The sequence below is a fragment of the Cornus florida genome, unplaced genomic scaffold (genome assembly GCF_030987335.1).
Source record: "Cornus florida cultivar Cherokee Brave unplaced genomic scaffold, ASM3098733v1 CherokeeBrave_3.0.0_Hap2_Chr01, whole genome shotgun sequence".
In the NCBI taxonomy this organism is placed as follows: Eukaryota; Viridiplantae; Streptophyta; class Magnoliopsida; order Cornales; family Cornaceae; genus Cornus; species Cornus florida.
In genome coordinates this window covers 104,444,379-104,588,557 of record NW_026775571.1, presented here as the reverse complement: position 1 = coordinate 104,588,557, position 144,179 = coordinate 104,444,379, and the positions used below count along the sequence as shown (strand labels likewise).

The 144,179-nt window shown below is 36.6% G+C and overlaps 10 protein-coding genes, 1 long non-coding RNA gene, 1 other non-coding gene and 2 pseudogenes across 22 annotated transcripts; 8 read left to right on the top strand and 6 right to left on the bottom strand.

Moving 5' to 3' along the window:
- The first annotated feature begins 30,001 nt into the window (after positions 1-30,001).
- Positions 30,002-36,707, top strand: LOC132311448 (protein DUF642 L-GALACTONO-1,4-LACTONE-RESPONSIVE GENE 2-like). The gene is made up of 3 exons (XM_059809356.1): positions 30,002-30,388; positions 34,242-34,739; positions 36,015-36,707. The coding sequence occupies exons 1-3, from the start codon at positions 30,295-30,297 to the stop codon at positions 36,608-36,610; spliced, it is 1,188 nt and encodes a 395-aa protein (XP_059665339.1). The 5' UTR covers positions 30,002-30,294; the 3' UTR covers positions 36,611-36,707.
- Positions 36,708-38,815: 2,108 nt separating this feature from the next.
- On the top strand, positions 38,816-48,974 carry LOC132311438 (phospho-N-acetylmuramoyl-pentapeptide-transferase homolog). The gene is made up of 8 exons (XM_059809344.1): positions 38,816-39,195; positions 39,301-39,369; positions 40,395-40,606; positions 41,807-42,257; positions 42,367-42,431; positions 44,979-45,172; positions 46,175-46,383; positions 48,481-48,974. The coding sequence occupies exons 1-8, from the start codon at positions 39,034-39,036 to the stop codon at positions 48,661-48,663; spliced, it is 1,545 nt and encodes a 514-aa protein (XP_059665327.1). The 5' UTR covers positions 38,816-39,033; the 3' UTR covers positions 48,664-48,974.
- Positions 48,975-50,568: 1,594 nt separating this feature from the next.
- On the top strand, positions 50,569-53,619 carry LOC132311429 (small ribosomal subunit protein uS11x). Its single transcript, XM_059809336.1, has 6 exons — positions 50,569-50,727; positions 51,905-52,024; positions 52,135-52,180; positions 52,596-52,681; positions 52,990-53,119; positions 53,320-53,619. Exons 1-6 carry the CDS (start codon positions 50,725-50,727, stop codon positions 53,385-53,387), a joined length of 453 nt encoding a protein of 150 aa, XP_059665319.1. The 5' UTR covers positions 50,569-50,724; the 3' UTR covers positions 53,388-53,619.
- Positions 53,620-56,804: 3,185 nt separating this feature from the next.
- LOC132279616 (pentatricopeptide repeat-containing protein At3g14730-like) lies at positions 56,805-59,155 on the bottom strand. Its single transcript, XM_059781640.1, has 2 exons — positions 58,904-59,155; positions 56,805-56,948 (listed from the first exon to the last, which is right to left on the bottom strand). Exons 1-2 carry the CDS (start codon positions 59,153-59,155, stop codon positions 56,805-56,807), a joined length of 396 nt encoding a protein of 131 aa, XP_059637623.1.
- Positions 59,156-66,886: 7,731 nt separating this feature from the next.
- Positions 66,887-69,886, bottom strand: LOC132279607 (pentatricopeptide repeat-containing protein At3g14730-like; annotated as a pseudogene).
- Positions 69,887-79,839: 9,953 nt separating this feature from the next.
- Positions 79,840-91,929, bottom strand: LOC132311331 (pentatricopeptide repeat-containing protein At3g14730-like). Of its 6 annotated transcripts, XR_009482930.1 has the most exons (10): positions 90,118-91,929; positions 88,876-89,017; positions 84,099-84,170; positions 81,894-82,037; positions 81,708-81,796; positions 81,193-81,531; positions 80,797-80,891; positions 80,528-80,683; positions 80,321-80,400; positions 79,840-80,204 (listed from the first exon to the last, which is right to left on the bottom strand). XR_009482930.1 is itself a non-coding variant. In XM_059809210.1 (1 exon), the coding sequence occupies exon 1, from the start codon at positions 91,913-91,915 to the stop codon at positions 90,023-90,025; it is 1,893 nt and encodes a 630-aa protein (XP_059665193.1). In that variant the 5' UTR covers positions 91,916-91,929; the 3' UTR covers positions 89,900-90,022. The 6 variants fall into 6 exon arrangements, 1 of the variants encoding a protein (XP_059665193.1); XR_009482933.1 differs by lacking the exon at positions 81,894-82,037; XR_009482936.1 differs by having other exon boundaries at positions 81,894-84,170; positions 91,747-91,824.
- On the top strand, positions 84,137-86,533 carry LOC132311358 (probable purine permease 10; annotated as a pseudogene).
- A 764-nt stretch (positions 91,930-92,693) lies between the features above and the next one.
- On the top strand, positions 92,694-96,528 carry LOC132311400 (transcription factor bHLH144). 3 transcript variants are annotated; one of them, XM_059809314.1, is made up of 5 exons: positions 92,694-92,794; positions 93,246-93,365; positions 93,740-93,924; positions 95,077-96,123; positions 96,208-96,528. In XM_059809314.1, exon 4 carries the CDS (start codon positions 95,399-95,401, stop codon positions 96,098-96,100), a length of 702 nt encoding a protein of 233 aa, XP_059665297.1. In that variant the 5' UTR covers positions 92,694-92,794; positions 93,246-93,365; positions 93,740-93,924; positions 95,077-95,398; the 3' UTR covers positions 96,101-96,123; positions 96,208-96,528. The 3 variants fall into 3 exon arrangements, with proteins under 3 accessions (XP_059665297.1, XP_059665293.1, XP_059665285.1); XM_059809310.1 differs by having other exon boundaries at positions 93,246-93,342; positions 95,077-96,528; XM_059809302.1 differs by having other exon boundaries at positions 95,077-96,528.
- Positions 96,529-100,588: 4,060 nt separating this feature from the next.
- On the top strand, positions 100,589-100,668 carry TRNAL-UAG (transfer RNA leucine (anticodon UAG)). Its single transcript has one exon. It is a non-coding gene; the product is annotated as a tRNA-Leu (tRNA).
- Positions 100,669-100,947: 279 nt separating this feature from the next.
- On the bottom strand, positions 100,948-103,653 carry LOC132311391 (uncharacterized). The gene is made up of 2 exons (XM_059809292.1): positions 103,385-103,653; positions 100,948-103,291 (listed from the first exon to the last, which is right to left on the bottom strand). Exons 1-2 carry the CDS (start codon positions 103,436-103,438, stop codon positions 102,596-102,598), a joined length of 750 nt encoding a protein of 249 aa, XP_059665275.1. The 5' UTR covers positions 103,439-103,653; the 3' UTR covers positions 100,948-102,595.
- Positions 103,654-103,706: 53 nt separating this feature from the next.
- Positions 103,707-107,781, bottom strand: LOC132279597 (chlorophyll a-b binding protein of LHCII type 1-like). Its single transcript, XM_059781621.1, has 2 exons — positions 107,773-107,781; positions 103,707-104,493 (listed from the first exon to the last, which is right to left on the bottom strand). Exons 1-2 carry the CDS (start codon positions 107,779-107,781, stop codon positions 103,774-103,776), a joined length of 729 nt encoding a protein of 242 aa, XP_059637604.1. The 3' UTR covers positions 103,707-103,773.
- A 2,220-nt stretch (positions 107,782-110,001) lies between these two features.
- On the top strand, positions 110,002-118,800 carry LOC132311419 (uncharacterized). 4 transcript variants are annotated; one of them, XR_009482992.1, is made up of 5 exons: positions 110,002-110,363; positions 110,545-111,110; positions 111,207-111,305; positions 111,838-111,932; positions 118,551-118,800. It is a non-coding gene; the product is annotated as an uncharacterized LOC132311419 (long non-coding RNA). The 4 variants fall into 4 exon arrangements; XR_009482993.1 differs by lacking the exon at positions 111,838-111,932 and having other exon boundaries at positions 110,003-110,363; XR_009482991.1 differs by lacking the exons at positions 111,838-111,932; positions 118,551-118,800 and having other exon boundaries at positions 110,003-110,363; positions 111,053-111,110; positions 111,207-111,556.
- Positions 118,801-120,101: 1,301 nt separating this feature from the next.
- On the top strand, positions 120,102-124,321 carry LOC132279586 (uncharacterized). Its single transcript, XM_059781610.1, has 8 exons — positions 120,102-120,401; positions 121,482-121,660; positions 121,775-121,946; positions 122,238-122,384; positions 122,613-123,292; positions 123,344-123,504; positions 123,559-123,979; positions 124,228-124,321. Exons 1-8 carry the CDS (start codon positions 120,102-120,104, stop codon positions 124,319-124,321), a joined length of 2,154 nt encoding a protein of 717 aa, XP_059637593.1.
- Positions 124,322-140,759: 16,438 nt separating this feature from the next.
- On the bottom strand, positions 140,760-141,602 carry LOC132279578 (uncharacterized mitochondrial protein AtMg00810-like). The gene has a single exon (XM_059781601.1). It carries the CDS (start codon positions 141,600-141,602, stop codon positions 140,760-140,762), a length of 843 nt encoding a protein of 280 aa, XP_059637584.1.
- Between the last annotated feature and the right edge of the window lie 2,577 nt (positions 141,603-144,179).

Below are 144,179 nucleotides of genomic sequence, written 5' to 3'. Positions count from 1 at the left end.
GCCTGAGCCCGCACGGTTTTGTTCTTAGGCTTTACCCCAAAAGGCCTCATACTCTCCTGAACGTGATCTAAAATCACGTCCTTGTTTTGATAAGAACTCCATTCGATTCCCAAACTCCTAAAGAGTACTTTTCAATTAACTCTTTAAGAGACGATACGAAATATATCCATATGTAGATTGGTTCACACCAACGCTGCCAGTATCATTCACTATACTGCTGGTGAATAAGAGCACCCTCGTGCGATCCTTCATCTTCAAGCTTCACTATCCCCGTTCTTTGGAGACGCTGATACCTCCTCCCTTAGGATCCTTTTCAGAATCTTACTCTTCGCTTGTTTCCTTTTTGAGAACATCTGAAGTTGTTGACCGGGTGCCTTGTTTACAAGGGTCACAATACCAAGTCAAGCTTGAAGAGTTGTGTGTGTTTAGGAGGTGGCCAAGTTTTACATTTATAAAAAGCCACTACTACCTTTCTCTATATAAAATATAGATAGGGCGAGTAGGGATCGTCCCAAGGGATTTGATGGTGTATCGAATTGTGAATTATGGTAATTAGGGTTAGTAGGTCAAGTGATCACACAATTGGTTGGTTGGTTGATTAAGCTAAATTGAATTCAATTAAATAAAATAATATGAGGTAAACAAGAGAGAGAGGTCTTGGGGTGTAGAGATCACCACCAAGCAATACTTTTCTATACTACTAACAAGTGATCAATTGAGGGTAATGGGTGTGTTGCAATATGATAAGGGTGTGTGTGCATTAGGTTGATTCAATAGGCAAGGATGACAAATCAAGCAAGTATTGTCTAAACATCATGTGAAGAGCACAATATATCTAAGCAATAGAGCATATATTGTCTAGACAACATGGAGATAGCACAATAGATCAAAACAAGTCATTAATCCTTCATTAAGCTTACAATCCACATGCAACACAATATTAGAGGAATATGCCATTTGGACTCACAAGCATGGAACATCAAACATCAAGAGTAGATTGTCCTCCCATCTAACATTATACTACCACTACACTAAATCTACACTACTAGCATGAAAATAAAGCTATCTAGACTAGGGGAGAGGCACAAACCATCAAGAATAGGCATAAACCATCAAATGAACCAAAATAGCATTCATTAAGCATATCATCTTGATAATCTCTAGATCTATAGCATCAATACACATAGACATGCATCAAAAACACTAAATCTAGAGATAAACACATGAATATCCTACTCTAGCATACATAGACATATGGGTATAATAGAATAGTCAATTGGAAGCATTAAACCATACAAACCATGAAATAATCAAGATTTATATATACATGAATATCAAGATGTATCATACAACACTAATCCCTCAATAATACACAAGATTAGAGTATAGAAAGCATGCTTGGGGCTAACTCTAGCCCCAAGAAGATGTCTAGCCACTTATGGTAGTGATGATCCAACCTTCAAGGGCTAACTCCATGGCTGCTTGTGATACCCCCGGATTTCCGGATGCGGGTTGGCCAGGCCCACGCCCGATTACTCGAGGATATCAAAACAATTAGCAATTTAATGAACACAGAATACAATATAGAAAACAAGAATGAATAAAATTTTGCTGAAAAGAATCTAGAATGATAATCAAATAATTGAAAACCTCAGAATAAATAAATTCATTGATAATTAAAACTATTTTTGATACAACTGATCAACCACGAATGGAAATCGTTTTCCAATTTATACAACTCGGGAATCCATCTAGTGGACCCCTAAAAATATCCAATGGTACTCAAAAGACTGGAACAAAACCCAAGTCTTAACATGAAATAAAATCCTACACCATCAGTAGAGTGAATAACTGTATCTGCTCGGCACGATCAAGCTCTACAGCCCAGAACTGACGAACACCTGAAAAAAATAATAAAAGGGTGGGTCAGGCCCACAAGCAAGTTCTAATCTAACTGCAATCCATACAGTGACCCGATATGCAGATACACCATAGATACCTCACAATATCTATCTAGTCCATACATATATATATCCACACTATGGGACATTCACTGAACTACAGTAGGGATCTCAACCTGAATAGAAGGCAACATGCGAATACGCACCCAAAGGTGGGCATGAGTACCTAGACCTAACAGGCTACACCCAACCTACTATATCCAGCTACACGTCCACTGCATATACGCACCCTAACCGACAAGTTCGAGACTCAAGCTCAACTCGTGGTACCATAAACATATATATCTAAACTCCGTTCCTAACCATTCACAAGAAATCCAATAAGTCATTCGGCGTATTCAACCGTACCGACTTATATATATATAAGGAGGATTTATTTAACAACCCGTTCCCTTATTCCAAAATAGGCAGGACTGAGTATTTAAATCAGTCTGTCTCTAGTATGCCACCGTCCCATACCGGTGCATACAATCCACAAAGTCCATATAATTGATAGAACCAGTCATACTGTTCACCAATTAAAATCCATAAGGTAGGAATTAGCATTTTGAGCTAAACCATACCTAGTATGCCACCGTCCCATACCGGTGCATACCATCCTCCATATCCATGTAAATTACAACATTCAGATGATAAGCAAGTAATTCACAATGCAAAACCAAACCCAGATAATTGACAGAATTTTAATGTGAGAATTCAGCAATTAAAATCCAATACATAATTCCAAATAATTGGTCAAGTTTAATATAAGAATTAAGCAATTATAATCCAATATATGATTCCAAATAATTGACCGAATTAAGTATAAGAGTTCAGCAATTATGTTCCAATACATAATTCCAGGTAAATTACAAGGCATAAATAATAAGCATGTAATTTATAGTCCAAAACCAACCATCCACATTATTGTAGAATAGTATTTCAACAACTTAAAACCAAAACCATGTAAATTACAGACTACGAATGATAGTACAGTAATTTAAAATCCAAAACCAATATCCAATTAATTACAGAAGATTTTTAAATGTTTCCGCAATTTAAATCCAACCAAATTAACCATATATTTGTAGGGGATGAATTAATAAATCAACAAATAACTTCCAGAGCCTACATAGATTACATCTAACACATCAATGACCCTATAATATATTTAAGACCATTTAATAAATATATTACATCCCACTCGAATGCTTAAAAATAAGCTTAAGCATTTAATACTTCATCCATCCACCAACCGTATGCAATTGTACATAACTGTTATACAGTTTGATCCGTTAATTTAGCATTAATCTTAAATTAATGTAGGGTCCTAATAACACCTAAAAATTAACTATTTAATCCCTCCGTGAAGTCTCATTAAATTTCTAAAATTTAATCAAGCCATTCAGTTCCTTTCTCTGTTAGTAGCATACACCGTTGTATATTTTTACACTGCTTCATCCTTTGTCTTAAAGGCTTAAACCATACAACATTAATTTTAATAACACTTAAAATTAACTACTTAGATCCTCTGTTAAGTCCCTACAATTCATTAGAATCACTCAGAAGCCCAAACAGTGCTCAAAACACCAAACAGAGCCCTAAAAACACTTTCTGGACGTAAAAACAAATTGGAGCCGGCTCTTGGAATGGAGGAGCCGGCTCTTCCCCTATTGGAGCCGGCTCCAATCCCCTAGGAGCCGGCTCTTGCTGAAGGGGAGCCGGCTCTTGACTTCCTAGAGCCGGCTCTCTCCCTCTTGAGAGCCTCCAGTTCATCCCTGTTCCATTTCCGTCGATCTGCTCCTTCTCTGGTCAGTCCCTACCCTTCTGTTTATTTCTTAAACTGATCTTAAGGGTTTATTATCACTCTATTAACATCTCCAAGGTTTGATTACAGTAATTTAAAACAATTACAAAGCTTAAGGTTGCTATTGAACTTACCAAGCTTTTAGTATCAAAACTGAAACTATATGCAGAAACAGAAACGGAACAGATTGCACACGTATTTAAAACAGAATGATAACATCCCTATGAGTTCTGTATAACCCCAGTAGAGTTACTATATTGTGTCTACAAGAGTTGCAGTCAAATACAGAAACTAAGGCTACGATGGAAACCATATGCTTAAAATACAGAAAACTGTAACACCACTTGCATACACTGTAACAGATATTGAACACATACAGACCAACAATATAACACGTAATAAACATATTAATTCCAGTTTCTGCTTGATTAAACCCTAGAGATTATCTAGGTGCACAGAACACGGATTAAAGGGAAAGAGGAAGATAGAACTTGCCTTTGTAATAGTTGGTCTGCTTTCCTCTGTTCTGGCCATACTGAAAATACTGCTTAGCCTTCTAGTACTTCTGTGTTTCCCTTCTCCTAGGTTTGGCTTTGAAACCCTAATCCTTACTCTGCATCTCTCTGTGTTTTGCAGAACCCTCTACGTGTATATGCTATGTGATATATCGTAAAACCCTAGCTTAACGCATAATGGAGTATTTATAAACTAAATACTAACCCTAATCCTTGTCACATTGAGATAAAGCCCTAAACTTAATCCGAGTTTAGTTAGATACCAGATGCTTATGAGACGGCTCCAAAAACCCTAACGAAAACGTATCTAAAACCCTAGTTAATGGAAATTACATAATTACCCTATTCAAAAATTAAATACTTAATAAACAATTAATTTAAACCCATTAATTAAATCAAATAAGGAAGCAACGAATCACTTAAAACACATAAAATAAATAAAACAAGTAATTAAAATAAACCAACAAATAAAGAATTACACCCTTAATTAAAATAAACAATAACAAATCAATTAAATTAAATTATCCAATTAAGTCAATTAATGCAAATAATGTTAAATAATTCAACTAAGACAATTAAACAAAAATAATAAACGCAAATAAATAATTAACAAATAAATCAATTAATACACACAAATAAACATTTATTCATAAAATTATTAAATAAAATAAAAATGCACATAAAATAACATTTAAATTCCAATTTTATCCCCTCTTTAAAGTAGGGGTATTACACTGCTCCTTGTAGATGAAGATCTCCTCCAATAGTTGCTCTAGCTTCCTCCCTTCTTCCCCTCCAAGAATAGCCTCCAAGATGATTTTCAATGTGTGACAAGAGACTCTAGACTCCTCACCAAAAAGTGTATCATATTCCTTATATAGGTAGGTCAAATACACCCTATGATGAGCTGTGGTCGTGCAAGGCATATTCTCCAATGATTGGGTGAAGGACGGAATAAATGAGCTGGACTTTAACTTTTTCTCGCTGGAGGAAGTTCGATCGATCGATCGAACCTTAACTTGGATCGATCGAAGATTGGTTCGATCGATCGAACTGCATCTTGGATCGATCGAAGTGGTTTGACTCCTCCGGATAAGAACAAGGCTGAGATATTTCAAAGATATTTATGGGGAAAAGGACAAAAGTGGTTGGTAGGCGTACAGCTGTGGATAAGATCAATCATTTGAATAGGAAAAAATAGGGTTCGATCGATCGAAGGTGATGTTGGATCGATCGAACTTGGAATTTCAGCAAAGGCCAAGGTTGGATCTATCGAGAAGTACTGTGATCGATCATAGATGTTCGATCGATCGAACTCTAAGTTGGATCGATCGAACTTTTCAGCTGCACAACTTTGATTCCTTTTTGCTCCTTGCTTTCTCCACTTTGCTCCCTCCTTTGGTTTATCTCAGGATTGCTTCAATTAAGCTTTTATTTGGCTGAGTTAGCTCAATTTTGGGATTAGTGCCTGAAAATACAAATAACACGTAATAAGTCTAAAACGGCAAAGTAAGATAGATAAAGGTACTAGAATGCTTAAGCTTAACGGGTTTAAATGCACACTTTTCAGTGCTCATCAGTTGTGTTGGCTCCATTATGCGGTGACCTAACACCCACACCTTAATCCGTTTTTGGCGTATACTTCTTAAGCAATGCTAATCTTAAAACTACCTTCGATCCCAAGTTCTGCTTCTGGCAAAGAACTCGACAACATACTCCTTTACTCATTTGGGTCCGTATCGCGTTCTCCTCCCAGTGTCAACCATTCTGTTTCTACAGAATTCAATTGACATCAACTCCTCCTAATGAACCGTAAATAGAGTACAACGAATCCTAATATGGCTCTAAGTATTTAAGAGACGCAACGCGGAAGTCCTATAACGAAAGACACTCCTAAGGATACTAGAACCTAGAGTGCTCTGATACCAACTGTGATACCCCCGGATTTTCGGATGCGGGTTCGCCAGGCCTACGGCCAATTACCCAAGGATATCAAACCAATTAGCAATAAACGAACACAGAATACAATTAAGAAAATAGGAATAAATAAATTGCTAAAAAGAAACTAGAATGATAATCCAAATACTGAAACCTCAGAATAAAATTTTATTAATAAAGAATTATTCTGATACATCCAAATTCTTCATTTCTAATACAACTCTGGAATCCATCTGGTGGACCCTTAATGAACTCCAACACTGAAATCAACAGCTGAAGAACTCCAATGCTAAATCCTGAAGAAACTCCTACGTCATTGGATGAATGAGTGACTGTCTCTGCTTAGCACAAACAAGCTCTAAAACCTGCAACTGTCCGATACCTGAAAAAATAATAGTAGGTCAGGCCTACGAACAAGTTCTATCCTAACTACAATCTAAATAGAGACCCGATACGCAGATACACCCTAGATGTCTCAACTATATCTACATAGTCCGCAAAATATATATATCCACACTAAGGGACATTCACTGAGCTACAGTAGGGGTATCAACCTGAATAGAAGGCAACATGCAAAAACGCACCCAAAGGTGGGCATGAGTACCTAGACTTAACAGGGTACACCTCAACCTACTATAGCTAGCTACGCATCCACTGCATATACGCACCCTAACCAACGAGTCTGAGACTCAAGCTCATCTCGTGGTACCATAAAAATATATTTAAAATCCATTCATATCGATCAATAGGAAATCCAATAAATCGTTCAGCTTATTCAACCGCACAGACTTATATAAGAGATCCAATAAGTCGTTCAGCTTATTCAACTGCACGGACTTAAATATAAGGAGAATTATGTTTTTATAATTCGTACCCTTATTCCAAAATAGGTAGGACTGAGTATTTTTAATGAGTTTGTCCCTAGTATGCCACCGTCCCATACTGGTGCATACAATCCACAAAATCCATATAATTGATAGAACTGGTAAAGTTGTTCACTAATTAAAATCCATAAGGTAGGAATTAGCGTTTTGAGCTACCATACCAAGTATGTCACCGTCCCATACCAGTGCATATAATCCTTCATATCCATGTAAATTATAACATCTAAATAATAAGCAATTAATTTACAGTCCAAAACCAAATATCCATATCATTGCAGAAAAGTGATTAAAGTTTCAGCAATTTAATTCCAAGATCTAAACCATGTAATTACAAGAAATGGTTTAATAGTTCAACAACCAGCATCCAGAGCATGCATAGATCAGTTTTAATAAATCAATAACTCTATCATGCATTTAAATAAGTATTATAATCATGTTATAGTCCAAACAATTGCTAAATTAATTTAAGCAATTTAGTTTTTTCCATCCGTTAACAGCGTACTAAGTTCTATACTCGTATTACGTTTTATCCTTTAACACGGAGCCATACACTATGCCCCAAGTCCAATTTGTTAATTAAAAGACTTCACCATGTATTTAAAACTTAATTTGGAATCATGATATAGCACCTTAAATTGTCAAATTAAAAGTAGACAATAAATCTCCTTCCAGCCATTAACCATACGCACAGTTGTTAAACTAGCGCACTGTTAGTTCCATTCACTTAGAGGTCAACCTTACTCAATTTAAGATTTAATAACACCCAAAACCAGCCTTCTAATCCTTCTGTGAAACCCCAGAATCAACAAAATCGTTCCCATGCTCCAAAGTATCAAACAGTTCATAGAAAAAAAATACTCAGAATGTGTACTATTAAAAAGAGCCTTCTCTAAAAAAAACTGGAGAAGGCTCTAAGCTACCTAAAGATGTCTCCAACTAAGGAAGAGCCTTCTCTAAGTTTTCAAGAGCCTTCTCTAAGTTTTTTTAAGCTTCTGTAACACATGCTGTAACACCCAAAACCACAGACCCTGCTCTAAAATCCTAGAGCAAGCTGAAATCAGCCTAGAGCCAGCTCTCCCACAAGGGGGAGCTGGCTCTTTCTCCTTTGAGAGCCTCAGTTTGTTTCTTCACCGTTTCTGACGATCTGCTCCATCTTTGACCCTTTCCTACCACTCTGTTGCTTCTTAAACCTGGCCTTAAGAGTCCTAGAAACATCCAATAACATCTCTATGACTTGTTCACAATAGTTTAATTCAATTACAGTGATTAAAGTCGTTACCGATTTAACATGCTTTTAACGCAGACTAAAACAAAGAGATATAAGAACTATAACAGAACAATTCCATGCATACAAACATCTGAATTGGCATATAACAAGCATGTAAACTTTAATTAGTGATCCATTAAAACCCTAGAGAGAGTCTAAGGATGCACAGAACACAGGCAACGGGAAAGAGAAAGGAAAGAACTTGCCTTAACCGTCTCTGAATTTTCTGATGAACTCTCCGACGACTGTTCCACCTCTATTGCTCTTGGTTTTATCCACGAGCCAACCACTGCTCCTCTTCCTCCTTGGTTCAACCTTAGCCTAAGGCAAAACTCTAGACTTCCTCCCTTTATCTCTCTCTGTAGTGCTCCCGATAACTCTCTGTTATTCTCTCTGTACGTGTATAGGCTCTCAACCCTTTTTGAAGACATACTACAGTACATATATAGGCACTAATCAAAACCCTAATCCACCATGGAAAACCTAATTGAGGCCCAGTTTAGTCAGCGTGAGGTAATAAAAGACTAAACCCTAAATAACATTACAATTTAAATGCACTAATAATTTAAACCTAACCAACTTATTTAACTAAACTCACAAAACATTTAAACAATTACAAATGTATTTAATTAAATTACAAAAAATAAATAAACACATAAATCATTTAAAATTACTTAACAAATAAATTTAATTCATAAACATTTAAATTCACTCAACACTTAATTTAATGCACAAAAACACTTAGCCACGTAAATACCAAAAACAAATAAAATAAATAATGAAAACAATAAAATAAATATTAAAATTCCAATTATAACCCTTTTAAAACTAAGGGTATTACATTCTCTCCCCCTAACAAATGGAATTCCGTCCTCGGAATTCACGAAACTTTAAATTATTTGCTTTTAAAATTCAATTCCATTCTCATGTGGACTCAGTTCTATCAGTATAATTATATTGAGTCATAACTTGGCAACTAACCCATGCCTCCCTAAATATAGTTATTTATACTTTGGCAAATAAACCATGCCCTTTTTTTTTTTCTTTTTTTTTTTTGTATACTGTATTAAACCTTTGCAAATCAACCATGCCGACATTTCAACCATGTTTGTGGCAAATCACCCATGCCGCCTTAAGTATATTTAGTTATACTTGACAAATCAACCATGCCGACAATTTAACCATGCCTTTGGCAAATAAACCATGCCATCTTAAGTCTATTTAGTTAGACTTTGGCAAATCAACCATGCCTTAATTTAACCATATACCGATTTGAAACTGAACAAAGAACTAAATCACCCATAGTCCGAGCATGCATATCAAACGCATAACATAAATTTTAAATAAACAACCAATCCAAATAGACAAATTAAACATGTCTTACATCATCCGGTTCACGTGACCAGACAGTCGATGTCCTGATGCATCTTTATAATCATCCGAGTGTATTGAGAAGAAGTGCCGATTTGAAATCGCATTCTTTCTGACAACCCTAACAAAACGACTACTCCTTCGTCAGTACCTTAAGCTCTAGTTGATTAAAGTAACACCTCTACGAAGATCAACCCCAATATTTACAGTTGTTTTCCTTAATTTCCGTGATAATAACCAGTGTCATTATTATATAGGCTAAAACTTTAACTGCGAACCCAACAAAGAATCGCAAATTCTGCAATATCCTAGCTGTTGTTGAGAACGTCCACTTCCCTATTCCCTTCCACCGGACCGAACTTTATGCAAAGTGTGAATCACCACTTTGATGCATCTAAGTCGTCTTGTAATCCCCTCTATGCATATGAACTGATATTCTACCAGTCCAAAATAAACCAGAATTGAGCTGACTTACTAAAGAAGCTTAACCAACATACCAACCAAAATCCTAACCCTTATGACAACGCAACAATCCCTCCACCAAATCCTTGAAAATGCTCTACCATTTCTATTTTAATATAGAAAATGTCTACAAGGATCCAGTAATCTTGAATGGTCCAGCTCGATCATAATAGTGATAAACATATCGATAATAAAATCAACTAGTAATTCCATGCATCGAAAGTTAACTCATTATGACTTTTTTTACACACATGGTGCACCGCTTCCTTATATAGTTGTTCGGTCTCACCTTCTTGTCCTTAACACACCCTACTTCTCTAACATAGGTAAGTGTCCAGTTAACTCCTTGTCTCGTTTCAATTGAATATGAAACCTTTCCCATCCTCCATATAGTCATCAGTATCGGAGCAACAGCTAATTGTTGCAAAAGATACACCTAAAATTTTTTCCACATTTTATACAGTGTAAAAACTTTGGTTCTTCCTCCAAGTGCAACCCCAGCAACTCCTTCAAATGACACCCTCGAAAAATCGTGTAGTGATTACGAATAGGCTGATGAAGATTTAGTCAGCCCACTATCCTCACTTGGTGTCATTCCAATAAGTACCTACCAGCTCGAAATCCTCCGTCCGAACCATAGTGGCATTACAGTGATCTTTACCTACCACAACCTCACGAATCCCCCAAAACATTCACTACCACCATTCTTATAGCGTTGTAAAAACAAATCCCTACCTAGCATAAAGCATATCAAGCTAATCATTGTAGATTACGTGACTCATATTGGTAGTTAACTATCCCTTCCCAAATAGCATACCCTATTAATGCATATCCAGGTCCAATAGATTAGCGAGAAGTTCATATCTCTACCAAATCCTATGACCCTATATCCACAAATCCCAGCGCATATAACCTCCAAGGGGGGTGGATTGTGATGACCCTATGGGCGGGTGTGTCGTGGGCGGGTGTGAGAGACACTGTCAGGCTACCACACTGGCAAGCTACGGGTGCATAGTCCCACATCGCCTGGGTAGAGGAAAGGTGAAGTGATTATATGTAAGTGTGTCATCTCCAATTAATATGAGGCCTTTTGGGGTAAAGCCCAAGAGAAAAACCGTGCGGGTTCAGGCCCAAAGCGGACAATATCATACCATGTGGTGGAGTGGGTCGTTACAACTGTTAACTGATAATGCTGTAGAGCGACGTCTACAACCTAAGTATATGTAGTGTAGGCTGGACTACCGGTAATAGCTCACTTAATAAACCACATAAATCTCTTAACAAAACTATTACGTTTCTTCTCCTCTCTATCCACTTTCTCGGGAGCAAACAGAGATAAGCGTGTGAACTGTTGCTCATACTCTGCCACTGTCATGTTTTCTTGTTCAAGATTTAAGAACTCAGTCTTCATAGCTATCTTGACTGCGTATGGGAAGTACTTCTCATTGAAGCGAGGGCTGAACTGATCATAAGTCAACGAAATCCTCTCCTCAGCAAGCATCTGCTTCTGAACCTCCATGCGCTGAACCATTCGAAGATGTTGCTCGATATCTTTCTTCCACTGATGAGTTTCTTTCGCATCGGTGGAGCCTGAGAACATAGGTGGGCTCCTCTTTGTGAAAGAACTCCTAGCATTTTTCCAAGGATCAGTCTAAATCACTGATGCTGGTATAGGTGCCTGCTGAACCTGTGGTTGATTCCGAAGTCCAGCTGTTACCCCTGCTTCTATAGCCCGAGCAATGAGGTCATTAATATGAAGAGGATATTCTGGATCTTCTCCCTGATCCTGAGTGTGCTGGACTTCCTCCTGTTCTACTTGTAACTGACCATCATCATCCTGAAACCCTGGCATTTGCTACTCTTCCTCCATTTGCTGATGCCATAGGAGATATTGTTACCTACGTGCCGCTCTCCTTTCCTTTCTGGTTCCTTGCATGTTCTGTCATCTCCTAGCGTTAATGTAATACCCCTAATTTTGTAAAGGATATAATTGAAATTTACATTTTATTTTTTGTGTGTTTTAGGTGCTTACGTGACTATATGTGTTATGTGGTTTCTGTATTGTGTTTAATTGGTTAATTGTTTTCTTTACTTGGATTGGTTGTGTAATTGATTATTTTGTTTTTGTATAATTATTTGCATTAATTGGTTAATTGGTTTTTATTTTCTTTTATTTAATTAAATTAGTTTTAAATTTTTAAATGTTTTGTTAGGTTAAATTATTAATGTATTTCATTTTAATGTTAAATTAGGGTTTTAGTTTGATGGATCACATTATTGGGCTGATTAGGGTTTAGTTGGGTGTCCATCTCTAATGCAAATAGACGTAGGGTATATATGCCTATATATACTGTTATAAGTCTGCTTAGGGTTAAAAGCACCAACCCTATTCACGAACAGTGAGCATATAGAGGGACATGAAAACAGAGAGAGAAAACTGTAAAGAAAACAGAGGGATTTGTTGTTAGGGTTTCGGCTACGGATTAAAAGACGGGCCTAGGAGGAGGGAAGGTTGCATAATAGGAGATTGACAATGAATTGGACGTCGTCTGAAAACCTAGGAAGACAGCGACAATGTTTTTATTCAAAAACCACAGAGGCAAGTTCTATTATGTCCCACTCCCTTTGCCCTGTGTTCTGTGCACCTAAATAGTCTCTAGGGTTTAATTAATCATTAATTGAAACCATATATGTTCATTCTATGCTATATTCATGATCTGTATGTGGTGAAATTAACTTTGTAATAATTCGCACATGTCTGCGTTTAAATTTTGTTCTTTAAGTATGCTGAATCAGTACGATTGTAAATACTGGAATTGTTTGCAACCATTGAATACAAAATATGGGAATGCCATTGGGATTATATATAAAACTCATGGGGTCAGTATTATCCTGTTTAAATATGCGTTGCAATTTATTCTGTTTCAGTTCGTGCTTATTGAATTTCAGTGTTAGTCTTTAAGCATGTTTAATCGGTAGGTGTTCTAAGATTTTTCAATGATGCTAACTAGTGTAACTAATGGATTAAGATGATACTGGATACTCTTAGGACCCTTAAGATTAGTTTTAAAATCAAACAGAAAAGTTGCAACTGGCCGAAGTTGAAGCAGGGGTCAGAAACGGAGTGCAATTGAGCAGGGGACTCTCAGAGGAGGTGAGAGCCGGCTCCATGGAAGTGGGAGCTGGCTCCCACACTCTTAGAGCTGGCTCTAAGGTCCTTAGAGCCGGCTCCCATAAAGAGCCTGCTCCTAAAATTTTGGAGCAGGCTCTCTTTCAAATTTTGTTTTCCAGTTACGTTTTGATGCACTGTTGAGACTGTTTGAATGTGGAACTGTTCTAGGTAATTAATGGGACTTCACAGAGGGATTTAATGGGTGATTTGGGGTGTTATTAAGACCTTTAATTGATTTAAATGATCTTTAAGTCAAGGGGACCAACAGTACATAATTAATGAACTTCTTATGCTGTTAACGGAGGGAAGACGGATTAATTGCTTAAATAAATTTTAGCAATTTAATGGGGTTGAGTATGTTTATAAAACTTAATTTTTAATGTATAATAAGGTCATTTACTTATTAGTTTTAATCTATGCATACTCTGGATGCTAATTGTTGAAGTATTAAATCTTTTTCTGCAATTAGATGGATTATTGGTTGGATTTAAATTAGTAGAATGTTAAACACTGTTCTGCAATTATTTGGAATGGTTTGGACTGTAAATTGCTAAACTTTTATTTATATGTTGTAATTTACATGATTTTGGATTTAAATTGCTGAAATACTAAATACTCTTCTGCAATTATTTGGAATGGTTTTGGACGTAAATTACTAAACTATTATGTATTTGTTATAATTTACACGGATATAGAAGATTGTATGCACCGGTATGGGACGGTGACATACTAGGATGGCTTAGCTCGAGAACGCTAAGACCTACCTTATTGGAATAAGGGAATGGATTATAAATAAATCTTACTTATATTTATGCTAAGTCAAAGAAGTTGCACAAGCTGAATGACTAGCTGGATTACTTGTTATTTATGTTCAGTCAAAGAAGCTGCACAAGCTGAATGGCCAACTGGATTTCTTATGGATCGATAGGAACAAATTTTAAATATATTTTTTTGGTACCACGATATGAGCTTGAGTTTCAGAGTCATTGGTTAGGGCGCGTATATGCAGTGGATGCGTAGCTGGTTATGATAGGTTGAGGTGTACCCTGTTAGGTCTAGGTACTCATGCCCACCTTTGGGTGCATTTTTGCATGTTGCCTTCTATCCAGGTTGAGACCCCCTATATAGTCCAGTGAATGTCCCTTAGTGTGGATATTTATATATATATGGACTAGATAGCTATTATTGAGATATCTAGGGTGTATCTGCGTATCGTTTCACTGTATGGATTACAGTTAGAATAGAATTTGCATGTGGGCCTGACCCACTCTTATTTTTACAGGTGTTCATCAGTTCCAGGCTTAGAACTTGATCGTGCTGAGCAGATACAGTCATTCACTCCACCAACGATGTAGGATTTTATTTTCATGTTTTAGAATTGGGTTTTATTTCCAATCATTTGAGTTCAGTGGGATATTTTAGGGGTCCACTAGATGGATTCTCGAGTTGTATTTTTGGAGAACGACTTGTATCGGAAGATTTTGAATTATCAATGAAAGTTATAAGTTTATTATTTTAGTTTTTTCAACGTTTTTATTTATTTTTGTTTATCATATTTTCTGTGTTTAATTATTACTAATTAATTTGATATCCTCGGGTAATCGGGCGTGGGCCTGGCCAACCCGCATCCGGAGATCCGGGGGTATCACAGTTAACCATTCTGTTAACACAGAAAGACAGACATCAATACGATTTAAACGGACCGTAAAGGAATACAACGAATCCTAAACTTAAGCTCTAATAAAGAGAATACGCTACGTAAAAGTCTTATACGATAGAATCCTAGAGACACTTGAACCTGGAGTGCTCTGATACCAACTGTGATACCCCTCGATTCTAGAGCCACGGGTGATCAAGTCCGAGCATAGATCCGAGAGATACCAAACAATTAATATTTAAATGAATACAAAATGAATTAATAAATAAATAATAAAGGCTGAAAGAATTCTAAAATATAATCCTTAAAATTAAATGATTAAAAACCAATAATCCAAAACCTCTATTAATTAAACAACTCAGGAATCCATCCAATAAACCCCTATTAAAATCCCAAACAGAAAGGTAAACAACTGAAATAAACTCTAAAGCTAAACCATAAAGAGAAATCCTACGTTGTCGGAAGAGTGAATGATTGTTTCTGCTCAGCACGAACAAACTCTAAGCTTGGAACTGTCGAACACCTGAAAAATGATAGTGGGTCAGGCTCACGAGCAAGTTCTATACTATTATAATCCAAGCGAAGACCTGATACGCATGTATATCCTAAACAATTCAACAATAACTATGTAGTGCGTACATATGTATATCCACACTAAGGGACTCTCACTGGACTACAGGCCGGTCTCAACCTGACTAGTAGGCAACATGCATTACACATCTAAAGTGGGCATGGGTACTTAGACCTAACAGGGTACACCTCCAACCATCATAGCCAACTATGCATTCCAATGCATATACGCTCCCTAATCGTCGATCCTGAGACTCAAGCTCATATCGAGGTACCATAATTATATATTTAAAATCCATCCAAAAACCGCAGTAATGTCGCTTAACTATTCGTTGCCTTGACACGACAAATCAATAGGATTTAACTTTATAGTTAATTCATTCATTTATTCCAGAGTAGGTAGGACTTAGCGTTTTGAGCTAATCCTCCTAGTATACCACTGTCCCATACCGGTGCATATAATCCATAAATCCAACAATTGATGATATAGATAATAAATGTAAGCATCAATTGATCTGTAATAAGCATAATAAAATTATGTAAATAAACATGCTTATTTGATACTACTCCACAAAATCCAGTAAATTGATGAATTTAAATCAGAATATACTTAAACATCAATTCATCTCCAAAGAGCATAATTAAAATACATATAATACATGATCATAATATGCTGCAATACAAGTGATAGGGAAAAACAAACCTATCTTGACCTAACGATAGAGGCAACCAAGTGTTGACCAGCCGCCAGATCTTTTCGGTGGTCAACGATAATATTTTATTATTAGAGGTAACGATTTCCATGGATAAGAATGATGACAAATCTTAAGCAGGATAAGATTTCTATGGGGATGTTGACAAATCTTATCAAGGATAAGATTTTCATGGGATAAGTCCCATGGGATGATGATGATGAAATTCCCTTATCGAGAATAAGGGAAGCGACGATATATAGGACGACGACTCGGGAATAAGGTATGACGAAAAAACTATTATTAAATTCCTACCTTCTTTTTAGACCTCCGTTGACTAACTTGACAGTCGGAGAGCTCTTGGCAGGCACCACACCGGTGCCCGTCAAGGTTCATCGATCTTTTCCTCTTTTCCTTGTAGGAAAATGGTGTCGTATCGGACCGCGTGAATTTCACCCTCAACAACAAGCCTCAAACTGTATTATCATTCACAGAAAATTGCTAATAAATAGGGTTAAGCAATTTAAATCCTCCACCTCCAAAACAGTATACCAGTTTATTTAAAAAACTATATACTATTGAAGCGATAAATATCAGTTAGTTTATTATACATTCTGAACTTTAACTTGTCCTTCTAAACCATTTAAATCCTACCATAGTTCCTATTTGAATTTGAAATCCCAAAATCCATTTACAGTAGCAAAAATATCGTCAAAAACTCAAAAAAATCAAATTTCAGCGAAGAGCCGACTCCCTAACAAAGGGAGCCGCCTCCACCTTCATGGAGTCGGCTCCCTTTGCTAGGGAGCCGCCTCCCCACACATCTAGAGCTGGCTCCCCACTAAGGGGAACCACCTCCATTCCATGGGAGTCAGCTCTCTCCAAGGGGAGCCGGCTCTCCCTCATCTGCTTCGTCTTCCACTCCTTCGGTGACTTTCCCACATCTAACTCCTCTCTGTTAAGGTTCCTAGCAGTCATAGCTATGTCCCAGATTGTCCCAGTAAGTTTGACAGTCCATAATGTATCACTAAAATTAATTTAAACAGAGAATCATGCAAGAAAATATAAGTTCAAGCAATTAAAAATCTATTTGCACCTATACTATTATGATCAGATTTTTATCATGCATGACAAAATAAATTTATCATTCAATTAATCGTGGAACTATTTAGGCATGTAAAGAACACGAAGCCTAAGGGAAATAGTTAGATATAAAACTTGCCTGTGAGATTTTGAATTAAAATCTCAATGCCGTCTTCTTAGACTTTTCCGGCAAGTTCGAATTACCGTTGTAATACCCCTAATTTTAAAAGGATAGCCTCGGTATTTTATTATTTATTTTATTACTATTTTATTTGATTATTTGCTGATTTGTTTAATTATTTTTATTTATTTGAATTAATTGTTTAATTGTTTTGTTCAATTGAATTAATTGTTTAATTGTTTATTTAATTGAAGTAATTGGTTAATTGTTTTATTTAATTGATTATTTGATTTATTTATTTGATTTACATTTATGCTTATGTGGACTTAGTTTAAATATGAATTAAATGTTTTATATAATTCTAAGGTTTTATATTTTTCACGGGTTAGCCGACTTGTGTTTTTTTGTTTTCATTCTCTAAGTGTAATTAGAATTAGGTTACCCTAAGTTGGCCTATAAATATATCATTAGTGGTCTGCCAAGGGTTTAGAACCCTATTCCCGTAACAGTTGAGGTAGAGAGAAAGAGCAGTGAGGTTTGAGATAACAGAGAGAACCAGTAGGGTTTCAGCTATAGATTAAATGACTAACCAAGGAGGAGGGAAGATATTACTTGGGGATTTAAACCAGAGCAGTAGGAGGTTGACAGTGAACGGAAGTCGTCAGAAAACTTAGGAAGACGACGTTAAGGTTTCAAAACTGAAATCTCCAAGGCAAGTTTTATTCTTACTCTCTCCCCTTTACCTATCTTCTGTGCATGCCTAGATGATCTCTAGGATTTTAATCGGACATTAAATTAATCTTGTATGCTTATTGAATCTGAATTAATCTGTATATGCGTTGCAAATTTAAAAGATTTTCTTCGTATCAATTATTTTCTCCTATGTGTTCTAAATTTTTGTTAATGATGCATATTGGAGTTTTTATGTTTTCTGGGTAACGTTGAGACATAAATTGAACCCTAGGAAAAAACTAAACATTACAGAGGGTTCTACAACGTCGTCGGAGGCGAAGAAGATGAACCATGACAATTTACGGTTCTCTATGCGAGAAAGAGCCGGTTCCCTAAAAGAGGGAGCCAGCTCCCAAAGTGAGAGAGCCGACTCTCCATGAGAGGGAGAGCCGGCTCCCTCTTTAGGATAGCCGGCTCATTTGTTTAAATACACCAGAAGGTGTATTTTTGGGCATTTTTTGCAATTTAGGGGTTGAAATGGAATTTTGGATGTTAGTGGGGGGTTTTATATGATTTAAATCAACTTGTTAAAATCCTAGAACAGTTAGTATATGTTAATATGCTAATATTACTGGACATCAGGAAATTTAATTATTTATTTGCATGCTGTCAGTGGATAAGGAATATTTATTTACTTCTTGTTGTTTTAGCAAGTTAATTGGATTTATATAATTATACCTAAGTATAATTGAATATAATATGCTCAGTTAGTTATCTGATTTGTATTATATCATTCCCTGGATTTTAATTGGCGCTCTATTGATTACTGCTTTGTCAATTATTGGCTTGTCTTGTGGATTAATTAAAGTTTAAATTAAATTATTTAAATTGTCAATTACATGGATGTTATTCTGGATGTTAATTGATGAACCATTAAATTATACTCTGTCAATTACATGAATGTTATGGATTGTATGCACCGGTATGGGACGGTGGCATACTAGAAATGGTTTAATTCAAAACGCTAAGTCCTACCTACTCTGGAATAAGGGAATGGATTATAAAATTAAATACTACTTATATTTAACTCAGATCAACTGAATAAGTTGAGTGACTAACTGGATTACTTGTTAGTTATATTTCAATCAGATCAACTGAGTAAGTTGAGTGACTAACTGTAATACCCCTAAATTCAAAAAGATAGGTTTGGTATTTAATTAATTGTTTATTTTTGTATTTTTAAATTGATTAAGTGTGTATTTGCATTAATTGTTAAATTATTTGATTTAAATGTGTTAGTTGGGTGTTTAAATTTCATTTATTTGCTTATTTGATTTATTTTATTTTAATTCAATTAATTGTGTATTTGTTTTCTTTAATTGATTGTTTAAATTTATTTTCTTGCATTAACTGTTAAATTGTATTTCTCTTGTACATGCACGTATAAAAAACGCTAACCGACTTAGGTAGTGGATGGATTCTAGGGTTTTATGTTTGAACGTAGCCGACTTAGGGTTGGTGTAGGATTTAAATTAGGGTTTCAATTAAAACCTATAAATATATAAGTATAGGTCTGCCAAGGGTTTTGGTTAACCCTATTCACGTAACAGAGTCCTACAGAGAGTTGTGAGAACAGAGAGAGAACAGAGAAAGAAAGGTTAGGGTTGGCTTAGAGTCAAGGGCTGAACCAAGAAGGAGGTGTTGATGCATGCTTGTGGATTAAATTAGGAGCAACGAAGGTCAATAAAAACAACTAAGGTCGCCGGAGTTGCTAGAGACGGAGGTTTAAAGGTTTCTGAACTGAAATCAGAGGCAAGTCTTGTTCTAGCTCTTTCCCTTTAACTCGTGTTCTGTGCATGCCTAGGTAGACTCGAGGGCTTTAATGGATGCTAAAACAAGTCTTTATTGCATGTTTGAAATATTTTTAGTTCCATTGAATTAAATTGATATGCGAATTTCTGTAATCTCTGTTAACTGGTTCCTACCGTTGTTGTGTTTAAACTATGTTTAATTGAGAACCTTGATGCATATTGATGTTTTAAAAATTAGTCTGGGACATTGATTGAATAATAGAACACGTAGTAAAAGATTTACAGAGGCTTGGGTAAACTGAAATAGCTTTGTTGGAATTAAACTGTATTATAAGTTCTTTCAGTTCGGTTAATTGATGCATGCTTTGTTTAAGTTTAAGTTTTGTTTAATTGATGTCTTTGATGCATGTCAATGCTTTATAACTGTTGTAGGACACTAATTAAACCTTAGAGCAAGTATTAAAACAAATACAGAGGTCGTGGAACACGCCGGAGTCGAGGAAAATGAAGCAGAGATGGGGAGACGGCTCTTAGGAGTGAGAGAGACGGCTCCCAAAGGATTTTAAATTTAGTATTCTTTCCAGCTTTAATATTTATTTCGTAAATCTATTTTGTAATCTGTGTTCGTTTATGTATTAATTGTTTGGTATCCCTCGGATCTGTGCTCGGACTTGATCACCCGTGACTCTAGAATCGAGGGGTATCACACTAACTGGATTATTTGTTATTTATATTTAAGTCAGATCAACTAAGTAAGCTGAGTGACTAACTGGATTAGTTGTTATTTGTATTGTATGTCGAATCAATGAACAATTGAATGACATACTCTAGTTTTGGATGGATTTTAAATATATGACTATAGTACTACGATTTGAGCTTGAGTCTCAGAATCGATGGTTAGGGAGCGTATATGCATTGGGATGCATAGCTGGCTATGATGGTTGAGGTGTACTATGTTAGGTCTAGGTACTCATGCCCACCTCTGGTGCGTTTTGCATGTTGTCTTCTATTCAGGTTGAGACCCATTTTGTAGTCCAGTGAGAATCCCTTAGTGTGGATATATATATGTATGGACTAGATAGATATTGTTGAGATATCTAGGATGTATTTGCGTATCGGGTCTCTATTTGGATTATAATTAGAATATAACTTGTTCGTGAGCCTGACCCATTATCATTTTTCAGGTATCGGACAGTTCCAGTCTTAGAGCTTGTTCCGGCTGAACAGAGACGGTCATTCACTCTTCCGACGACGTAAGATTTCCTTTCATGTTTTAGTTTTTGGATTTTATTTCCGTACTTTATTTTATATTCGGATTTTATTAGGAGTCCACTAGATAGATTCCCGAGTTATACGTATTAAAGGTTTTGGGAAATTTGGATTATATTAATCTATAACTTTTGAGGATTTTATATTTAGAAATCTTTCAACTTTATTATTTATTAAATTATTTTGTATCCTGTGTTCATTTAAATATTAATTGTTTGGTATTCTCTCGGGTTTGGGCTTGGGCCTGATCAACTCATGTCTCAGAGTCGAGGGTTATCACAACCATCAAACCTCCGACTGCTCCGGTTCTAACCCACAATCAACCTCTTCCTTTCTCCTTGGTCCAACCTTTAATCAACGGCCGAAACCCTGAATGGTTCTCTTTATTTTCCTCTTAAATCTCTCTCTGTTTCTCTCTGTCTCTCAATACGTGTATAGGGTTTTTGTTTCACCCTTGGTAGACGTATCCTGTTATATATATACCCCAAATTACTTTAACCTAATTCTTATTATACTATGAGAAGGAAAAGAAAAGAAAACCAATTGAATTAACAAAGTCGGCTATCCCGTGAAAAATACAAAACCCTAATATTATTATTAATGAAAACAACTAATTAAATTTCCACATCAGCGTACAATAAAGAAAACAAATAATCAAATTTAAAACATTAAACAATTAAAACAAATAATTCAATTAAATAAAACAAATAATACAATTAAATAAAAACCATAATTAAACAAATAGGCAAATAAACAAATAAGCAAATAAAAGACAATAAAATAATTAATTAAAATGCCGAGACTATCATTTTAAAATTAGGGGTATTAGAGATAATGATTTTGATCAAGAGGAAGATCTTAAACAAGGACTTCATTCTATGAAAGATTTCGTTTACACTATAAGTAATCCATCATGTCATTATGATTCAGTTAAATTTCATTTCTTATCTTACAAACCGTAAACAATGTAACTCATTTATTAAGAAGGTCATTACTATAGAGACCATTATAAAACTCTATTATGTAATAACATCTATTCTAAATATGAATGTAAGTTAGAAGATACATAAGTTGAATCCATAAATTTAATATATAAACTCTCTAGTTTAATCCAATTCCCGGTAACCTTATAATTTAAAGAAAAATTAGTTCAAATCTCAGAGTAGGCAGAAGAGTTATGCAGATCATCGTACTTGTACTTTAGAGTTTCAGGTTGGGGATCAGGTTTTACTAAAAGTGTTTCCTATGAAAGGAGTAATGCGCTTTGGGAAGAAAGGGAAATTGTCGCCACGGTTTGATGGTCCATTCATGATTACGGATCGAGTTGGCACTATAGCTTATCGGTTGGCATTTTCGGATCATTTGGATCGTGTGCACAATGTGTTTTATGTTTCCATGTTGCGGAAATTTCTGCAAGATGAGGATCAGTATCTGCATATCGATGTTAGTGAGATTGAGTTGCAGCCGGATGTAACATATTTGGAGCCACCGTGTCATATTGTCGACTGTCGAGATCAGATTCTTCATAATAAGGTTATCTCTTTAGTGCGTGTTCAGTGGAGTCACCACAATGAGGCTGAATCTACTTGGGAACGGAATGATGTCATTCGTTCGCAGATTCCTGGCATAATGGAAGAAGGTAAGAGCGAATTCTAAGGACGGAATTCCTTTTGTTAGGGGGAAGAATGTAATACCCCTAATTTTAAAAGAATAGTCTCGGTATTTTCTTTTATGGTTTTCTTGCTTTTTTAATTTCATTATGTGTTGATTTGGCTATTTGTTTAATTGGTTTTTTTTGTTTTAATTAAATTATATGCATATGTGGATTTTCATTAATTGTTTAAATTGGTTTTTGTTTAATTGACATTATTTGTTTAATTGGAATTATATGTTTAGGTGGACTTGAATTAAATGTTTAAATTAATTGTTAAATTAAATGTAGTTTTTTTTTTTTTTTTTTTAAAAAAGGAGTTGGGCTTTGATAGGGGATGAATTAGGTATAGTTAATACCCATTGATGGTTATACATATATATATGGGTATATATATATATGAGGTTAATTTAATTATTAATAATAATTAATGGTTAAGTAAGAGGTAATATTCGGTATATATTATTATATAGTCTTAGGGTTTAATATTTTTATCGGATTATCACGCTATGGGCTAACAGACTTAAATATAAAATTTATTTTATCTTTTCTTTTCATTCTTTTAATATAATTAGAATTAGGTTTTATACGCCTATAAATATACTTGTATAGGTCTGCCGAGGGTTTTAGAACCCTATTCACAAAACATAGTGGCGGAGAGATAGATAAAGGTCTGAGAGGAGAGTTAGGGTTTCGGTTATAGATTAAAGGTCAGGCCAAGGAGGAAGGAAGGTGATTGCTTGTGGGTGGAACCAAGGGCAACAGAGGTGTTGAACGGAAGTCTAGAAATTTGCTAGAAACTCAGAGACGATGGTGAAAGGTTTCAAACTGAAACCTAAAGGCAAGTTCCACATCTAACTTTCTCCCTTAGGTTTCGTGTTCTTTATATGCCTAAATAATTCCAAGGGAAATTAAATAATTAATTTATCTTTTATGCATGTTAAGTCTGATCATAACAATATATGTGTTGATAAATTTTAAATTGATGGGAACTTAAGATTTCTTGCATGATTATCTGTTTAAATCAATGTTAGTAATACATAATGGACTTAATTACTTTCTGGGATAGTCTGGGACTTAGCTGGGACTGCTAGGAACCCTAATAGGGAGGAACTGGATGTGTGGAAGACGCCGAAGAAGTGGAAGACGAAGCAGATGAGGGAGAGAGCTAGCTCCCATGGATTGGAGGCGGCTCCCCTGTTGACTCTAGGGTGTAGGGAGGCGGCTCCCTAACAAAGGGAGCCGGCTTCATGAGGGAGGAGGCGGCTCCCTTTGTTAGGGAGCCGACTCTTTCGCTGAAACTATTTTTTTTAAGTTTTCGGCGAGCTGTTTTGCTACTGTAGTTGAATTTTAAGTTCCAGAATCAATTAGGAACTGCTATGGGAGGATTTTGATAAGCACTGAAAGTGCGTATTTAAACCCCTTAAGTTTAGGCATTCTAGTACCTTTATCTATCTTACTTTGCCGTTTTAGATTGATTTCGTATTATTTCCATTTTCAGGCACTTATCCCAAAAATAAGCTAACTCAGCTAAATAAGAGCTTAATTGAAGCAATTATGAGATTAAACAAAGAAAAGAGTAAAGTGGAGGAAGAAAGGAGCAAAGTGAAGCAAAGCAGCAAGTTCGATCGATCCAAGTCCAAGGTTCGATTGATCGAACATTGATCGATCTCAGCACTTCAAGATAGATCCAAGCCTTGACCCAAAAGCACTTAAGTCCAAAAGTTCGATCGATCCAACATCATTCTTTGATCGATCGAACACATTTGTCCTTATTCAAATGATTGATCTTATCCATGGCTGTCCACCCACTAACCACCTTTGTCCTTTTCCCAAAAATATCTCCCAAAATATCTCGAATTTGTCTTTTCCCAAAAATCTCAGCCAGTTGGATTGATCCAGCCTCAGTTTGATCGATCTCAGCCAGTTCGATTGATCCAAGTCCATGGTTCGATCGATCCAAGTCTAAGGTTCGATCGATCAAACTTCCTCCAAGTGCAAAAAGTTAAAATTCCAGCTCATTGAAAGTTGTCCTTTATCCAATCATTGGAGAATATTGTGTGCACGACCCTAGCTCATTTGGGGAGTAATTTTAACCTACCTATATAAGGATAAGGATTGCTTTTTAGTGAGGAGACATAGAGGAGATAGAGAAAAATATTGAATTTGGAGATATACCATCTCTAAGGAAGCTTGGAAGAGGAGGCTAGAGACACCATTGGAGATCTTCATCAACAAGGAGCAAACCTCTTCCATGGAGTTAGCCCTTGAGGGTTGGAGCATCCTCACCATGAGCAGCTAGACATCATCTTGGGGCTAGAGTTAGTCCCAAACATGCTTTCTATATCTTAATCTTGTGTATTATTGAGGGATTAGTGTTGTAATTAATGTTTTGACACTTTGATATATATAGATCTTATTTAATCAATAATTTGTGTGGTTTAATACTTCTAATTGATCATTTCATTCTATGCATATGTCATGTATGCTAGAATTGATGTTCATGTTCTTGTCTCTAGATTTTGTATTGTTGATGCATGTCTATGTGTATTGATACCATGGATTTAGAGATTGTCAAAACATAGTGCTTAAATGAATGCTATTGTGATTCTCTTGATGGTTCATACTTATTCCTTGATGGATTGTGCCTCTTCCCTAGTTTACTTTCATGCTATGTAGTGTAGTTATAATGTAATGTTAAATGGGAGGACAATTCATACTTGTTGTTTGATGTTTCAAGCTTTTGAATACAAGTAGCACATGTCTCTAATCTTGTGTTGTATTTGGATTGTGAGCCTAATGAAAGGATTAATGACTTGTTTTGATTTATTGTGCCTTTCACATGTTGTTTAGACAATATATGCTTCATTGCTTAGATATATTGTGCCTTTCACATAATGTTTAGACAATACATGCTTAACTAGTCATCCTTACTTGTTGAATCAACCAAACACACACACACCAATATTGCAACACCCTAATTGCCCTCATTAATTACTTGTCAATAATATAGAAATGCATTGCTTAGTGGTGATCTCCAAACCCTAAGACTCTTCTCTCTCTTACTTACTCTTCATTGCATTCAATTACTTAGTTTAATTTAGTTGCTCTCTAATCTAATCAACCAACCAACCAAATGTTTGATCACTCGACCTACTAGCCCTAATTGCGATTCCACGACATTGCTCAATCCCCACAATTCCTTGGGACGATCCCTACTCACTCTTGCTACTTTAGTAGTAGTGTTGGTAGTGGTTTTTATAAATTTAAACTTGACCCAAAAGACTTTTCTTGAACCGCATATTCACTACATCAATTTGGCGTTCACCGAGCGGCCTTCGTCAGATTTACATAGCTTACAGGGATAAGTTTAAATCCAGTATACATAATAAACTTGTTATTGCTAGAAATTTGAACAATGTGAGGTTTTTAACAAATTTGCATATTGTACTGGATATGGATATAGAAATTACCTAGCTTTATTTTAGTAATTTTATATGAATGATAATACAGTTTTAAGCATGTATTAATAGCATAATATGATCATGTTATTTTACATATTTTAATTATGCTTATTATGGATTAATTGATGTTTAAATGTATCCCTATTTAATTCATCAATTTATTGGATTTGTGAATTGTATGCATCGGTATGGGACGATGGCATACTAGGGATGGATTAGTTCAAAACGATAAGTCTTACATACTCTGGAATAAGGGAACGGATTAACAATAAAAGTTAGTCCTACTTATATTTAAGTCAGGTCAACAAATAGTTGAATGACATCACTTTGGTTTGGATGAATTTTAAAATATATAATTATGGTACCTCGATATGAGCTTGAGTATCAGGATCGAAGGTTAGGGAGCATATATGCATTAGGATGCATAGTTGGCTATGATGGTTGGAGGTGTACCCTGTTAGGTCTAGGTACCCATGCCCACTTCAAGTGCGTTTTACATGTTGTCTACTAGTCAGGTTGAGATCGGCCTGTTGTCCAGTAAGAGTCCCTTAGTGTGGATATATATATGTACAGACTATATAGCTATTGTTGAGTTGTTTAGGATGTACATGGGTATCGGGTCTCTATTTGGATTGTAATAGAGTAGAATTTGCTCGTAGGCCTGACCCACTCTTATTTTTTAGGTGTATGTAAGTTCCAGGCTTAAAACTTATTCGTGCTGAGCAGAGACTGTCACTCACTCTTCCGACGACGTAGGATTTCTCTTCATGGTTTAGCTTTAGATTTTATTTCAGTTGTTTACTTTTCAGTTTGGGCTTTTATAAGGGGTCCACTAGATAGATTCCCGAGTTGTTTAATTATCGGAGGTTTTAGGATTATTGGATTTTAATTATTTAATTTTCAGGATTATATTTTAGAATTCTTTCAGCTTATTTATTTATTCATTAGATTCTTCTTATAATCATACTTGTTTAAATATTAATTATTTGGTATCCCTCGAATCTGTGTTCGGATTTGATCACCCGTGACTCTATAATCGAGGGGTATCACAATAATCTTTTTCCAGACCAAAAACTTATTTTAGATATTATTTGGTTTTTTCGAAATAATCCCGATAGAACCCTCGTTAGAAATCTAAACACTTTAAGTGAATATTTTTTAGCTTCTAAAAAAGCATATCATACTCTTCAGTAAGAACATGAGACGCTTATATCTCATTTTAAAAAGTTAAATTTAGCAAACTAAGATTTTCTGAGCAAATGACTAATAAAGATGAAAATCTTCAGAAAGGTCAATTTCTGCAGGTACAAACCAAGTATGCCAATTTATTACCCATTTTCTCTCCAACTTACAGAGAAATCCTAAGACAACAAGTTGAGTTATTCCCTGAAAACATCAAAGAACTTATCCTTGAAGAAGCTAAGTCTGATGGTTTCAAAGAATGGGTTGATATCCAAAACTACCTCAGAAACAACAGTCCACCTAAATGAACCCGATACCATTATTATTTCTTAAGATTTATACAAACAGGCACCTACATACCTACCATAATCCTGTTAGAATTAGACCTTGTACATTATTCTCCTATTGATATTATCAGAAAAAACCTGTTTCTCAACAAGAACCACCAGATGTTACGTGAGTAAACTCTTAGGATTAAGAATGGTTCATAGCATTACCATACCTAAAGACATGCCTTTAGACGTTTTAGAAGTTTTTAACTTTCCTGATCGATTAAACTAAGTTATTATTTTTGAACAAAAACAAACCCAAAATTTCATGCCAGAAAGTCTAATTCTCCTTCAAATCCACAACACTCCTCCAGAATGGGTAAAAAATAGAGCTGTAATTCTCGGACAACATCAAATTTACATTCATTCTGATCCAACATAAGTCCAGGTTCTGACAAGACATATCGATTTTGTAAATAACTTTCATAATAATATTGACCCAAGTACCTTTAACCATTTGATGTACTATAAAGCTTATCGACAGCTTAACCCAAGCTATAACCCAGGTTTTAGACTTTTCGACCATAATGTAAATATGAAATTTTTTATCAAAGCCAGAATTTCCCATGCCATCCGATCTCCTCCAGAGACTGAGATATCTCCAGAGATTGAAGAAATAATAATTGAAGAAAAGATGTTGATTGGGTAGTACGAATTAACCTACAAAGATGAAAAAACCAGCTCACCAGACATCTCACTTGATAGAGATACCAACAGAAATTTGTCCAATATGACAGAAGTCTAAAGAGCATCCAAAGAAAAAACAGATTCCCCATCAGTGTACAGACTCTTCAATAGTATCAAGATAAAAAACAGGTCCAAAAGCAGATTCGTAACAGTATCCAAAGCAGCCAAGATCCACCGAAAGCAGATTCCAAAGACAAAAGCAAACAATTTAAAGATAAGGATGTTTCAATAATTCAATGAACCTTATCTCCAAAGCATCTTACATCTCAGTCATCTATGCTGCATCTGCAATCTCAAGCGTTGATTCACATCTCAGATTTCTCTATAAAAGGAGGCCTTTAGCTCAATTGGAGATCATCGAGTAAAAAACAATCAAGTCTAAAACCTTCAAGCATTACAACCTTCAGCTATAGTTTTCAGTGTGTTTTCCTTTGTGATTTCTTTCAGTGTGTTTCATTTTGTAAATTATTGCGTGAGAGTGTATCCATATATAAACAATGTGTATCCATGTATATATTTCCTATGAAATAAATCATCTAGTTTGCTCCTTTCAAAAATTCCATTTCCTTATTTAATCTTTTTAGTACTTTCAGGCAAGAGACTTATGTCGACAAAAAGATTAAATATATAGATTTTATTTAGCCATACAGTATAGATCATATAATTTTCTTGAATCCAACCAGTATAAACAGCCTTAGTTTTAATTTAGCAATTTCTTCTGTGAATTAACTCTAATTGTTGGCTTATTGGCCCGTTCTTGTCCGTGTTCGGGTGTTTTTACAGGGCGTTATCAGAGCGTTATCAGGTTAGGCAGTTCTTTATGTGATTTAATTGTTAATTTTATCTTTATGTTATTTGCATGTTTCTATCCGGTTGATTTGAATTTAATTTGGGTATCAGAGCCTATACTGTTTCGTTTAATTTAATTTATATATATAATCTTTTGTCTAAAGAAGTCTATAAATTCATATTAATCTGCTGTGAAATTTTAATTTATTGTGAAAAAATTAAAAAGTTTTAAAAATATTAAATAGTTTGTTCAAGGATCTTGTCTTAAGTTTATTTCATGTTCTAAAAAATTTATGTTATAATAATATCTTGTTTTGGGTTATTATAGTAATATAGATTGTTGTATGTCCAAGGTATAAATTTAAGTTCATTTTATAAAAATAGTTTGTGTGATCCACCTATTTTTAAGAAATAGTTTGTGTGATCCTCCCATTTTATTGTTATTTCAAGACTTTCACCTCATTGTATTGTAATATTTGGACCTTAAGCTCATGTATTAGTAAAAGTTCCTTAAAATATGTATATATATATATATATATATAAAATATGATCAATTTGTACTATAACTTTAGTAAAGTCGCGAGACTTTCATGACTGTCAAAATACGGCGGACCATTTATATATGTATATATGTGTGTAAGCCCTAATCTTAACCCTATATATGTGAACACTGAGAAATACTTTTCTCGCCGTTCTTACAAATAAATAAAAATAAATGAACACACTTTTTTGAAAAAAAAAAAAAACCAAACAAAAGTGATCTTTGATTTAAATAAAGTAATTTGCAACTTGAGTTGAAAGAGTAAAGCGACCAAAGAGCTGGATGCAGTATACCCGGAATCTTAAATAAAACGACAATTCATCTGTGTCTTACTCTCTCACTCCCTCTTTCGCGTACTCTGTTTTTAGAGAGAGGAAGAGAGACTGGTGAGTGAAAGATAGAGAGGATTCGGCCGTGAGGATGGTTTGGGACACAACAAGAGGCAAATGGGTCTCACTGTGTATGCTTCTGGTTCTGGTTTCTCATTCAGCTGCTGATGTACTAGCAGAAGACGGTACGTGTTCTCTGTTTCTCTCTCTCTAAATACCATATTTCACTGCTCATTTTCTCTATCTAGCTCCTGCAAAGCATCGTTACTACATTAATCTTTTACCCTTTGGTCTGTTCTTTGATGGGTCCTTCCTACATTTGAGATCTGATTAGTACTGTAGTGGAAAAGTGCTTTCCTTCTTTAATTTGTTCTTCAGTGTGGGTATAGTTTTATGTCTTATCATTGATGAAAAATCATGTGTATTGGGGGTTTTTCAATTAGGGATTGATGCTATGATGTTAAACAGTAGTACAATTTCATATTGAAAGCAATGAATTGGTAAAAACGAAATTTATTTTACAGCTATAGTGAAGGCAAAAACGTTGTAGAAATTACAAAATTATACTAGCGGCCTGTTTGGTTAGCCCGGGAATTGGGATTTTTCATAGTGTTACTTATTATCAATTTTTATGAGTGTAGAGATCATATAATGGTTTCGTCAAGTGATTAATATGTTTTAGTATTTGAGTGCCCCTTAGACTTATCACGGGTTTGAAATCCGAAGTGAAAGTAAGGTTGCATACTACTATTTGAGTGCCCCTTGTTGAGTGGCTTCAGTTTGGAGGATGAGGAATTTATGCTCCCAAATGAGTGAAAGAAAAGCTATTACTCAATTTGTTTCCCATTATAATCTTTAACATTGTTTATAACTTTATACCCAGTGGGTGCCCAAACTTGAACACTTCATCTTATGCTCTTTTAACATCAATACTTCGAATGATTACGATATAAAGAAATGGATAGATTCAAATCTTTTGAGCTCTAAAACAATTTGTTAACATGGAACATTTGGGACCAACATTACATAATGGCATTTTCTCTTTTTTATTTTCTTATTTTATTTCTTTCTTTGATTTTCTATTTGAATTCTCTTTTCTTACCTTACTTACCAAAAATAAATAAAAAATTCTCTTTTCTTTTCTTTAATCCCACTAAAAATAATTGAATTCCCTTTTCTGACCCTACATCAATATTGAATTGTGATAATTGTAGTCTTGAAGCATTCAACATTGTAGGTCCACCATTCATTGACTACCCTCTGGAAACCCTTTTCTAGCTCTCCTAAGTTAGCATGTGTGAAAGGTCTTTAATTCTTCACCACCAGTATTTTACTGGTCTCCGGTCAAACTTGTCCAAAACTTACTGCAAAATGTAGATTGTTTGATTTCACCATTGTTCTAATAAGCCTTCATACTAAACTCTGTATATTCTGAATTTATCTTTGATTTTTAAAGTATATCCGAAATCTATCATATGGACCCCTCTTATTCTTGCCATTTGCACCTCGATTTAATTTCGGCACACCTTCTGATCAAAATTTCGGTTCAGACATGTCCATATTTTATGCAAATTGTTTGGGCTATAAGCTAATTGGATGGATGGAAAAATGGATGGAAGTGAGAGGGAGAGGGACAGGGACCCTTACTTTTTGTTTAGTTTGAGATAGTAAAAAAGATGAATGCACGGCACTTTTTTTCTGTTTTCTGTTTGGTTGGAAAGAAGGAAAATGGTTGGAAAGAAGGGAAAGAGAGTGTTTTTGTTCCTTTTACCAATATACCCTCATTATATAAAATTATAACACAACAAGATTTAACAACAATTTTTTTGGAAGGTTAAAAGTGGAAGTTACATATTTGTTTGTAGTTAGCCTTCCCTCTCTCTCCTCTTCCCCCCTAGGAAGGAGGGATAAAGCTTCCTCCCTCTCTTCTCTTCCCCCAACCAGACACAAACAAACTCTTTTATCCCCTCTCATCCATCCCTCTCCTCAGTCCTTCTCTCCAACCAAACGTACCATAAGTCACTCTGTGTAGAACAGTCTTGTAAGTATTCATCTCAATCGCTATAGCTTGAATTTGCCTGTATTATTTTGTTTTTAATAATAGAATACAATATAGTAATATTTTTGGATAACCCGAATTTATTCATCCATTTAATCTCAATTTAGTTCAGGCACGCCTTCTGATCTAATCTTGATGCACTTTTAGATGGGCTCCTTGCCGTGTTGGAATGATGATTTATGCTTTAAATGAGAGACACATAACTTTGTAGCTGGGCTATCCTGTTAGTGCCAAAGAAGCTAAACAGCTAAAATATCTATTGCTATTTAGTGGAATGAGTAACTTTTTTTTTTGATTCAATGATGGTAATACCCGGTCTCTTAGAGCATTTCATAATTCACCAACGTTAACGTGCACACGTAGTCCCTCATGCACGGGGCAATTACCCGGAAAATATCCAATGGTGGCCCAAGGGGTTGGTTTATTGCCTGGTGTTTGGTGAGTCCAGGGGATGTACAGAACCAACTTTAAAGAATCTGAAGCAAATTAGGTAGAGCAAAAGTTAAGGAGGTCCTTGCTAAAGTTGTAACTGGACCCCTCTTGACAAATAAGAGATTGCTTGGTACTGATATATAAAAATAGGTGAACAATTTTACAATCTTAAAGTTATAAAAGTTTTGACTTGTGCTCATAGCAGCATAGCTTGTAATTTGCATTTACGGATTCACTTGCAAAAAATTATACCATACTTGCTCTTTTCTAACATTTGGAGATTGTGTCACAACACTCTTGATTTTTTTGAACAGCCATTATGTCCAACATTAGGTTGCTCTTTTCTTGATCTTGCATAGATGCTTGTTTATTATTATACTTTTGATTTATTTATTATTATTATTTTCTTTTTGGATTTTTTTTTTTTTTTTTTTTTGGTAAAGAAATTATATCTTGACCCCACAATTTCCTTTGGATGCTATGTGAACACTGTTTTAAATGGTTATCCTCCTCACTCAAGGATTCACCGGTAAGCAATAAGCATGCACTGTTAAACAGTGCATGCTTATATGTGTGCATATATAATAGGAAATTGATATTAAACTTTAATACTTAATAAAAAGTATCATTTTTCAGAAATCATGATTTTCTATGCTTTGTTATGATTTTTTAAAAGTGACATTATTTTTATTTATTTATTTATTTTTTTATTTTTATTTTTAAGATGGAGATAGTAACATCCATGGACGCATTGTACCTGGTGTGGTTCAGCTTTTTAAAAAACTGTTGTCAAAAAATTAAAATAAAAAATGTGTGAGAGAAAATGACAAGAGTGGTTCTGTGAAGGCCACTGTCACCAGATACGTTCGGAATGACCCATTTGGATTTGGTGCATTACTGTGGGCCATTCCCGACCCATCTGAGTCGCGAATCTTGAATTTTGCGACGATCGCCGCGCAAAAAGACGCGCTAAGCGGTGGGGTGGGTCCCCACTCGCTTGACGCGGCTTTGGATTGGACTAGTGAGTTGAGTAGTCCCCCACTCCCCACTATTGTTTAAAATCACAGTCATCGCTACATGCCAAATGATATATTTGTACATTATCATAATAAAATGATAAAATTAGTAATAAAATTCACTTCGTTTCAATTTGTTTTTAATAATTTACTATTAGAAATCCAATCTTTAATATAATTTTCTTGCATTCAAGATGTTGAATTCAATAATTTTCTTTAATGTAAATGGCTCGAGGTACTCCAATGGTTACAGTGAATAGTGCTGCTTTAATGTAAATTGTCAATATATTACTTTTAATTAATTATTTGTACAAAAGATAAAAAAGTGAAATCTTCACTTGATTGAATTTTATATAAATAATTAATCAAAATTATTATTTGGGTTAGAGTATCAAACTCTACCCTATCCAAATAAAATATATATATATATTTTCCCTTCCAAGATAAAACGGTCCCACAAGGTCAGTGTAACAGTACTCGATTAAGTGGGTCCCATTGGTGACACTGATTTCAATCCCTTTAATCGTGCAGGTCTACTGATCAACGGTGATTTCGAGACACCACCTACAGGCGGTTTTCCAAACGATGGTCTTGGAGATGGGCCCACCACAATCCCCAGCTGGAAATTAAACGGCACCGTAGAATTAATCGCATCTGGGCAAAAACAAGGTGCGATGTTCCTCATCGTACCACAAGGTACACACGCAGTGCGACTCGGCAACGACGCCGAGATCAGCCAACAAATCAAGCTGGAGAAGGGCTCGCTCTACTCCGTCACGTTCAGTGCCGCCCGCACGTGCGCTCAGCTCGAGTCACTCAACGTGTCGGTCCCACCGGCATCACAGACCATTGATTTGCAGACCCTGTACAACGTGCACGGCTGGGATACGTACACGTTTGCGTTTCTGGCGGAGGAGGATGATGCGCCGGTGGTGTTTAAGAACCCCGGGATGGAGGATGACCCCACGTGTGGACCCATCATTGATGACGTTGCAATCAAGAAGCTCTTCACTCCTGATAAACCCAAAGGTAAGATTGATTAATCAATCTCATGGTTAAGTATGTATGTTTGGCCACAGCTAAATGTGGACTATCATAACCTCTCTTTGATTGGGTCTGGTGACCTACTACTAAAATCATCTTCTAAAACAATTAAAAAGTATTTCGTATCTCCTAAGTGATTAGATCATGAACAAATTAACTTTTAATACAAATTAGCATCTCAATGCAAAGGAAGGGTGCATTCCACCCTCATCCTCGGGGGCTAGTGTATCGGGTGAAGCAGGGTGCATTCCACCCTCATCCTCGTGGGCTAGTGTATCGGTGCGTGCGTGTTTCACAAGCCGACCTAAAAGCCAAAATAATTAGGTAAGACCAACACCCAACCCATATATAATCATTACATTTGTCATCATTTGAATCCGATGTGGGACAAACTTTTGTGGTCGGGCTATTTATCTGGGTGGCTTATCTGGACTGGTACTTGACGTGACACCGTATCATGGATGGGTCTAGTTCTAATATTAACTGTAATGGGTGGGAGTTTTGCAATTCGACCAAAAAGTGTAAACTATTAAGTGGGGCTAACACCCAACCCATATATACCCATTACAATTCTCATCCGGATCCGATGCGGGAGAAGCTCCCCTCGTTACAACCCCCCCCCGCGGCGGCCCGGCAATTGAAGTATAGAATCATAGAATTAAAAAGCATTGTTCTTTTTTAGGGGTTTTTGTTTACATTGTTCATTTTAATTTTTTATAAAATGCAAATGATGAATACTTTATGCTGTTTTTGGTGACACCGAATCAGCGCCTTGAATTTAGGATTAGAAAAAAATTAATACAAAATTTGAACTAAACTTTATAACATAATATCTTATTTTTGGATCACCTTCCTTTTTGTATGTGCTTAAAGTTTTGAAGACATTAATAGCTTCCTTGAGATTTTTTTTTTTTTTTTCAAAAAATTAGTTGTCAAAATCCAAACAACTCCAACCTAACCTCATTTATTTTCCAATTTTTTATTTTTATACAAAACACAAAAGAATTTTTGGATTCTGTGGCGACAGAGTGGTGATGATGAAGATTGATTAATTTGTTAGATTAGCCAGATAATGCTTATATGAAAGGCAGTAGTTTCCGAGTTTATTATATTTAGGGGATAGCAGAAACACTGGAAATGTATATTGTTTTTATTGAAATGATGAGAGCAAACTCATGGTGAGATTTAGACTTTTAGCCAGGCTACAAATTTATTGACAACAAATAGCTCACTGGGTTTTTTATCACAACAATTATGCAGATAATGCGGTACTCAACGGTGATTTTGAGGAAGGCCCATGGATGTTCAGAAATGCCTCTCTAGGCGTATTACTCCCCACTAACCTCGATGAAGAAACATCCTCGTTGCCCGGTTGGATTGTTGAATCAAACAGGGCCGTCCGTTACGTTGACTCGTACCATTTCACAGTTCCAGAAGGCAAACGTGCCATCGAATTGCTCTCCGGCAAAGAAGGCATAATCTCCCAAATGGTTGCGACCACGCCAAACAAGCCATACAGACTGACCTTCTCTTTGGGACATGCCGGGGACTCGTGTAAGCAACCACTAGCAGTTATGGCCTATGCTGGAGATCAAGCCCAGAGCATCCATTACACGCCCAATGCTAATGCCACCTTCCAGACTGCTGCTCTGAACTTCACTGCCAAGGCTGAGAGGACACGCGTTGCGTTCTGCAGCGTGTATTACAATACGAGAAGCGATGATCAGAGCTCTCTGTGCGGGCCGGTGGTGGATGATGTGAGGGTAGCTGTGTCAGGATGTGATAGGAAGAGGGTTGGAGAGTTGCTGTTGACATTGGGCTTGGGGATTGGATTGTTTGTTTTGGTTTTGCTTTAGTTTGAAGGGTTTGTTTGGTTGGCAAAGCTCTATGTGTTATGTTGTATGGTTTGGCATGCAAGTGTTGGTAAATCATATTCCCATGTCTGTTTTTATATGGAGTTTCAGTTTAAATTTTTGTTAGGAGAGATGGGAATGGTAAAATTCAGGGTTGTAGTTTTGCCCATTATGGTGCTGTGCCACAGATACAAACAAAAGAGGGAGAAAAAGTCCCGAGTGTGACTTCAAATGTAAGATTTAAATGATGGATCTTAAGTTGGATTGTTAGAGAGATTAAGCCTTTGTCTATTGACTCACTTTTAAATAGAGATGTTTCGTTTTAGGAAAATTTTAAACTTGTTAAGAGCCCACAATTGATTGAAAGGCGCCAGGTATAGACTGTGGTGGGTTTCACGTCCTTGTCTCTGAGTCGATTGTCTTGACAATTGTGGCACATTTCTTCTTTTTAGGTTCAAGTTGGAAAAAAAAATTATTTACCTACTTAAAAAAAAGTGATCCTACTCAACATCATTTTCATTCCAGGCATCAACTTCTAAAGTCGGAATTGAAACCAAGAAAGAATAGGTAGGTTTCTTTTCACAGCCATGTACTATAGAACCATTGATGTTTATGTCTATATTCTATACTCATTGACTGCATTGCCATCAATTATAGAACAGGGAGGGGAAATTAAATACCAGAAACTTCTCCTATGATTCAAAATTGCTCCTAAGGCTTTAATACCTAAACAATAAGGTCTTAAGAAGTATGGACATGAATATGAGATACGGATATAATACGACACAAAGACGTTAATTTTAAAAAAGTAGGACACATAGCTTGAACATAAACTAATATAAATATAATTTCTCATTTATATATCTATTGAGTAAGACAATAATAGAACATTAATTAATTTATAATTCTTATATTAAAGTTGCATCAGCTAAAAATTGAATTACATATATTATACTATATATGCTATTAGATTATAGTTATATTTTTTTTAATTACATATATTGACAGGTGTTTCATCTCAATTGTTTAATGAAAGGAGGTTGGACACTTTGATTATGTGTATAATATTCATTCTAAGATTATCTTGTGTCCGGAATTTGTTGACTAAGTATTCGAGATCTGTTAGCCAAGTGTTCAAGATACGTCGACGAAGTGTCCGGAATGATAAAAATTATTTTCGAAACTATACACAAAGCCATAAAGTGTTAAAGGTCGTGTCTAAAAATGTCCATAAAGTATCTACGTCTAACAAGGTGTCAACAAACACACACCTTCGTAGAAGTGTTCGTCGTTGTTACTGTGAGTGCATGCATCCTTTGACTAACAAGAATATTGTTAAGCAGCTACTTTTAATAATAAAATAAAATGCAAAGAATAAAATAGAGAAAAACCTAAGCATAATTCTTACCAACCACAACCGGCTAAACACAATAGCCTCTGTGGTGCCCATCATATTTAGCGTCAGTTGGCAGAGATAGTACAACTCGAAATCTAATTCGGGTTACTAATATCATTGTCACCGGATACAACTTACAAGTAATCATTGCTTAAAGGCTCGTTAGACTAATGTTTTTGTTTTGTATTTTCTGTTTTTGTTAATGTGTAACAAAATAAAAGTAGGACGCATGTTTGATAATATTTATTATCATTAAAATAGTATTGAAATACTTCCAAAGTTGAAGTCAAAATCAGAATCATCAAAATGATACTTTTATTTACTTTTGTACCGCAGCAAAATACTGTTTAAAAAAAGAAAATAAAAAAAAAATCTTAATTAACATTTTTAACAAACAATTCAAAATTTCAAACTTGCAACACTTTTTATTAAACATGTCCTTATGTTTTTATTTTAAAAAATTTTGTAACAAATTTACGTTACTAAATAAGTTTCGAAATAATATTGAATATACTCTAAAGTTAAAATATTATTTTTATTTCGGATCAAAATAAAAATACAAAACAATTATAATTGTCAAACGAGTTTTAAGTCACATAATTATCCTAAACAATATTGGTTCTTCCCCGTTCGGTTCTGTTCTCGGTGACTTAAATTTTACTCCGTACCACTTTGGTACTCCGGAAATCATTACAATTATTTCTACAGTAACCCACTTATTACAGGTATTAACAACCAAATGGAGGAATAACATGGTATATGCGTTCCCAAAAAGTCGCACCTTCGTTAATTTCGAAGTCAGGTGGATTTGTTTTTTTCTCCTCTCTTCCCTCCACAACGACGCTAACCCCACTCTCTCTCTCCTAAATATAAGATGGTTCCTTTGCTCATTAGTACCTTACCAATCACACAAACACACGCATACACGCAATGCTTCAACAAACAAAGCAATCTCTATCCTTCACATTCTCTCTCTACCTTCAGAGTTATTATCTTGTAATTGTCATATCAATTAGATTCAACAGCAGTCATGCGATCTCATTCTTCTTCGGCGAACCTCCACTGTTTTTCTCATCAGGGGGTTTTCCGATCCACCAAACGCTCCTTTTTTTCTATCATACCAAGCACATCTCGCGCTTCATTCGATTCAACTCTTTGTTGTCGCAGACCCAGCTCTTATTTTGGTCTCAAGGTAATCCTCACACACACACACATATATATATTAGATGATTGTTTGATAATATAATTGTTGGATAATATAAATGCCCCTTGATTGATTTTGTTGCTTCTTGTAAAGCGCTTGGAATCAAGTGCCAGAAAACACGGACTGAGACGTAAGATCGTCCAAGTTAGTGCCATGGATGAGGTATAATTTTTTTTTTTGTCCAATTAATATATGATGATGGTCTACTTTATTTGTTGTTGGATTTATTGTAAATGTGTGTTTTTTTCTTCTAGAAAATGTTCAAAGTAGAAATGAAAAACTTTGAATTATTTGATGAATTAAAGTATTAAACAGACACCATGAAACTGTAAACTAAGAAACTCTCTCTCTGTTTTGACAAAGATTCATAGCTAGTAATTGATTTGGCATAAACTACAAATTCCAAATAACAATGATTGAACAATCCATGGAAAATCTCCATATTAGTGAAGATCAACAATGCAAGTGAATTAAAGTGTGTCGCCAAGTTAAAAGGAAATAAAATAAATAAATAAGAGGAGAAAGATTTTCTTAGTCCAATGTATGCTTAAGTCCACAGGAATGAGTAACCTGCAAGAACTAATTTACTAACAGTGGAAGAAGTACAACAAAAGAGGGCATGTACTTAACTCTCTGCAAGAATGACATATAAATCACAAGACCGCATGTAAAAATAGAATACTATAATCAAAAACATCATAAAAGCACCCCAAGAAGCTTTGACTGTTAAATTGTGAGAGATGGTGATGTGAAACCGTACAGTCCGTGCTTGGTGTATATAAACCCCTCTTTTGTCCTGATAGTTTCTCTCTAGTGATGATTTACTTTTTTACACTAAAAACAATTCTTTAGCAAACTACATTTCTTGTCCCCATTCCCAGTTCTCAAGTCAACAAAGCACATTCTTGAGAATTCTCATCCTTTTGAGAAGAAAACACAACTTAAGATCGAGGACAAATAAGAGTGCAATTTGTTAATATGGCTTGGGAGGCGATATCTTGCCCACTACAGGTGAAATTCATATATAAGTGTAACGTTGTATTGCTATGTAATATGGTTTTTGCTGTCTTTGGCCGTAGCATTATGGTCTTGTAAATTATTATCAGGATACATCTATATCAAAACAAAGTTTATTGTTTCTAATGCATGACTATAATGCACCTGATGTTTCACATTGTGTCGTTTAGGGGATCTCTTCACTTGATGACTGGGAAGACAATGACAAGGCTTTTGAATATACATCTAGTGACGGTGACGATAGTGACGGAGAATATTTGCTAAATCCAGTGATTGATGTTGATTTGCCTAGCACTAGAGAGAAATTTCTTACAACGAATGATGCTTTAACCATGACTGCCCACCGATTTGCAATGATTGGGAAAGGACGCAAGAAAAGAAGGCAATAGCACCCCTTTATTTACTCAATACTGATTTCTACTTTTCTATGCTTGCTTTGTTGCTCTTTATTAGATAGAGCTTTACCAGTCTTATTCCCTTTCTTGACTTTCAATCGTTTAGAGTTTCTGTTTTTCTTCACCGTTGTGCAGCATGATTTTGAAGGATTCCACAAAATGGTGTATACTAATGAAATTTTTGTGTAATTTTTAATTAAATTATCCGTAAGTGCAAAGTTTTACCATGTTGGGGATCTCTTTCAAACATCAAAGTAGAATATAATGTTCTGTAGACTTCTTTTGGCATTTTGGAGGGAAAAAAATCCAAATGTGCAAAAAACCCAATTGCTGTTCTTTGGGAGTATTTTGTTTATGAGAATGCTTTACTATTATCACATTAAAAACTGGTCAAAGCTTTCATATTTTGGCCAAAGTTTCATTGTTTCATGCTTCATTATAAAGAATTCGTATGAATTTCACTATCTAGTAAACATTGCATGATATTTTGCAGAATCTCTGGTAATTTTCTTTCCATTTCCTTTTCTTTTATTTATTTATTTAATTTAATTTATTTATTTAAAGGTGTAGCTATTAGTCTCTTACATTTCATATTGCAATCCGTAGCTTTTCTATGACTTGTCAGAGCTGTAGAGTCACATTTTTGGTCCTTTTTAAAAAGAGAGAATTACTTGTTAGGACCAACGGGCTAGTGGCCTAGCGGTATCAGCCTTTTACTTCCCAAAGGAAGGTCAAAAGTTCAAGTCTCAGAAGAGACATGTGTGTGTGAGTATCAACTAGGAAAAAAAAAAAAACTACTTGTTAGGATTTTGTTGAAGTTACTTTAAAAGCATATTCCCTGTGGTCTTTCAGATGTGTTCTTGAGTAGTGTTCAATATCTTGAGTTGTCATCAGTCTTACTATTATGTAGTAATATATATATATGCATATATATAGGGTCTATCACACTTGAATGTTTCATGGGGGTTCTCTTTTATGTTTATTATTTTTGCTGCTGGTTGGTAAAGTCACAAATGTCTAGTTTTGCATTTTTGTTTTCCCTTTCTGAAGATAGCAATATTGCATGGATAATGTAAAAAAAAATTGTTATTTTTGTAATGTACACAATATTGGTCGACTTAACAAGATGTTTCTATTAATTAAAGGTTTTATATTGACATGTTTCTTTCGGAACAATCTAATTACAGGATTAAATACGGAGTCATGAACAATATTGGGCTGATTACCTTCTTGACAGTGCTGGTTTTTGTTGTGGATTGTTGTGCATGGAGAATTGTCAGACTGCCTTTGGAACCGTTTTATTTGATGCGTCCTTTTTGTATATCTGCAGTTTTAGTATCTTGTGCAGGCTACATTTGTGTCCCAATACTTTTTAGTTTGAAGGCTTGCTCAATCATCAGAAAAGTAGGGCCTGTTACACACTCCACTAAGAAAGGAACCCCCACTATGGGTGGATTGTTTTTTATCCCAATTGGTATAATTGTTGCGGAAGTCATAGTTGGTTTTTCTTCTATTGAAGTTTCTGGAGCAGCAGCAGCAACTCTAGCCTTTGCTGCAATTGGGCTTCTTGATGACATCTTAAGCCTTATTAAGAATGATAACAATGGTTTATCTGCTTGGATGAGAATTTTGTTGGAGGTAAAGATACATTTGTTGCTTTCTCCCTCTTATATCTTTTATTTGTTTTCTTTCTTCTAGATGATGGTTATCAGCATTTTAGGTAATCTTAAGTTGTGGTGCTTTGCAGGTAGCTGTTGGAACATGGTTTTCATTTTGGTTGGCATTCACAAATATATCATCACCCTACAGCATGTATACTTTCTTGTAACTAATCTGATCAACATTTTTCTGATGGTAACTCACATATCTGTTCTCATGATGTCAATTATTCAAGGAATCTGAAGTTCTGTTTGAATTTGTACTAGTGTTTATAATTCAACTAACATGTGTGTTCCTTTTCCCTGGAATACATGAGATTAAACTATCTGTTAAATGATTTATTTTATGGCTAAGCGGGCATCAGTTGTTGTTCTCTCTCTCTTTTTCTGATGATTTTTTTTTCTACCTTCCCACCCTCTACAATTACAGCTCTTATGTTTATGTAGCTAGTGAAAATGTACACAAATAAAAAAGGAAACTTTTTATCCTTCCGATGTCTTTCTCTAATGAAGCATTGTCACTCAGAATTTAAAGTCTTCATTTTTTTTTTAACTTAGTATTACTCCAATAGACTTAAATTCTATTGTACAATAACTTGATTCACATATTTTACCAACCTTATGTGATTGCTTCAACCTGATACATAATAACAGATTTTATTTTAGTAAATTGGACAATGTACAGATTTTCTGGTCCCATGATTTTTAATGTTTTTTGTAGTTTACACGTGCTTTTACTACTTGTTTCTGTATTCGTCAGTTTGTCTGTCTATTTTCATTGTCCTTTTTATTTTAATTCTTCCATATAAAATCCAATGAAACTTGGTAGTTGCTTCCTGTTAGGTATCTATGATGCTATGTAAAAATGTTAGGTGTCAGTTTTTTATTTATTATTTTATTATTATTTAAATTTTTATATGTAGATGCATTAAATATTTGTTTGATTAACTACAGGTAAAAGATATATTGAAAATATTATAGTTTTTTAGAAAAATTCACTGAAATCGTGGATCTTTGAGAACATCCTGATTATATACTTGCTGCCTCGTTACATGCTAACCATGCTTTGATGTTGAATATACGATTGCTTTATTCCTTCAGAAAACATTTATTTTTTAGTAACTGAAGGGAAAACCCACAATAAGTTCTTCCCGGATCATCAAATCATCATTTGACAAGGGGATACTTAGCATGAGATCCGTCCAGTGGATAGCCGTGTTTTTTGACATGTGTATATATCTTTGCAAAAGAGCTGAAAAATGTATTACTTCATTTATTTATTTTTGTATAAAAAAATCTCATCTTATTTAAAAATGGAGGATAATCTGGAACTCATGCCCTCCACTTTTAAACTATGGACATTCTTGACCGACAGATTAGTGTCATATAGAACAACAAACATTAATCTTAAGAACTTGGAAGTTGAAATACTGAAGAAAAAAAATAGTTACAACAATTTGAAGCAGAAAACAAAACATATGGAAAAAGAAGACTTGGTTAGCATTATGGCCTTATAAAGCATTAGTGCCATAAACTACATTGTTAAAAACAAATTGCTTTTAGTTTTTTAGATATATTGAGTATGTGGTAATGTGAAATGGAGCCTTATGAGGCTCTTATAAACCTTAATATATATATATATATATATATTTTGTAGTACTAAGTGATACAAAGAAAAAAAAGGCACAACATGTTATGACTTTTAGATAAGGAACCCTAATTATCGTTCGTATATGAGAAATGGATAGAAGAAGATGAAACTATCATTACAATTTGCTACTTCAAGGGGATATGTCTTAAACACAGGGCTAGGCTCAAGGCATGTCTCAAACAAATTGAAGCAGATAAACAACACAAGGAATGAAGAGGATCTAGCTTTGTGTTTTGGATATGTTCTGTGTACATAGTAATGTGAAATGGATCATGAGGCTCTTAAAAACCTTATATTTATACATAGTATTGAAGTTCTTGTTTGACCAAAACCTTATATTTATATGTAGATTCAAGTTGAAGTCTGGGCAAAACCTTATATTCCTATGTAGTATTCAGGTTGTAGTATGTGCAAATCCTAGCATACTAGGAAAAAATTGACATTAGATGCTATGACTTGGTGGTAAGGAGACCAACTAATGCTGTGCCTTATCACATGAGCAGGGCTTTAAGTATATTTCATCATTGTTATGCCATTAAGTTGTGCTTTGTCTGGCCTATTTTATGCTGAACATTCAAAGAGGAAAAATCTCTATTGATGAGTTAATGATATAGAAATTCATTATGTAAAATCACAATATATAGTCAAATGCAACATGCCAATGTCAATGACAGTCTTACAATGCTCAAACTTATTATGTGGTAAACAATGAATTAGGATTTGCATATGCATTGAGAATCCCATGAATAAGTAGTTCAGAGTGCAAGTATTTTCAGCTAATTTTCTGAAAGCAAATAGCTGTTCAATATCTGTTAATTGTTTGCAATGGTGTACTATTCCGTTTCATTTGATGTTTGATTTTGTTATTATCTGAATGACAATATAAAACTGTGGAAGTAGTGTGACAAATGGATGCCCTATCTGGTTGCTTGAAGATTATACACAATTCTCTAGTCAAAGCACTTGCATTTTACATGAAAATATTTATGCATCAACTGTCATAAATATCTGATGCCGTTTCTCACATACCAATTTTGTTTCACAAAGCAGGAAAATGTTGGTTCCTCTACCTGCCCCGCTGGGCCTAGTTTGCTTGGGAAAAAGCTATCTATTTTTGACTTCATTCTGCTTTGTTTCTATGGGAAATGGGATTAACTTAACAGATGGTCTTGATGGGTTGGCTGGAGGGACTGCTGCATTGGCTTTTGTTGCAATGTCGATTGCGGTGCTTCCTATATGTTCTGGTTAGTATGGTTATCGTTAAGCTTAAAATGTATAATCTTTATTGTATTTCCTCTAATTATCAAGAGCTAATATTTAATAGTTTTTTATCTTTATATTTTTAATTTAAAAAAATCAATTAAATGAAAAAATAATAAAACTTTTAGGGGTGAGTATACAACTACAACTCTAGATCTAGTCAGTTCTTCTCAGAACTTCTATGTAACTAATTATACTTGTGTAATTGATTATGGTTGTTTACAATGGCCATTAAGTGGTGTGGATATGGTGTTTTTACTTTTTACCTCTGATGAAACACTAGAATATCATTTTGTTAATTACAGGATAATACTTTGAACAAAATCGGAGACATGGCTTGTAATAGAAATGAGTGGAAAAAGAGAATTCATGTGGCCGACCCCATTCATATGGGATAAAAGCAAGGATGATGATGGTGATGACGACGATTTCTTTGAACAAAATGGTAATAATCAACTCAGCATGAAATAAAACTTCAGTTTTCGAAATGAAACTTGTATATCTAGGTTTGGTTTGACAAATGTTGAAGCTGGTAGAAAATCTATTTGGTTTTCGGTACTTTTGAACAACAAAAGAATATGCCAGATTTAATAACTGTGATAGATTTAACAACTAAGAGCTGTCAAACTGGACCATTTGAAAGGAAGTGGAGTTTAAAAAGTTTAGAACATGCATTTTTCTTTTTGAAAAAAAAAAGAAAAGAAAAGGAAAAGTATACCACACAGTTATTTGCCTTTGGAAAGTGTTTGTCAACAATGCCATGATCAGCTGACCTTGTGTCCAGTGGGAATATGAATATCAAGTATTTAAACATTTCCCGAGAACAGAATCTGAATTATTAGTTTTGTAAATAAAAAAGAAGCATGCACATTGAATAGCAGTAATCCCAGCTTTTCAGAAATTTAATTCTTAGATGATTTGGAACCAAATCTTACCTGTATTTATCAGAACTTTATCCGAGTACTAACTCTTGCATATTAAATCAGATCTTGCTGTATTTGGTGCATCAATGGCAGGAGCCTGTATTGGTTTTCTTTTGCACAACCGGTACAAGGCATCTGTATTTATGGGTGATACAGGATCCTTGGCATTAGGTGGAGCTCTGGCTGCGATGGCTGCTTGTACAGGAATGTTCCTTCCATTATTCGTTTCATCTGGAATCTTTGTGCTGGAAGCACTATCAGTAACAATGCAGGTATTTGATGTTTGTGATAATTTTCTGCATGCTTTTTCTTCAATATTTATATCTATATATATAGTTATTATTATTATTATTATTCCATAATACCACTCTCCATTTGACACTGCAGTTTTTGGCATATTTTTCCGCTATCAATTTATATTATTTTTCCTTTTGATCTTTTTATTTTCCTCCCTGGGTCTCTTAACTCACATATGGCCTTCTGGAGATTCTTTTTTGTGGCTGGGGAAGCTAGTAGATGGTTGATCAGACAGACATTTTAAAAAATAGAAAAACAAAGCAGAGAAAGGGTGGTATTTTTTGTTGGATTGGAAAAATGCTTCCCTTTGTTTTTAGCTGAAAAAATGCAAACTTCATATTACAGAAAGTCCGTTCATATTCTGCTTTGGTTGGATGCTTAGTTGAATGAATTTTTTGAATACCCAAACAGAACATTTCGGAAAGCCTTGCTTAAAGTTGTACTCTATAATGCATATTTGATCCATAATGGAATTTGAACTTCCTTTATTATCACTGTATGTTTTATCTTAAATAGTACATTGCAAAACATTTTTCAGTAGTAAATATTATGCAGAACTTTTTATTAAAAGTAACAGTATTATTTTGCTGATTCTCCACAACCTGGTATGAAATCCATATAATGAGAAGTGCATTGCATTGCATTGGTTTTATTTATTTATTTATTTTTTATTTTTTAAAGGAGACTATTGATGTTGGGTTTTTGGGCCTTTTGGCACATTCTGCATTTTATTTTTCAGGATTTGTTCTTTGTGTAGCATAGCGGTATGCAATACCATATAAAAACTAGAGGGAAAGCATGCGCTGTGCATGTGCTCCTTACATCATGGTTTTCTTTTCTTGTAGACACAGTTATTTCTCAATTTCTTATTGCAGTCACTTTTACTCATCTAAATGTCCCTATATTGCCTGTTAGCATTGTTCCAGAAAAAGATTCCTAAACCATCATTCCCTTGATAAAATTCCTCCCTCTGTCCCAAAATGAATGTCCCTTTTGGGGACTCCAGCTCTTTAAAAAGACATTTGATTAGTGCATGCTTCCTTTGAAATTTCAAAAATACCTTTAAAAATTTGACTACATTAAATTATTAATTAGGACAGTTTTCTGAACTCAAGGATAATTTAGGAAAAATTCAATATTTTACATCGACTTTTCAAAAAGACATTCATTTTGCAACATAAGAGGGGCACTTATTTTGGGAATGATGGAGTAGATGCTTGCTTAATATAGTAACACAGACAAGTAGAGGGGTGCATATGCTATGCATGTGTTCTAGTCTCGCTGTGTTTTTTTACCTTGTTGAGCTATTTCTCACCCTCTTGTCATTTATAGCTTCATCTCCCTCTTATTGCATAACGGCTGTAATTTAGAAAGTTCAAAACAGATTTGCTCCCATATCAACTTATTTGTGAGATGGTAAATAGACGGAACAATTGATTTCCTTACAAACCAAAAGCTGCTTTAGCATGTTAGTCAGCAACATGAACGCACACCCTAAAGCGCATTGAATTTCGAATCTCTAATTAAACTACATAATCGGTCTGTGCATCCAAGAATAGTATTGATACATGAGCAAGCATTCAGCTAGAAACGCATAACTTTTCATAATTGATGGATTTATGATAAGGAAATGATTTTTTGTTATTGATGGGTGGGTTCAAGATGGTTTTTTTATTTATTACTAGTCAATTTCCAAATTTTGTATGAACATATTACTGGTGGAACTAAGAACAAATAAATGCAAATTTTGTCAGTGCATAGAGAGCAGCATCCAAGGGTTCTATAAGATACATAAACATCATATGCATGGATGCATGCAGGAATCAGGCATTCAATGTGGGCAAGCATACGATTTTTTTATAAATGACGGGTGGGATAGTGGATTACTTGTTTTTTTTTTTCCCTATTTATTACTGGTGTATTTCCCTTCCTAAATTTTGCATTTACATGTTACTATAGGCACTGAGTAGTGAATAATGATGTATGTGTTTTTCTTGTGTCTGAAAACTGGAGAACTGAATGATAATTTGTGTTTTTCTTGTGTCCGATAACCGAGTGCCCTTGTCTTTTAGGTATCTGTTTTCAAGATCACCAAACGGTTACGAGGGACCGGCCACCGCATATTCCGGATGGCGCCATTTCATCACCACCTTGAAATGACTGGAATGAAAGAGCCAATCATTGTTGCAGTTGCATATGCTGTTTCATACGTGTTGGCTTTATTTGCAGGATACATGGGTCTTATTTCAGCGTAACTTGCGCTACACACTTAACCCAATCGGTGTTGACCTGAGCTACATCGCTCTTTTCTCTTTTTCAAAAGTAAATTTTTGGGTTCACACTAATATTCTTTGCTTTAGAAAATGTGAAAGCACATGAGTTTATATAGGCAAATTTTGACAGGAGTTGAGTCATTGTGAATCAAGATACCGAGTTTTCTTGTTGTAAACATGGGGAAAAGGAATTTTACTTTCAACAGTAATTAGTTTGGTTGATTTTCATGCCGACCTTCAATTATTACATTATTGAATGACATGAATGAAGACACTGTAAATTTTTTACCCAATTTTTTTCTTATTTTCTCAGAATATATTATTTGATGTTGGCTTTGGTGCTCCATCTAAAATATATGCTTTTCTTCATACCCAGACCGGAGCCTGCAAAAAAACTGGATCGGTGTTGGAGTGGAGAAGGTTTCATTTTTGTTGAGGGTGACTTTATTAAGGAAGCCTTTAGCCCTTTTTTGTACTTTTCTTTCCAAAGCTTCTAGGTTCAAATGCTATAATTTTATTTTTCAGTATTCTAACGGCTATAATTTTGGTTAAACTACAAGTCGTCGTATATTTTCTTGCTAACAAATTGTGATTTGTGTTTGAGATAATTTTTCCTTCCTTTTAAACCCGAGAGATGATATAGCATTTGAAGGTAAAATTGTGTACATTTTACCCTCTCTTCAAATCCAGCTTGGAAGTCTTGTAGACTAGAATAGCTCTCTCTTGTTATGTATCTTCTTTGCAAGTTATTCAATTTAACATAATTGCCAAAACAAAATTAATAAAAAAAATAAATAAAGGGAAAGAGAGGGTAGAGTAGTGGAAGATGGTGCTAGATGGTTAATATGGAATTAATTTTATGTTATGTTTGGCAGTATTGAATCGGCGCTTTAGATTTGAGATTTGAAATTGTAGAAAGTTTAATTTAAAATTTGTATTAAATTTTTTTAAATACCAAATTCGAGGCACCAATTCGGTGCTCCCAAATATAACATGAGAAAATTAGGCTCGTTATCTAAAGGGTGGTTGTGCAAGGGCTGTTGTTTCGGGTCTGCTTGGTACGCGTTTTGTTTTAATCCGAAACATTTGTTTTTGGTGTTTAGTTTTAACCTGAAACAAAATAAGTGTTTTAAATAGTAATCAAAAACATGTTTGGCTGTTTATTTGTTGTAAGATTCTTGAAAGCCAAAACATAGAAACATATTTGGTAAAAAAATATTGTTTTGAAAAATATAATAGTTACTTTAAAATTGTCATTTGAAAAAAAAAAACTTATTGTTCTTGTTATAGTATCAAACGTTACAATGCAGAAATATATAAAAATACTAAATTGGTGTGTCGATTTTTGACTACTATTCATGAAACATTTAAGTATTGTGCAAACTATGTGTCTATTTTTTTACTACTGTTCATGAAACATTTCAGTATTGTGCAAACTAAAATATTTTTAACAAAAACATATGTGTTTTCACTGCTCATTGCTAGAGTACCTGACAAAAACTAAAACACCAAAAAAAAAAAAACTTGTGCCAAATAGGCCATTCATTTAGCAATTTAGGATTTGAAATGGAGTGAGTTTGACCATAAATTCGACCCAAGTCCAAATATTTTTTTAAGGGTTTTAATTTTGAATAAACCCCTTAACTGGTCATCGTGGACATTGTCGTTTGGACAATTTAACCCAAACGTGCCCAGCCCACGATGAAATTACATATTACCTCGGTTTCACAAATTGTGAGTCATAATTACCTAAGAGAGACAGTTTTTTGAGACAGAGGGAGTTCGTTTTTGGTCAATTGCAATCTTTCTCTTCTGATGCTGGGTCGGGTCAAATTCTGAACTCCTTTGGGGTCCATTTAATAATTTTCTAAAAGTCAAAGGACGTCATTACAAATTCCCCACCACAAAACCCTAATTCATCTCTTCATATAAAGCGCAGCTAAAACAAGTTTTCGACTCTCTCCTCCAAGGGTTTTCGAAGTCGATCGCAGCTCTCTCTCTGCATCGTCGTTCACTCTCTAACAGTCTCACCAGTTCGAAAACATGGTAAGTTCATTTATAAATCCTTTATTTTGTACTGTCGATTTGTTTAGAAATTAAATTGTTTTGTCTGAGATTGAATATTTTTAAAAAAATTTAAGTGTTACTAGATGTTTCTGTACTTGTTAGGTCTTCAATCTGACTTTGATTATATACAACTATATGTAACAACGTTCAGATCAAACCTATTTGGGTTGTAATTTTTACATCTGTTTGTGCATCTATTTTAAATTTTTATTACTCACCGCATCATCTGTGCGCTAATTTTTTTATACGATTTATGGATTCATATACGTGTGAAGTTGTGATGCTAGGCATTATGTAACTGCATCTACGCATTCAATGGATATTTATTTTTTATTTTTTTATTTCTTATTTCAAATGTATACTTGCGTGCGTGTGCGTGTGTGTGTGTTAAACTGTGCATGGGTGTGTATATTTATAATGTATTATAAATATGTTATGTAGAAATTTCTAGTTTGGAAAAAAAAAAAAATGTAAGCTGAAGCATGTGTTTATGGTTACAGTAATATTCTAAATTTGTTCCATTTTTGCAATAAGAACTGTGTTTGAGAATTTGGTCACTGTGATAAGGGGAATAACTTGCCAGTATGTGTTTGTTGAAAAATATCTCATTTCCTTGTGCAAATCTGGCATATTTATTAATGTCATTCACAATTGGACTTTTGGTAACTTCTTGGTTTCATCCGATGATTAACCATTAGGCATCTTAGCTCGTGCACAATCATATGAATTGAAATGGAATTTAGCATACTTGGAACGGGCCTCTTGGGGTGCCTAACACCTTCCCCAAGCATAAATAAACCCAAATCCTATCTGTGGTTTTGGCTTCACTAAACTAAAGGTGCTAAGAACTACCACACGAAAAAGTCCAACAGTTGACGTACCTTCATTCTCATTCTCTGGTCCAGTTTTCCTTACTAAGGGTTATTTTGATGACTTTCTGAACTTTGAGTAACATAAAGTAGCTTTGTGATTCAGGACTTTTATATTTGTCACTGAATGTCAGTGTGGCTTTCATTTATCAAGATTCTTTTTATTTATACAAGAAGAAAAAAAAACTACCAAAGTTCTAATTGGACTAAGTTTTGAATTTAAACTTTTCCTGCTTTATATTACGTTATGTCATATTCAATTTTTTTGTGGATGTATCATGAATTAGTCCAAGAGAAAGGCTAGGGAGCCAAAGGAAGAGAATGTGACACTTGGACCCAGCGTAAGAGATGGAGAGCATGTTTTTGGGGTGGCTCACATTTTTGCATCCTTCAATGACACGTTCATTGTAAGTTAAAAAGTTTTTTTATAATAATATTAATAATATTTTTGGCTGATATTTTATTAATTAGCATCTTTGAGGCCGGTAATGGGTGGGGTTTTCTGTTTAACATGCAGCATGTGACTGATTTGTCTGGACGAGAAACACTTGTTCGCATTACTGGTAAGGGTTATTTTTTCCATTTAAGTTGAATGTGTGGTAATCTTCCTTTGATAGCATTGAAAATGGTGCCAAGTAGATTGTCCATTTATAGATTATGGTCCCTACGGATATCAATTTTTGCCTTGAAAGGCTTTTTTGTTCATGGGGCTGAGTAGAATAAATAAGTGTATACCTAATTGCAAAGTATTATTTATATATTTATGCGTGCGAGACAAAATGATTTTCATGTAAAGTTATTTCATTGGTTACTACATTCACGATGAATATATTCAGAGGGTTAGGAAACCTTTGTGTTTTTTTTTTTTTTAATGACTTCTCAAGGGATGTGGATGTTTCATTATTTTCTCTTGTTTACATTAAGAAAAAAATTCAATTATATGTTTGACAATCTACTTTCTATCTATTAAAAACACAGGTGGTATGAAGGTGAAAGCAGACAGGGATGAGTCTTCCCCATATGCAGCAATGCTTGCAGCTCAGGATGTTTCGCAAAGATGCAAGGTTGTCATCATTCTGTTTTGCAGCATATAATGATCATGGTTATTTGAATATTTATTTTAGGTCCCTAATTTTTAATTACTTATTTCTGTTTTCGCATTTCTTTTCTTTAGTCAACTCCATTAGATTCCTTATTGCAGTCTCTTTTATATATGAGTGTTTTTTGTCTGAACTAGTCGTTTTATTTTCTTATTTTTCTTTTTTTTTGGCTGGATTTTGAACTTCCAATTGATAATTCTTTATTCAGAATGAAATTTAATGTCTTGGTTTCTTCAAAGTAATACGGGTTTATTTTTTCTTTTCCCTTTTAGGAACTTGGTATCACTGCCCTTCATATTAAGCTCCGTGCCACAGGTGGGAACAAGACAAAAACACCAGGTCCAGGTGCTCAGTCTGCTCTCCGGGCCCTTGCTCGTTCAGGAATGAGAATTGGTCGCATTGGTAAAGTTTCTATTTCTTGAGAGCTTCCCTATTACTCCATTTGAAGATATCTTATACTATTTTTTCATGAACAGTAGAATAAAGATTGCATATCCTTGTTATGCTGTTGATCCTTAGGTTCCTATTGTGTTTTTTGTTGAATATTGCCAGCAATTAATTAGTTCTAATGAATTTTGACAACATGTAATTTTATGTTTCAGAGGACGTGACCCCAATTCCCACCGACAGCACTCGTAGAAAGGGTGGTAGGAGAGGGAGAAGGCTGTAAGCTTGTTCTTATCCAGGCGAAACCATGTCGGTGTTGGCAGTTGTCGAATTCCCCATTTTTATTGGTGTTGCTTTGAGGTTAAGCTGAAGTTAATTATAAAATTTTAAAATGTTGGCTTGTGACATTTTCTTTCTAAAGTATTTAGCCTCTAGTCTTAAAACTATTTACAGTTTATGTGACAATTGTGTTGCAATTTATTATTGTGGAAGTTTATGCTGCTACTATTTCTTTCTATCTGGGTTGTGGTTCAATTCTTGTTTTCCATGAATGACATTTTCTTGAAGCTATAAACAGGGAAGATGGACCCTGCAGCCTTGCACATTGGATTATAACTTGGGCGGGTCTTATAATTTGGGTTATGAACTTTATAATGAGGGTTGGAGACTTCAAATATAATGTTACCATTTGAATTTGATACCCAAATCTGGTTGGTTGGTTCCTAATATGAAGGACTTTGCTGTGTATATGAATATCACCTCCAGCTAGATCATAATATGAACATCTCTAGTTAGCCCGATGCCGGCGTATTTGATTTCAAACTTCATGGGACGACTGTTTAGGTCTCGAGTCAATGCGGTAGATGATTTTTTTTTTTTTTTCTCTCCCTCATTGGATGATTGTTTAACTTTTGTTTTCGTAGCTCAGTGGTTGAGTTATTCTTCGTCGTCCTTGGAAGCTGTGCTATGAGCTTTCGGCTCCTCTAATTTTTAATTTAACTTGTACGAAAAAAAAAAACTCTATTAGAGGGGGTCTAATCCGTTCATGACTATACTCTTTCGTAAAAGCAAAGAGTACGGGTAGAATTGCATGTTTGATGCACGTTAATCAATATAATGGGACCTATTATCGAACATACAGTGAATAAAAATTATTCACTATATTTTAAAGGGTAAAGTGCAAAAAATCCCTTTCAATTATTGGTCATATGTAATTAACCCCCCTGATCTACTAATTTGACATATAACCCCCTTGAACTAATCAATTTGGTGCAATTAACCCCCTCCGGTGATAAGCCGGTTGACTTTGGCCGTGAAGACGCACGTGATGGGTCACGTGACAAACCAAATTTCTTTAAATGACCATACAACCCTTTACCTTTATACCCAAAACCACTTAAAACACTCAAACACGCCCTTATACTAAATATACACTGTTCATCGTCAATAAAACAGACGATACCATCACCACCGTCCCGTCCGTCCCCACAACTACACCTTCGAGGATGAAGATGGCCGGCGAGACAGATTCGGCTGTGAGGATGGAAATGACCGGCGAGATAGATCTGGGTCTTGGACTTGGATTTGCAGCGCGGCAAGCTTGAGGATGTTGATGGCAGTGAAAAGTTGGTGAGAACAGATCCGGCTATGGTGGATCGAGCTCGCGGCGGATCTGGAGGAGACAAGAAAAGAGCTGTGAGAATAGATCTGGCGGCTGTGTGATGAGCTCTTGGTCGGCGCGGAGCCGATGAAGGCAGGTCGTGTAGACGGATGACTCTTGGCCGTGAGGTGCACAAGCTTGGACTCCGATAACCACAAATATCACAACTCAGAATTCGCTTCAGAGGATAAAGGTTTATTTTCCTCAATTTATTCGCACTCTCTCTCTCCTCTCCTCTTTCTCTCTCTATATCGTTTCTGTAATTCTATATACATATATATGCACAAACTGATGATCGTATAATTTTGTTTGTCTCTGTTTGTATGCTTTGGTCGATCGGGAGGAATAGTGATTCCTCCGGTGGGGGGCTGGACGGCGATGGTGACTCTGGCAAGGAATGGACCGGCAGTGAAGTGGCGGCAGCAGCGAAATGCAGCGGTGAGATCGGCGAGCTGGATTAGCGGTGGCTCGGCCGTGGATGACTCGGCGGCGCTCAGATGAAGCGACGGCTGCAGGGATAAAGCTCGGATGATGGAGAGGACCGATGAGCAAGGTGGGCTGAACGGCGATGGGCTGGTTCGGCCATGGTTGACTCGCGGCGATGGGCTGGTTGCGGCTGAACGGCGATAAGCTGGTTGTAACTTCGGCTGTGAGCTTGCGGATGAAGAGACGGCAGTGGGGACGAGCTTGAATGGTGGGCTGAACGGTGATGGGCTGGTTCGGCCATGGTTGACTCACGGTGATGGCCTGATTTTTTTTTTTTTTTTTTTTTTTTTTTTTTTTTTTTTTTTTCAAAATTTATTTTTTTAGCTGGTGGTTGCTAAATTTTTTTGAAACGACGTGGCTTTATACAGGGGTAAAATTGTCTTTTACTATTTCCGTTTACACCAATTGGCCGGAGATGTCACATTGGGGGTCAATTGCACCAAATTCAATAGTTTAAGGGGGCAAATTGTAGTTCAGGGGGGTTAATTGCATATGGCCAATAGTTGAAGGGGTTTTTTTGCACTTTACCCTATTTTAAATGTGGTATTATTTTTTAAAGAGATTGTAACCATTATTTTCTTGCAACCTATGAGATGGAACTAGTTGTGATGGAAAAGCTGGAACTAATCAAGATCAATAGGAAGAGGATTTAAGCTAGGAAATCTATTGACAATCCGTAATTAATGAAAAACAGCTTTTCAGATGTCTTGACGGACCCCTTGCTGCTCCGTGTTTGTTGTTGCTGCATGCATTAGCCGCTCCCTCTCCCTCGTACCAGCTTGATTGAGATTCTATTGCTGTTTTTCTTATTCAAGGATATCCGATTGACTCCCAAATAGGGAAGAGGAAGAGGTCGAGTTTTGTCATTCACTTGGAGCATTTTTCTCGAGATTTTGAGCTGTAAAAGTACATTATTGTCTTTGACTTATGAATTGACTTATTTGAATTATGAATTTTTCATTTTAACCTTCTCAAATTATTTTTTAAAGAGATTGTAACCATTATTTTCTTAAACAATTTAGAGTAAGATCATTTGACTTGGTTTTTGTATTTATATATTTATCTTTCTTATTGGAAAGTGATTTTTATTCCGTGTCCTTTCTGTTATGGTATCTCTCACAGTGGACGGTGAAGGTTCACATTTTTAAAAGAGCAAAGTGAGTGAATAATGTGGGTAAATTTTTTACAAATGGCAAAAAATAAAAATAATATTAATAATAATAACAATGAAGTTCACACCACTGTAATGGTATAATTTTAACTAATATAGCAGTTAAATTTAAAAAATATGATGAATGGAGCATCGCTGAATACCCTTAGAGAAAAAATACACTTTTGCCAAAAATGTACTTCTGCATTTTCTTTTATCTTTGTCTCTTGCAAGTGATAGAACAAGGAATTTATTTAAGGGGCACATGGAGCATGATAAAATAAAATAAAAGAATTTAACAAATATGAAAATTAAAGTTTAGGATAAATTGCACTCGCACCCTTTAGGTTTTGATTAAAGAAAAAGCAATGGGAGATTTATTTTCACCTGCTTGAATATCTCCATTATGCACTTGGTTCGTAGTGATCCTTTAAACAGCGAACTGCTTCTGCAGCTGGTGGATCATCCGCCATCTTTTCCTTTTGAAGGCCTTCAAAATCTTTCTTCAAGTTTCTGAGAGTCCTTTCGATTTCTGGGTCTAACGGAAGCTGAGGGAATGACAAAGAACGTCTTCCAAGCATATAATGTCACCTACAATAATTAAAAGAAAACAATATCAAAATAATAAAAAATAATAAAAAAAAAATAAATAAAAAACCTAAACTAAAATCCTAGTTGAAATTAATTATAGAATTTAATAGTATCTGTCAAGAACTAAAACAAATCCCCGGCAACACCATGGATCGATCTTTTCTTTCTTCTGAATGCTCCTCTCTGATCTCAGCCTCGCTCCTCTGTATGATGATTCAACGTTGTAGAAGACTCCCTTTAAATAATAATAGATTGGGCCTAAAGTTCCCTATTTCATATAGGAGACATACATAGAAATTCTATCAAATAAGGACTTCAAAATTCGTGCAGATTTCCAGGCCAATTTTTACAAGGTAAACAGTCATTTTAGGGAATCCTCGTGAAACACAAAATTGTTGTCCTTCGAATTTCCTTTCAACCCATTGAGAATTTAGCCGTTTTGACGCTCGAGGAGAGAGATACAGCCAGATTATCAAAACGGGTTCAAGTTACCAACTTTGGCGAAAGTTTCCTTTTTGGAGAAGGATTTTTCCTTTTCTTCTTCTTTCCATTCTCATCAACTTGTGGCTTCTTTTGGACTAATTTCTATGTATAATTAGAGTTTGATCTTCAATATTGCTCGGTCCCACGGAATGTTATCTTTTAAATCTCAAAGTAACTGGTTTTGACTGATTTTACAATTAAAGCTCTGAAATAAATAAAAACAATAAAACAATGTAAAATCACAAATAAACTATGTGAATAAAACATGCAAGCAAAGCGACTAAAATGTATAACATTCAGCGCCTATCAGGTATCATTAGCGGCAGCATCAATGTAACATGTTGACATAAGCCTCTTTTCTTCTTTCCTTTTCTTTTCTTCCTTCTTCTATTTTTTTTTTTTTTTTTGCAGCGCATGACCCCTGATTAAAATCAAAGCCAATAATGAGAACAGGGTCATGAATAATGATTTTATAACATGGGGAGAAGATGGAAAATCCGTGAACATACACATTTAGACCCAGGACAATGAGGTATTGACAAATGATAGTTCGTGATATGGTACAAAGTGGTATGATGCTCTCACATATAACATACAGAACATAAACAAAAATTAAGGTGATACCAACAGTGAGGTGAAAAATTAAGATCCTTGACATCACAGTGGACAAGCAATGGCCATTGCTTGTCCACTGTGATGTCAAGGATCTTAATTTTTTCTCAGCCAAAACAAGTGCAACTCCATTAAAAAGAAATAAAAAAACAACACTCAAATGATCATAGAGAGAAGAGAAGGGTTTGGTTAAAAAAAAAATTCACTGTAAGGATTATGTCAGATACCAAAATAAATTAAAAAGATTTCTAATAATAAGCATTCTAAATTCATAATCTAAGCATAAATCCTTTGATAAAGGATAGTTCAGTAATCAAAAATTTATATCATAACTACTTTTCTTTGGCTATGCGAAACCTTTTTGCACCATTCACCCCTATCTATCCTGTTTTACATCACAAGCAATTGTGCCAAGTTGCAACTCAAAATTAAGATAGGTCACATGGTTCTTTCAAGGCCATCATCTTGAAATCAGAAACATACATTCAAAGCCCTTAAAGTACCTTGAGAAACAAATAAAATGCAGATGAGTCAATCTGAAACTTCTATTTTAATAAGCAGATTGGCAGCATGATTTATACTCCTGTCCTAGTGTTGCGCAGCTAACCATACTTTCCACTGGTCTACAAATCTGTTCTGATGTGTAAAATGTATGATTTTGATCACGCATGAGGAATCATTTCATCTGGAATGTAAAACCAAACCAATTATATCACTCTCTGATATTTTACATCTACTGTGTAAGATACTTTTATTTCAGCTCGTTTCGGGGAAAAAGAATTTTACATTCTTCACATTCAGGCTAGATATCTGGCACATATCCATGATCAAGCAGACTAGCAGTCAAGGAATTTAATTCAGCATAAATAAAGCAGTCACCAGGATGAGTCCTATCACCAGTAACAAAAACACGCACACCATCACTGAGTTTAATCCAGCTACAACCTGGTGTCTTCCTCACATTTTGTTGCCTCATTATATGTCTCACCTCCGATACCTCTTCATATTTACCACCTGCTCCATAAACATTTGACATTAATACAAAACTTCCACAGTGCTCTGGTTCCATGATGCTGCATCTTTATAGCCCATCCTATCAAAAACCAAGTGAGCTTCCCTTATACTCCCACATTTTGCATACATGTCCAAAACAACATTATTCACATATATATCATCACCATCCTTGCCTAACCCATTAATAATCATCTATCCATGTATTTCTTTACCTTACAGCAATGTTGCCAAATGAGAGCAAGCTAGAAGGATGGTTGTGACTGTGACCAAATCAGGCTAAAATCCAGACCTTAACATCCTTACAAAAAGTTTTAGGGTTCCATCATGATCACTAAACTGTTCATGAACACATATGATAGAGTTCCATAAAAAAAATATCATTCTCAACCATCATGTCGAAAATCCCCAATGCATCTTTAACAAATTTGCATTTTCCATACATATCAATCAAGGCATTTGCAATTGCAATGCCTGAATGATACCCTTTTTTCACTACCAACCCATATTGGAGACGTAATCCACCCCTACCAAAATATACTCCTTGCCATGCGACATCGGGAATGGCCTCATGAAATCAATGCCCCAGACATCGAAAATTTCAATAACCAAAATTGAGGAGAGAGGCATCATGTCTCTTTTTGTAATGGTACCTGTAATACCCCTAATTTCAAAAGGATAGTCCCGGTATTTAATTTTATTGTTTAAAATTGCTTTTGTTTATTTCTTTGGTTTGATTTAATTGTTTTAGTTGTATTTGATTACTTATTTTAATTTATTTAATTGTTCTGTTTTACTTAGTTGTCGTACTTATGGATTTAATTGTTTTAATTTAATTATATAACTATGTTCATTGAATTAATGGGATTTAATAATTTAATTGTTTTAAGTTAATTATTTTTAAAATGACTGGTTTTCCGTGACTGTCATATAGCTTTATTTTGGGTTTATAGTTTTCATAGGCAGCCGACATTGAATATAACCTAGGTTTACCTATGGGCCGAATTATACATGGATTAGGGTTTAATGTTTAAGGTTATAAATAGGCTTATTGCGGTGGTTTAGGGTTTAAGGAAAAAAAACAAAACAAAAATGTAAGTTCCTGTGGAGGCATAGAGGAAACAGAGAGAGAAAACAAACAGAGAGTTTCACCGGAGAACTTGGGAAGGACCGTCGGTGTAAGGCAAGTTTTATAACTAACTCTATCTTTTTGCCCTGTGTTCTTTGCATCTCTAACACAATCCCAGGATGAGTAAAAGCTAAATTAATTTACTTGGTTGCATGAAATTTGTTCAAAACAGTATGTGTTTCCGCTTAAGTATTGTGCTTGTTTTAAATCTGTTTTGCGTAATCCTTGTTCCAATGGATTTTGATTAATAAGTAATGAATTTAATTGGCTTTGGAACACCCTAGGACTTAGTTTTAATCAGTAATAAACTTGGTTGGAGGAACACAGTTGCCGGACACTGCCGGAATTGGAGAAGACGATGCACAGGGGGAGGAGCCTGCTCTATTTCAAGAAGAGCAGGCTCACCAAAAAGAGGAGTAGGCTCTACCTTAGGTAGAGCCGGTTCTTTAGAGTCTAGAGGCGGCTCTACCATAGGTGGAGCTGGCTCCTTTGATTTTGCTTCCAGTTTTGATTTTCTGCGAGACCTGGGCTACGGGGATTGAATTCTTTACGTTCTAGGCTGAAAACAGAGTGTTTCTAAAGGTTTTCAGTAAGGTCTAAACCTGTATTAAATTTTCAGAAGGCCTGGTAATTCATAATCTTCCATAAGAAGCTAAAATAAGGAACAACCGGAAACTCTTAGGAAAATTCAAGTTGCTTGTTTTAAAATTAACAATTGAATTAGGAATTTTATGTTTAAATCATATGACAGTGGTATAGGATTAAGCATCTCAATTTATATAATGTCGATTATGCTTAACAGAAAATTAGTTGATGTTTACAAGTTATTATGTATTATCAGCGTACCGGATGATATGGAGTAGTTTATGGTAGCATGTTAATTCTGATAGTGATATTAGTATGCTGTAGGGAATTAAAGGATGGATTACACTTATTCTCTGCATTCTTAAACTATTAGAGAATCATGTACTGTTCATTTATGACAAACATGCTATTTATACATTCTTGATGTACTTGTTATGGATGTGTGGATATTGATATTTATAATATCATCTGTATTGTTAACAATTGGATGGATGGTGTTATACTTGTTATTGATTTGTTGATATTAATATTAATATGGTCATTTGTATTATCAACAACTAGATGGATGGTTGTATGCACTAGTATGGGACGGTGACATACTAGAGGGATTAGCTCAAAAACGCTAAGTCCTACCTACTCTGGATTAAGGGATGGATTAACTACAAAAGTTAAGTCTTACCTGTATTTTATGTCAGATCACTAAATAGTTGAGTGACACTTTGGTTTGGAATGAAATTTAAATATATTTTTATAATGCCACGAGATGAGCCTGAGTCTCTGAGTCATTGGTTAGGGATCGTATATGCATTGGGATGCATAGCTGGCTATGATGGTTAGATGTGTACCCTACTAGGTCTAGGTAGTCATGCCCACCCCAGGTGCGTTTTGCATGATGCCTACTAGTCAGGTTGAGACGGGCTTGTAGTCCAGTAAAAGTCCTGTAGTGTGATTATGTGTGTGTGTGTGTATATATATATATATATCTACGGACTATTTAGCTATTGTTGGATTGGTTAGGATGTACATGCGTATCGGGTCTCTGCTTGGGTAGTAGTAGTATAGAACTTGCTAGTGGGCCTGACCCACTTATCATTTTTTCAGGTATCGGGCGTTTCCAGTCTTAGGGCTTGTTCGAGCTGAGCAGAGACGATCTTCTATTCTACCGACGACGCAGGACTTCTTTCCAGATGTTAGATTTGGATTTTATGTTTCAGTTTACTTTCATTTAGTTTGGAGTTTTATTAGGGGTCCACTAGAGATGGATTCCCGAATTGTTAAACTTATGGAGGTTTTGAATCATCAGATTTTAATATTTATATTTGAGGATTTTTAATTTAGTATTCTTTCAGTGTATTACTTTTATTTCTTATTTCTCTTTGTATTCTGTGTTCGTTAAAATATTAATTGTCTGATATCCCTCGGGTTTTGGGCCTGGGCCTGATCAACCCGTGTCTCGGATCCGAGGGGTATCACAGTACCCAACCGTTGACATCGATCATAGGCCTTGGCAAACTTGTGAGCATCTTTGAACAAGGAAGGCCAAATTAGCCCACTTTGAAGGACCTTTGTTGCCGTCTTCTTTCCACTAAAATGGCCACCACAAGCAAGTGTGTGACAAAATTTCAGAACGCTTGGAATTTCATTATTTGGTACACAGCGATGGATAATTTGGTCTAAACAATACTTGTATAATTGTGGATCTTCTTAATGATAATATTTTTCTTGGGAGAAAAACCTATCTTTATCCTGTTTGGTCCAATCAGACGGAATTCTTCTAGACGCCTTCCAGTTCACAATATCAGCATAACATGGTGGCTTCTCCTTCTGAAGTTGAAATAACTGTTCATCTGGGAATGAATCATGCAATGGAAGAGTGCAAGATGAATCTACCAAAATTCTGGATAAGTGGTCTGCCACCACATTTTCTGAACCCTTACTTGTCTTTGATTTCTAGGTCGAATTCTTGTAGCAATAGAATCCACCTAATCAACCTTGGCTTGGTGTCCTTTTTGTTGAGCAAATGTCGGAGAGCTGCATGATCAGAAAACACAATAACTTTGGAACCTAACAAATAAGAGCGAAACTTGTCCAAAGCAAATACCACCGCCAATAATTCCTTTTCAGTAGTGGTATAGTTTAATTGTGACTCTGTTAAGATCTTGCTTGCATAGTAAATTACTCTTGGTAATTTCTCCATTCTCTGACCCAAGACGGCGCCCACTGAATAGTCTGATGCGTCGCACATAATCTCAAAAGGAAAGACCAATCTGGAGCCTGCATAATGGGTGCAGAGGATAGTAAAGAGCGAAGTTACTCGATTGCCTTTAAACACTTTTCATCAAAGTGAAAAGGAACATCTTTGCCCAATAAATTGCATAAAGGCCTTGCAAGTTTACTGAAGTCTTTGATAAAACGTTTGTAAAATCCTGCATGGTCGATAAATGATCGCACTTGTCTCACCGATGACGGGGGAGGAAGATTAGAGATAAGATCGACCTTAGCTTTGTCTACTTCAATTCCTCTCTTGGATATTATATGGCCAAGGATAATTCCTTCTTGCACCATGAAGTGACTTTTCTCCTAACTCAAGATTAGATTCTTCTCTTTACATCATTGAAAAACAAGCACTAAATTCTCTAGGCAATTATCGAATGAAAACCCAAACACCGAGAAGTCATCCATAAAGAGTTCTAGATATTTTTCAATCATATCAGAGAAAATAGCCATTATGTATCTCTGAAAAGTGGCTGGTGCATTACAGAGTCCGAAAGGCATACGGCAGTAGGCAAAAGTACCATACGGACAAGTGAAAGTTGTCTTTTCCTGATCGTTGGGATAAATAACAACTTGATTATATCCAGAATACCCATCCAAGAAGCAATAAAAACTCTTCCCTGCCAGTTTCTCCAATATTTGATCAATAAAGGGGAGAGGAAAATGATTCTTCCGTGTCTTGGAATTCAATTTGCTATAATCTATGCACACTCGCCATCCCATAGTAGTGCATTGGGGAAGTAAAGTACCTTCAGAATTTTTCACCACAGTGATTCCAAATTTCTTTGGAACCACTTGAATCGGGCTTACCCACTGACTGTCTAAAATTGGGTAAATAATCCCTGCATCAAGTAACTTGACTACTTCCTATTTCACCACCCCTTTCATATTTGGATTTAACCGCCTCTGTGTTTCTCGCGAAGGTTTGGAGTCCTCTTCTAAGAAAGTACGATGCATACATACCGAGGGATCAATCCCTTTGAGATCAGCCATACTCCATCCAATAGCTTCTCGATGGTTGGCTAGTACTTCTAATAATTTCTCTTCTTGTATGTCTGGTAGCTCTGCTGAAATAATTACTAGAAGAGTACTTTCTAGCCCAAGGAATGCATACTTCAAATGAGAGGGCAACTGCTTTAGCTCTAACTCTGGTGGAGACTCCAAAGATGGTATAGGTGGTTTACTTGACAATTGTGGAAGTGGCTCAATAGGAATCTTCCATGGTGGAATGTTGTGCATACTTGCCACATAATGTAGGGTATTCACCTCTTTAATACTTTTCTCAACATCAAATGACTCGGCATCAAAGTAAGATAGGCACGCCTCCAATGGATCTTTTGTTAAGGCAAATGGGGTTATCTCTTCAACACATTCATCAATAGCATCGACCAGAAAACAATCATTATTATCTGAAGGGCATTGACTGGCATTAAAAATATTTAAGCGCACCTTCACATTGCCAAAAGATACGTCTATGACGCCTGTCTTACAATTTATGCTCGCATTTGCTGTTGCAAGGAAAGGACGACCAAAGATCACTGGAATGTGCCTCCTTGGCTCTGGAACTGGCTCGGTATCTAGCACAATAAAGTCAACTAGGAAGTAGAATTTATCTACTTTGATGGTGACATCTTCAATAACACCACGAGGTTGTTTGGTTGACCTATCTGCCAATTGGAGAATAATGGAAGTAGACTTTAATTCTCTTAATCCGAGTTGCAAGCAAACCGAATAAGGAAGAAGGTTTACACTTGCACCCAAATCTAGGAGAGCCCGCTCTACTTGATGATTCTCTATTGTGCAGGAAATTGTTGGAGCGCCTGGATATTTGAATTTTGGAGCAGTGCAATACTGAATTATGGAACTAACTTGCTTAGTTAATAGCACCTTCTTAGGAACATGACTATTTGAACGCCTCTTCTGAGTACACATATCTTTCAGAAATTTGGCGTAAGCTGGAATTTGTTGAATTGCATCAAGCAATGGGAGATTTATTTTCACCTGCTTGAATATCTCCATTATGCACCTGGTTCGTAGTGATCCTTTAAACAGCGAACTGCTTTTGTAGCTGGTGGATCATCCGCCATTTTTCCTTTTTAAGGCCTTTAAAATCTTTCTTTAAGTTTCTGAGAGTCCTTTCGATTTCTGGGTCTAACAGAAGTCGAGGGAATGATAAAGAACATCTTCCAAGCATATAATGTTACCTACAATAATTAAAAGAAAATAATATCAAAATAAAGAAATAATAAAAATAAAAATAAAAATAAAAATCTTAAACTAAAATCATAGTTGAAATTAATTATAGAATTTAATAGTATCTGTCAAGAACTAAAACAAATCCCCGGCAATGGCGCCAAAAACTTGTTGTGAGATTTTATATGTACCATTCGCAAGTGCACGAATCTTTGCAAATAGGGTTTACTTGTAAGGGTATCGTACCCAAGGGACTTGTGTAAATTAAGCATGTCAACAGATTTATTAAATTCCAAATTAACTTGAAAGTAGAATAATTGAATTGTGATGATTAATTCTAAATTAATTAAGTAGAAAAATAAACTAAACTAAATACAATGATTAAATAGGAGGTAGAAAATAGAGAGAAAGGATTAGGGGTATGATTTTACCACTAACGTCGCACCACCAGTCAATTGCATCAATTTATTGGAGATATATCATATAACATGCACATGGAATTAATCATGGTTACAAGCATATATTAATTCAGCTAGAAAAATAATATAATTTAAAGTTAAGCATGGACTATCTTCGATTGGTATAAACCATCTACCTAACTACTTTACTCTAGGGTGTAGTATGGGCTATATTTTCTAGGTACAATCCATCAAATCTTCAACATTATATTCAGAGAAAAACCATTGTGTAATCATCTCATTCACAACTACAAGAAGTGAATGAGTTGTGTTCAATCATAAGATTCAAATATCTAAGACAAGATAGAAAATATTTGTAATTGAATTAAAACTCTAAAACCGATTCTTATTGAAAATTCAATTAAAAACCCTATAGATTACACAATCATGCATGATAAAAATTATTTCTCGAATAATTAAATACAATCAAACCAGCGAACTAAATTAGGGCTACATCACAACCTTAGCAAAGCGTTTAGCCAAGCATGACTGGAGTGGAATTCTTTATGGTAGAGGAAGACATCTTCACCGCCATGGATCGATCTCTTCTTTCTTCTGAATGCTCTTCTCTGATCTCAGCCTCGCTCCTCTGTATGATGATTCAATGTTGTAGAAGACTCCCATTAAATAATAATAGATCAGGCCTAAAGTTCCCTTTTTCATATAGAAGACATACATAAAATTTCTGTCAAATAAGGACTTCAAAATTCGTGCTGACTTCCAGGCCAATTTTGATAAAGTAAACAGTCATTTTAGGGAATTCTAGAAAACACAAAATTGTCGCTCTTCGAATTTCCTTTCAACCTATGAAAGAATTTAGTCGTTTTGACGCTCGAGGAGAGAGATACAGCCAGATTACCAAAATGGGTTCAAGTTACCAACTTTAGCGAAAGTTTCCTTTTTGGAGAAGGATTTTTCCTTTTCTTCTTCTTTCCATTCTCATCAACTTGTGGCTTCTTTTGAACTAATTTCTAAGTATAATTAGAGTTGGATCTTCAATATTGCTCGGTCCCACAGAATGTCATCTTTTAAAGCTCAAAATAACTGGTTTTGACTGATTTTATAATTAAAACTCTGAAATAAATAAAAACAATAAAATAATGTAAAATCACAAATAAACTACGTGAATAAAACATCCAAGTAAAGGAGCTAAAAAGTATAACATTTAGCGCCTAACAGGTATCATTAGTGGCAACACCAATGTAACATGTTGACATAAGCCTTTTTTTTTTTTTTTTTTTTTTTTTGTAGCGCATGACCCTTGATTAAAATCAAAACCACTAATGAGAACAGGGTCATGGATAATTATTTTATAACATGGGGAGAAGATGGAAAACCCGTGAACATATACATCTGGACCCAGGACAATGAGGTATTGACAAATGACAGTTTGTGATGTGGTACAAAGTGGTTTGATGCTCTCACATATATAACATACAGAATATAAACAAAAATTAAGGTGATACCAACAGTGAGGTGAAAAATTAAGATCCTTGACGTCGCAGTGGACAAGCAACGGCCATTGCCTTCCTCTTTTCAGAAAGTCCACCATTCACAGCCAAAACAAGTGCAACTCCATTAAAAAGAAATAAAAAACAACACTCAAATGATCATAGAGAGAAGAGAAGGGTTTGGTTAAACAAAAAAATTCACACTGTAAGGATTAGGTCAGATACCAAAATAAATTAAAAAGATTTCTAATAATAAGCATTCTAAATTCAGAATCTAAGCAAAAATCCTTTGATAAAGGATAGTTCAGTAAACAAAAATTTATATCATAATTACTTTTCTTTGGCTATGCGAAACCTTTTTACACCATTCACCCCTATTTATCCTGTTTTACATCAGAAGCAACTGTGCCAAGTTATAACTCAAAATTAAGATAGGTCACATGGTTCTTTCAAGGCCATCATCTTGAAATCAGAAACATACATTCAAAGCTCTTAAAGTACCTTGAGAAACAAATAAAATGCAGATGAGTCAATCTGAAACTTCTATTTTAATAAGCAGATTGGCAGCATGATTTATACTCCTGTCCTAGTGCTGCGCAGCTAACCATATTTTCCACTGGTCTACAAATCTGTTCTGATGTGTAAAATATATGATTTTGATGCCATCATATATGCACATGCATGAGGAATCATTTAATCTGGAATGTAAAACCAAACCAATTATATCAGTCTTTGATATTTTACATCTGCTGTGTAAGATACTTTTATTTCAGCTCGTTTCAGGGAAAAAGAATTTTACATTATTCACATTCATGCTAGATATCTGGCACATATCCATGATCAAGCAGACTAGCAGTCAAGGAATTTAATTCAGCATAAATAAAGCAGTCATCAGGATGAGTCCTATCACCAGTAACAAAAACACGCACACCATCACTGAGTTCAATCCAGCTACAACCTGGTGTCTTCCTCACATTTTGTTGCCTCATTATATGTCTCACCTCTGATACCTCTTCATATTTACCACCTGCTCTATAAACATTTGACATCAATACAAACCTTCCACAGTGCTCTGGTTTAAGCTCAAACACCCTCTCTGCAGTAACTTTGGCCAGGGCTTAATTTCTATGGAGTCAACATGCTGCTAGTAAAGCCCTCCATACTACTGGGTTTGCATCAATTGGCATTATCGATACCAACTCATACGCCTCCTCCACTAATCCAGCTCGACCTAGCATGTCAATCACGCAAGTATAGTGTTCAATAGTTGGAACAACACCATATTTCAATGACATTTATGCCAGGAAGTCACTCCCTTAGCTCACAAAACCTGCATGGTTGCAGGCTGACAAAACCCCCACAAATGTGACCTCATCAGGCTTCAATTCCACTTCAATCATGCGACAAAACATATCTAATGCCTCAATGCCAAACCCGTGCATGCCATAACCCATAATCATAATGTTCCAGGATGCTGTATCTTTATAGCCCATCCTATCAAAAACCAAGTGAGCTTCCCACATACTTCCACATTTTGCATACATGTCCAAAACAACATTATTCACATATACATCATCATCATCCTTGCCTAACCCATTAATAATCATGTATCCATGTATTTCTTTACCTTGCATCAATGTTGCCAAATGAGAGCAAGTTGGAAGGATGGTTGTGATTGTGACCAAATCAGGCTGAAATCCAGACCTTAACATCCTTACAAAAAGCTTTAGGGTTCCATCATGATCACCAAACTGTTCATGAACTCATATGATAGAGTTCCATGAAAAAATATCCTTCTCAACCATCATGTCAAAAATCCCCAATGCATCTTCAACAAATTTGCATTTTCCATACATACCAATCAAGGCATTTGAAATTGCAATGCCTGAATGATACCCTTTTTTCACTACCAACCCGTGAACTGCCTTCCCGTTATTTATGTCCTCCATCATGGCAAAAATGGACAAGACCCCAGTAACTATGAATCTACTTGGAACAATTCTTTCTTCACCCATCCTCCTAAAAACCTCCAATGCCATATCAAATTGCCCCATCTCTGCTTACCCATTAATCATTGCATTCCAAAGAACTACATCTCTAACGGGTAATTCTTCAAACACCTCTACTGCCTTTTTTATGAACCCAAATTTCAAATACGCATGAACCAAAACACTTCCTATAAATAAATCAAACTCTAACCCAAGCATAAACAACAACCCATGAATCTTCCTAACCCCTAAAACATCTGAACAAGCTCGAACTACACATGGAAATGTAAATTTATTTGGCAAAGCACCAGTGCACCGCAATCTACAATAAAACTCAATTGCGGGTTTTGGTAACTCATTGGCGATGAACCCACCAATGATTGCATTATAAGCGAACACGTTGTGATCATGGGTCGATGAATCAAATACTAATAAGGCTTCGGCAATACAACTACACTTGGATTACATGTTGATTAGGCTTGTGATGGAAAATGGGGAGCTGAGGAAGCCATTGATGAGCATGTAAGAGTGGAGTTTTTTGCCTAGTGTGAGGTTCCTATGGTGGGCACATGCTTGCAGTGATGCAATGCAGGTCCAGAGGTCGGCGAGATATGAGGAAGATTGAGCTGTGGAAGATGTGGATGATAATTTGAGAAGTATATGGAAATGAGTATTGATTGGTGTTCTTGTAAAGATTGCTCTTTTGATAATTTAACGTGAAGTGAAGCATGTGCATCAATATGTATGGGCCGGATCCTTTGGTGCGTATAATATCTCACTCGTTATATTTGATTTTCAACATTTTTTTTATTTTATGGTAAAGCAAACACACTTTTTTGTCCACACCCGGGCTCGAACTCCTCTCCTCTTATTTGAAGATGAGGAGGTTCTACCATTAAGCCAAAGGCCTTTGGTTGATTTTCAATATGTTAAGTCAGTTTTTTAATGCATTACATTTTGATGAAAAAAAAAAGAAAAAAAGGTAAATATAATGGGCGAATTGCGAAAAAACCCTTTGACTATTACCCATTTGCAAGAAACCCCTTGTGAATGTTTTTGACAAGGAACCCCCTCAATTTTGAGGAGGGGGTGATTTAACTTACCTACGTTTAATAATCTTGTGAGACAATTTTTTCTGACCAAATTACCCTCACATCTAGGTCATTAGCTTGGGTCTACACCACGTGAAAAAAAAAAAAAAAAAATTCGGTCTTCTCCCTCACTTTCTAAGAACTTTGTAAAAGAAAAGATGGAATTTATCCTCATATTCTCTTCCCCTCTCTCTACACAACCCTCGAATACAACAGTAGAACTCAAAATTCAAATCCCAAAATGTTTATTATTATTATTATTTTTCTCAATTTTCTCATGTTTGATTCTGTTTTCTTTCCCAAAAAAAAAATAATAATAATAATAAGTTTTTTGTTCATGGCATCATGGTTACCAACGATGGTGGTGTGTTTGATGGAGACAAGTCCAAGGCGCCACTTTGTTGACACAGCCCTAGCCCAAACACCATTTTTGGTAAATAGGAAAATCAAAGAAAATGAAAGTTGAAGTCAAAAGGTTAAGACATTGAATTGCATAAATTAATTAGAAAGTTAAAGAAATAAAAAAGGGTCAAAAATTTTAGAAACTCCGGGAAAGCAACAACATGGTGAAGATCCAACTGAAGCTACTGACCTGGATGTAAGGATAAATTGGTCAGAAAAAATTGTTTCACAAGATTGTTAAATGAAGGTAAGTTAAATCACCTCCTCTTCATAGTTGAGGGAGGTTTCTTGCCAAAAACATTCATAAGAGGGGTTTCTTGCAAATGAGTAATAGTCAAGGAGAATTTTTTACAATTCGCCCAAATAATGTGTTAAAAATATATGTAATGACCTTTAAAAATATATAAAGTCCAGCGATTAGATTGTTCTGACTTTCGGTCTTTTAATTTTTAATCTAATATTTTTGTTTTAAAAGAAAAAAACTTTATATATATATATATATAATGATGTTAAAATTCGCTTAGGGCACCAAAAGTTTGCAAGGATTTAGGCCATTCTCAATTCAATGGTATCGTAGACTTTTAGCTTTATGTTTTAATATAATATATTGCATAATTATTGTATTATTCTGTAAATATGCTTTTTTATTATTTATTATTATTAATCTGGTAAAAAACTTACACTCACATTGCCTTCTATTTGAATACTTGAACACCCAATCTTTTTCTTTTAGAAAGTAAGAAAGGACGAAGAACTAGAGAGCCATTGTTATTCTTGTAAATATAATTTTCAACTCTTATTTGCATATTACAATATTACTATGTAATTAGTAATTAACCTGTCAAAAAAAAAACAAAAAATAGTAATTACAATTAATAAATTTAAAAGTTAGAAATGTGGGAAGTAATTATTTATTTATTTAGTTAGTAAAGTTGAATTTAAGTAGAGTTTGATACTCCGGGTAAGATAACCTAATCATTTTGAAATTATATCTTTTAGTTATTAAGCTAAATTTGTAGAAGCAACTAGTTTAGTACAAATCAATTTGATTTAATTTAGACCGTTCAATTTTCAATTTTGCGATAACCGTTTAAAATTTAATTCTATCTAATTTTCAATTTTGCTACAACAGTTTAAAATTTAATTCAGTTCTTGTTTATCTTTTAAATCAAATTGCGGACTAAAAGTAGCAAATGTTTTCTTCCTTCTAATTTTCTTGTCCATTAAAGAAAAAAACAAACGGAGCAAAAGTAGCAAATTTTGAGAATGGAGACTTTTTTTTTATAACGTACTCTCACATGCCTCGCGTCTTAAGTCATTGATCTAAGATTTAGCGGACCCCACTTCATGTGGGTCCACCAATCATCACCGTTCGATTAAGATAATGTTACACTAAATCATCGCCACGTGTTCAAAGCGGCCACTAAGCTCCTCGATTTATCTGCGCCCGCAAGCATGTGTAAATATCTTCTCAAATACGAAGCAGCTGAGAGAGAGAAAAAGATCTACTCCTACATTTTTTAAACAAATAACAACCAAGTTGTCCTTGAGGCGAAGGAACGGTTTGTTCTCTCTCCACACACAGTCTCTCTCTCTACTCTATTCTCTTCATTTTAGACAGAGAGCTTCAATGGCGGTCAAGCTATCGAATTGCTTCTTGAATCATGGATTGATGGACCTATACTGTAGAAACCCCAACGTCCGATTTTATATCTCTCGATCACCTCATCGCCGTTTGCTTTCTGCATCTTGTAGGATGCGTCAGCGTAATCTCAGGTACTTTTTTTTTTTTTTCACTAAATAGTCATTGATTTCATTAAAAGTATCTTTAGAACCAATCACTACTGTCACACGCATTTCTTGACATTTCGAGTGTTTTTTGGTCTATTTTGAAGTTATAAAATATTCAATGTAATTGAACTTTTGCTGTTTGGCAATTTGGATTTGGTTGATTTTATTATTTTTGTGTATGAATCAAATTAGGGGCTATGTGTCTGAACTTGAATTCAATTAGATGTTTTGTTCTTTCTTGGGGTTTCTTTTTGGTCTTGCTATGTGTAGGGCCTGTAGGCAAATTTGTCCAATTTCATCTCTGTTGTTTTGTTATAAATTAGGTTGATTGAGATCAATCAATATATGGTGAATGATTTTTCTTGTGACATGCTTATATTTCACATTACTCTCAGTTTACAATGCGTGCGTTGTGTTTTCTGTGGATACTATGGGCACCAAAAACTAAGCAGTTGTTTACTCTTTCATTGTTAACGAATTTGCATTATCAAATATTGACCCTGTATTCACATCTGGTGTATTCACATCTGGTTCACAGTACAAATTTTCCCTTTTCACATACTAACGGATGATGATGAAAAATAGCCCATCACCAGAAAGGAAGTAATTAATTGTATGAAAAGGGCCGAGTTAATTTTGATTTGATTTGGATCTGGCATTCGAGTTTAAAAGAAATCCAATTTACTAGTTCACTTTGTTATTTATATTCTTGAGTAAATATCATCACATACGCAGGGTGTAGTCAACTCAACTTGTTTGAGTGAGTAAAACAAGGTGATTGCTCTAGCTTTCTGTCAGAGTCTTATGACAAATAAGTTAATTATATGTGTAGCTTAGAGAATTGAATCCATTTGTTGTAGTGCCAATTTTCTAAATATATTATACTGTTTATACGAGCCCTTTCATGAAAATTTTCACTTTAACACATTGCGCGAGGGTGATGGATAACGGAGTATCTTTGACTCTTTCTTTTTCTTTATCCGGTAGATGATCCAAAAAATGAGAAGAAACGCGTATGGAAGCTATAATTGTAAACCACGAGGTCGACGATCAAATCTATGGAAGCATTGGTTTATACATTCCTCTTAGTCTCGACTCTAGGGATAATTTTTTGCCATCTTTTTTCGAGAACCACCTAAAGTTCCAACTAAAAAGATGAAATGATTTTTCATTATCTCAATTAAAGTAATGGGCCTCCCAATATAGGCTCATTACTTCAACTATTTCCCATGTTCCTCGAATGGATCTCTTAGTTGTTGGGAAGGTTGCCCAAAAGCGGTATATATGGCGAACCAGTAAAACTTACAAGTAAACCAGATATAAAGATGGCAACTAGGGTTGCTGTTTCCATTATTATATAATTTCAAGACCAAAATAGTAGCTGATGCCTAACATTGGCCTAAACATAAGTTTAATTCTTTTTTTCTTTCTTCTTGTTTTCTTCTTTTGTGTGTGTGCGTGGGTGATATATGGTAAAATGTTTTTAACTAAGGTACTGATTACAACATCTCAGCAGGAAAAGTTGTTTCTAGATATAATAATCCACTAATATTACTATCTACTAATATTTCATGCACAGGCATAAGATATCAAGAAAATACATAAATGTTTGAATTAAGAAACAATATTTGATCTTTAGCCAATAATGGAATCATCATTCAGATACCTAAAAATTTAGCTTATAGCTATACATTATTCACTCCTTAGCTCAGATCCTAACCCTGTTGTGTGGAGTAATTTAATATTCAGTCTGCAATTCTTCCAGATAGATATGTTATAATGTAAGAATTTTGTTTATGCTGGAAAGAACTCTTTACGGAATTTGGTACAAGTTAGTGACATTTGATAATGCAAACATAACACCGACAGTGATGGATTTGTTTGGCAACCCTATTTTTGTCAGTCCTTGCACCTGGGAAATGGTTGCATGAATTTTAATCCTGTAACAGTATCTCCCATTGAAACCATGGGATGAGGGAAGTATTATAAAGTATAAACATTTCTTCATGGACTTTTAATTGAAAAAAGAAAAGAAAAAGACAAGCGTTCTTAAGTCCTAACTTACATTAGATTAATGGTCGAGTTTCTTTCATGATGTCCGATACTTTAATGGGGGGAAAGGCACATTTGAGTTTTTTTTTTTTTGACAAGTAACGGTGCATTTGAGTTCTATTTGCTCATTATAATGCATTGTTATATTGGGATTAGCTTTTAACTAATATATATGAGGAAACAAATATGTTTATGCCTTTAGCTGCTATTTTGGGCCCAATGGCAATCAATTTAGCTGCATGTTCTGTTTCATGTTTTTTTTTTTAAATATTTTTCCTTCGAGTTTCTCTGTACTGTTTCTCTTCCAAATAATTTTGCCTGGCATGTTAAATAAAGGCTTTTCTTATTATGTCTCAGGTGTCTTTCTTGCTTGGATTTATCCCTATTTTCATTGCATGGATATATTCGGAGTTGTTAGAATATAAGAAGCCTCCAACTCCATTGAAAGTGTAAGTTTCTTTTTTCAACACCGAGAACTATGGACTGATTGGTTAGGCTGTTTTTAATCTTTGGTGGTAACTTGTGACCTCTCTCTCTCTCTCTATATATATATATATATTATATTATATATATAGAAATATTTATACATATACATATATATACTGTATCTCTCTCTTTCTTCCTCTACCCTTCTTTCTTTTTCTTTGTTGTTTTTCCTCCTATCATTTTTCCCGAATTCCTCTCGATAGTAAGAATTTTATAACAAAAAACTCAAACACAAAACCTCTCACTTATCCTCATAATGCAAAAAGATGAACTCATCTGCAGCAAGTTAATTCAAAATTCACTTGCATGTGCATTAGGTGGTTTAATTAATTACAGAATATCAGATTTGACACATGAAATTATGGAAGTGCTGTTTTTATTTCATTACTTTGTGTTAATATATGCAATTCAATTTGAGTATCCATTATTTTTATTTTTTTTTATTTTTAATAAACATGGTGGGAGTTTGGAAACATTGGCTTTCATATAAGGGGAAGGATTTGAAATAGAATGCAACTGAACTGGAGAGAGTAAGACTGACTTGTGGTGGATCAAACACCTAGTATAGCAACTGACTAGTCCAAATAACAGTTAACAATGTGAAAATAGATGAACACAATGCGTTGGATCACTTGTGAACTTTCATCTAAAATTTGTTTGATCTAAAGATTAGATTACAAGCACCAACGGACCATTGGCCTAGCGGTATCAGGCCCTTACTTCCCAAAGGGAGGTCAGGGGTTCAAGCCTCAGTGAGGCATGTGTGTGTATCAATTAGGAAAAAAAGAAGAAGATTAGATTACAAGCTTTAATGTATGAAATTGAAATATAGAAGAAGACACCAGTTCATAATTATGTAAGGTGTTATGTGGATTATAAATCCACATGTTTTAGGCAATAACGGTAGGTAAATTAGCCTCATAACTCAAATAGAATTTGTAGTTTCGATCTGAGGCTCTCTCACTAAAAATACGATACTAACTGAAAGATGAATGGAGGGCCTTTGAGTTCTATCTGAGGCTCTCTCATTCCAAAATATAGTACTAGCCCTTTTTATGGATAATTTATAAATTTTATACTAAATTGTGTTCTTCAACTCTCTACGAGAGGGAAACTTTCTATTGGTTGCTGGCCCAGTGCTACCTTAGATTGTTACTTCTTCAATCCTTCTACAGCATGTCCTTGGCCATTATTGAAAGATGGCTTGAATTACCAGCCTGTAGCTTACTTCTAGTCGCATTGGCTGAATGAAGGTCATACACTTTCTGAATGACCTCATACCATTCTTTCGAGGTTGAGAAAGATTTGCATAGATTATTGAGATTGTTGTGGAAAGTGCTTAGGCTATGCTGTTACAAACAGTTTTGTACAAAAGGAGTCAGTTTTAGAAGGTTTTGTGTGGTTTGTGTGAATTGAGGGTCTGAAGTAGGACCCTCACCTTTTCTTTTCTTTGTTCTCTCTACTTCATGGACCCTCACCTAATATATAGAAATATTTAGTGATATGATATGCACATGTATAATAGTAGTGGAATGGGGGAGAAACAAGTCTTTGAGAGGTTTTTTGGATGAGTCAAGAGATACAGTATTTTGTTTATTTTCTATTTGAAATTAAGTGATCTTAAAAGAAGCAGAAGGAAAGAAGTAACAGATTAAAGATTGAAGTTAAGAATATACACTTTAATTGCCATCAACTGATTTTTTTATTAACTTTCATGTATGCGTTATGCTTTCGTAATCTTCGATATTATTGGAAGGCTAAGGTATTATTGTGCCACTAAAATTGGAAGTTGTTGCACCCTTCAATATATTTAAATGTGGATCGGAGGATGATACTTTCCATTTAATTTGTAATTTCCTACCAGAATTTATCATAAATTGTGCAACTGGAAGTTACCTGCAAGCATTGGTTCCATGAATATTTCGCCATTTTAATTTCTTTTTGTTAAAAGTGTTGTTTTCTAAGATTTTTTTTTCATTGACAAGAAATTCATGAGCCCATTTGCCCCTAGGACTTGGACCCTCATCGTCCACTTTGGGAGGTAGAGGAGATCAGTCACTTGCATATTCACATAAGACAGTAAATATATTATATACATGCATATGAAACCATATGTGTTTTTAGAATTAGTCTAATCTGTATGGATAAAATATATTACCGTATGTCATTTAAACAATCACTTATGTAATAGTCATTTTATATTTCCTTTCTTTTGAGTTTGGGAATATTATACCTTCTTATTCGTACAGCATTATAAGAAAATAATGTGATGTCTGGATGCTTTCTGATGCTGAATTTCTTACTTTCCGGGCAGCAGTCATTCAGACAGTAACCTAGCTGAATTGGAAAATATGAAAATCAGGGAAGATGATCAGGCTGCTATGCTGGAAGGAGGCCTCACAAGATCAGCATCCACAAGGCTCTATGCTTCATCAATTAAAGGAAACTTAATTAGGTGGTTTACTGTTTGATGTGCTGTATTTCAGTGGAGTTTCATATTCATTATTTCCGTAGAAGTCTTTCTTACGTTCTCGTCCTCTTGAATTTCAAGGTTTCTAATAATGGACGACTCCTTTTTGCTAGAGAATCTGGCAACTTTGAGAGCAATGTGAGTTGTGTTATTGCATTGGCTATGATAATAAATATTTGACAACTCTTCATTCCTTCGTATATGTACTGATAAAATATTATGTAGGTCTGAGTTTGGGGCGATTCTGGTATATTTCTATATATGTGACCGAGCAGATTTACTTGCAAACTCTACTAAGGTGCTTTCCTTTTCTGGGTTTTGTTTCACAGTTACATTTATGAGTTTATTTTGCAATGGTTTTGCTCTGAAACACTACTCTTGACTTATCTATTTATTTTTTATTTGTTCTTGGCAAGTTTCTAATTTAACTATAATAATGCGTATGATTATGTTAAATGTGCTGGAGTAGTATATTTGTAAGCAGTTATTGTATGTTGCTTTCAATCACACTTTTGCAATAAGAGATGCACTTTTACGAGCTTGGGGATGGAATGTGAATTGAACAATAGAGTTTGGGTATTCATAATTCCATGTAGCCAACATATGCTGTGTTATGTTTGCCCAAATATATATATATATATGTTGCCTTATCTGTCTGTATGCAATTGAAAAAGTTATCCCTTAGTTGGACCAGGTTATCTATTGGATATCTTATTTCCATGATTAGTGTTGTGACAGAATAGAATAACAGAGCACTCTCCAGCCTTTTAAGGCAGTTATCTTCCTGATTTCTGTGTTGATTCTGATCTATTTTATTTATTATTATTATTTTTTGACAGAAATACAATCGCGATATTTTCCTATTCCTCTACATTCTTCTTGTCATAGTTTCGGCATTGACTTCTCTCAAGAAACATCATGACAAGTCAACATTTTCTGGAAAATCCATACTTTACCTTAATCGGTATCAGACAGAGGAGTGGAAAGGATGGATGCAGGCAAGTATATCTTTTTAAAATTCCTTATTTCTAACTTCTGAGCTTAGTTAAAGAAAAATGTATTTTACACACTCTCTGTAGCATTTTCTTTGACTCATGTTGAGCTACAATACTTTTTTTTTTTTTAAAGCAGATATTGTTTTAGTTGCACTATTCAGCATCATCTGATAGAAGACTAGTATAGTTATTTCTTGACTTCTGATAATATTATTTTGACCGGATGTATTTTTGAATCAATTTTTCTCTTCAATTTTTATAAAGTCATCATGTATTGGAAAGCCGAGATGTGTTGTCATATGATTTTTGTTGTCACTTACTAGATTCAGATCGAAACCTGCAAAAGTTATGCCTATACATTACAATTTTCAACTGTGTGTTGGATGTTAGATATTTTGCATTATGTTACTATCTTTGACATTTTATGGGCCCCTTTGGCATTCCTGTTAGGTTAGTAATGGACCTAACTTTTTACACTAAGTAGCTTATGTTTGCTAATCTTGAACTTGACAAATTTAATCTGGAGCTCACTGGGTCTCCACGCATTGTAAGGTTATTCTGGATCCAACTAAGTTGACTTAGTATATTTTGAGGATGGTCAATTGCCAGTTCCAAGTTGTAGACTAGGGTCCTTTGATCTCATGAATGGTTAGCACGTGTCCTTGAAATGCCCTTTTAATTAATTAATTTATTTTTCTGTTTCCTTTAGCTACAATTTATTCCTGAAAAGATAATAAAGTCCATATGATTTTAAAGGTATTATATGACATCATGAGGTTAAAAATGTTTGTAAATAATTACTATATTGAATTGAATTTTCTTGAGGTGGTCCCGCAAAAGAGCAGACATGATATATTGTAGAAAACATGAAAAAAGAGAATTCTGACCCATTCATACAAAATAAAGGCAAGGATGATGATGATAGTGATGAAAAACTTTGATTTCCAGCCTAGATTCATAGGAGTTCAATATGATCTGGTCTTTTAGATTTTGTTGAACTCCAGATTCGTAACTGTCTGAGCTAATTTTTCACTATTTCCACAAGACTACAAGAGTAGCGGTATACACCAAGTCACGCAACGAAAATGAATGTAAGAGCTAAAATGACAAAATCTTAGTCATACAGAATGAGAACTAGAGTGTGAGCACGCATGGAGAGGGAGTGGCATCATTTCAAAACAATTGCGTAACTTAGCATATACATAAATGCCACTCTTTAAGTAAAACTCGGCATGAAGGTAAAAATGTTTATTCTTCAACTCTGTGGGACCATTGCTTAAGATTTATTGAACTACCAATTGCTATAAACGTTTAAACATGACAAAGTGCAAACTTGCAGAATTTACAGACAACATATTGATCTCACGTATGACTACATTTTCTTTTTTCTTTTTCAACTAAATGTATGATTACATTTTCTCATCATTGCTTAACAACGAAAGGATATTAACAAGAGAAAATGAAATGATGCATCACCTTACAGTACTACAAAAAGATCCTAATCCAGCTGCCATCTTTGTCCTCCGCCGGACTTCCCAAAGCAGACAGAACGTCATTTTGCAGCTGTGGTGCAGCAATGGAGAGTGTGTTTCCTCACTATTGTAGGCAACACCAGCTTCCATGAAGAATTTTCAAGAAAAACCTTCCAATTCCTATTACTTTACTCTGTCTACATTCCTTTTGTATGACTAACAGGAAAATCTCTTTTTAACAATCTTTAAGAAGCCTCTGATTTGTCAGGCCTGTAAGAATAGGTCGTATAAAGTACTGTCGTTAACATATAAAATGAATCAGGATATATATGCGTGTGTGTATATATATATATATATATACAACTGAAACTGCAGAGGCACCATACATCATTATTGGCATCCAAAATCTAATTCCTTGCCGTTGTTCTACCACAGTTGATCCATTGACAGGATAGAAGAAAGAAAACTGCATATATGGGGCAATTGTCTTTATAAAAGGAAAACCAGGGACCACGAACTGTGTGTGTGTGTGTGTGAGTGTGCAATATACACACAATACGCAAAAAATCCGAAAGTGGAAAACGAAGGCTTACTGGTTAGTGAGAGATCAGAACAAGAATGAATGAGATGCAATACAAACAAACTGAAATTGCAGTCCCGGCAAGAATATTGTATAGCAACCGCCTGTTGTCTCTTGGTATAAAAGGTGCCTTAAGTGAGTTGGTTAGTTCAAAGAGCCTATGGGATATCTGCGAAGGCAAGCCACAGATAGTAACATAATGCCAAAAAAAAAAAAAATTAGTGTCCTTGAGTACCTTTAGCTCTTTAAATTTCGAAGATTGAATAAAAAAGAGTTGCTCACCAAGATATAAATCGCAGTTGTGAACATGAATTTGAGCATAGGATATTCTGGGATAAGAGAGAAGTCACTTAAGCTGTCCGTTAGGTACACTTGATCTGCACAGACATGCCAAGAAGTAAAATATCAACCTTGGTTTTAACCACTAATCAGATGAAAGAAATAAAACCTTTGTTCCTCACATATTTTCACTAATAAAAATGTGATAAATGATCTTGAGCTTAACTAGTAATAAAGCAGATATTAGCATGTCAATACTTTCGGTGTAGAAGTTATTTGCATCCAAAGAGAATATATCGTGTGTCTAAAAGTTTTAAAAAAGAAATATCTAAATTTAATAAATAAATAAAAATAAACATTATACAGCTTAAATATAACATGAGCATTTCATTCACTTACCCTTCTTACTTTATTACTATACTATACTATAATATAAATGCGTCAAAGAGGAGATGCGAAAAATGATGAACTTTGTACACCTCAGCCAGATGTGGAACTGGGAAATATAGGTCTCCAAAGTGACCTTGCCGAGCCACCTAGTAGCACAGAGTAGTCTGTACTGTTTGAAATATCCTAATAAGCTTTAAAAAGAATAATAATTCTGAAAAAAAAAAATTTGTTAGAGGTGCTTCATGGTCATATAGCTTTAACCGGACAGGTCAAAGGAAATCTTACGCAAAGAGAGTCAATGAGAAACTCTGTAATTGCTGAGTGAAATTCCGCAAGCAAATGCAAACACTGAAATTAAAGTAAAGCAAAAGGTGAGAGTACTAAATAAGAACTTTCTATGGGACAGAATGCTGAATGTTGTCAGACTCCTTGCATAAATTTTCAGAAAAAATAAAATAAAAATGATGGTTAGAAATCAAACAAAATAATAAACAAAGATTAAAATAAGAAATCTTAATGCTCACGTGATAGGTATCCATGATGTGTAGGGATGGAACTTGTTGTATGTAACCTTGTCCAGCTTGTATATAAATTCATACCCCCAATAGCCAACCTAAAAAGGATTAACAACATAAAATTATTGATAGTCCAATCAGAAGAAACTGGCACTGATACAAGCACACTGCAATCACAGAAGATATGCAACTCACAGATGAGGAAACCAGGACAATGCACGTTTTGATTATGCGTCGCCGCCTGGTTTCAGATTCCTCCAATTTCTCCATCTCACATGATTTAAATATATCATGCAATTTACTGCTTGGAAGTCATGCCTAACATCATTAGTTTCGAGCCTGGGGTTTTCGAATGGAGAGAAGTTTAGACAATAGGCTCTTACAACTCCAGGAACATTTTTCCCGGATAGAAAAACAATGATAAATTTGTTTTCACAAAAAATTTTACGAAATAATCTGAATTCCCTTCTCAGAACCTCATCATCAATCTTATTCTGAAAAAAAAAAAAAAAGAAAAAAAAAGAAAAGAAAAAGAAACAATGAATTTAATCACGGTGCCTGTCAGGTGGTGTCCTACCGAGGGTCCATATTATCGTTCTTGTCCAAAATGGTACAGGACATCATTAAACTCCTAGAACTAGTCTAGAAAAGGACATTCATGCCGACACTATTTAAAGGGGTATTTGATCAACCATTTTGACCTCCTTGTATTAACCACCATAAACAATTTGTCTTATTTTACATACCTCATGCCAATACCCTATTTTTAGAAACTGCTTGTCCATCACAACCTTATCTAGATGTAAGTGTTGAATTCACTACTTTGAGGAAGTTCTCTAAAAGGGCATTTTCCACTTTTATGTCAACAAAATCTGAAGTCATGAAGTAACAATAATTGTCATAGTCGCAGTGTCTGTGATTAGATGTAACCTTAATGCTTCTAATGGTATCATTTCCATGAAACACAAATGTAAGACTGCATAAAGATGACGACTCAAACTCTATTGCTTAAAACTATAGATTCTACACTCCTCTTCTAAGCAACCAAGCTCAAAATGTGCTTAGTGCTTCTCAATAAGTTTCATCAAAGCAAGAATGTCAATATCCGAATAGTGTCACAACCCGGCAAGTTATGTAGATATTATCCGGCAGCCAACCTCCCTCCAAGCGATGTAGGACGTCACAATCACCCCTTCTTGGGACCCACATCCTCGTTGGTTTGACTGGGCTTGTTCACGCTCCCCCTTTTCAGCCAGGGATTGACTCTGATACCATTTGTCACGCTCCGCTTCGCTATACAGATATTGTCTGCTTTACGCATTCTTCGTGCTCATGGTTTTCAAAATGCGTCTACACAATTAAGAGACATCCACACATATAAGTGCCAACAATCTCCCCCAAGGCAATGTGGAATGTCATAGTCCCTATTTTCGATGCAGTATTGCAAGAATGATCACAGCATTCCCTTTTGTTCTGTGAATCGCAGCCAGAATTGGGTTATCCTCTTCATGATTTTCCCTTTCTACTGAAAGTGAAAATCCTAAATATGCCAAGATATCCTGGTAGCTTTCGATAACACTCTCCATTTACTGATAAATTAACCTCAAAGGTATTGAACTTAAAAAAGGATAGGAAAATCTCTTCCATGTATAACTTCTCCACAATTCAAAAGAAAAAGAGTTGCAATCTAATGATTGACATGAATGTTCATAACAATCACCTGGTAGATGTATTATTAGAAACAAAACCTTTCTTTTCTTTTCTTTTTTTCTTTTTTTTTCTAAATAAAAAATAAAAAAATTAATCTGTTTACTATTATATGATCATGAAAAATGACAAGAGCACATTGTGTTGCTGCACCCTAAACTAACCATGCCTTAACAGTTATTACATGTCACCTCCCACCTCCTTGCTATCAACTCATAAATATTCTAGTCATCAAAGTCTGCATGCTTGCAAACATTTTCCATCCAAACAACAAACTCTTTAGAAAAATGAAAAGATAACATATTCATATCAACTGTGTACAATATGACTAAAATGATGCTAGAGGACCTTGTGGGACCCACCAATTTTGGCATGCCTATAAGCTAGGGGCTCCTTGATGTCCATATCCCACATAAAATTCAATGGTTAGGAGCAATAATGACATTAATATGTATGTCTCACCTGCCCATGGAAATGCTGATGAGCCAAAAGAGAAGAAAATTGAATGACTTTGGATGATGCAGACTGAAAGATTGTGATGCAACCTGGTCAGGTATTTGTTTTTTCTAACCATTGGTGAATGAAGCAACAGTACTAGGGCTTTAAATCAGTGACTTGACTCATGCTAATGGCACATTTTACCATCATGTAAAAAATATCTCACCACCTGCCAGAGTAGCATATTAATGGTACCTTCTTCAAGCATTGGCTGTGTAGCAAATAGAGTTCAAAATCCTTGAAATGGCAGAAGCTCAAGAACTGCAACTACACATCATAGGTAAGTCAGTTTCTCAAATATTCAAGTGAATTGGGTGGGAAAAAAGAAAAAGAAAACAGAATTCGAATTTTCTATTTCCTTACTAGATTTCTTCCAACATTCATGCATTAATAAGAAACGATTTAAAAAGTAAAAAAACCGAGCTCATGTGATTGTAGCAGAAGGTTCCTTCTATTCCTTATAACTTATATTATAAATAATACCAAGTGATGGATGATCTCTAGTACTTGTCAACAGCAGAACTACATCAAGTCCAACATCTTCAAATTTTCTGTGCAGTATTAAATTTTTTTTTTTTTTTCCGGAAAGTATTAAAAACTTCCTTAGGAGAGCTCTTAGAGGTCTTCTAATTTATTGGGTTTTGCATATTTTATTGGTTTTCCTTCTTTTATTTTTGTACTTTTTTAGATTGATCCCAAGTTTCTATTACCTATATAGTTTTACTGGATAATAAGCTTATGAGCTTGGTCTTACTTCACTGTTGAGAAATGAAAGAAGACTTCTATCAAGTTTCACTCGGATGTAGGCCCCTTCTTTTGGGGTGTGAAGTAGTGTCAAACCAAAATATCCAACAAGCATTAGCTCTCCTTAAAAAGGAGGTGATCCAGCCACACCTTCCAGTACGGCTACCTTGTTACGACTTCAAGCGAGTCACTAGCCCTGCCTCACCAAAAAGCTAGTGGTCATCCTTGGAGTATTGCGCTCTGGTTCCAAATGACCTTTTGCAATTTCAGAAACTGAAAAACGGTTTTCAATCATTCATGGGAATGACTCAAATTATGTAGTCGGGAAAGCATTTGAAAACTGAGAGAGTATATAAAACCACAATATACCTAAATTTTAAAGGAATTTATGGCAACATGTCCAGAAAATAAACAAGTAGGTTAAAAAAAATTTATTGGTGTAGAGTAAAAATTTACCAGTGTTGAACTAACTTTATCCTCATTTTTTCCTAATACTTTTCTTGGTACATTAGTTTTTCAATGTTGAACTTCCTAGATGTGTTGTTTTACCAGTTCAAGAGGCCAAAGAAGCAGACTCGACCCAAAATGCGAATGTCAATTCCCAATCAACATGCCGTCGGCCTTGTCAATATAAGTGGTGGCTCAAGATAGCCATCTATGCAATTTTTGTCCTCTCCGGCCAGTCAGTTGCTACACTCCTGGGAAGACTCTACTTTGAAAAAGGCGGAAAGAGCAAATGGATAGCAACACTTGTACAACCTGTAGGCTTCCCAATACTCCTTCCCTTCCTCTTCATCATACCAACCAAAAATCAAAATGCAGACAACAACCATACAAAATCACCCTCTGCATTAATCCTTGCATCAGTTTATTTATTCCTTGGTATATTCCTAGCAGCAGATGCCATGTTGTTCTCAATAGGCCTCCAATATCTTCCGGTTTCTACTTTTTCTCTCATCTGTGCAAGCCAGTTGGGCTTCAATGCATTTTTCTCCTTCTTTCTCAATTCACAGAAGTTTACCCCTTTCATAGTCAACTCGCTGGTCCTTCTGACCATCTCCTCCATCCTCCTCGTATTCCAGACCGACTCCACAGATTCAACTGAAGTCTCTGAAGGGAAGTAGGCGATTGGATTCCTATGTATTGTTGGGGCAGGCGCTGGGTATGCATTGATACTATGCTTAACACAGGTATCCTTCAGGAAGATTATTAAAAATGGAAATTTTAGGGCAGTTTTGAAAATGATAATTTTCACGTCTCTAGTTGCAACTTGTGAAATTCTGGTGGGGCTTTTTGGAAGCGGAGAGTGGAAAAGTTTGAATAGAGAGATGAAGGAGTTTGGACTGGGGAACTTATCCTATGTGATGACTTTGGTATGGACAGCTGTGACCTGGCAGGTTTTCTCTATTGGTGCTATAGGGTTGATCTTTGAGGTGTCTTCCCTATTCTGCAATGTAATTAGCACTTTATGTTTGCCAATTGTTCCGGTTCTAGCAGTGATCTTTTTCGATGACAAGATGAATGGAGTGAAAGCAACTGCCATGTTGTTGTCCATTTGGGGGTTTGTTTCGTATGTCTATCAACATTATCTCGAGTACTTGAAGACCAAGACCGAAAGTGAATATGTGGATGAATTTTCCCAAGCTTCCCTCATTGGAAAAAGTTGATATTCCAATACATGGGACAAAACAAGACTTACGAACTTATGATTAGCTCTAAGACTGCTGTTCCTACTGCTTTCCTAGTCTATTTTTATTGTTAAGCATTCATCTGTTATCAAAAGACACGCCTTGTACTTATTACGCTTTAATCTCAGCAATTGTGTTCCTCCTGAGTGATTTTAAGGATTGACAATATATTTCCAAAACTCGTTTTGGATGTCGGTATATAGAGAGTAGACTAAGTTTCATAACCATCTTAATTTCGGAATTAGTGTAATAAAAGGAAATAAGAAACATGACATAAAATAAAAAATGTATTATGATGCCACAGGAAGCACATTAAAAAAGAAGTACTACTCTTCATTTGGCAAGACAAGGAAAAGAAAATTGAGGCAATCACCATAAACTAGCATTGTTGGCTAGGTCATCTACAATTGAACCCAAAAACTGACCAGTATGAACTATGAAGTGATGGTCTAAGGTCAAGGTATGTACAAGAACAAGGTGAAAGCCAAAATGGCACTTTGAGATATCAAGAATATATGTGATAGCCTATGATACAAACCTCATATAGAGTAAAATCGCGTGGAAATGGCTACACAATATTTCTCCAGCCAAAACCATATAGTTGAGGTCAGCATAATCTAAATTGATCACCTAAAATTAAGACCAAAAGAACACCACCTTATATTTGAAAGTTATCATATCAAGTTATTGACATTGTTTTTTTTCCTGATTTTTTATGTTCTTTTCACTTCTAATATATATATATATATATATATTAAGAAAATATATTTTTATGATATAAAAAAGAAAATTCAATTCTAAAATTATGTACAAAGATGAGTCTACATAAACTAGGAACGCTATGCAAGAACTTTAAATACCAGGAAAAAATAGCATAACAAAAACTCCAATCTCTAATGATGTTTGACAACGGTCCTGTACTTATATTACATCCAAGGGAAAGACTAAACTCAGAAGGGGAAAAAAAAAAAACTTCCACAACTATCAATTGAAAAGAGCAGAATTTCCATAACAACTCAGGAACACACTTCCACATAAACCAAGTGATACCAAATGGGCTGGACAAAGGCTCATCATATCAGTATCCATCTTGAACGTGTCATGCGAATCAGAAACCATCCACATTCGAAAGATAAAATTAAAAAAAATGGCCATAAAAATTTGTCCATATAATAAACATACTAAGGATGATGTTGGGATTGGGTAGGATCAATAGGTAAAGGGAGTCATCTTCAAATAGTTTAAGTAATGAACAATGAACTCAAGCACTTCAACTGTCAAGGGATGAAGAACAATGTTTAGAAGTTATCTTTTTTCTTTTTAACCCATCACACTTGATAAGTGGCAATCTAAGTTACATGGACCCGGGTATGTGACTAAGTGTCACATTCATCAAAACTTCAAACTCAAATATCCATATGGGGACACGGCTAAATAATCATTTTATTAAATACTTTTCATACATTTTCTAGCATAAATAAAGTTTTCAAAAGTTATAAAGTAATAATGTGTGGAAGGAATATAATAAAAGAATTTTACATACAATTATATAGCCAAACCAAGGTTGATGGGAGAAGATTCTGTTGAGTTGACTCGAGTTTTATATACAATTATACAATAAATTTTGCATTATTGTAGATGCCTGTCCCAACCTTATGTGTTGGACACATCCCATATCCCATTGTATTTACACTGGCACATTTCCAGTCCACAACTTGGACATTTATCTACTTTACCTCTTTGTACAATTACTTCATTTGACATACATCATATATTAAAGGGAAAGAAAAAAAAAAGTTCTCTGAAATAATACTAGGACAAGCACATGGAATTTCACACTTTAAGGACAAAGATTATGGTTCGGGAACATATTTGGCTCATAAGCTAATGAGAGACACATTGACTTCCAGAGGAAACCATTTTTAAGGATGTGCTTCTCAATTCATCCTTAATGTAATTTTACCATTTTGAAGGGATAATAGGTGGTATACTTAAATGTGATGTGTGTAAACAATATTCTTTCCTAAAACGAGAATCAAGTCAGAAGCAGAAACTTCCAATTTTACATGCCTTCCGTGAATTGTGGAGATTGAAGGTTAACATGTCATGGAAGTTATGGAAAGCCATTACCCAGTGCTAGTTGCCACTTATGTGAGGTGCTGGGAGGGGAAGGCTATTGCACTAAGTGGCCTCTCTTGTACTCCAATGCACATCACTTGTCAGCCATAGGTTTCACCAGCACAACAAGCAAAATATAGAAAGTTGCTCCAAATTTGACATTGTTGTGAGTCATTTTAATAAACACTAATCTTCAACGAGGTATCCAACATACTGTAGTCCAACACAAGATGTACAAATTTTCTTCAATGGTTGTCGAAAATAATTAATAATTGTCTTTTCCCCTCCTATCCAAACTATTTACTCATTTTAAAATACATAGCTAAGCAGTGAATAAAGGAAGGTGTGGAGTAAAGCAGATGACACCTGTAAGATAGCCATAACCTATGAAAGTTATCACGTGTACAAGGAAACAAAATTACCAGATAACTTGTTGATGCAATTTACGTTGTTATCAACCAAAGATTTCTCAGACAAGTGCACATTCTTAAGCCTGGTATCATCAGCGGCAGCATCAATGTAACGTGTTGACATAAGCCTCTTTTTTTTTGCAGCGCATGACCCCTGATTAAAATCAAAGCCAATAATGAGAACAGGATCATGGATAATGATTTTATAACATGGGGAGAAGATGGAAAACCCGTGAACATACACATCTGGACTCAGGACAATGAGGTATTGACAAATGACAGTTTGTGATGTAGTACAAAGTGGTTTGATGCTCTCACATATAACATACAGAACATAAACAAAAATTAAGGTGATACCAACAGTGAGGTGAAAAATTAAGATCCTTGACATCACAGTGGACAAGCAACGGCCATTGCCTTCCTCTTTTCAAAAAGTCCACCATTCTCAGCCAAAACAAGTGCAACTCCATTAAAAAGAAATAAAAAACAACACTCAAAAATGATCATAGAGAGAAGAGAAGGGTTTGGTTAAACAAAAAAATTCACACTATAAGGATTAGGTTAGATACCAAAATAAATTAAAAAGATTTCTAATAATAAGCATTCTAAATTCAGAATCTAAGCATAAATCCTTTGATAAAGGATAGTTCAGTAAACAAAAACTTATATCATAACTACTTTTCTTTGGCTATGCGAAACCTTTTTGCCCCATTCACCTCTATCTATCATGTTTTACATCACAAGCAACTATGCCAAGTTGCAACTCAAAATTAAGATAGGTCACACGGTTCTTTCAAGGCCATCATCTTGAAATCAGAAATGTACATTTAAAGCCCTTAAAGTATCTTGAGAAACAAATAAAATGCAGATGAGTCAATCTGAAACTTCTATTTTAATAAGCAGATTGGCAGCATGATTTATACTCCTGTCCTAGTGCTGCGCAGCTAACCATACTTTCCACTAGTCTACAAATCTGTTCTGATGTGTAAAATGTATGATTTTGATGCCATCATATATGCACACGCATGAGAAATCATTTCATCTAGAATGTAAAACCAAACCAATTATATCACTCTCTGATATTTTACATCTGCTGTGTAAGATACTTTTATTTCAGCTCGTTTCGGGGAAAAAGAATTTTACATTCTTCACATTCATGCTAGATATCTGGCACATATCCATGATCAAGCAGACTAGCAGTCAAGGAATTTAATTCAGCATAAATAAAGCAGTCATCAGGATGAGTCCTATCACCAGTAACAAAAACATGCACACCATTACTGAGTTCAATCCAGCTACAACCTGGTGTCTTCCTCACATTTCGTTGCCTCATTATATGTCTCACCTCCGATACCTCTTCATATTTACCACCTGCTCCATAAACATTTGACATCAATACAAAACTTCCACAGTGCTCTGGTTCAAGCTCAAACAGCCTCTCTGCAGCAACTTTGGCCAGGGATTCATTTCTATGGAGTCGACATGCTGCTAATACAGCCCTCCATACTACTGGGTTTGCATCAATTGGCATTGTCGATACCAACTCATACGCCTCCTCCACCAGTCCAGCTCGACCTAGCATGTCAATCACGCAAGTATAGTGTTCAATAGTTGGAACAACACCATATTTCAATGGCATTTGTGCCAGGAAGTCACGCCCTTGGCTCACAAAACCTGCATGGTTGCAGGCTGACAAAACCCCCACAAATGTGACCTCATCGGGCTTCAATTCCACTTCAATCATGCGACAAAACATATCTAATGCTTCAATGCCAAACCCGTGCATGCCATAACCCATAATCATGATGTTCCATGATGCTGCATCTTTATAGCCCATCCTATCAAAAACCAAGTGAGCTTCCCTCATACTCCCACATTTTGCATACATGTCCAAAACAGCATTATTCACATATACATCATCACCATCCTTGCCCAACCCATTAATAATCATGTACCCATGTATTTCTTTACCTTGCATCAATGTCGCCAAATGAGAGCAAGCTGGAAGGATGGTTGTGACTGTGACCAAATCAGGCTGAAATCCAGACCTTAACATCCTTACAAAAAGTTTTAGGGTTCCATCATGATCACCAAACTGTTCATGAACACATATAATAGAGTTCCATGAAAATATATCCTTCTCAACCATCGTGTCGAAAATCCCCAATGCATCTTCAACAAATTTGCATTTTCCATACATATCAATCAAGGCATTTGAAACTGCAATGCCTGAATGATACCCTCTTTTCACTACCAACCCATGAACTGCCTTCCCATTATTTAGGTCCTCCATCATGGCAAAAACGGACAAGACCCCAGTAACTGTGAATCTACTTGGAACAATTCTTTCTTCACCCATCCTCCTAAAAACCTCCAATGCCATATCAAACTGCCCCATCTGTGCATACCCATTAATCATTGCATTCCAAAGAACTACATCTCTAACGGGTAATTCTTCAAACACCTCTACTGCCTCTTCCATGAACCCAAATTTCAAATACGCATGAACCAAAGCACTTCCTATAAATAAATCAAAATCCAACCCAAGTTTAAACAACAACCCATGAATCTTCCTAACCCCTAAAACATCCAAAACATCCGAACAAGCTCTAACTACACAGGGAAATGTAAATTTATCCGGCACAGCACCAGTGCACCGCAATCTACAATAAAACTCAATTGCGGGTTTTGGTAACTCATTGGCGATGAACCCAGCAATGATTGCATTATAAGCGAATACGTTGTGATCATGGGTCGATGAATCAAATACTAATAAGGCTTCGGCAATGCGATTACACTTGGAATACATGTTGATTAGGCTCGTGATGGAAAATGGGGAGCTGTGGAAGCCATTGATGAACAAGTAGGAGTGGAGTTTCTTACCTGTTGTGAGGTTCCTGTGGTGGGCACATGCTTGCAGTGATGCAATGCAGGTCCTGAGGTCGGCGAGACATGATGAAGCTTGAGCTGTGGAAGATGTGGATGAGAATTTGAGAAGTATATGGAAATGGGTATTGATTGGTGTTCTTGTAAAGATGGCTTTTTTGATCATTTAACGTGAAGTGAAGCATGTGCATATGGATTTTGCTTCAGATGGCTGTCTGAATCTTCGTGTCCAGTATGCTCAGAGGAAGATGAGAGAGAGAAGTTCAATATGTATGGCCCGGATCCTCTGCTTCTTATTCTCACAAGTTACATTTGATTTTCAACTGGCTACGTCCCGAATCCCTTGCGTCGTCAAGGTTCTCTGGGTTCAGAGTTCTCTCCTTCAGTGAGAGTTTCTGCGTCTTGCTGCTGAGTGTGTTCCCTTGTGTGTTGGGTGTGTTGTGGTGTTGCTCCGGTGTGTTTTGCCCTTGGATTTTTGCTTTTGCTGTGTTCTGTGGTCTGAATCTGGTGATTCTTGTGCTCTGTGGTGTGGGGCGGCTGTTTTCGTTGTTCGGCGGCGTTGATTTTCCGTGTTCGGTCGTTTGATTCCGGTGATCTTGTTGCTCTTTGGTGTGGGGTGGCTGTTTTCGGTGTTCTTCGGGGGCGTTTGTGAGGTTTCTGTTTGCACTGGTGTTTGGTTTGTGGGGTGTTTTGGTTGGGACTGATTGGTGATTCGGTTGCCGGTGGTTTTGGCGATGTTTTCCGATCTGATGTTGGTGGGTTGATGGTGTTGATGCTGCGGTGTAAGTGTGGCTACGTGGTGCGTTGTTGGCCATCTGTGTGGTGTTACATTGTGCTTCATTGTGGCCGGATAGTTTGTGGTTGGGCTTCTGTGTATTGGGCCTACCCTTGGCACATCCTCCTATAAGTCAAAAACAAAAGAGCCAGAGAGGGAGAAAGTAACATCCGGACCTCCACTTCCCAATCTCTCTCTCTCTTCCGGAAATCTAGCGTATTCGAAAGCCTGTGGTCTTCAAGTTTTGATCTTCTGAGAAAACTAATTTCAGTATGTGTTTGCTCTCCTACTCACTGTGCTTCTAATTTATTTATTCCAATTGCAGCATTTTATACTTTACTTTTCTTCTGATTTTATATATACACGCATAGTACGTTTGTTTCAAATGGAAAGGAACTTTATTTTTTAGATAATTTCTTGTTGATTTCCTCCAAGATCGTGTATATTCATATTCTGGTTCGTTGATTATTTACATGATCTGTTCTTTTCATGCACTTCAGAATATTGGTATAATATCGGCAGTGTATTGTTCTCGATTATGTTCATCATTTATAGCTATGCATACAGTTGTTTGTGCCATTTAAAGCTCTTTTTTTTTTTTTTTTTGTCTTCTTCAGTTTTTTGTCTTTTGAGGGTTTTATTTTTTGTGAATGTTGTTGATTTTTCTATTTTATGTATGAAACAGTTGTATTCGTACTGATTATTGGGATTTAATTGTAAGGTTTGAAGACAGCATTTCTAGTAATTTGGGACTGGAGGAGTCTTTCAACATGCTGTGGTCTTCGTCTGTGAATTATTGCTGGAAGTGTGTCCTCTTGGTGGTGTTCTTTCGTGTGATACTGTAATTTGATTTGTTCTTTTGAGAAATGTCCTCCGTTTAAGCGTTCAGTGTTCTATTCCAAAGTTTCAGCTTCATAATTTCATAATTTGCTTAAGCATTTTGACAAATGTCAAGATTTAATTAAGGGGAAAACTACTTATATGAATAAATAAGTGGAAAACACTAAAGAAGAAGAGAATTTCGTGGACATTCTGATTCTCAAACACCAAAATGTGTGGGGTGCTGTTTACCAAAGAAGAAGAGAATTAATATGCTGTTTGTGATTAGAATTAGCCCTCCAACAGTGGGGTGCGCTGTTACCTAAAAAAAAAAGAGAGAAATCTATTCAACAGATTGGTAACTGCTTATGAGGGTTTTTGTGCTTACTTTTGTAGGTCAATCAATCCCTTTGATCTGTGAAGGCATTCTGTGATTTTATCTTTCCCATCTAATATCGGTTGGAGGAGTGAGAATGTACATTGCGGTCACACTAAAGAGATATAGAGCAGTGAAAGAACTTGGGAAGATTAAAATAAGAGTTGGGTTCATTGCTTATTACCAATTGATGCAAGTTTGTCAGGTGAGTACTAAGAAATATTCTCATTTTCATGTACTCAGGTACTAATGTGATTAATTTTTTTGTAAATGGCTTATGTAAAATAGGTTTCGTATTTCTAGTTAAGCAACCTAGAATGTTAGGTCCTGCCTGCTATCTTTCTGGAAACTATTTTTTATTCTCGTTTTTGTTTTCTTTTTTTATTTATTTATTAAAATGAAGATAGGAGAAATATGTTTAATGATTTATTTTTGGGGAGAGAGAAAAAAGAATTCAATACACTTGTCAATATGTAGTGAATTATTTTATATAATTTTCTCCGTTTTTAAAAATGTAGATTAGTAGTTACTGAAAATAACCTCTATTTTTATCTAATTTTCAAAAACAACTTCTTCTTGTTTTAGAACCTTTAGTTTCAGTGTGTAAATGAGGTACTATAGTAGTAATATTTTTATTCATTTATGGACACGATAGCAGACACTTTGTGCAAAAGTTAAGTCTATTTCCAGTTCACTGTAAGTCTGTACCTATTCACCCCTTAGTTGGGATGAACAGTGAGTGATGGCCAAGAAGTTGCAATAAGGATTTATATTCAGCAGCAACCTTTTCTTCTATGCGTTTGTCAATTTTTTTGTTGGTGGTGTGTTCTAACTTCCATCCTTGTATAACTTGAGGATTTTGTGCAACTTTCTGTTGTTTTAAAGTGTGCCATTTCATTGTCTAACAGCTATTGATAGAATTTATTTTTGCATTAATTTACAATCTTACCCCTTGTAATCAAAATGAATCTCATTGCTTGAAATGTCTTGAAATTGCATATGTTTCGTGTGTCTGATTGAAATTAAATTTAGAATTCTGCGAATATCACTCCAGCATAAAGATCCTAGCTCAATTTGGAAACAGAAATTGATTTCAATTAGGTTATACCTTGTTGACAAACATGCCTACATGCTTTGGATGTCCTTTATCAGTGAGCGCTATGTCTTTATAATTTGATAAGATGGTGTTGAAATCGAAGTTTTCGTTCAGTTTGCATCTTGGTGTTTCTCATTCATCACTTCCAAGGTGTAAATTCATATTATGAACCTCTCTCTCTCTCTCTCTCTCTCTCTCTCTCTCTCTCTATCGTGTTGATGGCATGTCAGTAATACTCATGGCTTATCATTTGCCTTGCAGGCTGAGTATTTCCGCCAGTTGCTGAAACCTGTTACGTAGTCTAGTATAAAAAGCCTTGGGACATTGGGGCTCACTATCCCTGGTATTCTTCATACATTAGAAGGCGGTATTAAGCAATGAAGCATTAATTTGATAAATGTGAACTTGCAGTAGACACCTCTGCCACGGACACCACTATTATTCTGTAATGGAAACAGCTTAGGTGTATTATTTAGTGTTCTCATTGCTACAGGAACTTTTATTTAATTGAATCTTGAATAATCCGGTCCCAGAAGCCATAGAATTGTCTTTCAGCAAACTTGGTTATTCAGTAGGACTAGTCATGCACTGTGACCATCAAGTTCTCCATCAGGAGCCAGTGGTCCCTCTTTCAAATCAAGTGAGAGGTAGTTACATGGATAATGAACCCGTTATGTCCACCTTTGGTGGGATAGATTTACCTCCGGGTGTAAAGCACCCAAGGCCCTTCCATGGAGTTGAATTTCAGCCCTTTGAGTTCTGCCCAAAGAATTTCATTATCGTTGATCAGACTGATAAGAGAAGCCAGATTATGTTCCACCCAGCAGCTGCTCCCAAATTCTGTTATCCTGGTTTAAATCTTCATTCCTCTTGCTTCCAAGATAATGGTGATAGGAATGATGCACATAATGAGGTGAGAGAAATCTCCTCATTGCTGAAAGAAGATTCAGATGATATTGATGCTTTGTTGAGCTTGGAAGAGGTAGAAGAGGAAGAATACGATGAGGAAGAGGTCAGCACGGCACGGAGTCATGAAAACTGTGAACTGGATTCTGCTGATTCTTGCTCCACTTATGGTTCAAAAACCATAAAGGGTAGGCTATCATCTTTAGAGAATTTCTCTAGCAGTGGTAGGAGCTTTAACAGTGAAAGGAAGCGCCAGAACATGAGGACGAGGAATCATCCTGGTGGTGGCAATCGAATGAGCACCATTGCTGTTCTTGATGAAGCTGTTAGGTACCTAAAGTCTCTTAAGGTAGAAGCACAAAAGATTGGAGGCGATTAGAATAAATATGCATCCCTGCTGAGGTAACACAAATTGAACTCTCCTTGTATTACTAGTATACCATATGAGTTGTCCTTCAAAGGATTTGTCTCTCTCTCTCTCAACAGGTAGGTTGTAAGAGAATAATGTTGCCTAGTGTTCTGCGCGTGGTTTTGGTAGAAATTCCAACGTTACTTTTGTTTCTGGGTATTGCTGCTGAATGGTGAATTTGGGCAGAAAAAATATGAATTCTGAGAGTACAGTTTATGGGGGAATTTGGGGGGAAGGGTGGGAGTTGATGTGTACCATGCATACTCTATCCTAGTTGCTGGTTGTAATGACTAAATTTCTGGCCTGTTTCCTACTGCTACTTTAAATTTTTTAATTAATGCACTCTCCTGTCATGTACTCATGTACATTTAATTAATTAATTTATATTTTGTTGTTAATCATGGGTAGTTATTATTTCGTTCTGGACTCATAAATAGTTTATAATCTTATTGGATACTGATTACTACATTATCCAACCATGTCTTGATCAAATCTTTCAGTATTGCCTTTTCTTTCTAATGTTTTAGTATCTTCTGAATGCTGAGGATTTTGAGACATTAAAGTTATTATTGTGCATGCATCATGTTCCCTGGCCCCATTCTCCACTGCAGCCCCAATAAGTAGTGGTGCACTGCTGATTCTTTTCAACTGCTTGCCCCAATTGTTAGGGTTCTACTCTCTTATGTCAATTAGACAGTTCACTGAGGAGAATCCGAAAGCTTTCCTTTGTGTTGCTCATCTGATTTACACTCTTTCTTCGATTTGCTTTGGTCGGATCATGTGGAAAGTTCCTTTATCGGTCACCCTCCCCTCTCTCTTCTCCTTCAGCACACGCTTGCTCTCATGTGAGCAAGTCTGAAAACAACTTTTGGATCGTCTTGCTGCTGTCCCACGTATTTGCATGATCTGTATATGTGGATTAACTCCATAATGGATGTAGGTATGGTTTTGTCTACCATTTGATTACTGCTTGATATGCATTAGGTTGCTGGATTAGCCTTTTAACGAGGTACATTATTGCAGAAGAGGTTTGATTCAATGAGAGAATAATTTCAATTGCTTTTGATCTATAGCTCTTAGGTTGCTGAATTAGCATGTTATTATTTTCATGCCTAATTTGTGGTAACAATCCATCATCCTAGACCTGTCAAGGGTTCGCCTTTATACCAAGTTTGCCATATGAAATTCATGGTTGGATCTGTTAGCAATCTTGACTTTACAAGAATGAGGGTTTTTGGTGGGATTTAATTATGGCGAATTGCTCAAAACTCTCCTTGACTTGTAGCGCAGGGCAGTGCAAGATCACTCAGGGCACAGACAAACCATCATCGTCGTCCACCGCGTCCTTCACCTTCTCTCTCTTCAAACATCATCGTCACCTTTCTCTCTCACTGTAGACGACTACTATTTTCTCTAATTTGCTACAAACACCACTACTTTTAAAAAATTCCAAAACATAATTCAAACATCAACAAAATCTTTCGCCTGCCACTTTACCGACCCAACTCTAACATAAAAAAACATAATAATAGATAATCAATTTCATCTTCCTCTGCTCCACATCATTACCACCGGGCAGATTCAATTCTCATCTAACCAAATTAATTAATTTAGTTGTGGGCTAAGTCACGAACCATGATTGAATTTAAAAGTTTCCTTCAAAACCTTATCAAATCCTTCAAAGTCGACAGACTATAACGGAATGTTGCGCGCGCGCGCACACATATATATATATATATAATATTTCTTGATAATAGATAGCACTAGGTCTACAAAGGTATTACTTATTTTTACCTTCAAAGCATGACCTCGTTTTCAAAAAATAAAACTCGAATTTCAAAACCACTTGAAAATGACCTCAAACTCAAGGGAAATTATTACAGTATAATTTACCCTTCAAAAAAAAAAAAAAAAAAAAAATGTGTGAAAATGACCTCCTTTTTAAAAAATAAAACCCGAGTTCCAAAACCACAATGTCACATACACCAACTTTTCGTAATATATGCATTACACCAATACTAAATGTGCCTTTTTTTTCTTTTTTTTTTCACCAACAAACAAACCATACATTCAAATGCGCCCCTCCAAATCACCATAACCGGCTTCAAGAGCTTTTGTACAAATTAAGTGAGCCACAACATTACTTTCACGGGGAATCCACGCAAGGGAAGAGCCAACACAAACCTGGAGAAGAGAAAGAACATCCAAGAAAACCACCTTCTGAGCTTCCACAGAAACATTCAATTGCATCACAGGTTTGCAGTCACCTTCCACCATTACATTATGATAGCCCCAACATTTGAGGAGAAGCAAAGACTCGCGGAGAATAAGACTCTCCGCTAGTGAAGGGCTGCCAACGTTATCCAAAAAAACAGAAGCCACCTTGATGGGAAACCCAGATGATTTCTCAAAATCATGCCACTACCGCATAATCTCGTTGAAGGATTAAAAGCCTCATCATAGTTGAGCTTAATACACTCGGACCCCGGCACAGTCCATACCACTAATGGAGAAGGAACATGATGGGAAGGGATGGAAAGCAATCCATTTTGCCAAGAGATCTCCTGAAATTCCTGAAAATTAAAGATAGCCTTTTGAGTAGCTTCGTATGGATCCCATCTTTTGCGTTTAAACACTCCACATCATTTCTACACTTCCAAATTGTCCAACAGATAAAAGCCACTAGACCGGTGCATTCAGCTGCAATAACTAACTCCTTCCACCTATCACAAATACTAGTACACCTCTTTGGCCAAAAGGTTGGATTAGGGGAGCAAAAATCAATTCTCAATGGCCTGAGTTTCCAAACAAGTATTGCGAACGGATAGGTACACAGAAGATGATCCACAGTCTCGACAGCTGAATCACAAAAAGGACAGCAAGACACATCGGAAACCCCACGAGAAAACAGTAACTTATTGATGGAGATTCTTTCGTGAAGGCATTGCCATAAAAAGAGTTGGATTTTTCTAGGAGCGAGAATTTTCCAAACCATACTCCACATATGACCCTTGTCTGCATCAAAACTGCAACCTTCATCTGATGCAAAATGAGACTTACTGTTGAGCGCAGACGTGGCCACAAAATAAGCACTTTTCATAGAGAAACAACCATCCTTGAAACACCTCAAACTTTGCAATCTTCTCTCCCCATTGAGCTAAGCGGAATTTGAAGAATAAGATCTCTGTCCCGATGATTAAAAAACTACAAACCAGCCTTCTATTCTATGAGTGAGTGGAATGATTGATTAAGTCGGCCACGGATGAAAAATCAGCCCTAAATTGCTGGGAGGTAACGGATAAATTATGAATGTCAGGTAGCTAATTATTCTTCCAGCAATTAACAAGAGAACCATCACTAATCCGCCATTTCATCCCTCTTTTTATAACTTCCCGAGCCGAAAGGATGCTCTTCCAAACCCACAAGGCACTGGATCTATTCGAGGCATCCACAAAACTGCAATTTTTGAAATATTTCTTTTTGAAACACCGAAATAATAGGGACTGATCACCTATTTCCATTCTCCATGCAAGCTTGGCCAAAAGAGCTAAATTAAAAGCTTCGACGTTCTTGAAACCAATGCCCCCATCGGCCTTAGATTTACAAAGATTCTCTCTACTGATCTATTTAATCTTATTCGATTTTAGTCCAATGGAGTTTTGTACCCCAAACCAAAAAAACAAAAAACAAAAAAGGTTTTATCAGTAGCTTACCTTAAACTATCTGATCTGCATATTTTCTTCTTTCAAAACTCGTCTACGTAATTGGGAGGTGTTCCACGTACAAGTGTTAACAACTTTTCTTATGATGTACGGCATGACAACCACCTCCTCTTGGGCTCAAATAGGGAATATGGGCCATTCAACTTATCTCGACAAATGCAACGGGTAATCTTTATTTCAATCAATTTGAAGTTGTTGATGCAGTAAAAAGAACTAAAAACAAAAGAAAAACTGTAAAAAATAAGCTTAAAAACAATCTCTCTGAAATACAATTTGGGTCTCTCTTCCCAAAATCACCATTGCCGATGTTAGACATGGCTAGAGGTATTATGAAAATCAAACACTATATATAACAAAAAAAAAAAAAAAAAAAAGTCCCTTAAATTAACATTACATAACAAACTCCCTTTGTCCCACAAAAAAAGTCCACACTATGTAACTATCCTGACAAATCAATTAAATAGAAGACTTAGAGCTTCATGAAAACCCCCTCCAAACTACACAACAAATTTAACTCTATAAGTTGTCATTTATCCTTTCATGCCTTTCAATTCCTTACATTTTAATTTCAGAATTTCAATACAAGTTTCTGCATTTCAATTCATTTACATTTCCAAATTGCACTTCAATTTTTTTACATGACATGCACTTACTTTTCGTATTGCATTGTATGTCCTAATTTAGCTTTGCTCTCTTCAAACTCTTTTCTTCAGATTTAAGTTTCTAAGCAACATCAGACAGTTTGGCCGAGTGGTCTAAGGCGCCAGATTTAGGCTCTGGTCCGAAAGGGCGTGGGTTCAAATCCCACAGCTGTCATCACTTTCAAAATTATTTTTTTATTTTATTTTTCAAATTCCTTGTTTTATTAATTTTTCTGGCATTGCAAAATCCATCTTCAAGTGTAGAATCAAGAGCATTGTCATGTAATCGGCTAAACGTGATATTCATATATTGACAGACTCAACTGGCATCTAAAACAAGCAATGACTTCTTGATTCTGAAATGGCAACCCATAAATCTAAGAGCTTATCAAATGCAATTATCATTAATTTGCTTTGCGCTCCAATTTTACTGTTTCATTGTCACATTATGCCATTGACTTTTGGTTATTAGATTTTACTCCACTGAAACATGTTCATCTTATTTACAGACTTGCATATACAACTTGAAGAATAACATTGACCTACTGAGCAAAAAATCAAGAATAACGTGAACCTAAATGAGGGAAATATCTCTGAATTTTTTTAACACCCAATTTAAGCCTTTGAGCATCTTTTTGCAGAATGCAATTCCATATCCCCCACCTTACAAAGTTGCAGAACTTCACAGACCTGCTATTAACTCCCTTGCCTCATTGTGCACTACTGCACTGATACTACCACTCCGTTCCATAACCCATGAAGCTAAAAATACAGATGGTTAGGAAGGCGCCACAACGGCGAGGACAGTCACTGGGGAGTTTTTCGTCCTTCCACTCTGCTCTTCTTGAGATAGCACCATACCGAACTCATCAGCTGCCCTTTTGAGCAAGATCCGCAACCTGTAACGGATGGCATCTGGACTTGGCTAAACACAAACTCACTGCAAGACTTCCATGACCTCCAAAGGATGAAAACAGCATTATATCCCACTCCAGTGTCCAACAACTTATAATTTCCACCAAATTTTGCCACCAAGAGTTCACAAATTGCGTTTCCAACAATGAATATTGAAGGGTACTAAACCAGTCTAGCAAAATAACATTTGCTAAACAAAAGTGAAGGATTATCTCTGGTCATTCATTACAGGAAGAGCAAAGATCCCTCGTTAGTATGCTACAAAATCAACTTATCCGAATCCCCCAGTCTTAAAAAAGGAATCCGTGTTATCTCCAGTGCATTACCCTCATGGAAGATTTGATATACTAGATCTTCCTTCCAACCACAAGTAATTTGAACAATGAGGTCTGAAACGAACCACACTCCCGAGCAAACTCATTGCTTGGACCTAGCTCTGAAAGTAGATGACTTGGGGCGCCATGGATCTTACCACACATTAATTTCTTTGCCATTCCTCTCCCTCTATCTAATACCTGCTGCAGAGCTTCCCGTCCTATAGAAAGCTTCGCCATATCCAAGATGGGCTACTTCCACTAGTTGCATTCAGAAAAGAGCAGTGGCAGTAATATGTTCCTATAAGTACCTTTTGCTATTGTTAACCAACAGGCAACAGGCAACAGGCAAGGTTTAAGGAGGCTAGGTCCCTAAATCCCATACCCCCTTCACACTTCCCATCACCTAGTTTACTTCAGCTAACCTAATGTAGTTTCCTCTCATCCCTTTGTTGCTCCAATCACGAACCACAGCGTAGAATTTACAGATTTACACAATCAATGGGCCACTCACAACAAGAAATGCAGGTGTGAAACATAGACTCCCCAACTTAAATTAACTCCTTATCTGCTTGCTAGAGTTTTCCTCTCGCCCCTAGTTTTTGCCTCCACAAGCTCATCAATAGGTGCAAATAAATCTTTCTTCAACCTTCCCACCACCATGGATGGATCCAAATATTAACCATTGACTGTAACGTTGTGCATAGGATAAGCAAACATCTATCAACTAGTTCATAAATTTGCTACAGATGATCAAAGAGTAAACCACACTTGTTTATAAAATGAGATCTCTGATGACACAGGAATACAATAAAATTCACACCTAAACAGTGAGAAGGTGCTCTCATGTATTAGTAGTTCAATAAAAGAGACCTATTCTTCTGGTGGATCATTCTGCAAGAATTCTTCTATAGTCGAGGGGAACTCAAAACCACCAAAACCATCACTATCCTCTGAAACAAAAGCAGTTTTCCCCAAAAGCAAATGAGCCAACCTCAAAGGTTCAATCTTTTCTTCCCCACCATCATTCAAAAAGTGCTTAATCCATCCCTCCAATCTCTCCACATCCTTCCCACACTTTGGCCCCTTCCTTCCAACAATCTTGGCTAAAAACTCCTCATCACAACCGCGATCGCCTCCACCATTCTCTAAACCCAAACCAACCCATTGTTGTTCCTCTTCTTTACAATCTGATAGACCCAATAATTGGATTAACAATTCAATGCTGTCAATGCCATTCGTATCAACTTCATTCATTGTTTGTTCATTGTTTGGTTGAGGTGGGTCTTCATGGGTTGGTGGGAAATCAGGGGAATTTGAGAGGAATTGTTGAGGGGGTTCACTGTCTTGGAGGATTGAGCTGCTGCTGTTGGTGGGTTGGTCCAAGTTGAGGTATATAGGGGTACTGAGAGACTCTGTTGATGTATAATTGCTTTCCGGTGGTGGTGGAGGAGCAGGGTTCTGTTGTTGATGTGGTGGTGGCGGCGGCGGCGGCGGCGGCTGCGGCGGTTGTGGGGAAGAGGGAGTGGGAGGCTGTGATGGGTGTTCTAATTTCAATCTCTTCTCCACCTGTTCATGTAAATAAGATAATTAAAAGCACATATGCATTATGTGTTATGTATATATATATAGATATTGAGAGATGGGGGTTTTGAGATTTACCTGTCTGAGAGAAGAGAAGAAATTGGCGTGGATAGATGGTGATAGTGGTCGCATCTTCCTTGCTTGATGGGTATGGTATGTTTAACCATCAAATAGCCTTTTTAGGGTTTGTATCTCTGAATATATGTTTCACCTTCATGGATTAAATCTTTTTATTAAATCACAAGTCTCAATTTGCAACAGTAAATGTAAAAGCCAAATAAAGAGATGAGAGATTGATTGAAGGAAGATTAAGAACATTCATTCACACAGATGAGAATCTGAGATAGTACTAGTGGCAAAACAATCAGAATTTCAAATTTCCCTCACACAAATTTGCATGACGCACCATTCTCATATTCATTCTTTAAATTAAATTGAACTCACAACTTGAGTCTTTTTTTTCTCTCTCATTTCCCGGGGACAAAGTTAGTGGCATAGGCCCAAGCATTGTTGTTGACTGGATCCGCAAGGTGGTCAGCGAGGTTCTCCAATGGGCCTTTTCCGGTCACGATGGCCTGGACAAAGAACCCAAACATAGAAAACATGGCAAGTCTGCCATTCTTGATCTCCTTCACCTTAAGTTCAGCAAAAGCCTCTGGGTCATCAGCAAGGCCCAATGGGTCAAAGCTTCCACCGGGGTAGAGTGGGTCAGTCACCTCACCGAGCGGCCCAGCAGCAATACGGTAGCCCTCAACAGCGCCTATCAAGATGACTTGTGAGGCCCAGATGGCCAAAATACTTTGGGCATGGATCAAGCTGGGGTTGCCCAAGTAGTCAAGTCCACCCTCGCTGAAGATTTGGGGTCCGGCCTTAAACCATACAGCCTCACCGAACTTGACACCATTATTAGCCAAGGGCTCAGGGAATACACACCTGAGAGCTCCGAGCATGGGCCATCTGCACTGGATCACCTCAAGCTCACGGTTTTTGGCAAAGGTCTCCGGGTCAGCAGAAAGGCCAGCAGTGTCCCAACCATAGTCACCAGGGAATTCACCAGTGAGGTAGGATGGTGGCTCTCCGGAGAGTGGGCCCAAGTACAAGACTCGGTTTGGGCCGTACCAAGGGCTACCGGATGCCTTGTGGACTGTCTTCCCAAGGTCGAATCCAGGAATTGTTAATAGGGGAGACTAATATTAAACAAGGGAGAATTGGGAATCGAAAAATTAAAGAGTTGGAAAATTTTAGAGGAAATAAGGTTAGATTTTAGAGGGAGAGAATGAGTGAGCTCTCTGATTTGTGCAAGATTAGGAATTTAGGAGTTTAGCTTAGTGTTTGTTTAGGACTTGTTCGGCTTAGGTCTATTTGATTGGACTTTTATTTTAAAATTGTGGCTTAGATATTGGGCTTATTTAGATGGATTAAAATTGGGAAGCGGCAAATATTACTACTAATTTTTTCTTTTTTAAAATATTGGGCCAAGTATACCTATATTAAATGAATGGTTTGATTTGGGTAAAAATTGTATTAGAGTTTTATATATCAATTCTGTCTATTAAAGATTAAATCAGTGAAAATAGTAATTTATTCCTTCTTGACATATTCTCCACTTTCTAGATTTGTTTAGGATACCATGATTGATAATATCAAGAATTTTAACGAGTTAGCTAGGATTTGATAATATCAAGAATTGTTGTTGTGAATCACATGACTAAACATCCAGTAATAAATTCTTACTTTTTTAACACCAGCTTTGAATCCAACAGTGTTGCTTTAGTCTTCGTTTGTGGTGACATAAATTTCTCTCTACAGCTCATGAACAAGAAGATCTACTCAACATGAATTACAATGCTGATGTTTTTTACAAAATTATCAACTAATTAGAATTCTTCATTAATATAGGCATGCAGACTATTAGTTTGGATCTCTTCATGTTGGATGTAGTACGTCTTAGTTACGAATTAGGATTTCTAATCCACCAACATTCAAAACTATTGGTCATTTCAATGGAACGTTTTTTCTCTCTCTCTTCGGTAATTTTCACATTATTTTTATAAGACGATTGTATTAAGACTTAAATTCAAAGTTGTTAAGCTTGTCATATAATTTTTTTTATCATTGCAGTAACTAATAGTCCATAGTCCATACTTTATGAAATTGTCGAACTGTTGTATTGACATGTAGGTTTAAATAATTAAAAAAATGAAATAAATTAAGCTAGTTTCATCTGCACTACAACGTAATTTTCTTACAACTGCAATTCAAAAATTACTTTCCATGATCGCATTTTGAGCAATTGATTCTTTAAATTAACGTAGAAATAATAAAACTGAATAATTCTTTCCCAAGCCAAATCATAAAGAGCATACTTTTTATGCTGAATATATTATTGTTATTTATATCATGTGTGGTTGATTTTTAAAATTAGAGTACGAGAAGCATAAAATTGTAGGAGTACATTGCAGAAGATATAAGCCTTGTAATAATGTAACAACAGTGATAGCAAGGGTAAAACAAGCCCAGGGGCCTTGGATGAGTTGGTAAGGTCTTGGCTTTGGCTATCATTGGCCAGGTTCGAGCCTTCCCACCTCTTTTAATTATATCCTCAATTGAAATTGCTGCTGATGTATGGGGCAGTCGACAGCATCCTCGGTTTGTAGCATAGGTAAAACAATATACATACATACACACAAATACACTCATATATGTGCATATAACTATTTCAACTAGTATGCTTTTTTTATATATCTAACTATAGATCAAATGCTTTTAAAATATGAATTAAAAATTGTGATAACATATTCACCAAGGTGCTAGGATTGATGATATCCCTCGACTCCAAGACATGGGTTGATCAGGCCAAAGCCCAAACCCGAGGGATACCAGACAATTAATATATAAATGAACACGAATTACAAAATGATATAATAAATAAATGATAAAGGCTGAAAAGAATTCTAAATTAAAATCCTCAAAATTATATAACTAAAATCCAATAATCCAAAACCTCCATTATTTAAATAACTCGGGAATCCATCTAGTGGACCCCTGATAAAAATCCAACTGAAATGAAAACAATTAAAAATGAAATCCAAAGCTAAACCATGATGAGAAATCGTACGTCGTCGGAAGAGTGAGTGATAGTCTCTGCTCAGCACGAACAAAATCTACGCCTGGAACTAACGAACACCTGAAAAATGATAGTGGGTCAGGCTCACGAGCAAGTTCTAAACTATTACAATCCAAACAGAGACTTGATACACATGTACATCCTAAACAACTCAACAATAGCTATATAGTCCGTACATATATATAAATCCACACTAAATGACTCTCACTGGACTACAAAGGGGGTCTCAACCTGAATAGAGGCAACATGCAAAACGCACTGAAAGTAGGCATGTGTACCTAAACCTAACAGGGTATACCTCAACCTATCATAGCCAACTACGTATCCTACTGCATATACGCTCCTTAACCATCGATTCTGGGACTCAACCTCACATCATAGTACCATAACATATATATAAAAGTCCTATCATATCCATCCATAAGAAATCCAGTAGTCATTCAGCTTGTTCAGCTGCGCTGACTTAAATATAAGTAGGATTTTTATTTTTATATTTCATTCCCTTATTCCAGAATAGTTAGGACTTAGCGTTTTGAGTTAATTCATTCCCAGTATGCCATCGTCCCATTCCGGTGCATAAAATCCATACATCCCGTAATTGATAATACAAATAATAAATGTAAATATCAATTGATCTATAATAAGCATAATAGAAATATATAAATTAACATGTTTACTTCAATAATTAATGAATCTAGGTAAATATATTCATCAATTAATTCCATGACAAGCACAATTAAAAATGAATAAATTATCATGCTCATACTATACCAACCCAACAATTGATGCAAAAAATAGTAAAATCTAAACATTAATTGATCCTCTACAAGCACAATAAGAATATAGATTTCAGCAGGCTTATATTATATTACTGATACATGATTAGATTTGTATAACCATTCACATAAAATTGCTAAAATAAACATCAGTAATTTAAGTCGTCCATAACCAATAACAGTACCAATTTATTTGAAACTTATATATTATTCAAGCTATAACCCTAGGTGGTTTAATACGCATTAACCAGCTTTCTGTAGTTTTAATGTGATCCTAGACATCAATTAAATTTCCTTTTTCAGCTCCTTACTGAACCTGAAACCCAAAAATCCATGTACAGTAGCAAAAAAAACTCATTGGAAAACAAAAAAAATTAAAACCCCACAAAGGAGCCGGCTCCCTCAAAGAGGGAGCTGCCTCCAAACATCATGGAGCCGGCTCCCTCTTCAAGGGAGCTGCCTCCAAGGCCCCTAGAGCCGGCTCCCTCAATGAGGGAGCTGCTTCTTTGTAAAGGGGAGCCTGCTCCCTTCAACCGGGAGCCGGCTCTCTCCCGTTTCCTCACCTGCTTCATCTCCGGCGACTTCCCAATCCTCTGTCCTCCATTCCTAAGGTTCCTAGGTGTCTGAACTAGGTCCCAATGTGTTCCAGAGAATATTTAAAATTCATTATGCATGGTTACATTAATTAAAACACGAATTATGTAAGCAAAGTCAAAAATCAAGCAAAACCAATTTATGAATACAACTACTGTTTTAATCGAATCTAACAGGCAAACCAGATTATATTAACATTTAATTACTCCTGGAATTGTGTTAGACATGTAAAGAACATGAGTCAAAGGGAGAGAATTAAGAATAAAACTTGCCTTTGAGACTTTGGTTAAAAATCTCAGCGTCGTCTTTCTAAATTTTCGGCGATTACTGAAGTTTCCGGCAATCACAGAATACCGTCCTCTCTGTTTTCCTCTCAAATCTCTCTCTGTTTCACTCCGCCTCTAGTACGTGAATAAGGTTCTCAAACCCTGGGCAGACTTATACACATATTTATATAGGCAAATAAGTTTACCCTAATTCTAGTCAGAATACGAGACGGAAAAACTAAAAGAAAATCAAAACTAGTTGGCTCATAACTTAATTACCTAAACATAATATAAAACCCTAAATTATATTTTAATGATTAATAATTAATAAAATAATATAATCAACTAATTCATTTAAATAAAATAAATAAGACAATTAAACCATTAAACAATTAAAACAATTAATTCAAGTAAATAATACAATTAATTCAATTAAATCACCACAATTAAAACCATTAAGCAAATAAGCAAATAAAATGCCAAATAATCAAATAAAATACAATAAAATAATAATTAATGCCAAGACTATCCTTTTAAAATTAGGAGTACTATAATTGATCGAATTTTACCCCCCAAAATAATTGTAATAATAAAATAAAAATAAAATAAGGTGTTCGGCTCCTAGAAATCGTGGTCCTTTCCAAGTACGGAAAGGAGGGTGAATGTCGGGTGTACTAGGAACTGTTGTCGTTCCAAAGTAAATATCCGAACAATTATCCAGTAGGAGATTGTAAGGATCAGGCAATTGTATGAAGGACTAGAATTACCACCTTCAAAGGTTCTTTTTGCCTTGAAAAATGACTTTTGGATTACTCTATAGCTAGTGGAAAGAAAAGCTGTATTGAAAGTGCAAGACTGCAAAATAAGGTGCTGGAAATTAAGAAAGATAAGTTCGGGACTTGAATTAAACATATTAAAATTGCATTACATAAATGTAAAGAGACATGAATGTAAAGAAATTGAAGTGTTGTATTGTTGTGTGATTTGAACAAGGTTTGCAAACTAGCTCTAAGTGCTCTATTTGTCGAGTTTTCCATACATGCAGCAGCTTGATGTGACAACTCCAGCGATTTCCACGTGGCTAAATTTTGGACTGCCAAGTGTCCCATGATCTCTTGGCAGTTGTAACTTCTTCTTTCCATCTTATCCTTCCTCTGTAGCAGACTTCAGCCATATTCTCTTTAGTCTTCGATGAACTTGTGTCGTATGTAGTTTTAAAGTGAATTCCCACGTGTCCTCTTTATCAATTAACAGGTGTCCCACGTCCATGTTCTTTTTCCTCATGTTGTCGACTTCTTTCCTTAATTTCAGACATGATTTAATCAGTTTTAGCCTTGTCATCCATGATCCTTGATAACTTCCCTCAGTTAGTGGTAGTTCCCCTATGAAGCTCCGCCACTTTTAACCGACGTATTCTTGCTTGGCAAGGTGTCCCACGATCTTTATAATCCCTTCCGCCTACAGACTTTTTCTTTCCCCATACAACTCCACATATATCATGCATAAATAAAGAAATTACTTGCAAACCCACGTTACCCTTATCCTGGGTAACTTCCTTCCGGTTGGACCTTCCTATTTGATCTTTCCTTTCATGACATTTTAGCCCCCTATTTCTTGCAACTTCTTTATCATGGGTTGCATATAACACACACACATATATATACATAAATATACTCATATATATATATACATAAATATACAATACATACATATATATATATCCATAAATAGGCACTAAAAGAAAAACAGTTTTTTACCACGCCTTTTTTACCACGATTTTAAAATAACCGTGATAATAATTTATTCTACCACGGTGTAGGCACCGTGGTAGAAAGTGAATTTAGTTTTAGGCACCAATACGTGGGTCTTATTCTCGCTAGTTTCTTAAAAAAATTTAAGAATATATATTTTATACGCACCAACAATACTTTAGGGTAAATCATTTCAGCCTCCCCAATCGCCTTCATCTCTATTCTCGTTCTCAACTCGGCCCTCTCTATGTCTCTGCAACTGCGACAATACTTTAGGGTAAATCATTTCAGCCTCCCCAATCGCCTTCATCTCTATTGTCGTTCTCAACTCGGCCCTCTCTCAGTCTCTAAAACTGCAAAGTACAAAATCTACAAGAATCAGAACCCATCTCGGCATATCATTTCAGATTGTTCAAAAAATCAAAACCTATATCCTTTAGTTTCCGTCGCCCGCTGTTCTAATTCGGGTTCGACGTTCTCAAGCTTCAGTCTCTGGCCTGCTGTCTCTCAACTCTCAAGCCCTCTCTCTGCAACTGCTAACTTGTATGTATGGGTTTTGTTTTAATATTTTTTTTTCTAAATCAATTAATCAAGGTCTGTAATTCTTGTTTTACAAACTAAACCCTATTTGGTGAAATTTTTTTACGATCTTTTTTATTATTTTATGAATTTTAGTTATAAATGTTTATGAAGATAATGACTGAAATGGGATCTCCCTTTGCAGGCTTTGAAAGAGTAATTGGTAAATTTGGGTTAAATTCGAGTCTTGAACAAGCTGAGTTATACAGATAAGTAATTTCTTCAATTATTCAACATCAATATTTTTAGGGCAAATCATTTCAGCCTCCCCAATCGTCTCCATCTCTATTCTCGTTCTCGACTCTGAACTTGCCCTCTCTCTCTCTGCAACTGCAAACTACAAAATCTACAAGAATCAGAAGTTCAAAACCCATATAATTTAGTTTATTTATCTCTTCAACCGCTGGCCCTCTGTCTCTCAACTCTCAAGCCCCTCTTTCTGTAACTGCTAACTTGTATGTATGGGTTTTGTTTTAATTTTTTTTAATTTTTTTTTTTCTGAATCAGTTAATCAAGGTCTGTAATTCTTGTTTTGCAAACTAAATACTATTTGGTGAAATTTTTTCATGATCTTTTTTTATTATTTTATGAATTTTAGTTATAAATGTCTGTAATTCTTGTTTTGCAAACTAAATCCTATTTGGTCATTCCAGGTATTGCAGATTTTTAAGCTTGTAAACAGGTTCTTTCATTATGTCTGGACGTGCTGAGGTAAACATCAATATAAAGACCATTAATAATGTCAAAATAGAAAGACCATTAATCAAAATACTTACTTAAAACTCATGTAAGTTATTTGTTTTCCAGAGCAGCCGAGATGATTTTATTACATTACATGCACAAGATGATGGGTGGACTTTCAAAATTTGTTGACATTGCACTTTATAACTATGGCATATGCCACAGGTAGCAGTTTGAATGAGAACTCCATTTTAGACAATAGATGCTCAGGCTCAAATGCTAACGAGAATAAAACGAAATGACTCCCTATGCACGACATGTGGAAATTATAAAATTGTCGAGAGCTATCTCTAAGGCTACCTTCCATTTGTATGTATCTCCACAGCGTCAACATCATCCCTTTTAAGAATTGGGTTCTTCTGTTTCTGTATTTACCTACCATGCAACTATGCATTTGATATATATACATATATAAATCGATATGGATAGATGGTATGGTATTAAATTAGTTACAGTTCCAGGAAAATAAATATAATGGGATAGTTTTCAATTCAATCATCAAATTAACCACCCTTTTTTGTGAATTCTGCACGGTTATATGGCCTACCAAATATGTGAAAGTTCTAAAGGTCAATTGGTTATTCATTAACCTTTTTTTTTTTTTTTTTGAAAAGTAGTAATTAACATATGATCTAATTTTATTTTCTTTTATTTTTTATATATGTTGGCATTACATTTTTAATTTTTTTCCTCACAGGATCTACTTTAACCAACTTGTTAGTAAAACAAAACCGTTACTTTTGAAGTAAGATTAGGAGCATAGTTTTGGTTCTCAATCTTCATCTCTGGCAGGTGTGTTTTGAATTTTACTAGCTAATGAAGTTCATTTATCAATTATCTCTATGTGAAGTCAGGTAAAATTAACCTGCCAAAGTGATCTTGATCAATGATATATTAAAGTCACATTGTTATAACTTGTATGACCTATGTTGAAAAATAATTTTATATGCGTAAAAATTAGATTTCCAACTTTTAGTAAGCATAGGCTCTTATCATGGCTATTACTTTAAGGTTGAAAGCATGGGTCCTTGTCGTGGCCATTACCTTATTGTATTGATATAACATGGGAGTATGGGAACATCGTATGTGGAGGTTGTGGTTGATTGTTATTTGTTGTTGATTGCTGTGAAGTTATTGTTGGTTGTTGTGTACGTGAGGTAAAAAGTTTCTTAGCATTCTTCTTATTCCAATTTTGATCATCATATCACTCCAATGGAATACCACAATGTGAATCTTGGTTATCTAGACCCCAATATGATCTAATAACCTCCTCTAGGTCAAATCCCTCCTGGAGTTCAAGCTCCAAAGCCTAGAGGACTTGTGTTTCTTGTACATATGTTTCACTTTTGGCTGGTAACATGGGGCTTAGGCTAGCTTCTTTTCTTTTTTCCTGGGTAAATGTGGAAATTTTTTATAGATTTACCAAGAATATACAAGTAACAACAAGGGCATCCCTTTGGAAAATAAAACAAAAAATTGTAAATACAAGGAACTATAACTGTAGAAGCATAGTTACAGCAAACAAAAGATGAAAGAAAAAAAAAAAAAAAACAACATCCAATTTAAACATGTAATGAAGTTGCCCCAAATTCCTCTAATTCCATATTTGATTGAAGCAAAACCTCTCCACAAATAGACTGGGCAATGTTGGTAGCAGTTTTTATGAAGTCCATGATGCAACATTTTATTCCTCTCGTCCCATAAAAACCATATTGTTGTAGCACAGATACTTTTTTGTGCCTTGTGTTTTATTCGTTGCTAAACAAACCAAAAAATGAGTTACTCTAGTGTAATAAATTGAGGCATCTGCCAACCAAGGAGTGTAGACAAACACTGCCATACCTCTTGACCAAAAGAACAGCTGACAAAAAGGTGATTTAAATCATCTTCTGTTTGAAAACAATTATGACAGATTGCCACAGTTGAGATTCCCCTCCTCTTTAATTTAACAAAGCACAGTAACCAGTTCTGGATTGCAAGGACACAACTCAATGAAGCTCTCGGTCTCGATCCAATCCAACATACTTCATACCAACCCATTGTTGGTAACTTGGTCCTCCATGTATCCCATACATTCCTAAGCGAGATTGAACCATGTCTCCATTTCAATTGATCACAGCCCTGCTTCAAAAGCAAATACAAAACAAAATTTCTGAATTGCAGCACTGAATTGGCATTGCTTACAGGGAGTTGCCACTGCCCATCATATATGATTCTAGAAATGAGAGCTTGTTTTGGAAGCCCAAAGTCCCTGTACACTCTATCTCCCAGTTTCTTCGGCATACGTGCACCTTGTATCCAAGGATTTGTAAAGAGAAAGGTAGATTCTCCATTACCAATTTGAAATTCAACATTAGCAAGCATGAACTCCCTCACCTCCAACATCTTCTTCCACAACAGAGAATCTGTTGTTTTATTATGATAGTTCCAGTATGATACCAGTCTGGTGTACTTCCATTTGAACCAAGCCACCCTTAAGCAATCCTTGGAGTTCAAAAATTTCCAAACTAAAACACAGGTAGCTGCTCCATTGATGTCTACAATCTTCCTCACCCTAAAACAACCTTCGGACTTTGGACTTGTCACTCTATTCCAACCTAAAGCATGTAATTTTCTATTCTCAGAATTAGAACCCCACAAGAGATCCCTCATCTTCTTCTCCATGTACTTAATCTGTAACGACCCGAAATTAGGGGCACAAATAAAACATGATTCAGAAACCGTCCGAATAAATTCTCCAAAAATCATCCAATAAAAAATTCATAGTCCATTCATTGTCCCAATTATACTTAAACAACCTCAATACACTTCCAATGCGCTACAGTGGATAATTAACAACTTAAACATGTCACAAACAACCTCAAAACAAAATCTGCGCTGCCACCAGTTTAAAAATTCGTAGAAAATTCATTTTAAATCGAAATGGAGCAAACGAAAATGATTTGAAAAGTAGACTCAAAGGATAATGTGACACTGTAATTCCCAACAACTTAAGCTTTGCCAATAAAATCAGTTTTTGGAAGGAAAATGGCTAACTAAGAATGAGCTGAAAATAAAGTGTTTCGGAAAACTTCATTCATTAGAAAAATATCCGGATCTAAGAAAATTCCAATAAATCCATTTTTAGAAAGTAGACTTAGGGACGTATAAAACTGGAAATTTTTATCAAGATCCGGTCTCGAAAAGTTGGTCAAATAATTCAAGTAAAATCTGTTTTCCAGCAAATGTAAAATTCGAACAGCTAGTACTCTCAAATTTATAGAAAAATATCTGCTAATCAAAAAATTACAAAATTTTATGGAGAAATACTAGATGTATAAAGGAAGCTGTGGTAAAAGTTTAAAAGCATTTGGATTAATAAAGCTCCTTAGAGAAATTTTTGAGTTTCAGCAAAATTGAAAGAAAACTGAATTTCCTGTGCAACAAAACAATTTTTGATTCCCCATTATCAATTCCATCATTCAAACCCACAAGGAACATCAGCAAGAAGTCTCTAGATATCCATAGGGTAATTTAGATACATGGATAACCACATGAAATCCTTCATTTACATCAATTCCCAAAATTACAATCGAATCAAGCATTTTATGCTTTTGTGTGCTAATAAACCTTCAAAATTTGACGATGCACATTTTAACTTATTAATCCACATAAATAAGGTAATATTTTCAATTAATTTTGTGGCATCTTAAGACATAATCTATTGTTGATGTTATTATCTTACGTTGTTTTGTGGCCAACTGTTGGCCTATGAGTTTTGTCATTACTTCAGAATCATCCTCAAGGCAGTTTTGGCTTCATATTTTGATTTTCTATTCTAGATTATGCTATGAAACCAACCCTCCTTATGGATGTGCAATATGACTTTACTAAAATCATCATGCCACTTTTTCTTAGTTAAAAGGGAAAAGAGTAGAACAATTGTTGTAGAAATGTTAACTTTGCCAATTCTTCCATCACTCCTGTTAGATTAATTGGCATTTCCATCTAAATTTTAAAGGTAACTGAAAATAAGTGAAAAAATGGAGGAGGTTAATATAAAATGAGGAGCATAGGCATAGACTGAGCCAAGTGTCCATATGGAATCTATTGCAACTTTAATTTATTAGACAATGTTGTGGTCAAAACTCTACTTATCATTATCATTAATGTGGATTAAATTGCAAGCAGTTTTATGGTCACTTAACTGTGAATGCTGTTTCTGTATTTTAATTTTTTTTTTTTAATTTTTTTTTTAATTTTTATTTTTTAACTATGGTGCAATGGTAAAAGCTCAGATTGACAAGCGTGAAATGCCAGTTCAAGTCTTGAGAGCAGCCAGTCATTGCAAAATAATGTGTCCAGTCTTCCTCTCCGAGCACCCTACGTAGGCAGGACAACAATAAAATTTTTAAATTTTGACATTCCTTAATCAATCAACATACACCAACATGGTGTCTAGGAAGGAAACAAAAAGTTGTGCCTAATGGGAATTCATGACACAGCCCTTTCTTGCAATGTACTTATATTCAAAAGCAACTTGGTAAAATTGGCGTACTCAATTTGAGAGTCTGACTATCATTATATACAAGCGAAAAATTGCAAATATGGAAAAGAGAATAAAATCAAATCAAAATAAAGAGAATAAAATCAAATCAGAATAAAAATAAAATCCCTAAAAATTAGCCTATATTGAAGACCCAATAAATCTGCCATAATCGTTGAGTCAACTTATAAATAAGATTTCCAACACTTCCCCTCAAGCTGGAGCAAATATGTTGACCAAGCCCAGCTTGACTATGGAAGACTGGAGAAGAGAAAGCCCAACAGACTTTGTGAACACATCTGCAGTCTGTTCTGAAGAAGGAACAAAAATAGGATTAATGATACCTGATCGAACCTTCTCTCGAATAAAGTGAATGTCTACCTGTAATACCCCTAATTTTAAAAGGATAGTCTCGGTATTTATTTATTTGTTTTAATTATATTTTTTAATTATTTAATTAATTATTTGACTAATTGCTTATGTGTTTAATTGAATTAAGTATTACTTGATTATTTGATTATGTGTCTATGTATTATTTGTATTGGTCTATGTGTTAATTGTTTAATTAGATTATGTGCTTAAATGATGTTTTGATTAATTGTAAATTAAATATTTTCTTTTCTTTTATTATTTTATTTTATTTTTCTTTTATGGTTATGGTTAGTAGTAATGTGCCAACCAATTGGGTCCCATGGACTACTTGGATAGGAGGTTGGATGTGTATGGATTATTACCCATGGATAATATATGTATATATATAGATATATATTATATACATATATAAAAATGAAAGTAATTTATTAATTATTTTTATGGTAACTTGGGTAGTAATATTTAATCTGATGTATATGTTTTATATTTAAATAATAAAAATATACATAGATTTGATACGTGTTATGTTTTAAGTTACTTTATAATATTATGGTAACTTAAGTATTATTGGATAATCCATTAATAAATAATGGAATGTGTATAATTTATTTATTTAATAAACATATACATAAATTATATACGTAACATATTTTACTTACCTTTTTAATATATATATAAAAGAGAAAGTAATTTATTAATTACTTTTATGGTAATTTGGGTAGTAATATTTAATCTGATGTATATGTTTATTTAAATAATAAAAATATACATAGATTTGATACGTGTTATGTTTTAAGTTACTTTATAATATTATGGTAACTTAAATATTATTGGATAATCAATTAATAAATAATGGAATGTGTATAATTTATTTATTTAATAAACATATACATAAATTATATACGTAACATATTTTGCTTACCTTTTTAATATTTTTATTTTCATTTTTTTTTAAGTTGACTTGGATTGGGAAAAGGGTTAGGGTTATTTTATTTAACCTATAAATATATAGCTATAGGTTGTAAAAGGGGGTTAGAAATATTCACGTGATATATACTAGAGAGATAGTGTTAGAGAGGGAAGGAGGAAAAGGAAGGAATGAGGAGAAAAACCCTTTAGAGAGAAGATCAAGGAAGAAGAAGTTTAACTTTCGATCCGAAAGTTTAAGGCAAGTTCTTCTTCTATCTCTTTCCCTTTGATTCGTGTTTCTGTACATGCCTAGGAAATTCCAGGATTTATTAAACACATAAAATTAAATAATTATGCATGTTTAATTGGATTAAAGCATAAGTTTTTATGAAATTGATTCATATCTGTTCTTGTGTTATGAATTAAAAAATGCATGATTTTGATTTGATTTCTGGTGTGAATTTTTACATGTTTAAATTATGTATTTTTCATATCTGTGGAATGATGAACGTAGAAACATGCCTAGGATTCCTGAACATTAAATAGGGACTAGGTTTGGGTTTAAATAAATTTAAATACACTCAATCATAACGATACTTGCTATTTGAATGTTTAAACAAACGAATGGATTTAATCTTTTAAAATGCTTTAGCAATTGAGATTAAATGTGTAGGATGAATTGGATATGGAGAATGCTTATTTGACGATATAATAAAATATCATCATATATAAGATTCAGTTTGTGTAGGACATATGATATAGGAAACTTAAATAAATAATAAGTCATTCATATTATATGATAACTTGATATCATATTATCATAGTTATTTCTGGAATGTTTGATGTATTTATTTAATTATTACATCAATTATTAGATTGTGTGGTTTAATGCACCGGTATGGGACAGTGGCATTCTAGGGACGGATTAACTTATCAGTTAAGTCCTACCTATTTTATATAAGGGAATGGATTAACTAAAATGTTAAGTCCTACTTATATTCAAGTCAGGTCAGCTGAACAAGTTGAATGACTTATGGAGGATTAATTTATTATATAAGGGAATGGATTAACTAAAATGTTAAGTCCTACTTATATTCAAGTCAGGTCAGCTGAACAAGTTGAATGACTCATAGAGGATTAATTTATTATATAAGGGAATGGATTAACTAAAATGTTAAGTCCTACTTATATTCAAGTCAGGTCAGCTGAACAAGTTGAATGACTTATGGAGGATTAATTTATACTGGATAGGATGGTTACTAGATTATATATATATAAGTATGGTGCCATGATATGAGCTTGAGTCTCAGGATCAGTGGTTATGGTGCGTATATCGCCAGGGATGTGTAGCTAGATATAGTGTAGTTGTGTACCCTGGTAGGTCTAGGTACTCATGTTCACTATATGTGCGTTTTGCATGTTGCCTACTATTCAGGTTGAGACAACCCTATAGTCTAGTAAGGTTCCTTTAGTGTGTGTATATATATATACACGGACTACTAGTTACTGTTGGATTGACTAGGATGTATACGTATATCGGATCTCTGCTTGGACTGTAGTAGAGTAGAACTTGTTTGTGGGCCTGACCCACCATTATTTTTCAGGTGTTCGTCAGGAGTAGAGGTTGTTCGTGCTGAGCGGGGATTAGTTTACTTCATTCTTCCGATGCTACATAGGAGTTCCTTTATGATTAAGTTTCCTGATTTAGACAGTTATTGTTGCCATTTGTTTAGTTTGGATTTTCTAGGGGTCCACACATTATGGATTCTCGAGTTGTATTTTGGAGGATCAGTTGTATCAGAAGAGTTTATTAATTAATGGAAATATATTATGAGGTTTATTATTAGATTATCATTTTAGTTTCCTGTCAGCATTTTATTTATTCTTCTTTATTCTTTTGTACTCTGTGTTCGTTTATTATCAATTTGTTTTGATATCCTCGGGTATTTGGGCGTGGGCCTGGCCAACAGCATTCGGGAATCCGGGGATATCACACTACCTCAATATGTTTCGACCTTTCATGTAAAACAGAATCAGAAGCAAGCATAATGGCTTATTTATTGTCACAAAACAGCCTTGAAGAACCTTTCTGTACAAGACCCAACTCTCCCAAAATTGATTGAAGCCTGAGGATGCGGCAAGTGGCATGGGCCGGATATGGATCGCGGAAACGAGATCGGGTCGAATGATTGAAGAAGGATCCATGCCAAAGCACCCTGGAGTGGGCCGAACGTGGCGGGTCCACCGAGGAAAGTCAAGCCCATTACAAGACCCAGCCCAGAAGGAAGAGAACTTTGGGCTATAAGCCCAATGTAATTGGTTAACTGCAAAAGAGGGTCATGGCCTATAAATTGACCATGACGGGTGGAAAGTAGAGGAGGAAGCTAGGGAGAAGAGAGAGAGAAAGTAAGAGTGAGAGAGATGAAACGGAACATTATATCTTCAATTGGCGCCGTCTGTGGGAACCGAGGACGAAGATCAATTCGAGCCCGATCAGTACCATATTAGTTCAATCAAGTTTGTGAATATACAGTGTGACTTCTGGAAGTTAAATCCAGATCAGTGAGATTGTAGTTTGCTCCGAGAGAATTCTTGATTATTGTGGATTCTGAGGCATTTTGCTTTGGAAGGACGCAATTGCGATTTGCTCAGTTGCAGTCAGATCCGACGAGTTTGAAGCTAGAAAAGTTCAGATCTAGCAAACAGCGATCACGATTCGGTAAAGTTAAGCCCAGATCTAGCGGAGTTTGCATCAGTAATGCTTAGATCTGTTTCGAAGTTCGTAATTCATGCCTTTGCTTCGATCCGGAATCATGATAGGGGGTGACAACTCTAATACGGTTGAGAACATCCAGCAAGTGAAACTCGATGAGTTGATGAACATGATCGAAGCTCTCCGGAGAGAAAATGCAGATCTAAGGAATGAAATACAGCGTCAAGAAGCTCCAATAATTCCACGACCACTTCCGGTAGGCGAAGAAGGTGCACATACCGATGCAGCACATCACAGTGAAGAGGTTGAAAACAATCTAGTTGATCCTCACCGCGAGGAAATCCGGCGAGACGGTCTGCCGCCAAATCTTCGTCGTATGGATGATCGTGAAGGATCGATTCACATGGATCCACGGCATGAGTAGATCAAGCGAAACGAAGCGATGACTTTTGATCCACATCAAGAAAAGCTCAGCCGAGGTGAAGCAACAGAGTTGATTCGTCAGAAAACTATGCCTCCATGGCACAAGGACTTTGTTGAGGATAGATCATTCGATCCGACCTACCGGCCTTCCATGACGACGTTCGACTATCACAGCTCAGAGAGGAGATCAGTAGACCAGAGAGCAGCCGCGGGATTCCAGAGGGAGAATGAAGCACTCCGTTCAGCAGCTCGAACGGTGGATTCACCGTTCACTGATGAGATTCTGAATGCTCCGAGTCCGAGGAAATTTTTCATGCCCGTTTTCATTCTATTCGACGGAACGACTGATTCGATCGATCATGTGTATCATATCCAGCTGAAAATGGCTCTAAACACTGAGAATGACTCTTTGATGTGCAAGTGCTTTCCTATGAGTCTAGCCGGACCAGCTCTAAATTGGTTCAAGAACCTGCCGAGGGGTTTGGTGGATAGTTTCTGAAGCCTGTGCGATCGGTTCATAAGCCAATACTATGGAAACAAGCGTCCAGCGAAAGATATTTCGAGCTTATTCACAATGAAGCAACACGCTGAAGAGCGTCTCCAGGCTTTCCTAACCAGGTTTAACCTTACCAAGAGCATGGTTATCGAATGCCACCCTTCAACGGCAGTTCAAGCATTCATTCAAGCTATGAATCGTGGCACCCCGTTCCACATAAGTTTGGTGGTCAACACGCCGAGGACTATGGATGAACTCAACGAAAGAGCCGATGGATTTGTGCGCTTAGAAGAAGAAGAGGCGGCAAACGCTCAGAAGACATCCGTTATATCCACGGAAGAAAAGACCAAAGCAAAGATCAGGCAAAAACAGGTCCAACCGCAACGCTCCTCGTGGAAATCTGAGAAGAGGCCCAGAGAGGAAGAGCTGATTACTCCATTGAAAGTTACCCTAGCAAGACTGTACCAAGAAAATAAAGATAAGTTCTGACCTCCTTTACCAATTAGGCAACCTCTCGAACAGAGGGATCAGTCTAAACACTGTGCATTTCATTCTGATTTTGGCCACCAGACTAACGAATGCAGGAACCTAAGGAGACAGGTAGAGATGCTGATAGCCAGAGGGGAGTTCGCAAGTTATATTCAAGGACCAGCGGTGGAGCAGAACCGGCCAATGGAGCATGTAAAGAAGAATCAAAAATCGAATTCTCACAACACGCAACCAGTTCGAGTAATTAATGCAATTCACGGTCGGCCAGAACCTGCTGAGGAATCAGATGAATTGCTTCGAACACGCCTTCGTCAGGCACGGATGAAGAGAAGGATAGGCAGTGTAAACACTGTGCACTAGCAGAGCGCATCAACGCAGATAAAGTTTGACGTGACAGACTTGTTGCGTGTTCAGATCCCCCATGAGGACCCGCTGGTCGTAAGTTTAACAGTGGCCAAATGCTTGGTGCGCAGAGTTCTAATTGACCCTGGAAGTAGTGCGAACATCATGCCAAGAGATACATTCGATCGGCTCGAGATCAAACAGGATCAGCTGAAATCCACCGGGAATCCGCTAGTAGGGTTTGATGGAAAGTGAGTGAAGCCCGTCGGCACAGTGGAGGTAGCGGTACATGCTGCCGAGAGGGTTTTGATGGAAACCTTTGTAGTTGTTGAAATTCATCCCTCTTACAATCTTCTGATGGGCAGAGGGTGGATCCACAGGGTTCGAGGTGTTCCTTCCACTCTGCATCAGGTAATGAGATGCCTGGCACCAGACGGAACCAAAGTGATTGACATTCATGGAGACCAAGTTGCAGCTAAAGAATGTTACTCTGTAACGCTGAAACATGCCGGAAAGGGGAAAGCTCCTATTCGTTCAGTAAGTCCGAGATAGCAATTACAGGAGCCTCCCTCTAGGCAGAACGGAGAGGAGGAACCAGAGGGCTTGACTGAAGAACCCTTGCTTGATGTGCAGATCGATCAGTTCTGACCGGAGCGGACAACCAGAGTAGGGGAACAACTCATTGAGGAGGAAAAGTAGGAATTAGTTGATTTTTTGTCTCAAAACGCAGATGTGTTCGCATGGAGTCACCTGGACATGCCCGGGATCGATAATTCGGTATCTTGTCATTCCTTGAACGTTAATCCCAATGTTAAACCTGTAAAACAGAAGCAGCGACGGTTTGCCCCCGAGCGCAACCGAATTATTGCCGAGGAAGTTGATAGGCTGCTTGATGTGGGGTTCGTAAGAGAAGTGCACTACCCCGACTGGTTATCGAATGTGGTCATTGTACAAAAGAAAAATGGGAAATGGCGCGTATGCATTGATTTTACCAATTTAAACAAAGCTTGTCCGAAAGATAGCTTCCCGCTGCCAAAGATTGATCAGATGGTAGATGCAACAACTGGATATGAACGCTTGACCTTTTTGGATGCTTATTCGGGTTATAATCAGATCCCTATGGACCCCGCTGATGAAGAAAAAACTTCTTTCGTTACTGAACGCGGGACGTATTACTACAAAGTTATGCCGTTCGGACTAAAGAACGCCGGGGCAACTTACCAAAGACTTATTAGCAAGATTTTTAAGGAACAAATAGGGAAGACAGTGGAGGATTACATTGATGATATGGTGGTCAAAAGTAAGAAGAAAGCCGATCATGTGCAGCATCTTCGAGGCGTGTTTGATATTTTGCGGCGGTATGGAATGAAGCTCAATCCAACCAAGTGCTCGTTCGGTGTAAGTTCAGGCCAATTCCTAGGGCACATGGTTAATCTCAAAGGCATCGAGGCAAGCCCGGCCCAAGCAAATGCTCTGACTAAGAATGCCGAGCCGAAGACAATCAAAGAGGTGCAAACACTTACGGGATGGATTACTGCACTGAGCCGTTTCATTTCCGAATTGTCAGATCGATGCAAGCCATTTTTTGACACAATCCGAAGCCACGGTAGGCAGGTTTGGGGAGATGAACAACGCCTAGTGTTAACTGCTCTGAAAAAATATATGCAGAACCTTCCGGTACTGTCAGCTCCAAAGTCAGGCGAGAAGCTGTTTCTGTATCTCGGAGTATCCAGCATCGCAACAAGTGGCGTTCTGATCCGCTATGTAGAAGGGAAGCAATATCCAGTGTTCTATGTTAGTAAAACAATGACTGAGGCCGAAGGACGTTATTCAAAGGCAGAGCGGGTGATACTCTTGCTAGTGCATGCGAAAAGAAAGCTCAGGCATTATTTTGAATCCCATCCTATTCTCGTTCTAACCACTTTCCCTATCAGAATAATCCTGCACAAACCAGATCTCTCCGGAAGAATGACAAAGTGGGCCATAGAGTTAAGCTCATTTGATATCACATACGACCCTAGAACAGCAGTCAAAGGGCAGGCGGTGGCAGATTTTTTACTAGAATGTGATTCAGAAGACGTGGAGGAGGATCTTTGTAAGTGCTTATGGAAACTCTTCGTTGATGGATCCTCAAATCAGATGGGTGCAGGCATTGGGATCAAACTGCAGACGCCAGAAGGTACAGCCTTAAGCCAAGCGCTCCGGCTTGAATTCGCAGCCACGAACAATGAGGCAGAATATGAAACGTTGCTAGCAGGAATAAAACTTGCCAAAGAACTTAAGGTCAGGAATTTGAATGTTTTCAGTGACTCACAGTTAGTCGTTCGGCAGGTGAGGGGTGAGTATAAAACCAAGGACGAAACGATGGAAGCATATCGTTCTGCTGTTATGCGGGAGGCACAGAACTTTGAAAAAATTGAATTCATTCAAATTCCGAGGGAGTGTAACGGAGATGCCGACAGGCTAGCATGTAGCGCCTCGGGTTCTGGAGAAACATTGGCAAAGGTGGTTCCAGTGGGAATATTAAACCAGCCATCCATTTTCGAAGAGCCTTCAGGCTCAGATCCTTGGCAAGTGAATGTTATTCCATATGAGCCAAGTTAGAATGATCCGATCATAACTTACATCCGAGATGGTACTCTGCCTGAACAAAGAAATGAGGCTAGGAAAATCAAAGCGAATGCTGCAAAGTACGCCATAGTGCATAACCAGTTATACAGAAGATCCTTTTCCGGACCGTACTTAAAGTGCGTTACCCCCACAGAAGCTCGGCAAATATTACGAGCTATTCATGAAGATGTGTGTGGAAACCACTCAGGGGGGAGATCATTAGCACACAAAGCAATGGCTCAAGGGTACTTCTGGCCAAACATGTCGCGAGATTCGGAAGAATTGTCCAGAAGGTGCGATAAGTGCCAAAGGTTTGGACCACTGATTCACCAACCGCCTAAAGACTTGCATGTAATGGCCACACCATGGCCTTTCGCGCAATGGGGGATGGATGTAGTTGTGTGATACCCCTCGGATCCGAGACACGGGTTGATCAGGCCCAGGCCCAAACCCGAGGGAATATCAAACAATTAAAGTATTTTAAAGTGAACACAGATGACAAAATGAAACAAAGGTGATGGAATGAAACTGAAAGTAACATTAATTATAAAATCCTCCGTGTATAACTGAAAATTGAAAATCCAATCCTCCAAAACTTCAATGTTACAACTTGGGAATCCACTGATGGACCCCTAACCAAAAGTTCAACTGAAACTGAAAACTGAAAATAGATAATGCTAGAAATATCGAGAGAAGTCCTACGTAATCAGATGAAGGTGAGACTGTCCTCGACAAGCACGATCAAGCTCTAAAGCTGGAACCGTCCTGTACCTGAAAAGAATAATAAAGGAGTGGGTCAGACCCACGAGCAAGTTCTAATCTAACTACAATCCATACAGTGACCCGATACGCAGATACACCGTAGACACCTCACAATATCTATCTAGTCCATACATATAAATATATCCACACTAAGGGACATTCACTAGTCTATAATAGGGGTCTCAACCTGAATAGAAGGCAACATGCGAATACGCACCCAAAGGTGGGCATGAGTACCTAGACCTAACAGGGTACACCTCAACCTATTATAACCAACTACGCATCCACTGCATATACGCACCCTAACCAACGAGTCTGAGACTTAAGCTCAACTCGTGGTACCATAAACATATATATAAAGTCCGTCCAAATCCAGGGTAAGCAGTTCAACTATTTATTAAACTGACCTACAATAAACCAACTAGTTAGTCACTCCACTTATTCAGTTGATATGACTTAACTACCATCCGTTAATCCAGGAAGTCATCCAACTTGGTTACAGCTGATCTGACTTAGCCACAATTAGGATTCGATATCTTTTAATCCATTCCATTAATCCATTAGGTTAGGTTTATGCGTTTTGAGCTAAACCGTCCCTAGTATGTCACCGTCCCATACCGGTACATACCATCCTCCATATCCATGTAAATTACAACATATATAACAGTTCAATAATTTACAGACTAAAAACTACCATCCAAACAATTGCAGAAAACTATTTAAAGCTTCAGCAATTTAAATCCAAGCATTTAACCATATAGTTGCAGGAGACGATTTTAACAAATCAACAACTAACATTCAGAACATGCATAGACCAAATTTAATATGTCAGGGACTCCATCATGCATGTGAATAGGTTAAATAATCCTATTATTAACCAATAAATTGCTAAAACAATTCAGAAGATTGTTTAAATATTTCAGCAGTTTAAATCCAAGCATTAGCCATATAGTTGCAGTAAACAATTTAATAATTCCGCAACTAGCCTCCTAAGCATGCATAGATCAAAATTAATAATTAAATGACCCTATCATGCACTTGAATGCATTCTAAAATAAGTTTTATAAACACATTATGTTCCATCAAATTGCTGAATTTTAATTCAACAATTAATTCAATTCCATTTGTTAAGTGCCTTAATTTTTACACTGTTTGTCCCGACAACTTAGAATTAAACTTTACTCAATTTAGGGTCTTACTAACACTCAAAATTCATTCCTTGATCCCTCTGTAAAGTTCCAAATTCATTCAAACAGTCTCCATGCTCCAACAGTGAACATAGTATGTAGAAAATTAAAAAAAAACGTAAAATAAATCAAAAATACCAAGGGAGCCTGCTCCAGAATTTGGAGCAGGCTCTTTTCCAGCCTAGAGCCGGCTCTAGGACTCCCTAGAGCCGGCTCCACTTTGTTGTGGGAGCCGGCTCCCACTTCCATGAAGCCGGCTCTCACCTCCTGTGTGAGCCTTCGTCCCCGGTGTGTGTTTCAGCTCTTGTGCTCCTTCTCCGGCTTATTCCTAACCCTCTGTTAGTCTCTGAACTAATCTTAGGACTCATAATTTAGTCTAGAAGCATTCCCCAAGATTGTTTACAATAGTTTTGAAAGCAATTACAGAGTTTACTCAGGCCATTTAAACTAGCGTTGCTGAAGAACGGCACTGAAACTAAATTGCAAGATCAGTTTTATCCCAACCCCTCTGTTCTTTCTCCAATTTAAATTTGAAGTCTTAATTTACATCTAGTATCCAGTCAGACCTTGATTGATTTCAGTAAGATTCAAAATAAAAATTAGAACAGTGGGACGTTATGCCAAAACAGAGTCAAGAAAACATACGCGCTATAATTATTTTGTAAATAAATTTTGCACAGATAAAACGATCAAGCAAATCATATATCAAACATGCATGGTTCAATTTAAGGCCAATTAATCTCCTAGAGACTGTCTAGGTGCACAGAACACAAGCCAAAGGGAAGGAGAAAGAGAAGAACTTGCCTGTACAGTTTTATAAACAGAACCTTGACGCCGTTGTTCTAAGCTTTCCGGCAACCACTGACTACCTTCTAGCCTCCTCTGGTTCTGATCTAATCCACCAAACACCTCCTTTGGTCCTCTCTGTTAGTCTCCTTGACAGACCGTTACGACGCTCTGTTCTCTCAACTTCTCTCTTTACTGTATACGGGAATATGGTGAATAGGGTTTTAAAAACCCTCGGCAGACGTATACCCATATATTTATAGAGTTATACCAAAACCCTACATTAATTAGAGCCCTAACTAAATCCTAACCGGCCCATAGAACTTAATTAAATCCTGTGTCGGCTAAAGAAACTAAACCCTCAATTCTGAAAAAATCTTTAATTAAAATACTTCCTAAATTAAAACCTTTAATAATCAATTAAATAAATAGAATGCAATTTAAACAAATAAATAGATATCAATTAAATACACGAATAATCAATTAAATAAATAGAATGCAATTGAAACAAAGAAATAGATACTAATTAAATACACGTCACACAGGTAAACAATTAAATAAAAGAATTAAACCAAATAATCATGCAAAAATACAATAAAAATAATAAATAAATGCCGAGACTATCCTTTTAAAATTAGGGGTATTACAAGTTGGTCCTCTACCAACTGCCAGAGCTCAGAACAAGTATGTGTTGCTGGCTACAGACTACTTTACTAAGTGGGTGGAAGCAGAGCCGTACCCGAGCTTTACTCAAACTCATGTGAGACGATTCATTTGGAGTAATATTATTTGCCGGTTTGGTGTTTCGAGGTCAATCGTCATGGATAATGGTACTAACCTTGACAATAAGCAGGTAAGAGAGCTGTTGGAGGAGTATGAAATTAATCAAAAGCTGGCAGCAGTAAGTCACCCGCAGGCCAATGGACAAGCGAAAATTACAAACAGAACAATCTTTACTTGTATCAAGAAGAAACTAGAAGAAAGGAAAGGAAGGTGGTTAGATGAACTGCCGAACGTCCTATGGGCCTACAGAACGACCCCAAGAAGACCGACCAGAGAAAGTCCATTCACCATGGCATATAGAACCGAGGCAGTTATACCGGTCGAGCACTTAGTTCCGACTGTTCGAAGCTTGGCCTGGAGCCGTGAGCATAATAACAATATGCTAAGGTTTAACCTCGATTTGCTGGAAGAAAAAAGAGACGCAGCAGCGGTGAGGCTCGCCTCTTACCAACAGACACTTGCGAACAGCCATAACAGGAGAGTAAAGCACAGGGACTTTAGGCCAGGTGACCTGGTTCTGAAAAAGAAGGTGGGGATAGTCAAAAAGATGATGCCACCATGGGAAGGCCCATACAGAATTGCAGAGGCCATAGGAAAAGGCGCTTATACCTTAGAAACCATGGCCGGAAGGCTGGTTAACAAGCCTTGGAATGCTACTTCTGTAAAGAGGTATTATCAATAAAAAGTTGAGATTCAGTACTGAATTCTGTTTATTTTAAATTGAAAATAGTTGAATGTATGAGTTTTTGAGATTTCTAAAGATTGCACTCCTCTTTAAAATCCTAAGCAAAGTAAGTGGCAGCTGGCACTATGAGCCGAACGCCAAACACTTGCTAAGAAAAATAAAAGGCCAAGTGGCAAGAGACATTCCAGCCGAGCGCCAGGCACTTAAGCAAAGTAAGTGGCAGCTAGCACTATGAGCCGAATGCCAAACACTTGCTAAGAAAAATAAAAGGCCAAGTGGCAAGGGGCATTCTAGCCGAGCGCCAGGCACCTAAGCAAAGTAAGTGGCAGCTGGCACTACGAGCCGAACGCCAAACACTTGCTAAAAGAAAATTAGAGGGCCAAGTGGCAAGTGGCATTCTAGCCAAACCCCAGGTGCCTGAGCAAAGTAAGTTGCAGTCGGCATAATGAGCCGAACACTAAACACTTGCAAAAAAAAAAAAAAAAAAAAAAAGAGTTGACATAAAAAATTTGATCAGGAGTCGGCCATCTCATTAAATAAGCTTTAGAAGGTTACAAAAAATGAGGTGTAAAGATGGCACATATGCCAAAATCAGTACATTTAAACAAAAAAAAAAAAAAAAAAAAAAAAAAAAAAAAAAAAAAAAAAAAAAGAGGTCCTAACTAAGGGGCGTTTGCCTCGTCGGCCTCTTGATGATGTTGGGCCACCTCCTCATTGTTAGTGGTGTCGCTATCCTCACGAGGTGGAGAGTCAAGATGAATGACAGAATCGCTTTGTTGAATCCTACCCTCAGCAGCGTTGGAAGAATCATTCTGCTGAGGGTTTTCTTCAGCAGTAACGGCAGATGGAGTCAAAGCGGACACAGGGAGAATGTCCAAAGTCAGAGCGGCAGGAGGAGTAGGAGTGATCCGAGAAGACGCAATCTCCTGACATTCATCAAATATCCCCTCGGCAGCGGTTGAGTCCGGATCGATATAAACACCAGGAGGGTCAATATCCAGATCCTTATCAACATCATCAGGGGTAGAGCCAGTCTGACCCTCATCCGGGATGCGATCGACGTAACCCTCTCGGAACCCCTGAGCATATCTGAGGGCCCCAACTCTAGAGAATCGAGCGTGCAGAGCTAGCATACCACCATTTACCCTGCTGATGGTATCAAGTAAAGCGTTGCGCTCGTCTAGGGCCCTCTTCTCAAAGGCCATCCGAGCGGACTGCTCGTCATTCAGAAGGCGAAGCAGTTCTTCCTTCTCGGCCCGAAGGGATTCCCGTTCGGTCTACCAGACACTCTTTTCAAGTTAGAGAGCATTCCTCTCATCCTGAAGAGAGTCGGTTTCCCTCCTCAGCGAATCCCTCTCTTTTTCAGTTTTGCCAAGTTGAACCATCAACCCGGTCTTCTGAGCAGCTAAGTTATCGTTCTCCTTGTTCGCTACGCTAAGGCTGTCAGAAAGCCTGCGGACCTTGGCATTCACCTGCTCAACTTGTTTTTGCATGGCCATCATCCCGTACAAGGTATGTAGGGATATACAGGACAACTGGTTAAGCCGAGCAGATGGTTAGAAGAAAATAAGTGGCAAAAGTATGTAAAGATTTATTGACTAAGAGGTATAAGTTACCTCCATGGCGGACAAGGGGAATCGGCTGAACACCTCCCTCTGAGATAGACCTTTGGCTACCTTGATGTCCTTGGGAGTCCACATACTCCTGTAGTAGGCCATCGCGGTCTGACCATCTTTGAACATGGTCTCGGTCGGCTTCACAGACGATCCGTCTATTCGGATGAAGCGAGGGCTCCATGGCGCCGTTCCTGAAGCGGAGACTTGCCCAGAAGGGGTGGGGGGCCTAGCTTGAGGAGGTCTCGCCAGGGAAATCACATTCGGCCCAGAGGGCCTAACCCTCTGAGACAAGGGAACGTCATCCATGCTCAGAGCACTGTCAGGTTGATGCCTTTTTCCTCTGGCCTTTTCCTGTGCGGAAGCAGCAGTAGAGCCAGGAGGATTGTTGGCAGAGGGGGCAACGTTCGGGCTGGCAGTCGCCGTGTTAGCGACCGAGTCAGCAGCCGTCGCGGATGGATCGGTGGAAGGAGTAGTGTCAGAAAGAGTAGCGGAGGAAGATGCTGAAGCCGGTGAGGAGATTGACGCAGGAGTGATAGCAGGCCTGGGGGTAGATTTCTTCCTGCAAAGGAAGGGATCTGGAGTTGGCTCATTGTCTTGCCAAGGACTAAGATGTTGAGGAGATTATCTGAGGTGAGAAGGTCCGAGCAAGTGATAAGCGCCGAATACTGTATATTCAAGCGCCCTAAATTGCATTAGTTAAATCCGTTGTTTGTTTAATTAAGTAGATTATCTTCATTTGTGTGTATGTATATATTTTCAGGTCCATTTTCCAAAAAAGGAGCAAAATCAAGGCTTTGTGGAGTTTTGGCCATCAAAAGGCACAAGGCCGAATTTCTGGCAGCAGTGGATCCTGAACTTTGCTCGCCATTTTGACCTTGAAAACTTGGGAACTAGACTTCCCTCATAACATGAAAGATTTAGAGCTCTGAATCAGCTTTCCAAATCTTCAAACGGTTTTTCATTCGGAGCTCGGATCAGAGAGTTATGGCCTTGTTACCAGAGGCACGCAGAACTGCCTGGCAGCAATGAAATTCTACCTTGATCTTCATTTTCGACCAACCATCCTTGAGAATTAGATCTCCACCAAAACATGAAATATTTAGATCTCTGAATTAGCTTTCTAAATCTTCAAACGGTTCATCATTCGGAGCTCAGAGCAGAGAGTTATGGCCATTTAACCAAAGTAGGTCTGGGCGGAGCAAGTGAAGCATGGAGCTTTTTACACTAAATTCGAGTGCTCGAGGCCTTGCTTAGAGTGCTCGAATTTTGGGCAGAATGCCCTTCGGAAATGGCTCATTTCAGCCCACTTGCACCTTGGTTTCTTCATTTTGCTTTCCTCTTTAATGAAGTGGTTGGAGATGTTGGTTGGTGGCCTTTTGGTGGTAGATAAGAGAGATATGAGCCACACAATATCAAAAAGCTTCATCTTTTTACAAGATAGAGGAGAGAGAAGAGAGCAAGAAGGAGGAGTTCTTGAAGCTTCAAGGAGGGTGCATGAAAATGGAGATGAGGATCAAGCTTCTTCTTCAATCTAGGGCCACCATGGGTAACTAAACCCTCTTCTAGGGAGGTGATGAAGCCCTCTCTAGTAAGCATGTTCTAGCTTTAGTTTATTTTGGGGAAAATGATGTATATATGTGATTATTTCACAATCTAGAGTTACACTTGATGTAATGAACCTAATTTCTTATAAATGATTATGATGAATGTATTATCTTGTCTTAGATCATATTTTCTCATGATTGTATGCCTTGCATTTCTATAGTGACATTGGAAATGAGATTGTGAAATGGGTTTCTTGGCATGTTGTATGAGAATCTTGATATTCCATAGCTTAGGACCCTCCTTTGATGGACTATTCTTGACTCTTGACTTCATGTACTCCTATCATGTGATTAAAGGCTTGATAATCTCTAACTTAGTAAGCATGTCCAAGGCTACACACTAGTTTAGGTAGTTCAAACATGTGCATCTTTGATAGGTTATACTTGCCATTGATTTCATGAATTTCTTGAAGGAATGTAGCAATTTTGGTTGTAGCATTCCATGGTCACATATTTATGTTGTTTCCCCAATTTAGCTCTAATCTAGCATGTGTTTAGGGATGGAGCGGATTCATTTCCTTAGGCTTCTCTACTTGTATTATATCTCTTTACTTCCTAGTACATTACTATTTTATGCATTCTAAGTTCTAAGTTTAAGTGATAAACAAACAAAACCCTCTATAAACCCCTTATCATTCTAAGAACAATTCTAGACACTTAGGTTGCCATAGACTAGCGCAGTCCCAGTGGTTCGACTTACCCGACCAATAGCCCTATTTTACAATGATTCGTGCTATTGCGAAGGTTGATGTTTAGTTGATCAACCGATGAATTTTTGGCGCCGTTGCCGGGGACTTGCAAACGGTTTAGCGGCCAAAGTTCTAGGGTTAAATTTTAGTTTGATTGTGAATATCGTGTTTTGTGAATATTCCTTGTGTGTTTTAATCATCTTTAAGTTGTAAGTGAGATTCTAGGAACTCGAAGCTCGCCGTGGGAATGCTAGCAAATTGTAAGTCTAGAGGACCCCGGGTAAGTCTCTTGACCTTCTAGTTTCGAATTGTGGATATTGTGCATGTGTTAAGCTTAGAAGTAGTTAATTTATTTGCAAGCCCTTATTGAGACTATATTATTGTTTTAATTTCGTGTTCAAGCATCGGTCCTTGTCGTGGCCATTTATTTCCTATCTTGTTGATAATTGAGGAGAAAAGGATCATTGTATGTGGAGTTGATGATAAAGAATTGTTGTGTTGATTATGTTGTGTGTTGTTGATGTTTAAGTCCTAGATGGAGGGTAGTTATCTTCCAACTCAATTCTACACACCACATGCATTTTGTGCTTTTTGCTCTAGTAATACACATCATACAAGAGATTGTCTTCCAACGAGACAATTCTCGGACTTATATCTAGAGCAACCAAATGAAAATTTCTTTGAACCGGGTAGTGATCCATACTTCAATGGTTATAACTCGGGTTGGGGAGACCAACAAAACTTCTTGTGGCATGACATAGGAAATTCAACCCCACAATCTCATATGCAACCTTTTCAACCCAATGATCATCCTTTCCCGCCCTCTTCTCCTTTTCCACCGTCTCCATTGGATGAGCTAATTGTTGCTAACAAACAAATGATGGAGTCTATGCACACACAAATGATGGACTCCAACAATCAACTATTGGCTTCCCTTGCTAGCATGCAATCCACAGTAGAGTCTATCAATCAAGTGGTACCATATCACCAGTCCCAAGTTAGTGCAATGATAGATGACCAAATATCTCAAATTCAACAAAGGATTAATGCTAAAAATCATGAAGAAGAGGAAACATTTTCATTTGAATTTATGGCCAATCCAAAAGAAAATTCTGTGAATGATGAGATTACTCCTAGTAACTTTCATCATGAGAATGATCAAGTGGTTATTACATGTGAAAATGATGAAATGGTGGTGGAAGATCAAATTGTTGCCCCACATCAAAATGAAGCAATTGTGGCTCAAAATGGGAAAAATAATGATGTAGAGATTGTCTACCCTACTCCAAAACAGCCCCTACATAATCCTTTGCTTGATACACCTCCTTCAATGGAGGATCCTCTAAAAGCTTGTTTGGCTCATTTCAATTGTGAGGATTTTAATGTTGACAATTCCATTTCGGAGGTGAATTCTTTGCTTAATATTCATCCACCTATTCATTCTCTTCCTTGGTCAACATCAAATGTATCTCTTTCTTGGGAGCTTGCATCTCATCCCATTCCCTCACTTGAGTTGTCTCAAGTTGTTGAGCCCGAACCGCCGGATAAGTGTGAGGAGGATGTTGAAATTTTGAAGGATAAGTTGTCGAGCATTCCCGTGCTCAATATGACCCTTCAAAAGCCTTTGCTAGGTGCACCCTCACCTACTCCATCTTCCTATAATCCAAATAAGCCCCATAATCCAAAGTTCTTCATTGAGGATGAAGAGTGGGTTGAGGTCTTTCCGTTACCTCTTTTCCACTTTTGTCTTCAAAGTCTTCCTCCGCTTTTAAAAGAATTATCCTATCTGGGGAAATATGACTCTCTAGAGAGACATGGTATAGGGTAAGGAGGACCAACTTGATCTCGGTGCGTCTAGCTATCGACGTTAAATTTAGCAACTCAAGGGAAGCAATTCTTTCAATTTCCAAGCTTCATTCTCTTTGAAATTGCTCGTGCCAGGCAAATTTTCTGGGAAACGGTTTAGAAAAGCCAAAAATTTGATTTTTCTTAGACCTTCTCAACTCTACTTTTCATTCCCGGAAGTTTCTGGCTCTATCAGGCAATTTTCTCGGACTTTCGACATGGCACTCACATGCATAGCCTCTCATCTTCAATGCATTGTTGGATCATGGTTTCTCAAAATCATCCATGCGTTGGAAAGGTGCTACATTTTGAAAAATTTTCCAAATTGTCCATGCATTAGAAAGAAGTTGAAAAGTTTTCAAAATTTTCCATCCATGCATTACATTGGAATTAAGTGCAAAGTTTAAATTTTTCTATGCATTGAATTAAAATGGAGTTGCAAAGTTTTTAAAAATATATATATATATATATATTTCCATGCATTTGAGATGATTGCAAAGTTTGAAAAAAAAATTGCAAAGTTTAAAAACAAAATTTTCAAAATTTTCCATGGAATGGAATGAAGTTCATTGGAGGAAAATTGCACAATTTGAAAAATTTTCAAAATTTTCCTTGCATTGCAATGAAGTGTAGAGTTTGACAATAATCCATCCATGCATTAATTTGGAAGCATGTTGCAAGGTTTTATCAATTCTTCAGCTCTCAGTTGATCATGTATACATTCACAATGCATAAGAATGAGGCACCTAATGGAATGAAATGCAAAGTTCATCTCTCAACCTCACTGCATAATGTTACAATGCATGCAAAACAAATTCATCTCTCAACCTCAATGCTACTGCCTTCATTTCGAGCACTCTATTTCCTCTTTGGAGTGCTCGAAAGCTCTATGAAGCTTGCACAAAACCATTCCGAGGCTACTGCTTGTATTTCGAGCACTCTAAGTCCATTTTCGATTGCTCGAAATGTGAACCAATCTCATCCCAAGCTCACTGCCCTACCTTCGAGCTCTCTAGCTTTCATTTCGAGTGCTCGCCAATCCCACACAACCATGCAACCATTCTCCTCTCTGCCTGTATTTCGAGCACTCGAAGCAGGCATTTCGAGTGCTCGAAACCTGCTCGACTAACCAAACCAACCTCCTGCAACAAAACAAGCATTAACCAACCATCCCAACAACCACCTTACTCCCCTTGCATGATCCCATCCCCACGACCTGCATGCATGCATGCAAGCCCCATGCATGCATGCACCTCCATCTTCCCTCATCTCCCACCATCCAACACCATCTCTCTGCAACACTCAACTACCATGCAAACCCAACCACCATCAACCCAGAAACCACACAACCACCTCAACTCCAACCCACAAACCTTTCCCCATGCATGCAATCATGCCACCATCCCCACAACCCAACTCTCGGCATCTCCCTCTCCTTCCGCAGCCACTACCAGTTTTTTGAGCACTCGAAGTCCAACTTCGAGTGCTCGAACCCCCTCTCAACCTCACCCAAGCTCTCTCACTCAACAGCCGAGCCCTCTGCCAAAATTTCGAGCACCCCAAGCTCTTATTTGGAGTGCTCGAGATTACTCAACCTCACCCCTAAACTCTCTCTCTCTCGGCAACCACCTCATGCCAACCTCGCAACCCAACCCCATCACTCCTCTCGGTTTGCACCAATCAACACCAACTCCACGACCAGCATCACCCTCTCTCTCAACCTCACACTCCACCTCCACATTCAACCAAACCAACTCACAAACTCAACCTTATCTCCTCTAACCCCAACCACCTCACCACCCCCATGCATGTCTTCCACAGCCACCCTCCCAACACAATCCCAACCATTCACATCAACACCATGCACACACCAACCAAACCGACCACCACCCCAACCTTCACCCTTCTCTCATTCACCAACCAACCCTCACACCAGTCTTCTCTCTCTCGGCACCTTCACTCCCTAACCACCCACCACCCTTCACACTTAATCAACCCCATCCTCAATTCCTCCACAACACCCTCATGCATGCCATTCAAAAAAAAAAAAAAACAAAAAAAAAAAAAAAAAAAAAAAATTTGGCACACTTTTGGCATTCTTTTGCTATCCATTTTACACTTGTGGCTAATGTCTGCATTTGTGTTTTGTTTGGATTTTTATCTTGCACTACAATTCAGGTTAGTGTTTTTAATTCTGTTTTAATTTTTCTTAAGAGCCTATGCTTTTACATATGTATATTAGTTGTGTTTTGCTAGGTCTTCATGTCCAAGTTTGGGGGACGCACTTGCATATTCACATAGATGGAAACCTTTGCCTTCCTCACTCCGTTTGGTATTATTGTTCTTTAACCCTCTCTGTTCTTATTTTCATTTACTTGTCTTCTCACATTGAGGACACTGTGACATTCAAGTTTGGGGGTGCATTTATGTATTTTTGGTTTTACATTTTTGCTAAGCAATGATAATGGAATTTGAAACCTGTTGGAGATGAAAGCATATGTTTAAAACTTTGTGCATAGAAGCAGCTGATATTTTTGAAAATAAAGAAAATTTGAGTTGAAATGATCATGTAGATTCAAATTAGTCTGTATAAATGTCTCAATTAAATTCTCGCTGGATTTGACACTCTTTTAAGCTTCACAATGCACAGATGCACATTGGAAACTTAACTGTGAGGCATGCAACTTGATTGACCTTGACCTTGCCCTAGTTAATCTAATTTGATGAACCTAATGGATGAATACTTTTGGCATGAATCTAAAAAAAAAAAAAAAAAAAAAACTGAGAAAGAAAGAAAATAATGATCAGTTGACGTTCGTAGCCTTTCCAACTCGAGTTATTAAGCCCTAGGAGTGTCTCTACACTTAGCACCCTAAAACCGTCTGGTTTGGGAGTTGTTGGCCTAACGCTTGCTACAGGGGTTGGTTAGAAAGCTTAAGGGACTTAAACATTGCACGGTCATTCAAAAAAAATAAACTGGTAATAAACATGGTTCGTTGGAGTTCGTAGCCTTTCCAACTTGAGCTATTAAGCCCTATGGAGTGTCTCTACACTTAACACCCTAAAGCCATCTGGTTTGGGAGTTGTTGGCCTAACGCTTGCTACATAGGTTGGTTAGAAAGCTTAAGGGACTTCAGCATTGCACAACCATTCTATGTTTCGCTTATGAGTTACAATAAATTGTCAACAAGCAACAAAAGTTGTCTTGTAAATAAATTCATGCCTTAGGGACTTCATTTAAAAGGGAATTCAGTGATTTGAAAACTCGTGTCTTGGAATTGGAAAAGAAAGTAAAAGCCGCATGTTGAGAATCCAATCCACTTTCACTGAAGTTAGAGTTGATTTCCATTTAAGAGATGATAATTGAGTTATTTATATGGACTATGATGTTGATACATGTATGTTGAAATGTGTTTAGTATCAATGCTTCATATATGCAAGGTAGTCTTCCCAATGACCCTATCTCCAGGTCTTTTTCTGTTTCAAGTTATTTTTGAGCTATGTATATATTTCATTTTACCATGGATGATATTTTTATAGTAGCATGCCCATGGTTGTTTTTTTTCATTAAGTTTTTCATTGTAGTTTTGCTAAGAGACTAGCAAAATGTAAGTTTAGGGATGTGATAAGCGCCGAATACTGTATATTCAAGCACCCTAAATTGCATTAGTTAAGTCCGTTATTTGTTTAATTAAGTAGATTATCTTCATTTGTGTGTATGTATATATTTTCAGGTCCATTTTCCAAAAAAGGAGCAAAATCAAGGCTTTGTGGAGTTTTGGCCATCAAAAGGCACAAGGCCGAATTTCTGGTAGCAGTGGATCTTGAACTTTACTCGCCATTTTGACCTTGAAAGCTTGGGAACTGGACTTCCCTCACAACATGAAAGATTTAGAGCTCTGAATCAGCTTTCCAAATCTTCAAACGGTTTGTCATTTGGAGCTCGGAGCAGATAGTTATGGCCTTGTTACCAGAGGCGCGCAGAACTGCCTGGCAGCAATGAAATTCTTCCTTGATCTTCATTTTCGACCAACCATCCTTGAGAATTGGATCTCCACCAAAACATGAAATATTTAGAGCTCTGAATTAGCTTTCTAAATATTCAAACAGTTCATCATTCGAAGCTCAGAGCAGAGAGTTATGGCCGTTTAACCAAAGTAGGTCTGGGCGGAGCAAGTGAAGCATGGAGCTTTTTACACTAAATTCGAGTGCTCGAGGCCTTGCTTAGAGTGCTCGAATTTTAGGCAGAATGCCCTTCGGAAATGGCTCATTTCAGCCCACTTGCACCTTGGTTTCTTTATTTTGCTTTCCTCTTTAATGAAGTGGTTGGAGATGTTGGTTGGTGGCCTTTTGGTGGTAGATAAGAGGGATATGAGCCACACAATATCAAAAAGCTTCATCTTTTTACAAGATAGAGGAGAGAGAAGAGAGCAAGAAGGAGGAGTTCTTGAAGCTTCAAGGAGGGTGCACAAAAATGGAGATGAGGATCAAGCTTCTTCTTCAATCTAGGGCCACCATGGGTAACTAAACCCTCTTCTAGGGAGGTGATGAAGCCCTCTCTAGTAAGCATGTTCTAGCCTTAGTTTATTTTGGGGAAAATGATGTATATATGTGATTATTTCACAATCTAGAGTTACACCTGATGTAATGAACCTAATTTCTTATAAATGATTATGATGAATGTATTATCTTGTCTTAGATCATATTTTCTCATGATTGTACGCCTTGCATTTCTATAGTGACATTGGAAATGAGATTGTGAAATGGGTTTCTTGGCATGTTGTATGAGAATCTTGATATTCCATAGCTTAGGACCCTCCTTTGATGGACTATTCTTGACTCTTGACTTCATGTGCTCCTATCATGTGATTAAAGGCTTGATAATCTCTAACTTAGTAAGCATGTCCAAGGCTACACACTAGTTTAGGTAGTTCAAACATGTGCATCTTTGATAGGTTATACTTGCCATTGATTTCATGAATTTCTTGAAGGAATGTAGCAATTTTGGTTGTAGCATTCCATGGTCACATATTTATGTTGTTTCCCCAATTTAGCTCTAATCTAGCATGTGTTTAGGGATGGAGCGGATTCATTTCCTTAGGCTTCTCTACTTGTATTATATCTCTTTACTTCCTAGCACATTACTATTTTATGCATTCTAAGTTCTAAGTTTAAGTGACAAACAAACAAAACCCTCTATAAACCCCTTTATCATTCTAAGAACAATTCTAGACACTTAGGTTGCCATAGACTAGCGCAGTCCCAGTGGTTCGACTTACCCGACCAATAGCCCTATTTTACAATGATTCGTGCTATTGCGAAGGTTGATGTTTAGTTGATCAACCGATCAGCAAGAGGGAACGTTGGTCAGAACGTACCGCTTCAAGTAGTTATCCCTATCCCTGCACACACTGTAGCTCAAGTCATCACAAGGAATGCCCAAGGAATGGCACAAGAAAGAACAAAAACGAGGAATGCAGATCTCGCAAGGACAGTCACTCTTATGGTTTTTATATTTCTTATAAAAAGAGACAGAGCACTCTCCGAAAGCGCTCGGGATAAGGAAACCCTCCGCAGCCGGAGAGAACCAGGCTCCCCTAACCCCAATGATGTTTTTCCTCCAGCCCTTCTCAGATTTGATCTTATCCGTGCAGATAGACCTCTTCTCAATGGGGAAAAGGTGGTAAAACGGTTCGTCAGTTCTGATCTTGCTGACCTTGTCACAGAGGAGGAGATCAACGAGGTCCAGATCCAGACCTTTGTCACGAATCAGGAGTAGCATAACGGATAAAATCCTAAGGAAATTGGGGTTTACTTGTAAAGGGGAAAGATTTAGCTTGTTAAAAACATAGCAAAAGAAAGGATGTAGAGGAAATCTTAGGAGATTGAGATGGAGGAGTGAAAACAAGGCCTCGCCAGGAAGAAGGCCAACACCGGTTCTAATATTCACTTCCCGGTGGCAGTTTCTAATTTCTACATCATCAGGAAGTTGAAGTTTCATGCGAAGAACGTCTAGATCTACTGTCATGGTGTGAGTGGATGAGGATTCCGGGGAGAAGAAAGAAGTCTTCCAAAAGAAAAATGCAAATGAAACTAACCTTAGAGAGTGAAAACGGCAGAGAAGTATTGCAAAGCCACTGGAAGGAAGATCTTCCGCAAGAGATCGCCGGAGAGGATTTAAGCAGCAAAAGGTGAGATGGAGACGGTAAAGAGGATCGATGGAGAGTTAATGGAGCTTATAAAGATGAGATAAGCCCGAGAGCCGAGGAGTCAGGAAAGCGATGGGTTATCTTTTTGAATCTCGAAGCGTCGACCCCTAGATCTAACAGTCCATTCTCCAACACGATCTCCTCGAGCCGTCCGGTCATCATTAACAACCTCTAATAATTACCCCCTAATCAATAAGGGGTAATTATGGGGGCAGTTGAGGATGCGGCAAATGGCATGGGCCGGATATGGATCGCGGAAACGAGATCGGGTCGAATGATTGAAGAAGGATCCATGCAAAAGCACCCTGGAGTGGGCCGAACGTGGGGGGTCCACCGAGGAAAGTCAAGCCCATTACAAGACCCAGCCCAGAAGGAAGAGAACTTTGGGCTATAAGCCCAATGTAATTGGTTAACTGCAAAAGAGGGCCATGGCCTATAAATAGACCATGACGGGTGGAAAGTAGAGGAGGAAGCTAGGGAGAATAGAGAGAGAGAGAAAGTAAGAGTGAGAGAGATGAAACGGAACATTGTATCTTCAAAGCCAAAGGAGCTCACAAGTACCTTGAGCCATAGCTCAGTATTTAGCTTCAACAGAAAATCTAGAAACAACAGCTTGCTTCTTACTCTTCCATGATATGAGATGATTACCATAGAAAGTACAGAAGCCAGAGGTAGAACGTCTATCTATCTTACATCCAGCATATTCTGCATCAGTAAAGCATGAGAGTCCAGATTGATTTCCTGAGGCATAGAACAGACCAAGACCAGGGCACGATTCAAGGTACCTCAAAATATGGTAGACTGCATCCATATAAGCTAAGCGAGGGGCATGCATGAATTGGCTAATCACACTAACAGCAAATGTCAAATCAGGCCTTGTGTTAGTCAAGTAGATAAGACGACCTACTAAACGTTGATACACGGATGGATCTGGAAGTAATTCCCCTGACTCAACAGAGAGTTTAAGATTGGGGTCCATAGGAGTGGAAGCGGGTCGACACCCAAGCATGCCAGAATCTTGAAGAAGATCCAAAACATATTTCCTTTGAGATAAAGAAATTCCACAACGGGATCTAGCAACCTCAATTCCAAGAAAATATCGAAGAGGACCTAAGTCCTTCACATCAAAGGACTTTTGAAGATGAAGTTTCGCCTGAGCAATCCCCGAAGCATCATCACCTGTGATAATGATATCATCCACATATACCAATAACATAATGCAACGACCATCAGAACGACGTCGAATAAAACAAGTATGGTCTGAGTGGCAGCGCACAAAGCCCATGGATAAAACAACATCACTGAAACGACTAAACCAAGCTCTAGGAGATTGCTTTAGACCATAAAGAGATTTCCGTAGCTTATAGACTTTCCCAGCATACTCCCCATCAGCCCGAAATCCAGGGGGTAGATCCATATATATAGTCTCAAGTAAGTCTCCATTAAGAAATGCATTCTTGACATCTAACTAATGCAGAGGCTAAGAATGAGCAGCAGACAAGGAGACAAGCAGTCGCACAGACGTCAACTTAGCCACAGGAGTAAAGGTAGTACTAAAGTCTTTGCCCGGAATCTGAGTAAAGCCTTTTGCCACCAACCGAGCCTTATACCGATCAATAAAACCATCGGCTAAGTACTTCACATTAAAGACCCATTTGTAGCCAACCATTTTCTCCCCAGAAGGTAAAGCAACAAGTTCCCATGTATTATTATGGTGTAAAACATCAATTTCTGTTGTCATGGCAGACACCCAATTGGGATCCTGGAGGGCCTCTGACACAGATCGAGGAATAGAAACGGTCCCAATCTTACCCAAGAAGGATTTATATGCACCTGAAAGACCATCATAGGAGACATACTGGGAAATAGGGTGGTTAGTGCTACTAGAAAAACCATACCAATTAGGAGGATGATGATCACGGGTAGGATAACGGGAGGTACGCTGAGGAATTGTAGAAGCAATAGGAGAAAGAGAGTTACCTGGACCTGGTTCTGAAGATGATTCTGGCAAGGGAGGTTAAGTGCGATGGCGACGAGAGTAGACCTGCAAAGGTGGAGGGGAACCCTGCATGGATGGAGAAGGAGATTCCAGGACAGTGTGATTTTCAAATAGAGGAACATGGCGGGTAATAGGAGAAATCTCCTTCTTCAGATTACAAGAGAGAGAATCCTGTACCACTGAATTAGTACTATAAAAAGGAACAGTTTCATGAAATGTCACATCAAGAGAATGATACATATGTTTGGTCACAGGATCATAACAACGATAGCCCTTTGACATAGCAGAATACCCCAAGAAAATACACCTAATAGATTTATCATCAAGTTTATGACGAGAATGACTACGGTTATGAACAAAATAAGTACAGCCAAAAACACGAGGCAGAAGGTGAACAATGTATAATCAGGCTGGAGAATCTAAAGTGGTGCCTTACCACCCAAAACTCAACTGGGAGTACAATTAATCAAAAAAGCAACTGTAAGAACAGCCATGTGCCAATAGAATTTAGGCACATGTATACCACTCAGAAGACATCGGACTACAGACATAAAATGACGATTTTTGCGTTCAGCCACGCCATTTTGCTCAGGAGTATAGGGGCAAGTGAGTTGATGTAAAATCCCCTTTTTATTAAGTTCAGACCGGAACTCATTCGAAACATATTCTCGTTTATTATCAGAACGAATATTACGGATAACAGTGTTATACTGGGTTTTGATCATTTGAAGAAACTGGGTAAATAAAAGAAACACATCAGATTTCTTTTTCAATAAATAAACCCAAGTACAACGAGAATAATCATCAATAAATGTCACATAATATCGATGTCCAGAGAAAACAGTAACTGGGGAAGGGCCCCAGACATCAGAATGAATAAGATCAAACATACTAGGAGCACAACTCATATGAGAAATATAGCTAGTTCTAGTATGTTTAGAAAGCTCACAAACTTCACATTGAAACTTATGGTCCTTACATGTTTTATTTAACGAAGGAAACAATAGACATAGATATTGAAAGTTTACATGCCCCAAACGTGCATGCCACAGACTAAAAGTGTGAAAAGAAACATCATAAACACTAGAAGTAGGTAGGACAGAAGCTTGAAGACTCGTTCCTGGTGGTTCCCCAAAGTAGTAAAGCCCATCACACTCATAACCCTTGACAAAAATCCTCTTCGAACAAAGGTCCTGCAACAAACAGTGATCTGGTAAGAACATAACTGCACATTGGAGGTTTTCAAGCCGACTAACAGATAAAAGGTTAAAGGCAAATTTAGGTACATGAAGGACAGATGAAAGAGTAATATCAGGAGACAGACAAACATCACCCTTACTGTGAATGTAAGATGTAGAGCCATCCGCAAGATACACAGATTGGGTAACAGGTATGACATTAGAAGAAAAAACTGATAACTCACCAGTCATGTGATCATTGGCCCCAGAATTCAGAACCCAAGTGGGCTGCTTGGCCTTAACATGAAATGTAGTAGGAGTACCTGTAGCAATAGTTGCAGTGGGAGCAGTTGAAGGAGCACTAACTCTAGAAGCAAGGGAGCCAAGTTGGTCCTGGATCTGCCCAATCTGAGACTGAAGCTGGCTTAGTCCAAGAAATACAGTAGATCCACCAGTAGTAACAAGAGTTTCTGCAACAGCCGCAGTACGAGAAGAACCAGTTCCAGATAAACGGTTCCTAAAATTTTTTTGCTTCAGTTCAGGATGAAGTTTGAAGCAACGAGCCTTAACATGTCTAACCCCTCCACAATGGTGACAAATAATCTGACCTCCAGAAGCTCGTGATCCAAAGTTGGCTGCAAAAGCCATACTATCCCCAGCAGGCTCAGACACTGGTACAGGAACAATTGAGGGCTGAATTAAACGGTACCTGCGTGCTTCACCATCAACAGTAGCAAAGGCTTCCAACAGGGATGGCATTGGAAATGCATTCAAGATTTGAGACTTTAGTGGTTCAAATTCTGGGCGTAATCCCATC

What these genes read in the sequence shown, in the direction of transcription:
- LOC132311438 (XM_059809344.1), top strand. Translation starts at nt 39,034, where the DNA reads ATGCGATCTCATTCTTCTTCGGCGAACCTCCACTGTTTTTCTCATCAG. An exon ending in ATATCATCACCCTACAGCAT is followed by an intron (nt 42,432 to 44,978) that starts GTATACTTTCTT and finishes TTCACAAAGCAG; the next exon opens with GAAAATGTTGGTTCCTCTAC. An exon ending in CACTATCAGTAACAATGCAG is followed by an intron (nt 46,384 to 48,480) that starts GTATTTGATGTT and finishes CTTGTCTTTTAG; the next exon opens with GTATCTGTTTTCAAGATCAC.
- LOC132311391 (XM_059809292.1), bottom strand. Translation starts at nt 103,438, where the DNA reads ATGCGACCACTATCACCATCTATCCACGCCAATTTCTTCTCTTCTCTC. An exon ending in TCTTCTCTTCTCTCAGACAG is followed by an intron (nt 103,292 to 103,384) that starts GTAAATCTCAAA and finishes TTACATGAACAG; the next exon opens with GTGGAGAAGAGATTGAAATT.
- LOC132311400 (XM_059809310.1), top strand. Translation starts at nt 95,399, where the DNA reads ATGCACTGTGACCATCAAGTTCTCCATCAGGAGCCAGTGGTCCCTCTT.
- LOC132311331 (XM_059809210.1), bottom strand. Translation starts at nt 91,915, where the DNA reads ATGATCAAAAAAGCCATCTTTACAAGAACACCAATCAATACCCATTTC.
- LOC132311448 (XM_059809356.1), top strand. Translation starts at nt 30,295, where the DNA reads ATGGTTTGGGACACAACAAGAGGCAAATGGGTCTCACTGTGTATGCTT. An exon ending in TGATGTACTAGCAGAAGACG is followed by an intron (nt 30,389 to 34,241) that starts GTACGTGTTCTC and finishes TTAATCGTGCAG; the next exon opens with GTCTACTGATCAACGGTGAT. An exon ending in CACTCCTGATAAACCCAAAG is followed by an intron (nt 34,740 to 36,014) that starts GTAAGATTGATT and finishes ACAATTATGCAG; the next exon opens with ATAATGCGGTACTCAACGGT.
- LOC132279578 (XM_059781601.1), bottom strand. Translation starts at nt 141,602, where the DNA reads ATGGATCTACCCCCTGGATTTCGGGCTGATGGGGAGTATGCTGGGAAA.
- LOC132279616 (XM_059781640.1), bottom strand. Translation starts at nt 59,155, where the DNA reads ATGGAACCAGAGCACTGTGGAAGTTTTGTATTAATGTCAAATGTTTAT. An exon ending in GTCTGCTTGATCATGGATAT is followed by an intron (nt 56,949 to 58,903) that starts GTGCCAGATATC and finishes TCATTCCCTCAG; the next exon opens with CTTCCGTTAGACCCAGAAAT.
- LOC132279586 (XM_059781610.1), top strand. Translation starts at nt 120,102, where the DNA reads ATGACTTTTGATCCACATCAAGAAAAGCTCAGCCGAGGTGAAGCAACA. An exon ending in GGAAAGCTCCTATTCGTTCA is followed by an intron (nt 121,947 to 122,237) that starts GTAAGTCCGAGA and finishes CCTGTAAAACAG; the next exon opens with AAGCAGCGACGGTTTGCCCC. An exon ending in AGAAAAATGGGAAATGGCGC is followed by an intron (nt 122,385 to 122,612) that starts GTATGCATTGAT and finishes TTCGGACTAAAG; the next exon opens with AACGCCGGGGCAACTTACCA.
- LOC132311429 (XM_059809336.1), top strand. An exon ending in AACACTTGTTCGCATTACTG is followed by an intron (nt 52,181 to 52,595) that starts GTAAGGGTTATT and finishes TTAAAAACACAG; the next exon opens with GTGGTATGAAGGTGAAAGCA. An exon ending in ATGTTTCGCAAAGATGCAAG is followed by an intron (nt 52,682 to 52,989) that starts GTTGTCATCATT and finishes TTTCCCTTTTAG; the next exon opens with GAACTTGGTATCACTGCCCT.